Source organism: Polyodon spathula, chromosome 3 (genome assembly GCF_017654505.1).
Source record: "Polyodon spathula isolate WHYD16114869_AA chromosome 3, ASM1765450v1, whole genome shotgun sequence".
Lineage (NCBI taxonomy): Eukaryota > Metazoa > Chordata > Actinopteri > Acipenseriformes > Polyodontidae > Polyodon > Polyodon spathula.
In genome coordinates, this window is record NC_054536.1 from 13,027,176 (window position 1) to 13,171,354 (window position 144,179).

A 144,179-nucleotide genomic window follows, 5' to 3' on the forward strand; every position below is an offset into this window, starting at 1 on the left:
ATAAAATATATAACACAATTATATAATCCAATAACCAATAATAAATGTACTGAAATAAACTCGGAGAAGAGGCCGAAACCAGCTTCTCAAGCCTAAGCTTTGTGAGTATAATCAGTACGAGCTCTAGTACCTACCGCTACCGATGCTGAAGACAAAAGAGGAAGAGAGTCGCTGCGCGCTGCGTATAGTAAGCTCCCAAGGGGGCGGGCTTACACGCCAGCTTTGCTATAAAGCTCAGCCAATCCCTACTGCCTGACGGCAATGTCCCATAAGTTAATGGTTATTTTCGAATTGAAAGGGAACTGGTACACCACCAACTTTGAGTGAAGACAGCAGTCCACCTAAAAAAAACCTAAAATATAATAGGTGCACCAGCATCTATCAAGAGCAGACACAAAAGAACAGCTAAATGAAATAGAAGTAAACAAAGATTGAAAACACACACACACACACACACACACACACAAAACAGCATTGGCTGTTAATGTACTTAAAGACTGGTTTAAAGAAAAAGATATGGACACTCATTTTAAGGAAATAAGTCAAAAGTAATAAACACCACAAGGGAATTTTATGCCAGTGCAAGAGGTTCAACTGGGGACCCGTATTCAGTCTCCAGTTTTATAACGCTGAGCTGGACTAAATAGATATTTTAACATCTCTGCTGACAGTTTAAAACCAACAAGAAAGTATTCCTTTCAGTCATGAAAAGTTTTAACAAAGCAGGTAAAGACAAGGCCAGACACCACCCCATGAATTACCGGCCTGGATTTTAAGTATCTTGTCCCCTGACACCGTGCTTGAATTGGTACGCAAAGTCTGGTTTGATCTTCAATTTAAATCTTGCACAATCTGGATGCGAGGGTGTCCAACAATTAACAAACACATATTTTGAGATCCGAAAGGACAAAAACACACTTGAATATGTGTGCCTTGTATATAACAAGGACACACTCACCTGAAGATACAGCTTCAGCATCCTCACTGTTAAGACCGTTGACCTCTCCTCACTGTTGATAACACCTTTGAATTTCACGCTGTCCAACTAACCTCTCAACTCTTGTTTATTGTACTGTACAGTCCCCCTGGACATCTCACTCACTTTTGATGAACTTGACTATCTCCTCCCTCCCCTCTGTCTACCCCAGCTATCCTGTTAGGTGATTTGAATATCCATCTCTCCAACCCTACTCAATCTGCCAGATTCCTTCCTCTCCTTAAACTTCTCTTCATCCCCTTCTACCCACAAAGCTGGCTGTCAATTTGACCTCATCTTCTCCAGGGGCTGCTGCTGCCCCTCCAACCTCTCTGATCACTATTTCATCTTTCTCTCCTTACTCCACCCCCCCCCCCCCCGTCCTTGCCTCCATCACTGTGTCTCACCTCCCTCCTATCGACAACTCCTCCCAGCTTCTCCACCCTCTTCTCCTCCCCAACCCAGGCTCTCCTCTGTGCTCCACTCAGCAAGAACAAACTACGCTCTGTTAAAAAGAAATGGAAGAGAACCAAACTCCCTCCTGCCCTAGACCTCTACTGCTAACTCTGCTCCTCCTCCTCTGCTAAACGCTCCTATTTCCAATCTATTATCTAATCCTCCACTAACAACCCCCAGAAACTATTCTCTACCTTTTCCTCCCTCTGACAACTTTACCGCTTCGCCACTAAAATCTCCGATATCCGCAAACTCTTTAATACCCCCCTCCTTTAGGGCTACAAACCCACCATATGCACCCCGTCCCCACTCACCTCTTTCAAGCTGCTGCTCCTACTTTGCTCCTCTTCACCTCCTCCCTTCAACACCCCCATCCTCAAAAAACCTACCCTCAGCCCCACCTCCCTCCAGAATTACCATCCTGTCTAACTCTTACCCTTCCTCTCTAAAATCCTTGAGCTCTCCGCTTTCCTGTCTAACCCCTCTGCTCGACCCTCTCCAATCTGGTTTCTGCTCACTCCACTGAAACTGCTCTTCTGTCTATCACCAACTTGTTAAACTGTCTGTGCTTCCACTCTCTCTGTCCTAATTCTCAATCTCTTTGCTGCCTTTGATTTTATCAATCACTCTATTCTCTTATCCTCTCTTGCTGACCTGGGAATCTCTGGCACAGCTCTGGCCTGGTTTTCTTTCTACCTCTCTCAACATGGTTTACACCTTACCTATATAATGTATCATGATTCGATAAATATGTTGACCTCTTAATTGATTTAAAATTCGCCCAAGGAACATACATATATATATATATATATATATATATATAAATACAAGAGAGTAGTTAATAGGTGTGAGAGAATGGCTGAGGTTGGTGATGTCAGGCCAGAAGCAGGAACTTAAGACACTGACAGGTACAAAGCACACTACAGCACTATTTTTATTATTACAAAAATAAACCAAATATGTTACCAAAACAGCCACTGCTCATAGAGCAAAATAAATAAACAAAACCAAGGTTAGGCTGGGCAGTTGCTTTTATTAATCTTTGTTTCTTTTCAATTTGTTTTCTCTCTCTTGTTCTCTCCTAAGACTCACCCTGAAGAGGGAGAGCTTTTATATTATGGTCACCTTCTGCACGGTGTTTTGCCAAACAAATCCAACTTTCCCCACTCATTTATATATAAACAATACAAATTAAATACAAAATATGCATAGAGGCAGGGAGGACCCTGTTCTAAAACACACATTTTAGAGCAGGGCTTTGTCCTGCCCCCTTTTTATGGGCAGGGCTTCCTGACAGATTTATATAATTTGTTATTATGTCTCAAACAAAAACACTGTCATGTGAATTAGCTAGAATCCATTGCGTCAAATAAGACCTCCGATGGAGGGTGACTCAGGGCTTGAAGTGCATATGTTCAGTATTTATCACTGAATGTATACTGTAACATGCACATAGAATGTAAGACCAGCAGCAGTAATTCTGTAGCATGTTTCATTTGTAAAGTTGAAATATAGCACCATCTCACTGAATCAAAACTTGATGGGCTGTGAATGAGTAGAACAAGTGGATTTACAAAAATACATTAAACAAATGCAAGAACAACCCTTTTCAATCTAAATTTGTCAACTGTATTTGAAGTTAGTATTTATGTATTACCAATAAAAGAAACAGCTATGGGTTTAATAGAAAACATCTACTCTATAGTCTCTCAGAACAGCAACCTTGCAATGACCTTCCACGTGCACTTAAAATTGGAAAATCCAGTTGAAACATTTATGCCATATTTAATGGCAAAATATTGCTCCAAGTGCCAGAATGAAAACTGAAGTGAGAGCTTACTGCTTCACTAATTACTAGTGCATTCAGTTTAATGAATTTGTTAGATAAAAATCCATTAAGAAAAAAATCTCCCATTACATTAAAATCACAACAGCTGACCACTTTAATAAAAACAAACCCTCAGGAAAATGATATGCAACTACTGGAGGGGTTGTGCTCACTGTAGCGAAATCCTTAGTTTTAGCAGAATCTAAAACAAGTATTTAAAAATGATCTAATCATATGCCCCTTGTGGGTACATTTTGAACTACATATTATTTAGGTGTACCCCTAGCACCAAAACAAAGTAAAACCAAGTGGATGAGATATTGCAAAAAATGTCATACAATAGATTTGGGTGCAGACCTTCTAGGAGATCCAGTAACTAAGGATCTTGAAGATAGTTTCTGAATTCTTAGGAACATTTACATTTCTGTGCAAAAATGTAACATGAGTAGGTATACAAAATCTGTAAATTTATAAAGATTACTTCATGTAACCATGACAGCTGTAATAATACAAGGTTCCCAATATACATTAGCTTTTCTTCCTCCCCCACCACTCTAGGGTATTTAAGGCATTGAATCCCATTTTAATGTTGGTTCTAGCTCAAAACAGGTTATAAAACTTACCCCTCCACTAAATACCAAGGCAAAGCTTCCTCCTAGGAGTATATACATTAATGGTTAAGAGGAGCAGGGGTGAATACTAGAGAAATAACTACCAAAAAAAAAAAAAAAAAACTTTGCCTATGAACTGTGGTAGAAATTGGACCAAATCATTACTTTGTTACCGTTACCTTCAAATGTCAAAAAAGGTGTACTCTCAATTGAAAGGTCTGGGCGACTGCTACAGATCCCCTTCACCCTCAACACATGCTTGAGAGTCAGACTAAAGTTCTACTGCAAACCCTCTTCAGTTTACAGCCGACAAGGTTACAGCATCAGGCACAGCAGAATCTCATGGTAGAGGAAGTTATTGAAAAGGACATTAAATGTTACCCAAGTAAGAGACCGCAGGCATTATTTTAGCCATCCAGTACCAAGTCAGATCCTTCGAATCATTGATCGATACAAAACACGGAGAGACACATATACATCCACATTCAAGATTTATTAAATAGAAACCCAACACCTCATAGCTTTGGCAGCAAAAATGACAACAGCAAGCAGAAGGACTCCCACTGCAACTCCCAAGACTGGGATATAGGGGGCCAGATGAGTCTCACCTGAAAGCAGAGACAAAACCAAGCATTAGGACCCTGAAGAAGCCACCCAATAGGTGCACTGAAGAAGGAGATGCAAGTACTGAGTAGAAGAGGAGGCAGAGCTAGTTAGCCTGGAGGGCTTAGTTTGAAAGCACAGCTCCTGATAACATTATGTAGCATGCCTGGGACAGGCATCAGTTTGGCCAAACTTGCAAAGCTAGGGGGGGGGGGGAGGAAACCACTACAGCCCCAGCATCTGTCATATTGGCTCCAGATTCCCTTTTGGTGCAATACATGACGCTTGCCACACAAGAGCCAAAATTGCAGGAGTTATCCCAACCTTCTCCATCACCATGGAAAACTACTTACAGGGCAGGGGATTAGGGTCTGCTTACCGGCTGCTTTCACACTGGCAACTTCCCCCTCCGGCACAATTTGGACTGGCCCAGCAGAAATATAGCCTTTGACAGAGTCAGCCAGCTCAACACTGCGGGCTGGAAGACATAGCCTGAAAGTTAGATCCAAAAAAAGCAGCAATTTGGAATATACAAATGGGCATCATATACACCCTGCCTACCTAATCTCTTGTCTCCAGCGATACAGGTCTTATTGCAGACACCTGCCTTCTCAGAACCACAAACCACAGCTAGACAATGGACCTACATCTGCAAAACAGGAAGGGCAGGTCAGGAAGTGTTAGCCCTAGCTCAGTCACACACAGCCAGCCAATAAAAGCCATTTCCAAATCAGGACTGCCCATTCCTGGCCTGTAGTCATTCCATGCCAGATTAAAAATAGGGAGAGACTTCAGGGTCTGGATTAAGGTTTTTAAAAAGCTACAGCTTGACAAGGCAGCTTCCCCCCCCCCCCCGAATCTAGAGTAGAGGAACGTGCATTAAGCCCAGGGTGAGAAAACAGATCAAAAAGGCTCAGGTTGATCACACTGAATGTTACCAACTTGTTGCCACAGGGCATGGTTTCCAACAGACTGAGCCTGGACCTCAAGCCTCTGGAGGTGGTGGGGGCTCTTTGAGAGCATTGGCAGTCACTGGGTGGAACTGGATCTTGTAGGAGTCTCCACTGGCCAGGCAGCTGCAGAAAGGAGGAGACAACATTGGATGCAAATCACACTGGGTTTCATGGCATGGAGCTTGAGGAGTGAAGTACAGGAGGTAGTTTTAGGAAAGGACTGCATCCTAGCACATTATGAAGCCTCCAAAGATGTAGAAGTTTGTTATACATGCAGTTCACACCATGGCAGTTTCCCTCTGGTGGGTTTTCTACCATCTCTAGATGAACATTGACCAAGGCAAATCCAACTCTTATCAGAAGTACATGAAACCAAAGCCCATTGCAATACTGAAGTGGCTTTTGCCAGGTTGCACTGACAGGACTACAAGTCATGTCTATTTAGGCATCCAGGTTCTGATGCAATGAAACTGTTACTGCAAGTCTACAGCATAGTAACGAGTAGTAGGGGAAATTTAGACCTCTGCCAAGCACATTCCAAAAGCTGGCATAAATGACAGTGAAACTCCAGCTCTGTACAATGTGCTGGCTTACTCTTGTAGTCTCCACCCCCTTACCCATCAGTGATGAGGTCCCATTGAGGGGTGGCGTCCAGTTCGGGGGTCTCTGTGGCCCAGCAGTCCTGCAGGACAAGGTGGTCAGCCAGGTTCTGGTGGTGGAGAAGCACAACCTCCAGAAACAAGGGCTCCAGCCCAGACTTGGCCACAGGGAACTTGGGATAGAACTGGGAGAATGTCCTTCCTGCCAGATGTGACCAAGGTTGACAGACCACCCATCACTGCTATGCTTTGAAAGCAGTTCACATGTATAGCCACCACACCTGGCGGGTTAGGGATGAGAGACTACAGAACAGAACCTGGCCATTAAGTTAAGTGGGTATGAAGGGGTGTACCAGATACCAACCTCTTGCTATACGGGCCTTCAGCTTCAGGTCATCTCTGGCTTTCTTCTGGCCTGGGAAATCAAGAAGTGGAGTTGCAGTAGCAGGTTCATAATGGTAGTCAGGATAAAGTTTACCAATAGTACCCCAGGCCTGGACAAGCCATACCTCTGCCCAGAGCTGTAGGGGTGGAACTGCAGGGATCCAAGACCTCTTCAAAGGGAGGGGGCAGGGACAGGCTTGCTTTCAGCTACCAGTTTTATAGTGTCATTGAGGGGTAGCGGCAACGGATTGTCAGCCTAGGAGAGAGAGAGAGAGAGAGAGAGAGAGAGAGAGAGAGAGAGAGAGAGAGAGAAGTTCCACAGAATCACGTAATTGTATTTGACAAGCCTACCAAGGTCTTTAATGCAGTTGAAACAAGTTACTTTACACATCCAATTTATGAAATGGTTCCTTCAGGGGAAATCTTCATAGGAAGTATGCAGTTAGTTAACTAGGACAACTTCGTCCCATGTCTAAAGCAATTATCAAAAGGTGCCAATGCATCTAGCAATGCCCATTTCAGGCACTTGGGTGTTCAAGGTGTGCCAGTGCTGTACTGGTAAGTGAGGGACTCTTCATGCTCACCTGTATTCAGAGTCCCTGGTGATGACTGGAGCATTGGCTGGGAACAGCGCTCTGGTATACACCACCTCATTCTCATAGATCAGGTAGTTATCCACAATCTGAAACATTGCCATTACATCAATGGTATTAATACAAAGTGCACCCCCCCCCTCCCCCCATACTAGAAGTATGAACAGTAGCCCCATTTGAAAAAAAATCTGTATTCAAACATCTAAAAAGACATAACAGGAGTTGCCACTTTGCTTCTCAAACATGCAATTTTAGAAGGTCAAGTGGAAGCCATCTTGCAGTAGTGTTTACTAGGGCAGACATGCCAGGCTAGTTACAGACCTGGCAGGTCCACAGCATTTTGTAGTAGATGCAGTACGTATCCAAGTCTACCAATACAAGACCTGTATGAAGGGCCACTGCAAGAGTCTACAGCCCCATGCAGGAAACCTAAGGTCACCTTGCTCCTGGTCCCACAGGTGTTGACACTGAAGGTGGAGAGCCCTGGTTGAATCAAACTTTGGGTTTGCAGGTCTTGTCCAGCAGTGTGGTCTTGCTGGGTTCCACTACTGGTATGGGTTCCATGGTTACAGCTACCACTGTCATCACACCATTAGGCATGCACACTGGAGAGAATGGGGTGAAAGTGAACCATGAATCAAAGTGACCTCTAGATGACACCTACAGCTATGGCTAAACTCTTGCAGCACCCTAAAGAACCAACTCTTTGCTTGTCAAACTAAGCCTGCCAAATACTGTTACCATATGAAACGACATTGCACTCCCTTGTCCAAATTCTATTTTAAAATCCAACACTACCGTATTAGTCAAACCCCAAATTCTAGCTGTTGCAGAACTTCTGGCCAGATCATAGATTGTCTCAAAGACCAGTCTGTTCTTAAAGGATCATGCTATAGTGCAGGTTTAACAATATAAGTCTTCACCAATAGGAGGAGACATCACCTAGCTGATGCCAGTTGCACAGACTTCAAGAGGGCAGGGCTTGGCAGACCATTTAGAAGTTGAGCAAGTGCTATTGGGGATTGGTGTACTGAAACTCTACACAATATGGGATCAACAGAACACTATGGCAAAGAAGGAATCCATTATACGGCCAAAGTATACATTACAGCTTGTTCAGTCAACACGTGTTGAATGGCAGGGGGGTGCAGAGCACAAAGACAGAAAATAAAGCCCACTGTGGAGCTTCTTACCTAGCAGCTGCTTGGTTGCAAATTGACAACGCTGTACGGAGGACAGCACTGCCATGAGTGTCCTAATATTGATTAGGGTCAGTTCTACTCGAACAAAGAGGCCTCAGAGAGAGATCCTGGAAAGGAGACGAGACAATGAAAAACCCCTTAAACAGCTATCCCAGCTTGAAGCCCAACCAGAGGAGCAGGCTTTCCAGCCTAATCATGCTGTGGATTTAACAAAGCTAAGGTTTGCTCAAATACTAAACGCTAGTGTCAATACACCTAAAACATGGAGAAGTCTCAAACCCAGGACTATAGAATGTCACCTGCAGCACCCAGCTCTCAGCCTCTAGGGATGCTCTGCCAAGTAGAAGGCATTCTTCGTGGCCCCCCAGAAATGTATACCTCATAGATGCAGCCGATACTGAAGAGCGGCACCTCCAGAATAAACTTGGTCTGGTTGGTGGTGATGTAGCCCCGTTGAGGCGCCAGCTCAGAGGTAAGCTGGTGTTTCTCAATGTACATGGCCCAGAGTTGGTCCATGTTCCCATGTGTCACTTCAAAGACTATGCTTTTTTCAGTACAAGAGCCCTGGATCACAGGAAGCACTAGGGAGGCAAAAAGAATGAAGAGCCTGAAGTGTATGCCAATAAACTACCCCCTCCCCCCCGCCCCCGCCCCCCTGCCAACCACACCTTCAATGCCATCAGGCATACAGTTCAGGCTTGAGTCTTTAGCAGAGTGCTGGCAGTCTGGGTAGCAGAGCATTAATGAACATTTCTCTCAAACAGCAAATGCCAATAGGGGTGCAGGTCTGCTAGTGTGGTAAGTGTATGCAAATCCCAAAAATAAGGGGACAGCACACCTACTTGCAGACTTTCTGAAGTCTTACACCAGCTTGCAAACTAGCTCAAATTGAAGAAAAATATGGAGACCCCTTCACAGAATACCAATTCCCTGGTAGGGCACAACCAGTTCAACAATCCCTTGGATGGGAGACTTTGTCTAGTCAACATTCAGTGACACTTCCCAGCCCCAATACTTACTGACATCCTTAACCTGACACAATGGCTGCAGGGTGGAAATAAGGCTCATTCTCAGGGATGATGTTCAAGGTGTAGATGATATTCAAGGTAAACTCCCTGACACCATTGCCAATATACTGCCAGAGAAGAACAAAAGGCATAAGCAGCAGAACCAGTCAGCAACTGTACTGGAGAATAGACCGCTAGCTTGGATCTTAAGCTTTCAATCCACAAATTGTATTGGCATGCTTTAATCCCTACCTTTTGTGGGATGAGTGGGTGGGTGAAGGGAACCTTCATGACAAAAGATTTTGTGCCATTGGGGTGCTGGACCTCTGTTAGCACAATGCCTTGTGCTATGGCCTCAGGAAGGGTCAGAGGAACCCCATTGATGGTCATGTTCTTCAGCTCAACATCAGGGTTGAAGACACCAAGGGTGACCGTGAAGACCTTTTCTTCTGGGATGGTATCTACAAACACAGGCATTAGAGGTTAACTAGGTGGAGGAGGGTTTGCAGTAGATTAATGCCAGGTCTAGCGTTCTAGTCCAGGACATCCCTCACTGCCCCTCCCAGGGGCAAGAACAAAAAGGCAGGCCTAAAGAGGGACATCATGCTTTAGGCTGCATTATACATTGGCACCAGAGCAAGGCCATTCAATTCCATGCTGGAAAGCAGGTAGTGTACTCACTGTTCACAACAAAGGGGGTCTCAGCAATGGAGGGGGTGCGGACTGGCTTGAAGGAACGGTGCTGGGTCACTTCCCACAGGCCATCTGCCCACTGGTGCTCAAGGTACAGGTCAATAGCATAGATCCGGCTGTACTGGTTATTTATGACATGACTCTGGAGACAGAAGGGCATGGTCATGAGATTAAAGCAGGCGTTGGACTCCATTTAAAGCATTCAGAATCAAGGCTGGAAGGGAAGGTTCATTGGCCAATACACACACTATGCAAGTTGCAGCTCCCAACATGTAGATAAACTACCATTTCCTCAGGGGCAGCTAAAGCATCACTGCCACAGGAGCATGTCTCAGGTACCTGGGATATCAGAGGCAGGTGTACTAGAGAAACACCAAGGGCACATAATCTAGGGGTATACAGAGCCTGCAAGACAACATGGCATCTACAATCCTGCAACACATCCAGAACCCACCTGGTTGCCAGTGAAGGAACACGGTAAAGGTTTGGGGCGTTTCCAAACCCTCACCCCCCCCCACCCCCCCCCCCCCCCCCCCCCACCCCTCCCATGTAAACTCCCCCATTACCTTCAGGTAGCCACCCTCTGCGCCATAAGGAATGGCGATTTCTATGACGGTCTTGTTGACTTTCAGTTCATAATTCCATCTTAGGATAGTGGCAAGGTCAAGCAGCTTCCCATCCACACCCATGGAAATATCCTTGTCCTGGAACTTCTCTATATGCAGGACCAGTGGAGGCAGGACTCTGGGTGCAACCCAAGCCAAATATGTACCATCAAAAAGTGCCAATATCTAAGAGGGAAAGACAAGTCTTGCTTAAAAAAAAAATTCCATTAGAGGAAGTGCAAGCAGACAGCAATCATGGCCATTGTTTGGAGGATTCTGTAGTGCTAGTATGCAGAGATGTTACAAAATTGCAGTAGTAATTGTCCAGTTTAAAAAAAGGACCACACTGGCAGTAGTTTTACATAGCCTCTGGCAAGATAGCCAAGCTTTAGATCTTACTCTTGGTACAGGCAGCAGAAGTGTCCACCAATAGCAGCATCCACCTTTGCTTGTAGAAGACAGTTGCCCGGATTGCTTCCATTTGGATGCCATTAACCTGAAAATACATGGCAGGAACAATACAAGCATGCTTTGGAGACACTAATGGAGCGATATGGAAGCTGAGCACATTTACCTACATGGACCTCTACTAAAAACAGAAGTAGGCATTTTAGAATGACCCATCAGCCCCACTATCAGAAGAGCAGCTTTGTAGCAGTCTTACTGTAAGCATTTCTGATTCCGGCATGTTATAAGGCAAGCGGAAGAGGATCCTAGTGGAGGTAGAGTTGATCATGTAGCCCCAAGACTGGGCCAGGGAGGAATTCATGGATTTTGCTGGCTGTCCGGTCTTATGGAACACAACCTGCCACACTGACATTACAGCTTCCTGGGCCTGGAACACAGGAAAGCTAGGGGCTAGTCTGGTTTTATGGGACCAGGGTAGGAGGCAAGAAGCCAGGTTAACTGGGAAAGTGTCCAGCAATTTTAGTTACACAAGTTATGAAGTGCAAGACAGTTGACACTTGCATAGTGCAACAGCAAGTCACAAGCTTGCATAGAATACAAATTGCCATGGCAAAAGGGGCACTGGTACTGTGTGGAGCAAAGTCCTTCACCAAGTTACAGATCTGTGGCACGAGCATCACACAGCAATCATATCATTACCAGGAGGAGCTATACCATTTGTTACAGTAGAACAGGTTGCTGAAAGATACAGGTCAATATTCCTGGTCACAGTAGCCAGCAAGATGCTCCTGGGGGCTGGATAGCAGCTTCGAAGCACCCTATACGATTGCCAGGCTGCACAAACATCTTCAGACCAAAACAGAGTGCTTTTACTTACTGCAGGGAGAGCAGCTTGCCAGTCTTCAGTATTCATCCCTTCCTGAGCAATAACTGGCACATTTCTTCTTACAGAGATCTACAGGAGGACAAGGGGATAGTGTTACACAACTATTTGGCTTCAGACCTCCCTACAGTTTAAAGATGATCTTTGAGCCCGTCACACTCTTTACTAGTGAAGTAGATGGCTAGATCAGCAGAGAGGTGTCCTGTTTAGGGGTATTGGGATCTGAAGTCACAACCAGTTAATTAAGCCATACAGCAAGAAGTCTGCTGAGAATTTGATACAAGGTTCAGAAAGAGTACAATGTAGAACTGGCTCCGGAAAAGTGCCTAACTATAGTGACAGAAGGATTAGCAGCACTTCACCCCTATTAGTCAATGCTCTCAGGGTGTGAATTAAGTCAAGCAGGGTGTCAAGTTATAGAAATACAGGACAGGGAGGGATGCATGCAAAATGAAATTGTTTACTTCTACACTACTGGACATCACTAAGCTGATGAACAAGGACAATGCACAGCAGGTCAAAAGGTTAGTGTAGTACAGTTTCAGTTAACCAATTCAACAAGTGTGCAAGTTAGCTAGAGTGGAATGCCACCGATTAGGGTGGGTGAAGTCTGATTTTTTTTGCCCATGGAGAGCACCAGCTGCTACTCCTCCTCATGAGCTTTGAATACCAATCTTTCTGCAGTTTACAAGTAAAAATGTGCTGCTAAACCACGCAAAGAAACAGAACACCAGCACAAGTGCCTGCAGAAAGCACCAAGCATGAAAGCTACAGAACCTCTGCATCGTACGTTGATCCAGAATTAAATGAATTTTTTACCTGAAGAAAAATGCTTCTGTAAACATTTTACAATGCACAATTGTGCAGATATGGGAAGCAAACAGGCAACGCACACTAAATTGGATTTGCAATTCAAATAAAGACATAGGTTTCTAAAGAGATTCAACAAGAGTCTTCTGTACATTCAAAGACTTGTAATTTAATTACCATTTGGTATGCTCTCCTAAACCAGTCCCCATTACAACATGTTAGCAAATAAAGGGGAAAATTGTTGAATTGGATTCTATGTTTTAGAACTGGTACCATTCAGTGGTGCAAAACAGTATATTTCAAAAGCCACTGTATTAGCATAATGGACGAGGCATTATTTTGGGCAAGGAAATAGCTAGTAGGACTGCAGGTCAAACCCAGGACTGGAGAGGTCTTACCTCCATGTAGTTCTCTTCACAGACGACTTCGCGGGGGTACCACTGCTTGACCGTACTACAAGTCATAAAGAACGGGAAGTCTCTCTGCTGAACTGGTCGATGCGAACAAAACGGAACCTCAAACCAAACTCTGAATCGTTCTGAATAAAAAGGAAATCCATTAGTTTACAAGCAACAGTGTCGCCTTGTAATAACGGTGGCATGCATACGAAGCTGCCCGTGTGAAGTGTGACCGCACAAAACTCACCTTGCTCGAGACGTGACAAGCAAGGAAAGAAGCTCTGAATACCAGGTCGCCGGGGATATTAACGGAGTAGGTAAATCCACAGGATGCGGAGTAGGCATCGTCCAGTGAATAGATGCCGTCGTTACCTAAAGACGACAAAAAAAAAAAAAAAAAAAAAAAACGCTTAGTTTTATATTGAAGCATTCTGCAAATTGTTATCGATCAAATCATATTTACCAATGATATCAAAACGGAAATTCCCTCCAATTAAGCTTATTTTAGTCTTCATCCAAAAGTATCGGTCCCGACATTCATTAACAAAGGTTCCTGAGGGCACAGAGACGAGACGTATTCTCATGTTCAATACGTAAATGGACTATTTAATACAGAACTATTCAGAGAACCAAAAGCTGTTAATGCCGAACACAACGTTGGTTATACGACAGATACAATGCGTTTTTAGAAAAAGACCGTGCTTGGGCAGAGACAACGTGTAACGCTTCAGACATGAACTGCTTAATCGGGAAGCTTAAGTGTCACCTACAAAAGAACATGCAACAATTAAATACACGCCACTTACCTGGTGGCGCTTGAGCCTTCTCATCCAAAGGTAACAGCATACATAGTGTAACCCTGAGGCGGGAAAGGAATACAAAATATTACTCATCGACACATGCTGTATCGCAAACTCGGGTGCACTCAAAACACCGCGTGCCTTTGCGCGGTAATAGAAGGAAGAAAACATATATGAAACACAAAGACAAACAAAACAATTAATTTTAAAATCACATCAAAATTACCCTAAAAGGAGTTTCAAATCCATAATACCCATCCTTCGTGCCAAAGCCAGCAACCAACCCACAAGCTACAGTTTTTAGTGTTTATAATAAAGAAACCGATCTACTCGTATGTTAAATTCAGCCTGGTTACAGGTATATAAAGCCGTCTGAATTAGCTTGTACCCAATCGGGACGGCAGCACCTGAGCTTAATAATCCGTTTATTGTAATTATCTTAATTATTACAAATAGGAGTGTGTTCATCATTCGTACCTGCCGAGGCAACGCTGGGGAGTGTTGGGGAAATCTTCAGAGGGTTTGGAGTCCAACAACGGTATTTAATAATATAAATACACATAATACAATATGCCTATACCTAATAATGCAGTAGCGCTAAATAGCTTGAAATATACTCTGCAATTTATAAAATGTTACTGTTTGATAGTGATGGGAAAAGTGAAGCCTTGTGAATCACTGAGCCGTGAACCAGCGCTTCACCAAAAGGTTCACTGATCCGAATCACCCGCAGCGCTTCATACTTTAGTGCCATCTAATGGTAGATCTGCACAGTCCATGGCATAAAAGACCAATGTTTTGAGTGTAATTTTTTTTTAACACACTGAGTGTAATGAGCGTACGTTCAAAACACTCCCTTTCAGAAAAAGTACACATTTTTCTACACAAAACTCAGTTGTTGTATTCTCACAGGAAAAAAATTGTTTGCATCGGAAATCTTCAAACTAACTTGGCTCCGGATGGCATAGCAGCAATGTAATTTGAGTATTTTGAAATTACAAAATACTCAGGCATGTATGTTTTGCAATAACTGAAGACTTATACATTAGCATTTGCATTACGCATTACACAAATGCAAAGAAAATACGTAAGTCAATTACATGTGTTTTCAATCGTGCCCATCCCTGACAATGCTGTACCTGAAAGAATGACGGTCACCACTGTTGTTCAAACACTTCGATGCAAAAAAAAAAAAAAAAAAAAAAGTTAATTGCAGGGAAAAAACAAAACAAAAAAGAAACACAAGGAATGAAAAAGCGGCAGCCACAAAAGATCGTTAGAGTATTACCTACCGTTATTACCTTTTATATACATCACCTGTTCTATACATTTATAGTGTATTTGACACAAACACTTGGTCGCCATGTAGTTGGAAATAACTGCTGTACATTTGTTTACATGTTTTGAAAACAAGACAGCCTTGGCACATACGCGGTGGTTATAACGAAGAAGAGCGTCTAAAGTGTCACTTCGTTTTCATGACCTTTGCGTGATTTTCAGCACCTTGCCAGCGAGGTGACATTCTCAGCTGTGTAGAGTCTCTTGCACACTGAAACACAGCTAGTAGGTCTTGCAGCAGAGCGTGTTGTTATTTGCCCGTATTGAAGAGTACAGGTACCGATAGTTGTTCTGACTGTTGTGTATTGTGAATAGCAGTTACTTTGATATTATTTTTGAAATGCTTTATTCTCAAATGAGAACTGAAATAGCAAGAAACAAAATCTATCAGGTCGGCAATGATAAAACTTCCATTCCCGGGTCTTCATTTAACAACTTTGTATTTGTCTACTGCAGCATTCTTCTCACGTTATTTGGACAATAGCACATTTACACAGGCAAGTATAATTGCTTCGCACGCAAACCTATTCAATTTTAATACATTCATAATACAATAACAATTGAATGGTGTGGGAATATGTACAATACATTTATTGGTAAATAATATATTGCAGTTCACAAATTAGGGGACAGAGGGCGCCTGAAGTCTATTCAATAATATGCAGACTTTTTTTTATTTTATTTTTTTTAAACATCTTAAATGCAATATGATGTGCTTATGGGTTGTTTTATTTTCTTTTACTGAAAAAATCTAAGAAAATAAATTGCGCATATTTAGAAATACTTATTTTCAAATATAACAATACGTATCAGAAGCTATATATGTGTTTCGGTATCTATTAGGTCTATTTTAATTAATACTAGATTTTTTTTTTCAACTAAAATAGATTTACAGTTATAAATAACGCCGACATTAGTAGTTGTAGTAGGCTACACTTTTTATTTATTTATTTATTTATTTTTAAAGCTATCTTCATGTGGTTATTATTTATTTAATTTAATTCGATGTAGGATCCTTTATTGGAATTTTCAGCAATGGCTGGCGGTTGAAACTGCCAGTGGTTTTCATGGTGGTTCAAGAGACTATACTTCTTGATTCAATATATTATGGTTGGGTTTTAAATACCAGTTTTGCATCCAGTAAAAAAAAATAAAAAATAAATAAAAATCACTAAATGTATGTTGCAATTGCCAACTCCCTTTTAGTCAGCAAATCACCAGCAGTTATTGAAAAGTTCAGCAAAGGAAAACGTTATAAAAATACAAATTAAATGCAATAAGAAAATAAGGTATAGTTACTTGCACTTATTTATTAGGGCATCTATACTTCAGACAGGTTATTTTCACACAGGTTTTCCAAAACGTCCTAACCATCCCTTGAATATCATATCATATATTATATTAAAGCAATCGGTTAATCGAAGTTTGCATCATTTATTACACTAGTGAATCATTTCGTGTACACTTTTATAGTGTTATCTGAGGGGCTTGACCGAATTTCACTCTGATATGCAAAGATCCACAGTGGGTTAGAGCGCCCTTCTGGTCGTAGCCTCGTCGTACACTAGTGTGTAGGATTTGAACTGCCCCCAGCTAGTGTGTGAGACACTGAGTGGGAAATGCAGAGACAGCAACGCAGAGCACTACCCGAATAGACACAGCTACTGAGCAGAGAGACACCACTGCCGAAAAAAAAAGAATCCACCGACATTTCAGGAGGAATTCCTTTACAACCTCACTGCAAAGCACGGTAAGGGACACGAACAGCAGCAGCGTGGCTTTCTTTATGGTGATTAATTATTATTTTTATATTAGTAGTGGCACAAAGAACGTTCCAATTATGATCAGTCCAGTTACAGTTGTATCTGGTTAAATATGATGCATTCGATGTGGATAAAAGTGATGAAAATCAAGACAATATACAATTAGGAAATTAGCACCGACAGTTACTGCTATTTTAACATTTATTTATTTATTTTTTGCATTTTACAGAGATGACCACGAAATAAGTAATTTTAACGCTAAAACGTTTTCATTCTGCAAGTGGGAATCCATTCACACACCCCCAACACAAAATAGTATTGCTATTTTATTTATTTTTTATGTATGAGCAGCGATGGAATTTAAATGTAATGAAATAAAGTAAACCGTGGCTGTAACAATAAGAAATGATACACCCCACCTCCTTTTTGTCTGTTTTTTGGGGGGTGTGCTTGGCTGGATACAGACACATTTGTCTGGCTGCATTCACTGCAAAGAACTGCCCTGCCTGATCATCAATATTACCGGCGTGTAAGTAGTAAAATATATTTTACTACTCACGGAAGAAGTTTACTTAATTTAAATCTTGAACAGTATTTTTGTCTAGTTTCGTGATTTGTGTTCGACAGCCGCAATTATTATTATTTTTTAAATATGAACTGTCGTAATTTGTTGCATTTGTGTGTGTGTGTGTGTGTGTGTGTGTGTGTGTGTGTGTGTGTGTATATATATATATATATATATATATATATATATATATATATATATATATATATATATATATATATATATATATATATATATATATATATATACACACACACACACACAAGTGTGCATAATATACACGGCGGATTTATTTTTGTATGTATTTATTTATTTATTTATATTTATTGGGGGGGGGGGGGGGGGGGGGGGGGGGGGGTATTTATTTATGTATGTATTTATTTATTTATTTATTATACCTTTTAATGGGGGGGGGGGGGGGGGGGGGGGGGGGGGGGGGGGGGGGGGGGGGGGTGGGGGGGGGGGTGGGGGGGGGGGGGGGGCATTGATTACCGTTAACAGAAAAAACCTAATGAATTAGCGTGTAGCATGTGTGCATCAATATACACTGCGGATCATGTGTCAGTATACTGGACATGACTTACGCGTTTGGAATGAATGAATCCAGTTCAGTAACTGTTCCAGTCCTTTGTTTCAGATGGCACATGCGCAATGAGCGCAGGGTGTGGAAGTCAGACAATTTTTTTTTTTTTTTTTTTTTTTTTTTTTCATCAGTAGCTGCGATAGGAGTCCGTGGTCAAAGGCGTTTTCGTACCAATAATGTTGGTTTTGTGTCTTGAAAGGCTGTGTGTCATTTTTAAAACGGTTCTTAATGTATATGACTGCTTTAGATTAAACTTTGTTAATCTACAAAACAATCGGGGTTTGCCAGACATGCGTTATACACTTTAAAATAAACCGATTTAAAAATGCATTTGTTGGATGGAAAATGAAACACAAACGTACAATTACTTTGCTCCACCGTCACTTAAAATTTGTATTACAAGGACATCAATGCACATTACTGAGGCGTTCTATTTAATGACATTAATATTAATTTTTAATGTTATATTAATCTTGATAAATGTATATTAATATTGAATTGCAATTGTAGGGTTGGGCATTAATAAAACAGTATGCATTGTGTGTCTCATCTTCTGACAGAACACAAGAAACTCTGAATCAACCTAAAGACACATACAGGATAAGACAAATCCAAAAATCACATTCAGAAGTATCTGTGTGATGATGCATTCAAATAAAAATGCATATTGTAATATAAAAATATAAAATATATTCAGCCAGTATTTGTAAAATTGAATTGGTGCACATTCTACAGCCACCATTTTGTGCAGTTTGTACATCCACCACATCATTCTGTGGATCAAGGGTTGGCAGTCTTGGCTCTTCCCTTTCATGTCTGTGACTCATGAGGTCTATTCTTGGCAATCTGGGTTGCCACGTTGACTAACGTTTTTGTATAGTTCAGTCAGAATTGAAAATATTTTTTTCCGGAATTCAAGTAACCAAAGCCATGGTTGTGGTGATCATGGGGCCCTTTGATCAGTTCTGAAGCGAAAAAAAAAAAGTGGGTTTCATTACAAATTAAAAATTTAAGATATGATAATTCTAGGTTGAACCAAGATCCCAGTTATGTTGTGCATGTTCTTGAAATTAGTCATTGCAGGAGCCCTGTCTTCCATTAGAATGTGGTGCATATCACCTGGTCATTTAACCCACTCAACTGTAATCCTTTAAGCCAGGTTTGATGAGTAAAATGTGTTTGGTTCAATTTGATTTTTCACTTTTTTGTAACTATCCATATCAGATGGTTCTTGCTGTGCCCTGCATGTTTGCAAGTCTGTTCCCAGATTCCACCATCACCCATAATACCTCTGCTATCAGTTACTGAATTACATGATTCTTTTTTTCATTAATTCAGGCATCTGGGTTGTTTAGGCTAATGCAGGTTATTTTGCATCTTCAGAAACACTTGCCTGAACTTGATTAAATCATACCATTGGCCATATTCTTTCTGGGTCTTTTTGTGTACTGTGAGTGAATGCAGCTTCATGGTTTGATAGCTGTATCTTGGGATTCAATTCAAACCTTGCATGGTCAATAAATAAATACATAAGTATTACTTGTCATTGTGCATGAAATGAATAAGTAAAAGCAAAACTGTTAATAAAATATAATAAAGTAACAGACAATCTAATATTACTCAAACTAAATAAAAACAAGATGGTCAAAAAGCTTAAATCGCTATGTACTATGAAATTAGCTGGTGGGTGTGTTTTGTTCTATCACAATGGTAGAGGCTAAAGTAATGGCTGGTACTTAGGGTTAGCTTAACGTTAATAAATTAACTGTCAAACTAAATTAACACAGCACTCCTACACATGTTACAAAATGCAACAGCACTATACAAGACATGCACATTGTTTAACAGAAGCACCTCATCAGAACGGGAATCATTGTATGAGTTGTGATGTACTCTAGAACATTGATTTAATAAAAAATACATGTATGCAATTTCACTGTCATTAGTCTTCAAGTGCTGCAATCAGTATGATATCTATACACGCAATTACTGTTGACATAACACTTAAGAAAGTAATCATACCTCTTAGTGCTGCACAAACTTATGATACTCTCTACAAAAATCAGGTGAGGGTCATGTGTGTTTGAGCTAAGGGAAACAAATTAAAAAAAAAAAAAAAAAAAAAAACAGCTGCTTGGTTTTGTGACGATTACTGCTTTTCTTAGTTTCTGAGGAAAACGGCAATCCACACAAATCCAAGTAGCTGTTTCTTCACTAGTTTCATTTGGACTGGTAAATTTAATCCACTCAACACCAATGACCTTCAACTGAATCATTGAAGAATCTGTGCAACTCTAACGTCTATATGAATACGTTCCTATGTTCTTATTATTTTTCATATTATTGAGTTTGAAACCCTCCTCTTGGCCTTTTGATCACATTCAGCGGGACCATCTTTGTTTAATGAATGCAGTGCTTATTTGATCTTCTTCAGTCGTTTACATACTAGAGGTAATTTAGGCCTGTACATTTATCATGTGGCTCTGCACAATTGCAGCGGCTGCAAATTCTAGTATAGCTGTTGCATCCTGTATAATATTTGGCCCCTGGAAAATAACAATTATGTTCCTTTAGTAAACAGACAGAACAGTTTTAGTGGGTATTGCTGGTAAATGTGTGCTTATTTTTCCACATTTAAATGTGGATACCTGTAAAATAATATTATTTGCCTTTCATTTGAAAGCAGAGCTCATACATATAATGCAGAACAATAATTATAGCCTTCAAATATCAAGAGAGTTAGTGAGTACCCCTTAAAGATTCTCCGGCCTTCTGGTTTCTGCCTCCTTTGTAGCACATATCATACTTAATAATTACTTATAAGAAATCAATCATTCACTGTTATGGATCTGTCAAAATGCCTTGTGTACAGATATCCTTAGGTGCATAAAACATAGCAGTTATAAAGTTAACACCTTTCTAATGTTTAATAGTAGTTCCCTAGTACACTTTTCCTTTATATGATTTATAAGCTTATGCATCTTGTGTATGCATGTTGTTTTTTATTTTTACATTCTGCCATTCAGGAATATAAATGTACTAGGGTAACTGTTTTTATAAAAGTGTAATTGTGAGAAAATGAAGTATTGATTTATTTATTCTAATGGACCAAATAATTAGCTGATTGGTCTGAACATAACCCAACTGATGCCTCAATAGTACTGTAGATATGCTTTACACAAAGTTAACCTGTTTCTGAGAAATGGGGTGTTTGTTTGATTTCTTAAATGTTTAAACATATTGGGAATGTTTCTAACCGTCCTGAAAAGCCATTGTGTATTTAAGTATTTTTGTGAGACTGTGTGTGTAGCATCTAGCTGTGTATATAAAAAAAGTATTTTTTATTAAGTCTGTCTCAGACCTGTATTTGGCCTGTATATTGTTGATAACCGTCAAACGTTTAGGCAAAACTGTTAACACCAAGACTTCATGCACAATCAGCACTTGTTCTTGTTGAACAACACTGTTCCACTTTTCAACCCACTGCACCCTTATCTTGTGGTACTAAGGTAAACGAGGTACTGTACTGGCTAGTTCTTTACTTTAAGGTGCTTGTATGAATGGCTTTAGATTGGAAGTTGCATCAATAGTCCGCCTGAACAGTTGGTCAATATTTAGTTATGGAGCATTACAAATATCTGTCACACCTTGTGTTTACTTCTGGGTTTAAACCTATGCCTAAACATACTTTGATACTGATTAGATATTTGCTATTTTTTGTGGTCAAATCTTTTACAGTTTGTACCAATCAATATTATGTATTAGGTAATTTGACTATGTTGTATGGAAACCAGATACAAATACTTTAATAGAATTCTGTTGTCTAATTAGGCACTGCTGAAAAATAATAGTTCTAGATCAAGCCTGGGGTATAAAGTACAGTACAATGTGCTTTATGTGTGTGTGTGTGTGTGTGTGTGGGGGGGGGGGGGGGGATTGCTAGCCCTATAAAGTAACGTCCTGCAGTTCCCTCAGCTCTGCCCCTGAAAGACAAAACCACGAGCTAGCGGAAACTCGCTCCAGGACCAAGAACGGTCAGAAAAGAAAGAAACAAAGAAAAGAAAATAAACAAAATGTTACTAGCGGGGAAACCTTGGGCAGACCCCATATACCTATAGGAAGCAGGCTGAGGGAGTAACGCTGACGGTATAGTGACGGTCGGGGTAACGCTGTCGAGTGCAGCACCTTTATTTTGTAGTTTTATTACTGTGTTTTATTTTCCCTTTTTCTTTTGATTATTCTTTTGAGCACCTGCAAGTGCGCCTGCACTTTGATTGTTTACCAGCATTGGTATTCCCGTGGTTCTGTCTATCATCGCTGGTAGTCAGGCCAAGGACAACTGCACCCTCTGCAGGCTAAAATAAACCATTGAACAGAGAAACAAAAGAAATTGCATTAATTAAACTGGGCACCTGTGCAGTGTTTCAAGTACACCTTTCTGTCTCCCGTGTGTCAGTGAACTACCCACCACCCTTCCACAGGGTGGTAAAATCCTTCCTGCACATGTTGCAAACAACTTTAGATGTCAACTGCAGAGTGTTAAACTAAGAAGCTTTTCTTTTCCCTTGCAAGCATGACCCAAACAAGATGGCAAACTATGTATACATTTCTTGCATTTCCATCATTACAGGTAATAAAAAAAATGATGCAGTGTGTTGCTGCTGACGAACGATTAGGCTATCCTTCAGAAAAGTCTGACAAGAGACACTGATTTAACTTCAAAAACAGTTGATGACTGAGAGCTCGGTTGAAACAAAATACCATGCATCCCTCCAGGACCAGGGTTAGAGACCCATGGACTTGATAAACCAATGACCCGTTCAAAGCCACCCACAAACAGTTTTAAGAAGAATCTTTTGTTTTAAGTAATTTATGGGAATGTATGGGTATTTCTTACACATGCTTTTATAATTCACAAACAAATTGTTGAAATTTCATGTCAGAGTCTTTTTTTTCCATGTATATTAAGCAGTAGGCCAAGCTACAGATATTGCACACAAGACAGACTCATATATCTGAACTTAGAGCCAGGGATTTTTATTTTTTGATCCTCATAGTGGGGAACCTCAGAATCTGTCCTTTCCTTGGAACACGAAGAATGATAAACAATCACTTGGCACTTAAAATATGAATGCTTTTTGGGATTTGCAAAGAGTAGTTTCTGTCCCAATAATATTGCATGAATGCATTCACGTGGCATGCTTATTTACAGATCTGAGAGTCTTAACTGTTGGCTTACCATTCCTTTTTTGCGATATGGCATCTTCAAAAGGACATCTACAGTTTGTAGTGATGTCAAAGTTTATGTTTTAGAGATAATGTTGAAAGTGTTCTATATGCACCTATATTGGTCGGGGTCCATGCCACTCGTGGATTTCTCACTTATGGGTTATCTCTTTCTCACATTAAAAACAAATTGGTGTTTAAACCTCTCTTACCAGTTTGTTCTGTTTCACTCTTCCTCCAGGGATTGTCAAATCTAAATTAGCGTTCAAGGCAGTTTACCAGTGAGCATGAAAGGCAAGTTAATTCTGCTTGGATATAAAAATGAACTAGAGAGAAAATATGCATTGTTAGACTGTATATTAATAATAGTTTATTTTGGACCACATTTGAACACCCTGGAGTGTATTATAAAATGGCACCCCCTACCTACTCCACAATAAAATGGTTGTCAAGTGAATCGGGTGCTTCTAAAAGTTCCAAGCTGTGCTGGTATGGTAACGTATTAGCCAGTGAGATTGCTCCCTATATGTTCCGTTGTATAATACCACTTTGATGCAATAGGTATGTCAGAATAGAAAATGATACTAATGTGACATGGACTATTCATTTACCATTGAAGATCATTTGGTAAGCAATTCTTTGATCAAGCTTTGCTAAACCTACTGTGAAAATGGATGTATGAATATGCTACTGAATATTCAATATCTTGTGTTCTCGAGTGTTATGTCTGTAACTGAAAAGGAGTGCTAATCAGCTGTTGGTTTTGTGTTTAATGCTCAAGCTGCCTGTGAATGAAAATCTTGCACATTCAAAGCACAATGCTGCTACAGTTAATGGGAGATTCAAACCAGTGGTGCTTTACCAGACTTCTTTTACCATTATGAAAGACCCAGCTGAGCACCCACGTGTAAGTGATGGGCCAGCTGTCACATGCTTGAAATAGCACATACGAGAAATACAAATACATTTTTATTATACATTTTCTTTTGGGGGGGGGGCTAGGTTGCTTTGATGAACAGTTTTCATTTGTAAATATTCTGTTTATCAAGTGTTCATTATTAATTATTGATCTGCTAGACTGACTGGTAGTTGCCAAGGTGCAACAAAGGGTTTCACTGCCTCTGTAGAGATGAGCCAGGAGGAAACATTCATTTAAACTGATCACTTGCTCCATTCTGTTTTTTGCTCTGTTTCATTCTCTTTGTGTCATAAAGCCTGAACACCAGCATTGTAGGAGGATCTCTGGGATGCTGAGAAGTTTGGTTTGATATTTTTTTTTATCAGGATTTGCCTGCTTCTAAAGATAATATTGGCTCCAGTTTAGGATCTATCTTGTGCGCTCTTCAACAAAAGGCACCTATTCAGACTGCTATGCCATTTGATCAGGTTGGTTTTAGCAGTCCTATCTGACACTCCTTGTTTAATTCATAGAAAAATGTTAAGCAGTTAAACTTTTTCACGTGTGGGATTTTGTGCTCTTATACTCAGTGTAATAAGCTTGTGTATACTTTTTTAGTTATTTGTTTTAAATGTTGTTAAAATGTATGCAGATTAATATATATTTTTGCCTGTGTTATTCTTTATCACACAGATCATAATAATCTACTTTTAACAATGTTAGTTTCATGGATCAGTTTCTATTGTTAACCCATGAATTACTAAGAAAATGGAATTTGACACCAATTGCTCTGGCGTCTACTGATATAAACATACTTTGGATGATCTAGCCTACATGGCATACTGTGAGTCTATAGCAGCAGCTACAACTGAACAGCAGCTCCAAAACTCAAAGCACCTTGACACATATGTTTTAAAAAAAAAAAAAAAAAAAAAAAAATATATATATATATATATATATACTACTACTATTAATAATTTAGAGCGATTGCAAACATTGTAAAAAGGTAAAAAAAAAATATTATCTGAAGCTATTTAAGTTTTTTAGTAACAGATTGGATACCTTGGATAAGGGAGTATTATCCTGTATAGTGTAGTACTTACCTTAGTGGGTTTTAATGTAACTTTAAAATTGCTGCTTTTGTATTATGTGTATACTGTTATTTAAATGGTCTGACTGTGGCAGTTCAATGTGTGACATGCTATAAAAATGTATTCTGGCTTGTTCTTTCTTTCTGCTATGTACTGTACAGTGCTTTGCAGTAATTTTGTATAAAAAAATACTATATAAATGTATATAACACCTGAAGTATTTTAACTGGTCACAGAAGATCGTTGATTATACACACTGGTGTAGGTAAGAGATCATACTAATACCTTACATATTATTATATCTCTTTAATGTGAACTGTTCATTGTTATCAGTGTTTATATTATGGGGCCCTTGTGTTTCCTTTATTACATGTTGGTAGAATGGAAGATTTTGATGTTAAAGGTCACATATTTCTCAGAAAAAGCATCCAGGAAACTCATTAGCAAACTATATTTGACCTGACTTAGTTTTCTATGGGAAGAAGGCTGGGACATTTCACAGAGGCTTACTTTAAATGATTTCATCTATGAGCAATAGCAGCTGCGACATGTTTGTTAAACAGCCTTGACAATCTAATGACAGTTTGCAGTTTTTTGTTGGGTTAAAATGTGTATAGAATAGGGAAGCAAAGTGTGCTATGGCAGAGAATATTTGCTCTCGCCTTGCTTCATCATATCTTTAAAAAGTGGAAGGAAAACATTTTTTTTAGCCCATCTGTTGGGGTTTTAATGAATCCCTGAATCAATCACATCTGAATTTGCAGTTCAATGTCACATCTCTACTATTTCAGCTTAAAATAATATTGAAGGTCTTGAAGTGTCCAGCATTCCATTAGATTTACAGTATAATGTCAAAATAAAGTCTATAAAACTCTCTTCTCCAGCTTCCTTTCCAAGAAACATGTTCTGTTCACCTGGTACGCTACAGCGAATATAACAGTTCCATCCATGTCAATCCAAGGTGGCAATCCCACCTCCCTTGACATACCTTCCATGCCAAGAGGAAGATGTGTTTATGTGACTCACTGCAGATCCATTTAAGTTAATCATACGCCACAAAAGGGCATCAATGACTTCCTACAAGTTTACAACGGACATATGTCTGTTTGTTATAATGTAGATTTTTGTTCTTTTCTTTATGCTGGTGGCAATGCCACAGAGCACAGCAGCTGATATTAATGTATTCTTACAGTTGTCTCTGGCCTACTTCTATCAGCAGCCTGTTACTAATTGGGAATACGGTAGTCAAGGCCAATATTCTGAATTGTACTGCAGCGTTGGAATGTTTTTTTTTTTTTGTTTGTTTTTTTAATCTCTCACACAGCCGTTGAAATTTGAAGCATTGAATAACAAACCAAGGAGACTTGCAATGACTCAGTCCACATGAGTTCCATTGCTGTCAGAGACTGTTTGTTTTACCTTATCTTGAATTTTATCTGGTACCACTGCATTAGGCATTCAGAGATAATGATAATATTGGTGAGAAATCCTGGATACCCATTTCAGCATGTGAAACACAGAGTTAAGATAACTGTAGTCTTTCAGACCCATACCTTAATAAAATAAAGTGTCAATGTGTGAATATAATGTGGATGTTGACAAACAAAAGTTACAATTTGAAAAGCCCTTTATAGAGGAGTTTGTCCTTCATTTTCCTGTGGTTTCGTTCCATTCACTTCGATATGGCTCATTGTAGTTTCACATACTGCGTGTGTAACTGTGTGTAAACTGCCACAGCTTTTTTTTAATGGAGATACTTTCCAGAAATCTGGTATGATATTGTTCCAACAGAGGTGGTTGTATTCGAAATGCCAATTTTGTTTTTAGGCTATCACAAAAAAGTGTTCTAAGTAGTTCTAAATAGATAGGAAAAACATACTTACAGTTGATATTTGTTATCAGCTATGCATTTATTTATTTTTTTTTTTTTGCATGGGGTGTGAGGAGCTGTTGTTTGTATGTTATATTGGATAATAACTAAGACCTAGCCAATGTCTCTGTCCCTGCCTTCTTTCTTACATGCTTCAGTGCTTCTCTTTGTAGCTTCCATGTCCGCTGCCATCTTCTACAGATCTCCAGATACAACCGCTGAGCTGCAAAAGCATTGCTTTTTGATAGCCCATTCACTGTCATTAAGCTGCTCTAACATTTTAGCATGACATTTTTGGTCCTTGTTTTCTGCAAATACAAATAACAAGCTATTCTATAAAAATGCGCTAATGTTAAACATATTTAATAAAACTATACAGAGAACAAAGAGATGAAGTTTAACTGTTTACAGCAGTCATATATAAGCTGACTAACCCAGGCATGTACCGTAAGTGGGTCTTTAGAGAGATTGCAGCCAATGCAGCAGGTTATGTTTATGAGCTGCTGCAGAAGCTGTACTGCTTTTCCATGTCAGATTATAGATATTGTTTAATTGTTCATTAGCAAACATCCTTGGTGGTGAAATGTATATAGTTTATTATGAAAACAAGCAACCACTGGCATGCATTTTTGGCTTTTTTCCATTTTTATTTTAAATTTCTTTATAAAAGTTTACAAGCTTTAAAATAAGTGTCACACAGACTGACTTGGGTTGACACATCTTGTATTTCTTGAGTTTGTTGGTAGTTTGGCAGAAATTTCACTCTTGTGCCCCATGTCATTCTTTTGGAACTGTTCTCTGGCAAACCCTTTGTGACAGCTTGGCCCTTCATCGTGGCACTGTCTGACTGAATTTACTGCCTGGATGGACTTATTTATACAATGCAGTATCTAGAATATTTACATTTGTTACAAATAGATGCTATTCGCATCCAGATTTCAAACAGTTTCTCTTGCTATTTCTGATGATCAGGCAATCTTAAACAAAGTAGACTTATTATGTTTGAATGTAAATTGATAATTACTTTCCAATGTTAAACTGCTCCCCACAGTGCGTACAGCAGAGTCTGTATAGCCAAAAAATAAATGGTAACATTTTGCTGTTCATACACTCACATATTAGAAATGGCAGTTTATTGAAAAACATTCGACTGTACAGAACAATACACTGCATAGGTAGTGTATATGTTAACTGAAGGCGGTTCTACACTGGACCCAAGCAAATTTGTATCTACAACAAACCCTAATGTTCCAAGGCAGGAAACTTTCACATGACCCTTAAGAGTTAATGTTTGTGTTACTTTGAGTTTGTCTCCAACAATTATTATTATTATTTTTTTTTTTTATGCTTTCAGTTCCTTAATTTCTAAAAGAGACAGCATGCATCTTCTCTGATTAAATATTATGAAAATAAGATCTGAGGCTGGAATAAATGTGAAAGCATTTTATTTTATTTAATAGCAGAACTTTATTCTGAAAGATTGCCTTTAAAATATTCTTCAGACTTTTTATCTTTGTCTTTTTGACCTATGTAACCTTCACGCAGTAGCTTATAGCTGCTATACAAAGTATAAGGTATTTCAAGTAGTGATGCAACGGTTTGTCTTTCTGACAAAAGATAAAATTGAACTGCACAATGAAAAAGTGTTTGCAGTCTCAACATTAAGCTGGCAGCATTTTCAGGACCTCATAACAACATCCTTTAATTTTAATATAGTAACAAATCAAGACGCAATGACTTGCATGATTGATTCTGACAGCCCTCAGTAGAGATAAAGGCAGCTTCGTACTTAGTCTGGGTGTGTAGATTTCTGTGGCTGTTTTGTTGTAAGTTATTGTTAATGAAAACTTCTGGTGCTTGCATCATTTTTAAAAAGTCTGTTAAATTACTCTTTGTAGACCTAATTTAGACTTTAAATAAAATAATGGTTCTAAACTAGCTAAAAAAGCCAAAGGCAAAAGTATTGAAAGAAAATCAAATGTTAGCTGTGAAATGAATGTTAACTTGACATGTGGAATACATTGCAGTTTAGAGAGGTGAGGTAAAAAACCTAGCCTGCCTTAGTGTCCTGAAGTTCTGGAGCCTGTGGACAACCCTGTCTGAGAGCTATGAGGAAAACATTTACAGAGACTGACCTGAATCTCCCTGTGAAATAAAACCCATGTTGATTTAAATGCACTGTGTGTGACACACATATCAAATAGGCAACAAAATAGTTTTTAAAATATTTTAATAAAAACACAGCGGTTCTATTTCTGTGCACAGAGTTGTTGCGTTTTATTTATTTATTTTTTTTATTTTTTATCTTGGTGTGATCTCTAGAACACGTTTGACAGACAAAGCAACAAAGCACAAAAGTCTACAACAGTTTGCAGTACGATTCCTCATTACCAGGGCCAATAGAAAATTGCCAAATTAATACTGTTATTAATATGGTGTTCAACATTGCACTGCTACAGCAGGACGAAGAAGCTGTTGCTAAGAATTGACCGTTTCTAGGATTACCTGTTGCCATCTAGGCTTGATGCAAAGTTACGTGGGGAAAAATGGATCTGGGAAGGAGCATGTGTAAGTATTTGAAACAAGCACAGCAGATAACAAGGAAAGAAAAAAGAGGGAAAAAGACATTTGGTGACAAGGGCAGAACTGATCCCTGATCAGCAGTCAGTGGAAAAATATACTTGCAGTGAGAAATGAGTATGACTGGTCTGGGACTATTTTCAATGTGATGATGGGAATTACAGGCTTGCAAGTCATCATCGCATAACAAGGTAGGGATATATGTATTTAATTTATACTTGAAATAGTATAAAAATATGAACATTTGCCGAAGTTAGATTTGATTGAGCTTTTTGCTTGGCGTACTGTTTTTGGCAGAATCCGCGAAAATAAATGATCCACAATCCACAGCTCATTACCTTTACATTGAGGTATCTGTAATAGCACTGTCATTTACATCAGTTTACATAGTAATTACACTGCAAATGCAAAATTGTATTGTGTAATTGAAGTTCTAAAAAAGTGTTTACCACTCTAATTTTGTTATTGTATGTACTGTAGTTACATAGTAGCTACACAACTACTGTGTAATTAAGCATAATTATACAGTGCTGCAAGACCAAATATAGTATACTGCTGATGCAGAAGCACTATGATGTGACTACCACATAACTAGCATATCACACAAAGAATATAAGTTGACTTGTTATTAGAATAGCAAATAACACTCACTGTGGCATGCTGAAGTATTCACTTGCTCTCTGCAGAAGACGGCAAGACTTTTTCCAGAGGGTGTGTGTCAGTATTGAAGGTGTGTGTTGAAATGACAAAAACCAGGACAGTTTTAATCTAAGCTGTACCATTAAACCAAATACAGAGACTGTATCAAAATTCAATCTTACTGAACCAAAAAAAAAAAAAAAAAATAGTATTGATGGATGTATGTCTTTCTTCCAATTATTGTAATTACATTGTGCCCTTGTTTAAAAAATAACAGCAAAATAAGTGAAACACCAACTGCATTTTTATAATTTTAAAGTTCAGGGGCTGTTTCACTTTTCTCACATATAGAGTAAAGAATTTATAAATAAATAAAAGCAGATCATGAGATCCAAAACTGGTACAGAGGCAAATCAAAGTTATTATGCCATCACGTCTTTTTCCCCTTGATGGCTGCCTGGCAATGGTACAGTTCAGAAATTAATACACAAGGTCCATTTTGGGCTCTGTGTTAAATTTGAATGTATTGGAAGCACTGCTAAACTAATAAGCTCTTCGTGAGAGTGAGATAACGGGCAAATGCGTGAGACTTGACATGTCTGCTTTTGCCTCATATAAGCAATAGAACCCGACGAAAAGGGCTTTACTGGTAAGACCACCATTTAACATAACGAGATGGGCCTTACCAGATGGTAAAGCCCTCCTTATGGCTATTTGAAAATGGATACTGTACATTAAACAAAATTACTTTTTGTTTTCCCATGATTTTATGCAGCGCTAGTTTTTTTTGCTAATGAATACAAACATTTTCCTCATTATTCCATGAGTAATTCAGTTTAACCAGAATTTCATCTGTGGTCTGGTTGTCTTCACTCAGCCTTTATTATCCCAGCGGTGGACTATGTCACAATGTGTATTTCCAGTAGCCTAAATAATACCTTAGTGAAAGGTAAAATTAATAAAGAACATCATTGCTCTTCAAGCAGAGAGCCAATGATAAACTAAATTAGTGATCTGATAGTTTTGCAACTCCGGACGCCGTGCTTGATCTTCACCCATGCTAGATTCCTGCCAGCACGATTTGATCGTTACTTGCGATTTCTTACAATCTTATCTATGTAGGTTGTCTTCAAAAAACAAATGACAGAATGTCAAGGCTGGCATAATGTTTCAATTTAAAGGATTCTTATACCTCTTAGTTTGGCACTCCGGTGTAGCCTTACCAGGATTACAGAATATGATACAACTTTTTTTGGACTCAGATTTGCAAGTGCACATATGTGACAAAGACAGAATGATTCTTGGTGATAAATCTCCCTCCTGACCTGTGAGGGAGCTGTATAAAGGGAACAGAGCGCCCTGAACTGGATGGCCAGACAATTCATTCCCACGGCTAGGTTAAAGTTGGCCAACTAGAAAGGGGGCAGAGCTACGGTACACCAAGTCATCGACCTGGAAGGGAATCAATGTGGCAGCCGTGGATTGGAGGAGCGGTTGCAATCATTTACCAAGGGGGCGTGAGTAATGGTACATAAGAAGACATAGCAAGTTGATCTGTTCCTTTGTTATGGTTGCGAAAGAACCGGTGAAGGACCGTAAATTTGTATCGTGAGTGTTTCGTGTTTTGTTTGTTCACCGTATTAATTGCACTCTGTGTATATTATAGACGGCTAACACATCCGGGAGCTGTCGTTTAAGACCAGATGTGTTTTACACCACCAAAATTCACTGCACTCACTCTGAACTTTTGATGGTGTTTGTGTTTGGTGTCGTGTTTGTATCGTGTGTATTATTGGGGACTGAACCCTGTGTTTAAATAAACTGTGCAATACACCAGGGGTGTATTGCTAGTTATCCTTGTTATTATTTACTGTTGTCAAGTGACATTGGATTACAAAAATAAATAATCATTTCACCAGTACTTTGTCCTCCATTGTATGAAACCCTGCATCATCTCTACACCTGTGTACTACCTACCACTTTGCCACAACATACTACTTGATTTTAATGTAAGTAAAACAAATGTAATCATGGTCTTTGTGCTTTTGTTAATTTAGACTAAGCAATGACAGTTCATAGGCCTCAATGCTACACCCATTGGCAGGTATTTTAGAATCCTTTTACTATCATATCATTAACACTGCCAACAGCGCTCACCTCACCAAACCTTTATTTTGTGGAAATTAGTTTGCATGTTAAAGTAGCCTACATAACAATGCTCTCTCACTGTGCCCTTTCACTGACCTGAAATATATGTTTTCCTGATTTGGTTCCTAGTAGGTACTTAGCAAACAGAGGACATTTGATTTGATAAATAAGGGCTTGTTTACCAACATGGGTAAAGGTATATTTTCTGAAAATAATAAAACAATAACACTATGTATATAAACCAGCTAAAAACAACATACCTGTTATTACTTTTTGAAAACGTGTCTATGGCCACTGTTTACTGTGAAGAAACGGCAAAGGCGTGGGATGAAACTTTATACTATTTATTTTGTTAATAAAGAAAACAATGTTTAACTTGAACTGCTGTTTAACATCCTTTGGTTTGTAGTTTATTCACTGGTGAAAGTAAGGCCTACACAATGTATTCTTAACTCCTGGGATATTTTTCTATTTTAACGTGTCACATGTTGTAAGGTCTTGCTAAAATTAAAGCACACAGACAGGGGCCACGTCCCCTGGCCCTGCTGCTATGCTGTCTCTGCTTGCGTTCAGAGCAATATAATGGCTTTTATTACTTTTTGAAAACTAACGAATATTCAAATTAATATTTAAATTATGATTGAATATCCGAACATGAAAATCCTATGTTCGTCAAAGCACAAATTTTCGGCATTATACAAAGTTTGTTTATGCTATTTTATCAAACAGGAAAAAAACATGATAAAAACCCTACATTTTGGTTTTTCCATGCCTCCCACCTTAGTGTAACTAGTATTGTATAATATTGTATTTAATTACATTTTTACATTGCAGTGGCAGCTGTAGGTTTTTCATGATACGGTTACTGTATGGTTTTCTACTAAGTTGTGGAGGTATGTTGCTAATATATTACTGAAGCAGCCATCTTCCCATGAGTGACAGTCACTTTCTTTTAGAAGGATGTTTGATTTTTCAGTGTATCCTGTTCAGAAAATTTAAATGGTCCTCTTTTCCAATACAGAGCCAAGGTGTGGCTCATGCACAGCACTCAGAGGGAGAACAATTAGTGTAAATTTACAAGGCATGTACTGCATAGGAATGCAGCACATTAATTACCTGCTGTGGCAGGGTAGCTGTTGCCAACAGGGAGGAGACTCAGAAGATGCAAAGCTGCAGTTTAAATGCTAAAGCTCGTGTTTATTAATCCCACAGAAGGACAAAACAATAATGAACGAACAAATACGGCACAAGGGCCAAAATAAAGAGTCAAACACTTTCCTTCTCCGAACACCACCCACTCACTGGCATTTTTCCTCCCTTTTTATAAAGGCGGTCATTCCTCAGTTAGCAGCAATAATCTCATTAGGGAATGACCACACCTGTGATTTTTGGCACAGACAGGATTTAACCTCATCCCTGCCGCACTCGGTAATGCTAAACTAATTACCTAATTGTTACCATATTTTTTAGTAACGCTCTTTAACTTACTGTAAAGTGGTTGGAATATGTGTATGGGGAGAGAAAACTAAACACAAAGATATGTCATTTTAAAATGCTTGAAATACTTCTTCATAGCTATTGGCATGCAAGCCAAGTATTTCCTGGGGGAATTTTTACAGATCTGATGTTGGAACAGTGATCAGCTTGGCTGAATTGTTGTCTGAATCTGTTTAGCATTCAATACAGAACTGTTAGCAGTTTGCAGTCTTTGAGAAAAACAGTCTCAGCAGTTTAGATTCCAGAGGCTAACATACCGCTGTGAGCTTATTGAGGATGTTTAAATGAATATGTGGCTACAGTTAACCCATAATAACAACTGGCATGTCATATATGTTGCCTATAATTCTTGTTGAGTCATAGTTTTTGTGTTTATTGTAGTAACATGTTATTTTATGTGGCCTAAAGAAGTATGTATTGATATGCAATTGACCATGTATTAAAATTCAGTTAGTCACAGACAAAAGTATTTGCCCCCTACACTTAATACAAGATAAGTTAAGACATGTTAAATACAAGAACTTTGGCCACTAATTAATATGACAATGACCAAAATACACAGTAATTTAACAAACAGTCATTATATTTTATTTTGGCCCTCGTACCAGTTTATTTTTTTCCTGTTTGAGTTTGTATTGTAAACAAACCTGCGCTTAGTGTCACTGGGTCTCTTTCCTGCTGGTAACAACTTGGGCTGTGACTCTACCCTGTCGCAAAATTCTTAAAACAAACTGTGAACAGGAATCGGAAGTATTCTTCAACAAGACTAAAATAGAACCTTCCCCAAAAATGGACCACAGTATGTTTGAAGAAAAAAAGGGAAAGCTTTCAATGAAGAAAACCTACAGGTAAACATTGAGGTGGTTCAATGATGATATAGCAGTTCAGGGACTGGAGACATTCATGTGATTGAAGGTCAAATGAGTGCAGCCATGTATCAAAACAGTCTACAAAGTAAAATCATCCCATCTGCTCGTAGGCTGATTGACAGACAGTTTATTTTCCAGCACAACAATGACACAAAGCATATGTTTGTCACCTCTGGAATTCTTGAATAAAACAAAGATAAAAGTTCTGGAATGGCCTTCGAAATCACCAGAGAGCAAGCCAATAGAAATATTTTGTACTGATTTGAAAAATCTATAGCCAAGTGTTGTGTATCCAGTCTATCAGAGCTGAAGGAATATTTAAGAAACAAGATGTAACATACTGGTTAAGAATTATCATACATGTGTGAAAGCTGTAATAAAAGCACAAGGAGGACACACAAAATACTAAAGCAGGTGTGGGAATACTTTTGTTATGAATGACTACTTTATATGAAATAAGTTAGTTTTTTGATATGTATGCTGTGTACTAAACTATATGATTCCATGGTATATCACAAACTTTTATAAGAAGGGTAAAATTATCAAAATTTACAGTGACAATGCATCCGTTCTGAGGTAAGTCAAGTAGACAATCTTTTGGCTAAAAAAACGTTCAAATACTATTAAGTGCTGTCAAGTACTACCCTATTTTAAGTGGCACTGTCATGCAAATAATTTCTTTTTTTTTTGACTGATCTCAACTATAAAAACATTCCTAAACCAAAAATATATTTCTATTTAATTTCTGTTTCATGTTACAAACATACATTTGTTTCAACAAACTAATTATGGAACCTTGTATGGGAAGTTTATGTATTTTGTAAACCTGCCACTGCGAACCATTTCAAATGTCAACTTCATGTTTTCAGTGTTATGGAAACTCCTTGGCTAAAATCTAACGGTACCCTATAATTTGATAATGTGGTTTCCATATTCCATGCAGAAGAGAGGTTGGAGGTTTGAATCCAAGCAGAAGATGCCTGTGCCATACAGAGGATAGGTAAATGTGTTTTTAGTGAGTCCAAAAGCTCCTGTTGATCTGCAAAAGGTTGTCATGGGATGGGCTTATAGAATCTTGGCATATGACCCTGCTGAGCCCCTACTTGCAAAACTGTGTGGACATGGAGAGATGAATATAAATAGGACCTTTTGTAGCAGGGTGTAGGATTTTGTTCTGTAGTTGGATGCAATGTTTGAAAGATCTTCTTTTACAGGTTTTTATAGTCATTGTCTGCCAATAATGGCAGATGGAGAAAGCAACAGGATAGATTTTATCAGGAGTCAAAATAACCCAGTGTTGGTAAATAAAATTGGTTGTCTAGTACTTTTTTGAAATCCTCTTTATGCTAGTCTTACAATACTGAATTCAATTTTTTTTAAGTGTTCTTTAAATACCTGCATTGTCTTGCGTTAATATTGGATTTTAATCATTGGATTTTATTTTTAAGTGTTTAATTATCTCCTTCAGACTGACCATTAGATTACTGGAAAAACTTAGTATTTGGTTTTGTGGTAATTGTACAAATGCAGGGATGGAAATAAGTTTTTGTTTGTATAGCATTTTTTGAATCAGTAGGATGGGCTTAATGTACTATTTGAGTTATGTCTAGTAGAGATCTGGAAAATAGCCAGTAGATTATGGAGAAACTTTTAAATTGGTCTATCAGAATGTCTCTTGCAAACAGGGGAATTAATTAAACATGAGTTTTATGAATACCAAATAATTTCATTGAAGCTTTTTAAAGACACAATTAACTGAAACACATTTGACTTAATTTACTACATGTTATAACTCTGCGTGTTGCAACGCAATGATTAAAAGTGATACAATTACACATCCTAAAACTAATATGCAATTTAAAGAAAGGGAGAGGATTACATGTGTATCAAAGTATGCTGTGTACTTGTTGAAATGCCCTTGTTATCTTTGTTATGTTGACAAGACTACCAGGGAACGTCCAATTCACATGTGTTAAAACACGAATGCAGTTAGAAACAAGGATATAAACTCTATAGTCACAATACACTTTAATGAACAACAGCACAACATTTCTACTATCAAATTTATGGGAGGTGACAAACTTCTGTTACTAGTGATATGAATGAAGGGCTATTATCTACTCTTTCTATAATTGCCTGTTTAATTCTAAAGTTGTATATTGTTAGTATGTCGGTATGCTTTTGTGTCTGGTTTTGAAAACATATTTTTTTCAAAAAAAAAAAAAATTTTACTTCAATGATTTTTGAATGATTGCTAGTGTGAGTGGTAAGAAAAGAAAGTGCCCCTGCAGTGTAGAGCGCACCTGGCAACATGATCCTGTGCAGGAGAATTGCCAAATCCCTCAAAGCTGGAAGTGCAATCATTGTGTACGGTGGACACTTGCTGACAGGAGCCTGGTCAAGGCTAGCAGCTTTAGGGGAAAGGTAAACCAGCTGTAAACAGAAGCATTTCCTTTAGTTCAACTTTCTTTTGCTGCAATGGAGACTATTAGTTAGTGCTGGCTTTAACCCCTGCTAATCTGTAATACACTGTGAATTAACCAATACCAATTGTTCAGGAAAAAAAAAAAAAAAAAAAAAAAAAAAAACACTATTTAAAGTCCCTTTGCTGTAAATTGAAATCTAAATATTTATTCTCTACATTGTTAAATTAATCTTAAGTTATCTGCGCTGGAGTTATACATACCGTACCAGCTGGTTTCCAGGTAGAAACCAGGTAATGCGCAGATCCAATAACAGCTCGCTCTTGCCATCGGCAGTTGATAGAAATTTTAGCAGGGTAGGCCACAATCTTCTACAAAATTGTTAAAAATAGAACTGAGAACATATATTTTAGAAGGATATTTAGCTAAGACCGTGTTTTTTTTTTAAAAATTATTTAGTAGTCGGCAATTAAAAAAAAAAAAAAAAAAAAAATTCTCTCAATTAAGAATATCCAATTATTATTTAAGCTTGGCTCACCACTACCACCCCTGCACTGTCCTCCGAAGCGTGTGGCGTTTAAAAAAATATTTGGGTGTATGTCACTTTAAAGACATACTTTTATAACAGTGTCTATAATCCCAATATCAAAGTTGTCAAAACCACCTTCGGGAAAACACGAGTCAGGGGACACTGCTACAGGAGAGAGAAAACCTCAGGCCTGACTGTTCTGCCCGTCAGTGACATCAGCGACACGCATGCAAATAAGCTAAGCAGCATTTATTTTACAAAAATGATAATAGCTTAAAAACTACAAAACATGACATTCTGATTTTCAACTTTTATTCTCCACGCCTCCATGAAATTGATGGTGTTATGTTTGGAATTACTATTTAATAAAAAAAAGTTTTTTTAATAACAGACATCAATCATATTATTCATGTCTCTAAAATATGTAATATTAAGAGAAGTTTAATAATAATTGTCTCTGGATGGAGTATAACACGTTTCTATAATTATTTAGCCACAAAAATATAATTCAGTTGTACAAGATGCAGCCCGTCTCACTGTGAACACCATTCAATGCGTTGATGATCCCCTAACGACCTCATGTGTGGCTCATGGGGGACCACACAGACTATTCAAATGCATCTGATGTGCCTTGATTACGTCTATTGAATGTACTCTGTTACAAGTATTAATACCCTGAATATTTCTAAACAAGGGATTTAGGGGAGCTATCTAATAAGAGCTGAATCTCAAAATAATAATTGTGTGAATATAGTAATTGTTACAGCTGTGTATAATGATATTTAAAACAGGATTCATTCATCCGACTTTTTACATATCTGCCCTTACTCTGGTCCCAACACAATTAGATGTGCGACGGGTTCCTGTAATCTGTTACAAACAGTACAGTATGCTGCTTACTAATAGGTTAAAAGAATGGAGGAAACAGGATGTTGAACTTTAGAGAATTAAGGGAGTTTTTTGGTGGTTTTTTTATTTTTTTATATTCTTTATGGCAGGAAGTCATTGAGAAGTATTGTAGCTAGTATGGTCATGTTAAGGTTCAAGAGGCCCTGTCAATGTAATCACTGAAATTTATTGAAAATGACTTTAAACGATGTACATTTTTAACATGTGGTTTTGCCACCTGCTGTCTGATTGTTTTTCACTGTTGTATTTTGCATTTTTTCATTGCTACTAGATTACTTAGTATGTTCTCTTCACCAATTGTTGGGTAATCCAGGACCTTTAAACAGTGGCTTGTCAGGAAGTTATCTGTCTCTGTTTTCTAAAAATGATCAAGAAAGCATGCGATTGCCAGGAAATTGACAGCAGTTTCATTTGTGAAAACAGAAGTAGAAACAGACACAGGAAATTCAGATGTAAGTACCTCAGGTATAAACCCATTCTTGTAGGTTGTTACTTATGGTCCGTTATATATACACACACACACCAGTATTAATCTAATAATAGTGTCATACATTTTTCTGAATGCTTAGTATTTGTAGTCGTGAATAATTTAACAAAGATGATACCAAGTCAAATGCAAGTTGCAGCTAAGGACAGTTGCTTCCTGTATGGTTTTGTAACTTCCTCTTTTTAACAGTTGCATTACTAAGTATATTTCAAAATATTTTCATTAGCAATGCTAGTTGATAAACTACTGAAATGAAAATGACTGTATAAATAATAACACAAGATTGACACATAATTACAAATTTCAGACTTCTGAGGGGAAATAGGTCTGATAATCCTTAGGGAAACCAGGAAAACAATTTGGACTGAAAAGTATTTAAGTTTATTAAATTGCCCAGGTCTTATGATGTAGGTGAATATGGATAGGTATGGGAGTTTACTTTGGTTGTGCTTATCTTTGTTTTTTGCACGTTTCCCCTTTTCTTGGATGTAATCTCCGGTCTCTTGCGTTTTGAAGATTAAAATCATTATAGATCTCCCTTGCATCCAAACACCTCAGTTTTCTTTACTATACATAACAAACTTTGCAGTAAACACCAGTTTTTTTTCCTCTGATGTAATTTCCTGGTGCACCAAAAAAGGTTTCCTAAAAACTGTTTTCCTCAGAGCAGCGCACACCATCCAAAACAGAGTGCTGTGGGGAGCTGTGCAAGAATGCCTCCATTTTAACAAGAAGTACAAGCACTATTTAATCACTACTGTAGAATAATTAGTTTCATGTTTTATTTTAAAGGCCACTTTGATATACTCATTTTTTACATATACTGTATGTTGTGTAATTTTAAGGTAATTGTTATGGAGATTGTTAGCTAGACATGTATGTGCATTTTATTTTAATTTTATTAGATTGTAGAGTTTGTCGCATACAAGCTAAAAAAAGTTATTTGTAAACTACATTGTGGTTTATGGTTTTATGTAGCCTATACCTTATGCTAGAAATATTTCCTCAAGTGGTTTATTGTGTAAATATTTTCTTTTAAAGGAAATTACTACAGTATTTGCTGTTTACAAATCATATGTACACACAAATATACAGACGGATTAATAGAGTGCTGTAGTTTCCAAGTCGTTTCACATTGTTTTAGTACCCGATCTGGGCAGTTTTGACTTGGTCCGGAAGCATTTAAATGTATTAATGTATTTAATGTATTAAATATGAAAACTCATATAATGTTGTTTTTTTTTTTTTTTGATGTTTCGCCTTGTTTTAGTTTTATTTCAGTCCAGCTTTCACCCACTCCCTCCAGTAAATTAATGCTATTCCCAATGAATTAAGTTACCTGTGGTCACTTGTAACCAGTGGGTCCTCATAATCGCAAAAGTAAGAATGTGAACAAAGAGTGCATGAACTGCTTAAAATATTTGTATAAATGTATCAGATTATAGTCAAATCTGTTTGAAGTGTCAGTAAGAGGCTGGGAGTGTATTATAAACGTCAAAGATGAATTAATGGGCAAATATGACTGAAAACGAAAGGCTGACAAAACATTGCCAGTACGGGTTTCACAATGAGCTTATATCTAGAGACTATATTTAACTGCCCCTTTCTGAAACAATTTCCACTTGCAAACAAATGGGATGCATACTCTATGGTGCCCAATTAAAGAGAAAAAAAAACCTATAAAATGTATTATCAACATTTTGGTGCAAAGTACCAGATGATTTTCTCTTCAAAAGACAAGAGATCAGACATCTGTTAATAACCAGCGTCGGTCTGGTACTTTTGCTTTTTATATTATTTGTGTGAAATATAAACAGTTGAAAACATAATACTGAAATGTCAACTCTCAAGTGACTGTTACCTGTCTCATGCTATACATGTAGTAAAGGGCATGTAACGCTCCACAGTTTAGTACATTTATATTTGATCATTGGGGATACCACTGCAGGATTTGTCTACTAATTAAGGCTTCAGGACAAGCTAGTGGGCCCTGGTGCTTAGGGAACTGAGAAATCCTTGTGAATAAAACTGTACTGCAATTGTGCTATGCATGACTGGCACTGCATCTTCAATTTCTGTTATTATTTTTATTCATAACAGATGTTCTAGGGTTCAGAGAGAAAATAATTTAAATTGTATGACAGTTAGTACTGGTTTTAGAAACAGAATAATATTAACCAACCACCACAACTGGCATCACTACCGTCCCAATGTATTATCATGCTGTCTTTTTAAAGGGTTCACTGCTCAATACTCGATTGAACAGTCATTCTTTATGTTACCTAGACAACTATTACTAAAACATATTACTACATAATTATAAACAGTATTATTTAATCATATTTCACTCGTGTTTGAGCATCCATTTTGAAAAGAGCTTTGAAACAGACTTTAAAGTTAAGTGTAAAAAATTGTCAGGATGTTAACAATGAAAAGAAAAAATAAGGTACGTTATTTAAACAGTTGCAGCAACACGTTGGGACATCTAATGGTATATTTTTCGGAACCCCCACTACTTATTCTTTAAGACACTATAGACGTTCAATCTCTAGTGATGGCACTTAACAAAATGGATGGTGAGTAAGTAGATTCAAGAAAAAAGAGTCATTTTCTTCAATTAGTTGTTAGGTTTATTGAAATATGCAGGGAGTCTGGTCCCAGGTACAGGACAAACAGAATACTCATCATTACAATGTTTGCATGACATTAAATACCCTTCTGTATAGATGGTCCACCTCCTCTTTCTCTGACACTTAACCAATAGCAAAGGTACAACACATTATTCTGTCACCATATATTTAATTTATTGTGTGTGTGTGTGTGTGTGTGTGTGTCTGTGTGTGTAGTCTAGTGTGACGACCTCTGACGACCCATTCTTCAGCTCCCTGGTGACCAAAAGGTCCATACATCTGGCTTTTGTTATCTTCTTGAGACCCTTTGATCCCAGTGGCATTATCTCTTTCGATCTCTCTGAAGTCTTAGAGCCTGGCCCCTTCTGGTCCACAGCATTGTTATCTTTTTAGCTTGCAGTCAATGCTGGGCAAAAAGCTTGTAGACGCAACGTCTCTATCAATTGTTAGCAGTACATGCAATTTGAACCAAACAGTCTGCTATCTGCAATATTAGTCTCTTTTCAGAAAAGAACACCAGTATAGCTCTGTCAGTCCACGTGCGTAGCAAACTGCTAATCAATTCTCGATCCATGTTTTCCAACATCTAGCATCTCACATGTTTCTTGTTATTGCATGCATACAGAGACAGTATTTCAGAAACACATGATATAGTTATATTAAGTTGTGTTTTTATTGTATTGGAGTTTGTGTTATAATTGTCCACATTCAAATTACTTCATGGGAAAGTTACGTTGTTGCTTAAATGTGAGATAAATAAGAGCTCAGAAATGCAAAGATGTTTTATAGTTTGATTTACGCTGCCTAACCTTGATATAACAGGAAAAAGGTTCGTTTTGAACTTTTCATTCCCTGAGAAGCTGTGGCAGGGTGAAAGCTCTACTTGTAAATAGGGTGTGTGGGAATTAAAAAAAAAAAAAAAAAAAAAAAAAAAAAAAAAAAAAAAAAATGGGGGGGGGGGGGGGGGGGGGGTTAAACAAAAACCCGGAACAAAATCAGTTATCTTTAGGCTGGGCAGTCGCCTTCACTAAAGGCTCATGGATCACAGTATACACAGACCACTTGCCTCCTTCACCCAACAACCCCCCCCCCCCCCCCCCCCACCCTCTTTTTATACATGTGGCCACTCCCCAATTAGCACTCGATTACCTCACTGGGGAATGACTACACCTGTGATTGGTGGCAGGGACAGATTTAACCCCATCCCTGCCAACCTTACATTTCCACACACACACTATTTACATTTTAGGGCTTTTGCCCTGCCACAGAAGTAAAACGTTAGTATTACCCAGACCCACATAAAAAGCCAGGGCATTCCCATTTTTCAGTGTGTTGATTGGGTTATTTTCTCTTTCATTACAGACATAAGGAACATGGGAGGCAAGCTGAGCAAGAAGAAGAAGGGATATAATGTGAATGACGAGAAAGCAAAAGACAAGGACACTAAGGTTGAAGGGGCAACGGCAGAAGGAGAGGCACAGAAAGAGAACAAGGAGGAGATCCCGGCAGCAGCGGAGATTAAAGAAGGAACAGATGAGAAAACAGATAAAGACTCCAAGCCTGATGCCAACCAGACGGATACCGAGGCAGAGAACAAGGAGGAGCCATCTAAGACTGAGGGAGAGAAGACAGCTGCCAATTCTGAGCCAAAGGCTGAGCCCCCTCAGAGTACAGAGCAGGCCATACCCAAGCAGGAAGAGCAGAAGTTGACAACTCCTGCAGTATCTCCCCCAGCTAGCGAGGCCCCTGCCCCTGCTGTTTCAGAGCCTAGTGCAGATGTAAAAGCCCAGGCTCCTGCACCACCCATAGCAGAAGAGAAGAGTGCCAGTAAGGATGAGGTCCAGGCCAAAAAGACTGAGGCCCCCGCTGCTCCAGTAGCCCAGGAAGCTAAAAGTGAGGCACCAGCCCCAGAGTCAAAGCCCACGGAAGCAGCTCCTGCTGCCGCTGCCACTGCCTCAGCCCCTCCTCCCAAGGAGGCCCCAGCCAAGGAAGTAGCACCTAGTTCAACCCCTGTAGCCACCGACAGTGCCGTCCCAGCACAGGAAGTTAAAGCCACAGAGGTTCCCCTTGCTAACCAGGATAAAACCGTAGCAGTTCAAGAATAATGGACAGCTTCTTTTAAACAAAAAAAACAACAAAAAAACCTGCATTCTCTTTCTGCTGTACAAACGAACTTGATCAAAGTCCGTTTTACCCACACCACCTTTCATGTCCAATGGAATACCACACCACCCCCTCAGCCTGAAGTTTCATCAGGAAATGTCTCGGTTAACAAGAAATTATTGTTTTTCCTGGACTCCTGTTGCAGATGCCTGAAAATGAAATGGAAGAGGTAGAATCTACTAACCGTATATGCACTCTGCCAGTACCATTAAGACCCTTAAGGTTTCTATATTTTCATCTCTGCCTGTTGGGTCAGTGCTAAGGCAATCAGATCTTGTTTTTTTTTGTATTGTTACTTATGTTTTGTCTGCCTGTTTTACACAGGTAATAACCATCACATTCAAACACAATTAGAACGGAAGCATTCCAGTCTTACAGTGCCAATTTGAAAGTAGAATTGGTTTCTCTTTCTCTTTCTTCCTATCACTCTAGTGTCTTTAATTTGGGACATATATAGTCCACTTAGATTTATCTATATGTATATAAATATTCTTCTTGCTCTTTGTTAATGTCTCTTTCTTCTATCTTGACAAGTTAATGCATGTCCGTGGTTGGGTGCACCTGTAGTTCTGTCTTTCGGTCAAGTGAAAATGGAAAAAAAATTCAAATAAAATGTCTGCATTCATTGCCATTCCAGTCTCTCTTCCATACCGTACCACAACTCATTGATTCAAAAGTAAAAAAGAAGAATTGTAACATGGATGCATTCAAATTCTATGTAATTGTATAAATTGTGCAACAGTAATAAAATGTAAGTAATTAAAAAAAAAAAAAACAATGGAGGCTAGTAATTCTTTCTATTAATGTTTTTTTGTGAGGGCGCTAGGTCTACACAGACATGTTGTATTTGAACTGCCACTGTCTGCTCATATGGAACATAGGAACATACTGTGTTCATATATATACACACACACTAAGTATGTTCCATATGAGTTCTGTTTAATGAAACACTTTCATACAAGGAAGACATAGTAAAATAGGGTATGTTTCATATAAGCATATTTGTATAAATTACATAATGCACAACAGTTTATTCTGTCAAGTTTCTTATAACTTCACTTACATGTAAATATACCTTATACCATATAGTTCATGTTGTAAACTAATATATTTTCTTATTAGTTTAACTATTAAAACACATACTTCAAATACATGATTCATATAAGTAAATCTGTATAAATCATATATGGATTTAAATAAAATGATTGCTGTTTTATTATTAAACATATTGAAATAATTCATGGGTGCAGTGTATCAGCTACATGCCTTGGTTATTTAAGTATTCACCACCCTGAGTCAATACCTTTGGGGTAAGTCTCTACCAGGTTTGCACATCTGGATCGTGCAATATTCGCCCATTCTTCTTTGCAAAATTGTTCAAGCTCTATCAAGTTGGATGGCGATCGTTGGTGGACAGCAATCTTCAAATCTTATCACAGATTCTCAATCGGATTCAAGTCCGGAACCTGACAAAAAACACTTTCTTGTTTTTAAGCCACTCTAGTGTCACTTTAGCTGTGTGCTTGAGGTCATTGTCCTGCTGAAAGGTGAATCTCCATCCCAGTTTTAGGTTTTTTGCAGACTGAAGCAGGTTTTCCTCAAGGATTTGCATTTATTTAGCTCCATCCATTTTGCCCTCTACCCTGACAAGCTTCCCAGTCCCTGCCGATGAATAGCATCCCCATAGCTTGATGCTGCCACCACCATGCTTCACAGTAAGGATGGTGTTACCTGGGTGATGTGCTGTGTTGGGTTTGCGCCAGACATAATGTTTTGCATTTAGGCCAAATAGTTCAATTTTTGTTTCATTGGACCACAGAATCTTTTGACACATCTTTTCAGAGTCTCCCACATGCCTTTTTGCAAATTCCAAGTGTGATTTTACATGGGCTTTTTTCAGAAATGGTTTCCTTCTTGCCTTTCTTCCATACATGCCAGATTTGTGGAGTACTTCAGCTATTGTTGACACATGGTCAGTTTCTACCATCTCAGCCATGGAACGCTGTAGGTCTTTCACAGTTGTCATTGTCCTCTTGGTGGCTGCTCCGACCAATGCCCTTCTTACCTGCTGTTCACTTTGGGAGGACGGCCTGCTCTAAGCAGATTCTGGGTTGTGCCGTATACCTTCCACTTCTTAATGATCGACTTGATTGTGCTCCAAGGGATATTCAATGCCTTTGAAATCTTTTTATACCTCTCCCCTGATCTGTGCCTTTCCACAACTTTATCCCTGTGTTGTTTTGAAAGCTCCTTGGTCTTCATGGTAGTATCTTTGCTTTGAATACACTACCCAACTGTGGGATCTTACAGAGACAGATGTATTTAATCTGAAATCATGTGAACCACTTTTATTGCACACAGATGGACTCCATTTAACTTATTGTGTGAATTCTGAAGGCAATTGGTTACACCTGAGTTTATTTAGGAGTGTCATAGCAAAGGGGGTGAATACTTATCTAATTAAGTCTTTTCAGGTTATTATTTTTAATTGATTTGTTTTTTCACACCCCCATTTTTTCACACATTGAAAGTGTTGAGTAGGTTGTGTAAATCAAAGGGAAAAAAAAATCCCTTTGAAACTCATCAAGATTTCAGGTTGTAACACAACAAACTGAAAATGTCCAAGGGGAGCAAATATAGGCACTGTATATTTTAAAATCAAACATACATGTTATATAGTTTCTGTACATAGCATACAAAATTCCTATATGATATTTATATATATTTTTCTATATGGGTGAATAGAAATTGTGGCGCTGCCTGATGTTAAGTAAGGTGCCAATAGCTCCCAACATTAACTCAGGTGCTTGTACACTCAGTAAATGCATGGTAACTCAAGGCAAGCCACACTCCACTGCAGTTATCCTGCAGTGCAGCTTGAAGCGTACACTTATTATTTTCCAGTAGTGTGTGCCAGATAATTTAATGGGCTGCTTATAGTTGTTTGTTAACAAGATCATTTCTGCTTAAGATTTCAAATGAGCAGTTCAGAAAAAGGAGAGTGTAGGGTATTATACTGGAGGCATAGTTAGGAGGATCGTTGTGTATAAGTTCAAAGATGGAAGAAACCACAGCATGAAATTTGAACTTGGAAAACTATTTAGTCTTCCTAACAAAAAGAATCCACCCCACCCTAATCTCCTGGATCCCCACATTTTGCACAAGCATAGCTCTTTAAGGCAAACCTAACTGATAATAATAGCATTATTTTATTTACTGAAGTAGACATACATTTTGTAATTAAGCTACAACATAGCGCTGACCTCCCTATAAGCATTGTACCAATGTAGCATACAGTATAGTATTAATATAATAAACATACATTGTGTTTAATCATGCCTCCTTGAAAAAATAAATTTCATTTGTTGTCACTGTTTAATGTTCCTAGTTTACCCACGCAGCACTAGTTATACAAAAGTTATAGATTTTTTTAATCTTTTTTTTTTTTTTTTTTTTTTACATCAGAACCTGACAAAAAACAAGTGTTGGTCATGACAATATCAATTCTGTTTTCTTGCTCATGTAGGACTAAATCTTATGTTGCTTTTGTGTTACATTTATGTATTAAGTAACCATCACCATTTCTTTTTCCAATCAATATTTTTGTTCTTGTTTCAGATCGAAGAGTTAGCTCCACTGACAGTAATTTAAAATGTGACACAGTGCTCCTTAATTTAAACTACCATCTTAAGAAAAACATTTAAAAAAATGATTCAGTTGTGTGAAGTGAGTGAAAAGTGACTGGAGGTCTTTACTTTCAGTCGACATGCTTTAAAAATGAATATTCATATTCATGAATGGACCAAGCCAGAATAAATATGGTGCAATTAAGAGATGGTGGAGAGCAAGGGAAAGGGCTCGTTGGTAAGACTATATGAAAGTCTGAACTGATGGAACATATATGTCAGTATGTTTACATGCAAACTGATTTTCTTAAAATGTCACTTTTCTGTGTTTTCATGTTTAACGATAGAAAATCTAATTCGAATTCAACTGTAAACATGGATTGAAGTTTTTGGAAAACGCAGGATATTTTCGCATGCAAAGTACTGTAGTAGCTGAAAAGTACAATTTGAAGACCGGACATTTCTGAAATCGAAAAGAGACCAATCCAATAACTCAAGTGCTTTATCGAAGTGTCAGGTCTTAAATTCAAAGATTACTATCCTATACCTCTAGTCAGATTCCCCACAATGTGCAATCAGCCTTTCCAACAGCTCATCATATTCTATATTATCAGTTTCTTTTGCAGACATTTAAACGTTTAAAATTCTCACGCCATTTTAAAGAGGGGAAAACATTTGCTACTTCACTATGGGCTATTAACAAATACATATGGACTTTAACAAATGTATTACTTTATCCCTAACTAGACCAATAGATGCATGCAGACTGACTGCAGATTATTATTATTTACTCTGTTTTCTAAAACCACATACAAGAGAAAACGATCAAAATGTGCACATACGCAGTAAGCTATTTTAATAAGTTTTGCAAAAACTGTTTACATGACTTTTGATATTGGAGTTAGTTTTCCGAAAACTAGTTTTTTGAAAAATATAGGAATACTTATGCTCATGTAAATGCACTGTGTGACTGAAAGCGATACTGTACAGAGCAATAAAATGTTCAATGGCTGTTGCCCTGGATCAGGGTGTCTGCTTGGTAATTAAATAATACATTTTAAGAAAATAGCAATGTTTATTTATTTATCGTTTTCAGTCAACCTAAATTTCTTTCTGGGCAACCTGGAAAAGTTAGTGTAGAGCTCTGCTTTAGGAAAGGCATTTTACTGCAACAGAAGAACAGCATGAAATTATGAAACAGATCCAGACCCTCAAAAATGGCATCTCATAACAAATGCTAATGCAGTGTTTCACTAGAACAGACATTCTGGTGTCAAGGAGAACAAGAATCACATAGCAAATGACAAATGGTTCCTATAATTATATATACTTTATTATTCCACCTAACCACAGGACAACACAGTCTGCTTATTTATTTAAACATTGTATTTAACCACTTTGAGATGTATCTTTTAGGACCCAATCACATAGTGTTAAAACAAGTCAATCTCTTCAAAGAATATTAAATACTAATAATATAAAATACACAGCTCAACATTCAACCTAAAGGCTCCATACATATTACCTTTACACCCCTTCAACAAGTCAGATCATTTTACTTTAAACAGCCCTATGCTTTGTGAGGTTTTCAAACACTTTGTGGTTTTATTCAATAAAGCATACTTCCCCTTGTTAACTCTGCATGGTTAGCTATTGTATTATATAATCAGAGAGTCTGGTGTCTCTGTGTTAGCATATTTATAAACATACTCATACTAACTCAGCCTGTGTCTCACATTCAGACTCTTATGATTCGATTGCTCTGCATGCTGCAGTAGGGCTCTCTCAAAAGGCACTGCAATACAGGTATTTATAACTCATTCAAAACTGCTTAAATGTGCTGTCAATATCTGAAGTATCAACTCAATTTCACTTTCCAATGATATTTTCCAAGTATGCAGGTGACATTAACAAGATTAACAATAGAGCCAATGCTAAGGTAAACCATTCACAAAACTGGAAATTCTATAACCACATTTACATTTGCATTTAACAATCAGATTGTGAAACCATATAACGAATGTTGCTTGGGTAGATATTCAGCCATCTCACTACCTGATTACACAAATACCTATTTTTTTTTTAGTTTCAAGTTTTCCAGTGTAATTTAAAATTTATGTCCGTCTACACAGGATATGCAGTGGGTGAAAAAAACAAAAAAAAAACACACACACAACAAATCAAACACACAGCTAAACCAAGAAATAAATATAGAAAAACTGGAGGTTGTCAAGGAAATTCATGGTTAAATTAATTTTAATATAATTCCCAGATATTTAATTCAGACTGTTGTCTGTGTGACATGCTGTGGTGACTGGGTTGTTAACATCGATTCCAGAACATTCTTAAACATGTCTACTTCAAAGCTTGTTGATTAGAGCAAGGCACAGGCAAAATGTAGTTTTAACTCTTTGAAGCTTACCTTCCAAAATGCTATCTGATTTTCTGGTCTCCTAAGGTGTCATAAAACTTAACAAGCCAAGCAACAGTGACTATGCAGTTGTACCATTATTGTGTTAAAATGCTTTAAGAATCATTTTTAATTACACAACAAGTGGACACAAGTTTAATAGTTATTTTAAGTAGTTTCCCAATAAACCTGAAGGGTTTATTGGGTTTTAAATTAATATTATAAACTAATAACTATTTTTTTTTTAATATTATCATTTGATTGTATTATGATATGTTTTATATGCTTGTAATCATAATGTTGTATAGAAAATTAAACTGAAATGTATATACTTCTCTAGTGAATGTAACTAAAGTTATATTGAATATGAGGTTTAGATGATAAATGTAAAATCCTTTGATAACGAAATAGGTGGATCTATTCCATTTCTAACACGCCCTTTTTGTGTGACACGCAACTGTTTATCAAATACTGTGAACCAATGGTAGGACAGACAGGGACTCGTTTACAGTACAAGAGAACGCCTAAACATCATGTTATTTAAACTCAAAACAAGGATTTTCGATCTCTAGATTTGCTCGCTGGATTTGCTCTTGCTTCAAAACATCTCATCACTCTCAACTCATAAAACTCCAAAGTTCTTCAATGAAGATGCAGTGATGCAATCTTCAAAGCTGTCCCGGAGAAGATGGGCTCCCTCCGAAACGACGAAAGCTTTTGCCTACAGACTTCACGGAGATACTGCACGGCGCTGCTGCACAACTAACTTCTAAGGAGAGAACAACCATGTTAAGAAGACTTTGTTTTAAACAAACACACCAACAGAATAAATATCAAACACAAATGCTCTTGAGAGTATTCCATTGCATTCCATTGTTTTGTGGTTATCATTATTTAACCTGTATATCAGATTGAATGGACAAAACACAGAAATTCTGAAAATCTCTTGGGCTCTCCAGAATTATGTCCTTACCCTACATTTCAAGAGTTTAGTGTCCATTCACCTACATCTCCTGTAAAAGTAAATGAAAAAATGTATATTCCCATATCTGTTATAAATAAATATTGTATGAACTGCAGTTATGTTGGGTTTATGTGGAATTGAATGCTACATTGAGAATTGATTCTCACAAAAATTTGATCAACTGAACAAGTGATGTATCTTGAAGACTTCAAATGAGACAAATGCAAACTTTATAAATAAGTTAGGAATATACTGTAGGCCCTAAAGAGCGATTTAACAAGAGGTTGATGACAACATGGGTAGAGGTAGAGAGCTAAGTGTGTTTGTGAGGGGCATTAATGGTACATTAGTGTCCTGGACCGCAACAGGGACATCAAAGAATACTGATTCTAGAGTCTTCAAGGAGTGCCAAACTATGCAAACTCTGCAGCAAACTATTGCTAAAACACCAAAATATTCCATGTTGCTTCTGAACAGCATCTGTAATTTGATTCTGGAAATTGTATTACCTGCCAATTGGCTACTACTGTACATCCAACTCCTGTCAGAGCTGCTGTCTCATCCAATATTATTGGTGCAGGTTTTATAGCATAGAAAAAAATGACTTGTGAGGAAATATCTCACATTTACATATTGAAGGTGTTTTCATTTCTATTAACAAAAAAAACAAATTATCACTTGGTCTAGCTGATAGGGTCATTATTCTTGTTTAGTCACCAGTGGGTGATTACTAGAGGTTATCAGATGCCCATCTGCAAAGTGCTATTGTGTAGCACCATTACACTTTCTCAGTAACACTTTATATTCATTAGGTTCAAATGAGCACACTGTGGTATGTGGCCTGATCAAAACTAAACCAATGTCAGCATGCCGAGTGAGTCAAGTGTGTAATTTAGAAAAAAAAAAAAACACCACAGAAATGCTGGGGAAAAAAGTTAGACGGAAAGGCTGAGGGACAGAAATCATTTTAATATATGTAAACCATTGAAACTGTTAGATTTGCATTTCTGTTACATGGAAACACACATGCTTTCATAGCGTTATATTACTGAGCTACTTAAGCAGTAAATATTTTCCCATGATACTTAAATTAATACATAGCCTAACAGTGTTTTGAATGATTTACTTATGTTAATTAAATATCTCTCACATGTCTGTAAAGTATTGGAGTCTAGAAATCAATTTTACATAGAATAAGCATAGATTAAGTGTCTGTTAACCTTTAGTGCTTATCCATTCTAAATGACTTTTTTTAAAATTGGGCACCGTTAGTGAATATATTCAGTAGTGCCTACCTACTCTGTTAACCTATACTTTTATATATTTTTTTAAATAATTCAGACAACTTGAATAAAAGGCAGGGACAATTTGCTGTAACTGTTATACTGTGTATTAACAATTTTTCTGCAGTTACAACATTACAACAATACTTCTCCATTTCATTTTTAAAGTTTTTCACCTTAACATTTTTTTTGTGGCATGTATGTTGGATTTTCTAGGTCCGTCTCAGCCTCTGAGTGATATATCTAGTTGGGGCCCCTGAATCCTTCTGCTTCAGGCTGTACTGGGCCTTCTTCAGTGGGGTAACTTGATGTTCCCGCCACAGTAACATTTAACAATTAAAATTCAGGTACTTTGCTTAGCAGCTTAGAAAGATCCTTTTCTGTCATTGATTTCCCTACATAAGAGAATTTTTGCCATTGTCATTAATAAATCTAGTGTTGATAACATTTTACCAGGGTAATTTTACTGTGTCTACGTTTTTGTCTACTATTTTTTATTCTCCTTACTAAGCAGCAGGGCTGCTAAACCACAGCAGCCTGTTATAATGAAGCTGCTGATATACTAACATCAACATAAGACATGTACTTATATCTCAACTACAACTACTTATCTTAATAAGGTTTACACTCGGATACAGTATGAGCATTTAGTTCAAAGGTATCAGCAAAGGGTAATTTTATACTACATCCCATGGTTAATTTATAGCTGTTTACTTTCATAGAGCAAATGTTAATTATTAAACAATCAGGAGTAAACTCCAGCTGAAAGACTGGAACAAAACCTGATTAATGAGCAGACATGTGATGTCATTTCTATTATTAAGAAGATATCAACCCCTCAAATTACCACAAAATCATATGCCATTCAATGAATAATGAGAAAATGCAAGGCAAGACAACTGTTTTAAAATTACAGTTGTTTATATGATAACTTCAAGTATATCATTTTTATCATATATATATATATATATATATATATATATATATATATATATATATATATATATATATATATATATATATATATATTATATATATATGCTTTAAAAAGGGCCTTAACCTACAACATATTTTGAACCATGAAGAAGCCACAGGTTTTTAGCAGCAAATGTTACATTACATTAATCTCCAGTTAAACATTAAACTCATATAGTACACCTTTATTACATATTTAATCTTCTCACTGTTAGGATATATTGACAGAATGGTTTCCTGCATGAAGGTTACAGCCTTATTAGTTAGGAAATATTTGCTGTCAACTCAGCTACAGCTAAGTGATCATTACAGTCTGTTGTTGGGGGATTTTTCTGTGTAGGTCTACCATTCTATTCATGACAAATTCAACACATAAACATAGCAAGCTTCTACTCAAATCTCCTGCTGAACTCCACCACATTTCATAAATATTACTGATGTGATACCATTTTGAAGCACAGGCTACACTGCGTTCAATAAAGAATACATTTTAGCAAATATTAAAGCCTCAATGACTGACAGATTTTCATGTCTTAGGAACTGTTAGCAGGCTGGCTTTGTGGTGACATCAGACCAGGAAGGATAATAATAGTTTGGGTGAATGAATTGTGCTGGTGCGGAGATTTAATAACAAAATAACAGTTTTAGACAAACAAAACACTTTGTATAACAAAACGACACAATGGACAAACAGACAGACAAACAGACACGAAACAAACAAGTATTGTGCTGGTCTAGACCCAGCACACATAGCAATTGTTATTTTGCTTTTACCTTCACTTTACCTCCCGACTCTCGTTTACGTCAATTTTACCTCATCCTGTGCTGAGACTCGATCAATCATTCAAATGAATCTCGGCACAGTCTGTACATCTGTATTTGTGCATTCCCCATCCCCACATACAAATACTCACTTAAATCTATTTAAAATAACATAATGCTGGTTCCCTTAAAGAGAAAACGACCACCAAAACATTACTTATGCCTACCTATTGGTAAGTATTCACTGAGCTATTTATATCAGAGCTGCCGATAGGCTCCTTCCTGGGGTGACATCCTCGGTCTCGCCTACTGAGGGATTAAACCCGTCCACCCAGGAAGCCATATCTCTTTTTGAATCAAACCCGTGAGGCCAACTGATGCGACCTGTCTGGTTGGTGGTCATCTACTCTTTCAGAGAACCAGGGTTACGGTAAGTAACCCTAACGTTCTCTTTCAATTCAAAGACAACCACCCAAACATTACTTATGGGAAAGTATACCAGAGCCATCGCGAGGGAGAAGGAATGGCAGCATCATGCAACCTCAAGTAGCCTTGTGCTTAATGAAGGCAAGGAAGGATCTATCATGTTAAGGCGATAGAACCTGGAGAAAGTATATCGGAAATCGGAAAGCAAAACCCCTCTAAAAAGGGCCCAAGATGTACCCAACCCTCTGGTAGAATGCGTGGCTACCCTCTCAGGTGGGGCAAGCTGGCACTATCATACACAGTTGAGATTGTATCCACAATCCAGTGCGACAGTCGCTGCTTCGAGGGGGCTGTCCTAGGGTCCCTATACCATGACAGACAAAGAGCTGGTCAGAATGACGGAGAGCTCTTGTCCTATCCACGTAACACCTCAATGTCCTCACCGAGCAGAAGAAATTAAATCTCCTATCCTCCTCTGAAGAAAACAGAGGTGGATGGAAAGACTCCAGTTCCACAGACTGGTTCAAGTGAAAGGCTGTGATCATCTTAGGGAGGAAAGCAGTGTTTTTACGTAGTGACACCCTCCTGCCATTGTCCCAAATACGCGTACAGGAGCTGTGCACCGACAGCGCCTGTAGCTCACTGACCTGCTTTGCAGAGGTGATAGCCAAGAGGAAGGCTGTCTTCATAGACGTATACTTCAACTCTATGGAGCGTATGGGCTCAAACTAGGCCTTCGTGAGAGCCTCCAGTGCAACATCAAGGCTCCATTCGTGCAGAACAACCCTCCTGGGATCACTAGTATATGACACTGAGTCAATGGGGACATGGCATGCAAATATGGCTGCTAGGTACACTTTCAACATACAGGTGGATCAGGTTTGAAAATACTTCCACTTCTAGGCATGCAACTCTCCTGTGGAGGAGGCCCTAGCGTTCTGCAGTGTACTGACGACTGTGTCTGAGAGCCCTAAGGCAGACAGACAGTCCCGTTCAGGGGCCAGACCCACATTTGGAGTCTGCCCGGTTCTGGGTGCCAAAGGGTAATTGCGCACAGGCTCAAGGAAGAAAAACTGTCCTTTTTTTTAACTGCAAAGTTGGTAATAGGGAAAATAATATAGGCTTACACATACAGCAATTCAGCTATGGGAGAAACTCAGTCACCACGCTGGCGGGTGAGCTGTAAATTTGTATTATTATTGTTATTACCAGTAGGCGGGCTGAAACAAGCCAGCTGATTCAACTCAACAGGGGATGCAGCAGAGCTGGGTCCCAATGGAGGAATCACACTTGTATTTTATTTATTTTTTTTAAACTGCAAGGCAGCAAAAGAAGAAAAAAACACATACACACACAACAACAAAGCAATGAGGGTAAAATAGCAGTCACCACGGCAAGGCGGGTAACTGATATTTTTTTTTATTACCCAGCGCACTGAATAGGTGGGCTGAAACAAGCTGCTGGATGCAACTCAACAGTGGGGCGCATAAGAGCTTGGTCCCAGTGGAGGAATCATGCTTCTTTTTTTTAACTGCATGTCAGTAAAAGAAAACAACATATACACACACACAACAGCAAGCTGTGAGGGTATAATTGAGTTCACAGAAGCTGAGTTTCTGATTCGAGGGAAGTGGCAAACCAACTTCCAGCAATAAAATTACAGAGAGAGAGAGAGAGCGAGCGAGCGAGCTGTTTCACACAGACTTGAGTATTGTATTCACCGGGTTACTATACATTATGCGTACTGAGCACTGTGCAAATCGAGTATCATGTGCACTGAGTGCTGTGCGTACCATGTGCACTGAGTACACCACGTGCATCGATCACCACATGCACAGAGTTTGCTGACCACTGAAGGCGCTAAGTGCACCGAGCACCGTGAGCACCAGTCACCTTATTCACCGTATGCAACTAGCGATGCGTGCACAGAGCGCTGCGTGCACCGAGTGTACTGAGCACTGAGGGCACTATGTGCACCAAGTACCTTGTGCACCGAGCCACTGAGGCACTGAAGTACCAAGGGCTGAGCGTGCACTGAGGTACTGAAGCACCGGGGGGCAGCTAATGCAACGATGTCTATCCTGACCACTGGTAGTCACACACTGGGTTGGACGGGCTGAGACAGCTGATGAGGTCTACTCTACAGCGGGGCAGGTCAGAACGCAGCCCCTGACTGGCTGATATTTATTTATTTATTTTTAAACTGCACTGCAGCTAATTTTCGCAGCACAACATAGGCAGGGGTTGTGCGGCGGGGTCAACACACAAGTGGACGCACAACAACAACAGTTACAATAAATTATTATTTATTTATATTTCACCCAAATGCGCAATGGCAGCTGGAGGAATCGCTCAAAGGCGGGGGTACAGCAGAGCCTAACCCCAGAGGAGAAACTGCGTTCGCCCCAAGAGTGTTTAGGCTTGAAAAGACACACACACTCCTTTAAATCAGTACTGCACAGGCAGTCGCTCACACGTGAGACATTAAAGAAAAGGCAGCCTGCAACGCAAGCGAGGCAGGCTGTTGAAGAAAGGTGAATAAGAGGCTTTATTTGAGAGCCACTGATTCCAGAAAAGCGGAAGCCAGCTTTCAGCTCGAATGCAGGGGAATTGCAGTCAACTCAGAAATGTTCTTAATTTTACTCTCAGTTGCTAAACACAGAGGTCTTACCTTACCATCTTGAGAGGCAAAAAGAGAAATGGCTTCCGTGGGCTGACGGGTTTAACCCTTTGGTAGGCGGGACCGAGGATGTCACCCTTGGAAGGGGCCTATCAGCAGCTCTGATATAAAGAGCTCAGTAAATACCTACCAATAGGCAGGCATATCCCATAAGTAATGTTTTGGTGGTCATCTTCGAATTGAAAGGGAACCCACACTTGGTGCACCACTACACACATACATATATAGTAAACATCCCAAATGCAACATAAAACACAAAATACACACAGGGGCGGTACGCCCCACCACAGGAACACATAAACAAAAATCATCTAGATAGTATCCTGACTGCAATTTAAATGCAATTAGTTTGATTATCCTTCAGTGTTAACATGTGATAATGAGTCCCATGGGTATTTCATTTGTAATAACTTTTTTTTTTTTAAACATGGGAATCATGGGAATAATATTTGGGACAGATTTCAGAGCTGCGTTTAATGGCGTTTGATAACTAAAGTTCACGAGGAAGGATGGCCCCAACACATTACGTCATCTAATCATAGCCTGTCAAAAATATTCATGTAACTCACCCCTTTCTAGCATTTGATTTGTTTTCATCCCTCCCCCTCCCCAATCTCCACCCCAGTAGCTTCTCTTGGTACAAACTATTATGGGGGTGGGGGTCTCTTGTCTCGTCCAGACGGCCAGGTGGTGGACCATCAAACCATCACATAATCATCAATAAAAGTTTTCGTGTTGTGAACTTTGTCCCAAACTACTAAAATTATATATGTAAAGCTACAGTATATTATAAGCCTATTTACTGTATATTATTATCAGCTTTGTATTTGCTTCCTGTAAAATGTTTTTTGCTCAGCACAAAGAAGAAACCCTTTCTCTTGCTTCTTAGTCATAACAGGGCTTGAAGAGGACGTTTATAACCGGCTGCTTCACATATGAGAAAAAGCAGACCTGTTTGGCTCACAGTGACATAAGTGACAAGTATATTTCAAAGAAGGGTAAGCTTTTGGAATGTTAACAAACTGGACTGTAGAGAACAATATAATAGAGGACTCCGAAGGTTACTCTTAAACAAGGGTTATTCTGGTAAATATTCATGTCTGCTGACATTTAATATAATGTAAGATGCTTTATTAGTTGAAAAAAAAAACCCTAATGTAACAAACATATAGCAAACAATTCGTTTTTTTCTGCACATTCAAAGTTGCATCCTTAAAAATGAATTATTCAAATATGCTTTATATTTATTTAGCGGTTAAGATATCATTTAGATTATTTTATTCAGTCAATTCCTTCATATATTAAGGATTATTACAGTAAATTCCAGTAAGTATTAATGTCTGCTGGCATTTAATATAATTTAAGTTGTTTTATTATTTGAAACATCTGCTCAACTTGGTACAGCATATGACTGATGAATCTTATTTAACAGTAGTCAGAAAACAACCAGGACTTTTAAACAAACTAGCCCCCGTGAAACTAGCCCCCAGTGAAACTAGCCCCCAGACTTTCTACAGTAATTCGTACTGCATGTACTTATTGGATAATGTACAACATTTCATGTATGGTATATGGAAAAGAAAAACATCACCGTTTCAATTCCATACAACACTTGAATAGATTGTCTACAAGGTGTTCAATCTTCATTAGTACGAATTTTAGAATTTCTCCTGCCCTCCTTTGAACTGATCATTCAAAGCTGTAAGCATGCATATTTCATTGAGGTCTGTCATGTGGTCTACTGTTTGTTACTGCAGCTCATATCAAAAGGAAAAATCTGCAGAGATCAGTAAGAATATATAAAACGATACCATTCTGAGCACTTGAACCCACGGTAAGGAGCAAGGGCCCATCACAAAACTCTATCATTAATACTACAGTGAACTTCCCTATAGTGTATGGCTTGTAAAGGAAGTACACGTTCATTTTTATATTCTGGTGTTCGCAATAAGTACAATATGTATCTCTTCGGTGTCTGTTCTTTATTTATTTTTTACTATGTATTCAAATGTAATCAGAGGAAAAAATATTTATACAGCATAATTTCTTAACGGTTCAGTAAAAGAACAAAATATAAAGTGAACTGCATCTTTAATTTAACTGAAATTAAAAAAAAAAAACACATTATTCCTTACTGAAATGTATAGCACACATTTGTAATTTAAAGATTAAATTCAGATTTCAGGATTTCAGTTCAATTGTCTAATAAACCACCTGAGGATAGTGTCACAGGTATGTTACAAGTCTGTATTTCATTTAAATGTCCATATAAGTATAATTAGGTTGGTTCTCCTGATAACTCACAAGTCTGAACATTGCAGGGATATGAATAGTTTTGCATGTTCATATTTTGTATACATTTCAGGGATTGTCTATGTCAGGTATAATAACTAACAACCATGAGCATTCACATGAATCCCAGAGGGCTTCAGACTTATCATTTTATGTATAATACACTGCAAAAAAAATAATAACTAAAACTGGCCAATACCCCCTCTCATCTGGTAGCTAGAAATACTAGATTTTGAAGGATCAACAATAGACCACATTCCTCTGGGTCATAGTCAGCAACTCCTGTAGAACTTCACACAGACATCTGTTTTGTATTACTGTAATATTATACATCAACAAACTGAAAAAAAATATATCTTTTTTGTGCCATTGGAGGGGTGTAATGTATACAACAATTAGTGATTGTATTATCATTGGATGCCTTGGTAATCCTTGAAGGCCCTGGAATTTCAAATGAAAGCAGTTGGCAGCTAGAGTATGAATCTTCTTTTATGTTTACATGTTATCACAAGAAAGTGTTCATATACAGTTTGTAAAATGTCAGGCCAGAAAAAAAAAAACAGTAAAAAAATGGTCATAAAACTGTTATATATTAACTTACTGCATATATGATGATATTACTGTGCTGTGAGTCACACTATTTAATGAGCATCAGGATATATCTGAATCAGCTAAACCCTTTATGTAAACACTGTACAGAGCTACTGATCTACAAGATGTCATATGCTAAGTCCAAAACACAGACTTTCTTTTGATACTTTGTAAAGTTGGTTTGCAAAATGATACAGTGTAACTATATTCATGAATTACACACAGCTAAACAGTGATATAATGTTTTTCTATTTCATTAACAACTAATTGTTTTAATAAGTCTGTGTTGAAGTAGTGTTGCAAAAAAATAAATAAAAACTCAATTGCTTTTTGAAGAAACACAAAACAGTAGACAACAGTTTATAACCCATATGGAAAGAAAATATATATTTTAAATATATGTTTTATGAATGGGAAACATGTTAAATATATGAATAATTTATTTATGACCTTACCATACATTTTCAACATATAAAATAAATATATGGTTCAGAGATTAAATTATATTTAAAATATACTCCAAGTGCACCAGATATTTTTTAATGTATTTTGTATACATTACTAATTAATTCTATTTAACTGACAAAAAATATATTTTACAATATATTGTTATAAATATAAATTTGCAAGAAACTTATCATACATTTCAAATATATTATGTTTTTGCATTACATTTTAAAAAATTGGTGTCAATATTTTGGGACGGAATAAAAATACATTAAGATTGCATTCATAAGTTTCCCTGGAATGTATAATGATGCTGATATGTGATGTTGACCTGAGACATTGATTAAAAATTGATAAAAACATATTAATTTTCTCATATTTCTCAATATATTTTTTTTATATAATTTAAAAAAAGTATAAAATATATTTGCGTATATATAAATTGTATATATATATCATATATTAATATATATAATATATATATATATATATATATATATATATATATATATATATATATATACATTTAGATATTTTAAATACATAAAACATATATTTACTATTTAACCGGGGGCGGGAACCAGGGCTGTGAGAGTAAGGGAGTTTTGCAATTTGGGATTCGAGGCTTGGCTTCATGAGCAGGGACAAGAGAGAGAGAAAAGAATGGGCCGGACTCCAACTGAGAGCCTTCCCTATGGAGTCGAGTCTGGCTCTAATGGCCTACAGGCCCCTGAAAAGACAAAGTACTTTGACTTCTCAGAAAGTTGTTATAGGCCTCATGACTGGGTCCCTGTTAACGAGCAGGATTGACCCTCAGAGGACAGAACGGCTCATACCAAGCCTTGACGTAAGGAAGAAATAATCTGAAAAAACACAAATAATTGTTAGTTATGGTACTCAAGCACTTAGATTAAGCGGGCCACATCCTAGGAGGGTAAAGGAGGAAGTAAGACAGCCTTCTTTCTTTAGGCAAGATACATAGCATATGAGCTGCAAAAGAATAGTTTGACCGGTGACAACACAAAGAACCTGCAGAGTTACTGGAACTCCAGGCCGGGGAAGTGAGAGTCACTATACAACCAGAGAAGACCAACACAGAGGCACGTGGCATATGAAAAAGTGATTAAGTGCAAAACGCAAGAGAAAGAGCTGAGCTGTGACTATGATTAAATAGGGAGTCAATAGTGAAGCCCTGAAGCCCCCCCTCCCCTCCAATTTCACAAGTTAACATAAGTCTCATATATTTTTCATATCTAGAAAAGGGGCCAATTTTGGTATATGAAAAATGTATAAAATATCTTGATAATACATTTTTTATATATAAGAATGATGGGAAAATATAAGATTCATACATGTCTTATTATATATTAAATATATATGTTTGTTCCGTATGGGAATGTTTGCACTAATTTTGTACAAGCTGTGTTTTTTTTTTTTTTTAAATGTTCTGTATTCTGTTCTCTTCTGTTCTGCTTGCATTCAGTATACAGTACATATTATACCCAAACTACATCCATCAAAATGCATTTAAGTAAGAGTTAGTACCCTCTATCACACAGATGTGTATTGCCATCAATACAAAAAAAAAAAAAAAACATCTTTTATAAACATAAAGCACTGCCTCTTACTTCTATACATTTCTGAAAGCATGAACTAACCTGGGTTACACATGGCAGCACAGATAATTGGATGATGCTTATTTTTTAGACTTAGAGTGACTTTTGTTTACTTACAATTATCAGCTATGTAGTTGTGCAAGTTCTGTTTTAGTTTTAAGGAATTACAACACAGAATAAATAAGTTCCATTATTATTAATAAATATAAATACAAATAGCCTCCAATTTACATGAAACTTGTCAGAATAATACATTGCATGTAGTAAATATCACACAAAACTAATACAACACTTTATAGGGTGTTACTGTGGCCATCGATCACAAGACTTGGAGCATTCCCTATGTGAGTTGAGATCAGATGCTGAATCTGTGTGAAACTAGGATTCATGAGATGCTCACAGGCCCAAAAATTTCACTTCTTACTGAGATATTTTCCAGATGATCTGTTTTTAAAATGTGGACAGCAATGAATAACAAGATTACATAAAGCCACTGATTTACTTGTTCTCAGGAAACAGCAAACCTAAATGGCCAAGGGGGTCTTCTTTTTCAAAGTGTCAGTTCAGGACACAAGCCTTACAGCTCTGTTGTCTTTGCCCACAGGGTGCTGTTTTCTCCCTACAGGGAATATAGTGCAGGCTTCTGCCGTTTTGTCTGTGCTCACTGCTTGTTTTTTGCTTTCTCTCTCAAGAAACATGTTTAATTGGCACCACTTGGGAAACAAGTGGAATAGAACAAGGACAGGGAATAGAACTAATTGCATTGTTTCCTTCTAAGGATCTAAAAGAAAGGAGAGTCAGTTACATTATTTTAATTATAACATGGCCTTTAAAAAAAAAACATATGAAAAACAAAACAAAATAAAAACTAGGTACAGGTTCAGAGTTGCTTTTTTTCACCCATTTAAGGTGTGGTGCTATGCTTGCTAATTGTGTAATGCACTCTATACTCTGTATACAATATAACAGTTTTACTGTAAACACTTAATAGATACACTTTATGACATCTGCTGTCATTAAATTTTCTTGAATACTGCTTTCAAAAAAGACTGTTGACATAAAGTAAAGGGATTTACAGTACACAGTCTATCTGATGGGAAAACTGAACATGTTGTACAGTTATTCATCAAGTCCCCTTGATGGTTTAACAGTGTAACACTATGTTGCCTGTCACTTATTATTCACTTTATTTATAGATATTATCTGAAAATGGGTTCAATGCTTTGAGAGAAATTGGTCTTGAAAGGCATGATATAGTTATCTCTTTATATAAAAAAAAGGTCCTTTATTAATATTCCCACAATAAAAGCCCAGCAAGCATAATAAAGCACATTGGAAGCATGGTAAAGGATAAGTCAGCATTGTTAGACTATGGTAAATGTATAATATAACCATGGGAAAGGATGGCAAATCTGCACAGTTATGATGCAAAGGAGATGGACAGACAATGCCTTCTATAAGGCCTTCTATAAAAACAACATGGCTTAAATTGTGTTACAATCTTTCTTTTACCTTTCTGTTTGTGTGCTCAGTATTGTCAGGGATTGATTACCTTATTGATCGCTTTATAGTGCAGTATTTTATTGATTTATAATGGTACTATATTGTGTCAGTTTTTATAGGGTTAGTAATTTACAGGGGGAAATAGCTGTGGCCTTACCTTTTATTAACTGATTTCTAAAGAATTCCTAGCCCACTTATTTCTCAGACAGACTCTGTATTTTTATAGCACTCTATTATTGCAAATGTATCTTTATTTTGTTTAGTAATCGTTTAAGGTAAATTGAGTGCAGAGACTCTATCCATCTGGATATGCTGTGTTAGTTGAAATGTGAATGTGTTTGTTGGTAAGTGAGCAAAAAGATGAAGAATAAAAAGTGTGTCCCTAGTCTGAAAGGAATAAAATATATTAGTTGACAGTTAAACTGCTGTTCTTAGTTGTTTCTTGCTATTTTTAAACATTGCTTTAGACTTTGCATGAGGTTCAAAATCCAGACCTTACACTGTTAGGCAGTGTAACGGGACTCGCTAAACATGTCTTTATGGCTAATGGAGACTAGAAGGTTAGGAGTGACACGCACTGCATACAGTACATATAGAAATCCCTTGTGACACTACCAGCAATGATAGCTCACAAAGCACATATGGCCCAGCGTACAAAAGGCAAAATAAACACTGTACAAAAAAAAAAACTATCAAATAAAAGGTGCCGTGAAAACAGATCGCGCTCCTCTTCTAACAAATCTAGGTCCCGCTATACTGGGTGGGATCTACTACCCTGAAACTAACTCCCTGTCCCTTGGGCAGTTCACTCAACTCCAACCTCAGACTACACACACGACCATTGGTGGGTTGCAGCTTCTGTCTCCCAGAACAAACCCCCGACCACCTCCTGACCTCGGAGTATACACACAATCTCCGTTAGAGGGGTCGCGTCTTTTCCTGAACCCAGTCGTTCAGCAGCACAGACGGGCTGATGCTTCGGCAGCAGCAACGCTCTGACCCCTATGGCTTACAGCAGCCTTGCTCTGTATAATCGGGACCCTTTTTTTCCTGGCGCTCCACTGCACCATGCCTACCTGCTGATTAGGAGCTTGTAGCTAGTAAACACACGCTGCTCATTCCCGCAACTAAACACAGCAGGCAGGTTCCCCATGAAAACCAACACTCATATTTACAATAAACAATTACAGAAGCCCCCTCCTTATGCGCATCACCCCAGCCACGCTAGAGGGACCAAATACAGTTAAGTAATAAAAATACAATATTTTAAAACATACAGGTAGCCAAGCACAAAACAACTACAACAACATTTATTTCTTAATACAGCCAACATGTGTCTGGGGACCCAAGGTGACCACCGTCAGGTAACACATACACTCACCGTTATGTCTAGTTTACAGCCGTGCAAAGTATCAACTCGATATACAGTATAATCACCATGTACTCGGGAACCGACCAAGGTAAAATAATGTGTTTGTACTCAAAAACGGGATAGTCCCCTTTTGAGAGCTATCTAAAGTCAGGCTTTGTTTATATCCTACTGTTTGCATACATTTAAGAAATGAACATGTCAAGTAGAGCTATTTACTTTATGTTGGACGTTACCAGCAAACACACATTTTTCAATTCTTATTGAGAGGCACCAACAGCTGTATGTTAGTCATTTTACGTGATTTGGGTTAAGTGGTGCCTGTTTCATAGCCTCAAATGACTCTAAAGTGTGTAACTCCAAAATAAATAAAGTACCGGTATCTTATGTCAAGGCACTTAAGTGATTGGATGCTGGACAATTTCTACTGGCTGAGAAAACTGTGCCACAAGTAAAAGCTGATTTAAGTTTCCCCTGTGAAACTCTGGTGAGTGTTTTGTTGCCAGGATCACTGTACCAGGTGCACTACAACCTAAAGTTCTGAGGTGTGATCCTTAAGCTTTTTTGTTAACTGTTAAGGGATGGAAAGTTGAAAGGCTAAACTCAATCCAGACACAAAAAAAGATATTGTGGAGAAGCATAAGATATAAATTCTTCCTTTCCTGTTCTGGTTTAAGGGAAATTATTTAGAAAACACCGGCTGCAAAATAATATGTTGGCTGCCAGCTCTTGTCAATGAAATAGCAAAATTCTTTCAGCTAAACACTGTAGGCTTTGAACAATGTGCATAATAATTTAAGATATGCTGTTTTACCTGAATATGGACTTCTATTTTTAATCCAGCCATACTGTAGTTTAATGAATATCAACGAATGTTAAACACAAGATACAGTGATATTCAAGGAAAATATACAATAAGAAAGAATATCTGTACATTTTCACAATGTATATTATTCATATTAATTATATCCTACAGATCAATACAAGTATCCAACTATCAGTCAAGAGCAGGAGACAAATGTTTTCATTTGAGATCTATCTATGATCTCTATGAGCTCTATTCTGTCAGCAAACTAGCAGTGGGAAAGAAGACTCCAAGCAACAGTCCTATCAGTGAGAGAGACAGCCAAGGCAGAGAGCCCTACTGCATACAGCCAGTTCATACAATTGCTACAACACATTATACAGTAACTGTGGACTTGGGTTCTTAACAATGGCAAATACAACTACAGAGCAGGCTTATGTTCTGGTTGAGCTGAATCAAAAACATAATAAAAGACTATTCATTATATTACTGACCTAATGGACAAAGCCCATGCAAACTCACTGTGCATAACACAATTCAAGAAAAAGGAGGTAATGGGATGTATCATTTTGGAGCAATTATGATTAAATAAATAAAGATTAATCTAATTAGTCATCCATAACTAAAAACACTAAATGGAAAGAAAAAAATCCTTGGCAAATGTAGAGTTGTTAAATAACACAGTAAAAATTGTACATCCTTACAGACAAGTAATTTTAAATTAGCATTTGTGGACTCCCACACTGTATTCTCCCTTTAAATCAATGGCATACAGAGGTTAGTCAGAAAAAACAAAACCAATCAGCTGGTCCCATCTAGCTCACACCAGTACTGTTTATTATAATCAAGATCAGCCCATCGTATAACAGTGTTCCCTTAAAAATTCAGTGATGATAAGTTGGTATGATAGACCGTCATCATGAAGCACTGCCGCATGGCTGAGCGAGATGAAGTGTACATATTACAGCAGAGTCTTCAGTGATGTCACAGAGGATTTGAAGAAAACCAGGCAGCAGTGGAGAATTTTAATGAGGAGCTAATTGAAATGCAGGGCAAATAAACGATAGGAATGTCTCTGTAAAAATAATGCACGTTTAATTGGATCTCTTTAAATAATTTAGAAAGCCCTTTCTGTTTTCAGCTCTTTTGAAAGGCAAGTGAGAGGTTTAAAAACAGGTTCATTAAAAAAAAAAACCCTTTCCTGTGGATGCACTTTTCTGAACTCTTGGCAAGCTAAAAGAAAACAAATTTTAGAACAAGGCTATCTGTGCGGGAGGTACAAACTAGTATAGATTTTGGATGTCAGATTTGAATTTCATGATTAAAAAAATGGTATTGCAGGCAAATTTGTATGTGTAACAGGATTACTTTGTTCACCCTGTTAATTGCTGTACTCTGCATTGTGTTTCGTTTTCTTTTAAAGATGATGACACAAAGACATGTGTTTTCAGTATTGCCTTTGTTTTTATTCTGTATTGAGAATGAAAAGAAAATTGCATTTCAGTCTCGGTTACTGCATCTGCATCCACCTTCCTCTGAGGCTTCACAAAAAAATGACATTTCAGTACTATTTATTACATTTGGACTATACCAAAATAACTCAATGTCATTGTTCTGCTGTTTTTTTTTTTTTTTTTTTTTTTTTATCAAACAGACTACTCATACTGCTCTATAATAATTAGAAAACTCCAGCTAGAAAATGTTTATTTCCTTAGAAATGATTACTACACAGTGTGTAATGCAATTCACAATATTGGTATTACCCATTACTAGTATAATGGTACAGTCTACTACTTTCTGAAGCCTTGCGAGGAAACAATTGTCTGACTTTTAAAGCAGCAGCAACAGCCTATTGATAATCTGGTGAAACCACTGTACTGCTGTTACATATGCATGTGACATCTATCAAACACACACAGCTTGCATTCTCTTCATGCTTTATAAGACCAGCTCTGTGTTCCTAATGATCTTCTGTTTATACTATTTGCCCTATTTACAGTACACCAAGGCATTCTGATAACTCATTAATTACATAATCCAGAGATGCCACATTCTCTCCCAGTGCTGCCTCAATTAAAAAAAAAAAAGTAATTGCTATTCATATCACAAAGTCATAACACAATTTGGCATCCAATGATAGTTTAGTGTATTTGGTATTATTTTCATTATTTGATATTAGAACACTGCTTTAGCCTAAACCAGGGTTACATTGGACAGTTATCATACTTTTTAAAATTAATTTATGCTGTTAATCCTTTAAATATAATTGTCCACAGATTTACATCAAAAACATTAGTTCTAAAAGGTATTGACAATGTCGACCCAAGGGACATTTTCGACCTGAAAAAAGAAAAAAGGACCAGGGGTCACAAATGGAGATTAGACAAAGGGACATTCAGAACAGAAAATAGGAGGCACTCTTTTACACAGAGAATTGTGAGGGTCTGGAACGAACTCCCCAGTAATGTTATTGAAACAGACACCCTGGGATCCTTCAAGAAGCTGCTTGATGAGATTCTGGGATCAATAAGCTACTAACAACCAAACAAGCAAGATGGGCCGAATGGCCTCCAATTGTTTGTAAACTTTCTTATGTTCTTATGTTATTATTTGTAAAACATGGTGTAATAAAGAGAAAAAGGATCAATGTTGAAAATCTTCCTCCTGACCAGAAAGGGTGCTGTGTAAGGATGGTGGTATGCTGCCTCCTAGATGGACCATCTTGACAGTAGGTGGAAACCAGAAGGTGACCATATTAGGGGGAACGCATAGTTGCACGTACCTGGAACGACTCAATTGCAATCAGCTGCGGTGCGGCCCTCTATTGGAGAAACCATGGTGACGGGTTGTTTGAAGGGAGGAGTTTGTGGGTACAAAGGGGAAACAGCTACATCATGTATTATGTCGGCTTGTACTGACAAATGTAAACAGATGGCTGGAGCCTTTACTATTTATTACTGTTTTTGTTACGTGTGTGTTTGTGTTGCAGAGGAGTGAGCACCCCAGAGCAGTCGCTACAGAGCCAGCATTCACCTGAGCACTTCCCTGCACAGCACCACGCTGACTAGCACCACGATCCCCCAGAACTGATCACGCCCACTTTCATGCACGGAGGACCCGGGACAGACATAGTCTATTATTATTTTAGGTTTGCAAGCCTGCCATGTACCTCCCAATACCATTGCTGGAAGAGGGGTGGACTCTTTTGTGTTTGTTATAATAAACACAGACTGTTATTGGGAGAAATACTGTTTGGACATTCCCTTTCTTCCCCACACCACTTGCACTTGACAACACATGGGTGTAGGGTCTATTTAATCCATCTACTCAAACCAAAAAGTTATTTATTTAAAAATACATGCATTGGTGTCCTAACTCTGCTATACATGGTGCCCTGGTAGTCTTCCTCTAACTCTTGTGGAATATTTCTTTCCAATAAAACAGACGACAAAACAGACACTAGCAATTGGGTGCAAAGTGCGTGCAAAGGCACATACTTATTAAGTGCTGTCTGCGTGCACTAATGCCCAATATTAAATAATAGTACACCGAACGTCAAATAAAATAAAATAACTTAGTTTCACAGATGTGTACATAGACATAATGCATCTCCTTGAAAAAAGACAAAAATCCCCAGATAAACCTAATATGAACTAAAAAAAAATGTTTTTCCCCTGAATGCTAAGGAATAGCAAAATTACTTTTGTATTAGTTGGAATTGGAAAAATTGGCATACTCGTTATGAATATTTTTTTGTACTCGGCATGGCCCTGATAGTCATAATTGAGTGGTCACATGGTAACCTACCTATGCTGTGTGTAGTTTATGAAAAGAAAAAGACAAAAAACAGCCAAAAAAGGAAGGATTTTTGGACATGAATGTAAGAGGAAAATAATAAGTCACAAAAGCAGTTACATGCTGTTTATATTTATGTCCATGATTTCCCTTGCATTTTTTAACCTAATTATCACCTATAACAAAGGCACCCACATTTTTTTGGCTCAAGGCCGCCCATGACATTAAACATTGTGACAGATGACCCCCACCCAATAAATCCATAGCATTGATTACCTCGCTTTTATTGCAAACAGCATTTTAAAAGAATTAAATAACATTAATAAGAAAAATAATAAGCATCATAGCTCCAAAAATATTGATAGCTTTAGTGAAAGAGGCTGTTTGTTTGTACCGGTAGTACGTTCAGTGTCATTTCTCACAGACTGAGAAACTGCTCCATATGTACTCAGCTCAAAGAACCCACAGCAAAATAAACTTTTGTCACTAGAATGTTTTTATTTGCTGGTTAAATGTTTGTAAAAATAATGAAATAAGGTACAGAATAACCATTTGGCTGTTTTATGAATATTTTGAGAGGATTTGGACACAAGATGTACTGCAGTGTATCAGATTTTTATAGTAACAGGCTTTGATTGCCAAGATTTTAACAGGGGCAACATTGGGTTAAGCTGAAAGCCTACTGCTTCCTGCAAAAGACATAGCTTTTTTTTTACTGTACATTGCAGACAATGAGAGGTATAAAATCCAATTCAAAATCATCTGCTTACTGTTTAATAGCAAGGGACCTAAACGTGTTTATTCTAAACAGGTGCTGTTTATATTCAGGTCATTTTAACTGAGAACCATATACAGTGTATACATGTAGATTTATCAGTCTTTATATACAGGTGCTCTGTAACGTTTGACTGTATTTAAATGTGTATGCATAACAACAACAAAAATCATAACAAAATACACCGTAAGACCTAAACTTCTACAATGAAATACAATGTTTTCCTATTACATTCAATGTATTCAAAATAAAGAACTTTTTGAAAAATAAAGAAAAGACTGTATTACAGTACACTGTGTGCCTCACATCTGCTGTAGTTTGTGTAATGGATGATTGGAGTATATTCTACAAGACTTTTGTCTTGCTTTATCGTGTATGATCTGTTTAATTTATTTTGTTATAGAAACAGACATAAATGGTTCAGAGATACAAAACGTTGATGCAGGCATAGTCATATTAACAGCAATTAGCAGATAATTAAGGGGTATCTCTGAAGGCATCACATGCAGAAACCACTTATTTCAATGTGAGTGAAGCTACAGTACATCACAACACTAACAGCTCCTACACATGACATGTCTCCCCTAGCAGCTGACATTACTGCAGAATCCTCATTCAGCAATTCATTTTTGGAACAGATAATATTCATGGCATAATTACAGTGGAGAAAGCAGCTTGATGTTGAGAAAACTAACGTTTGTATTTGAGGCCATCCATTAAACTTATTATGTTACTGTACTTCAGAGTGGGATAAAGATAGAGTTACAGCAAATGATTGTTTAAATATTTAAATATAATTATGTACCCCCCCCCCACCCCCCCATTGATTAATCCAACCATCAAGAAAGACCATTTAGTGCACATCAGTGCACCATTCAACTGTCACCACAACACATTTATTGATCAGAAGGACTGAATGGCATTGCTTTTACTAGATGAGCCACGTATTAAGACCCTTACCCCTGCTGTTATTTTAAATTATAAAAATACACACACACACACACACACACACACACACACACACACACACACACACACACACACACACACACACACACACACACATATATATATATATACTGTGTATGTGAAAAAATGCTGTAAAGTAAGAATGCTTTCAAAAATAGACATGTTAATAGTTTATATTTATCAATTAACAAAATGCAAAGTGAGTGAACAGAAGAAAAATCTACATCAAATCAATATTTGGTGTGACCACCCTTTGCCTTCAAAACAGCATCAATTTTTCTAGGTAGACCTGCACACAGTTTTTGAAGGAACTCAGCAGGTAGGTTGGCCCAAACATCTTGGAGAACTAACCGCAGTTCTTCTGTGGATTTAGGCAGCCTCAGTTGCTTCTCTCTCTTCATGTAATCCCAAACAGACTCGATGATGTTGAGATCAGGGCTCTGTGGGGGCCATACCGTCACTTCCAGGACTCCTTGTTCTTCATTACGCAGAAGATAGTTCTTAATGACTTTCACTGTATGTTTGGGGTCGTTGTCATGCTGCAGAATAAATTTGGGGCCAATCAGATGCCTCCCTGATGGTATTGCATGATGGATAAGTATCTGCCTGTACTTCTCAGCATTGAGGAGATCATTAATTCTGACCAAATCCCCAACTCCATTTGCAGAAATGCAGCCCCAAACTTGCAAGGAACCTCTACCATGCTTCACTGTTGCCTGCAGACACTCATTCGTGTACTGCTCTTAAGCCCTTCGGTGAACAAACTGCCTTCTGCTACAGCCAAATATTTCAAATTTTGACTCATCAGTCAAGAGCACCTGCTGCCATATTTCTGCACCCCAGTTCCTGTGTTTTCATGCATAGTTGAGTAGCTTGGCCTTGTTTCCATGTCGGAGGTATGGCTTTTTGGCCGCAAGTCTTCCATGAAGGCCACTTCTGACCAGACTTCTCTGGACAGTAGATGGGTGTACCAGGGTCCCACTGTTTTCTGCCAATTCTGAGCTGATGGCACCATGCTGGATATCTTCCGATTGCGAAGGGAAGTAAGCATGATGTGTCTTTCATCTGCTGCAGTAAGTTTCCTTGGCTGACCACTGTTTCTACGGTCCTCAACGTTGCCCGTTTCTTTGTGCTTCTTCAAAAGAGCTTGGACAGCACATCTGGAAACCCCTGTCTGCCTTGAAATTTCTGCCTGGGAGAGACCTTGCTGATGCAGTATAACTACCTTATGTCTTGTTGCTGTGCTCAGTCTTGCCATGGTGTATGACTTTTGACAGTAAACTGTCTTCAGCAACCTCACCTTGTTAGCTGAGTTTGGCTGTTCCTCACCCAGTTTTATTCCTCCTACACAGCTGTTTCTGTTTCAGTTAATGATTGTGTTTCAACCTACATATTGAATTGATGATCATTAGCACCTGTTTGGTATAATTGTTTAATCATACACCTGACTATATGCCTACAAAATCCCTGACTTTGTGCAAGTGTACCTAGAAGAATTGATGCTGTTTTGAAGGCAAAGGGTGGTCACACCAAATATGGATTTGATTTAGATTTTTCTTCTGTTCACTCACTTTGCATTTAGTTAATTGATAAATATTAGCTATTAACATGTCTATTTTTGAAAGCATTCTTACTTTACAGCATTTTTTCACACCTGCCTAAAACTTTTGCACAGTACTGTGTGTATATATATATATATATATATATATATATATATATATATATATATATATATATATATATATATACACACACACACACACACCCCTGAACTTTTTCACACAGAAACAACCTGAAAAAAGAAATCTAAAGAATGCCTTGAAAGATGACGAGGTCATGATCTTAGATCTGGTTGTGCTCTGGTTGTAATCCATTAATCACAGAGCAAACGTTGGTATACAGTTGAGAGACTACCTTGTGATTATTGACTGGCTAGTTTTCAATTTCATGTCAACAAATGCACTTGAACTGCATTTGTTTTAGTGCTTCATTTTTCTTTTGAATGCTGTAAATTGAGGAACATACAGAAAATATTAAATGGGAACAAGCAATATTTTTAAACTGCTGTGCCATTTATTTTTAATTTCTGGAACTAAACATTTTGTCAACCCTTTATAATATTATAATATGGTAACACATATACCAGAGAACAACATAAAACAAAGCACAGACAGCATATTAATGGGAACAATCACAGCTGTCATGGGTTCATGTCTTTGTATATAAATGGGAGATGTAATTTAAACTGAACAGCTTGTTTGTAGCAGCTTACGCATATTGTACGTTAGTGTTTTTTTCCGCAGCGGTTGCAAAGGAATATTAAAGATACAATATGGAGTACAGACCTTTGTTTGGTCCAACTTTTAAGGCCACTTTTAAACAGCTTTTTCTCAGTAGCATACCATTGGAGACCAAGGCCCAGATATTAGAAGCGAACCCCTCGCAAACTTTGTGCTATACCCTGCCTAAGTGTACAGTACATACCAATACTCCTCAGACGAGTCTATACTCAAATGTAACCTGCACATGGAATGCAGAATCAAAGCTCAACACACCTCGGTAGCACTGGCACACCCGAAGTTGCATGCCCACCCCCACAAATATATAAATAAGCTACCAAATGGAGAAATGAAACAGTGGACCACAGAATAGTGTAGGCTATTCAACATATCAGTTAAATACAAACATATTGTAGGGACTTGCTAACTGGATAATTGTCAACATGAAGGAGACAGACAAAATATCTCTGTAGCATCAAACTCCACTCTTTATTTTACAGACACACACCTGTCAGCCGGTGTTCTGAGTAGCTCCGACCTCTGCTCCTTACACTGTACATAAACATATTTACAGAAGTGTGGACTGTAAAAGAAGAAAACACTACTCTATTCGGAAGCCCCGAAGACATAAATCTCAGCATGGAGCCGACCAAGAACGCTGCCTGTGGATGCAGTCTGCACATGTGTATCCCTTACTCATACTGCTGCTGAAAGCCCCTTCCAACTGGCCCCACTCACCATTCCCCCTGATCCTACCACACCTGTATGGCATAGTCAATAGCATGGAATGCAGATTGTGGGTGTCAAAGTCAGCTGTGTCTTTATACCTGAGTATGGAATTACCAGGTGAGTGGAATGAAAAGGAAAGGGAGCCTTTGGAGAATGTAACTACAGGGATATATTACAGATTGAGCCCTTGGGCACTGCGGCCCTTTGCCAGTGTTGCTGAGGATAGGGCACTTAGCTAAACGCATGGAATGGAAACATTCTGCTCACTGCAAGCCTGTCACGCATATCACAAAATTGAGCAATTTTCATTCAGATTTGGCCTTCGGAGCAATTTAAATAATTTTGTGGTTAAGCATATGAAAGTTGTGCACATGCACACATTTGTATCTAATGTTTATCATTATCACATGGCTAATAAGCTAAATATTTAAAGGGCCATCACAGATTCTATGGAATTCAAACAGATGTACCTATGCTGTGCTGTTTGCTAGGAAGTGAGTTTATGATTTCTCTACTTCTGTTTCCACAATTTTGACAGGAGTCACACAAATTTGAGTACATGTTACCTATTCTAATTCATTTACATTTTTTGACTTCACCATCCAATGTGTTTCACCTGTTTTGTATAGCCTATAATATATATATATATCATAATATATATATATATATATATATATATATATATATATATATATATATATATATATATATATATATATGTATAGTTCTTTTTATATAGTTTCTTTTTTGTAAAAGCGAGTATGTTTTTATTTAAGTTAAATAAAAAACTTGGATTTATTGGAATCTACTGTAACCTTTCATCTGTGTGCACAACACGACACACGTGGGTGTGCGAGTGTTATATATATATATATCCATAGAATATTATCTATATATATATATATATATATATATATATATATATATATATATATATATATATATATATATATATATATATATATATATATATATATATATATATATATATATATATTGCTTGACAAACCTGGGGGGCAATTAACTCAACTTAAATATAACGGGCTGAACGGGCAGTGGAATAAGAAAGGAGCACCTTTTGCACATTAACTTTACATTCAAAACGGCGAATTACCAATACAGTAATCCATAGCCTTGCCTACAACAGTGTAAGCAATGTATTTGACATTGAAATCTATGCGAATGCAAGGTAAGGAGGTGCAAACTGTTGCTTGATCGATCTAGGGTTGATATACTGCTGTATGTGTCTATTAAAGTAAAGCTTTCCTGCATTATACAGGTAGTTGTTTAGTATCTGCCGGCTCGGTCTATACTACATACCGATGGTATGTACTATGATACGGTGCTGTACTCTTGATTCTGTTTTGGGAGTTTTTCTTTCAGCACGACCCAAGCGTGCTTGGGAAAGTGATTATTTTTCTTTCGGTCCAAAAAAACGATCATGATTACAGTTTCCCTGTGCATGTTTTAAACATGTATTAAAACTAGTGATGCTGCTGTCACAATCGTTCTTTTGAATATAATCATTATATAGATGTGGACTGAACCTTGTATGATCGCTGGTTGTTTTCTATTGCTGTAGTACCTCGGAAAGCGCCTTCATTTCACTTCAGTGTTTGGGTGAGAGTGCTGGAATGATGTGCGCGGAATTAAGGCTTGCTTTTTAAAAGCGTTATTTTGTGCCTCGCAAAACTGGTTTTGTGCTTGGTGCATACTTTCAAACATGGCAGGATCTTGCAAATTGCCGGCCACACCCGCCAAATTGCACCATGCATAAATTATATTTGTGGACAGCACAAAACGGATTGTGGCACGCAAAAAGAATGTTAGAATATGGTTCATTTTGCTCATTCGTGCATAACAGCCATTTGCAATGGTGCGTAAACCTTTTGAATATCTGGGCCCAATTCTCTTTTCACAATTACAAACAACATATGCTGTAAATATGCATACTTTTGTTGCATATGGTATAGGATGTGAATTAAGGGCTTTTTTGCTCTTTTAAATTACTGGGGCTCTTATAATTACTGAAAAATTACAGAAACCAATAAAATAATAAACAAATGATGCGTTATTTTATGTTTGTTGTAACACTGGTACCGTATGTTCAGAACCATTGTTGCCATCTTTCTTTCTCTCCTGTCATTAACATCAACAGCCTCTATTTTGTTAGTGGGAATGTTCCCAGGGGTTACAACACATGGAGTTCCTCATGCGGTTCTATAAAGAGCTGCAGCTTTTCTTTGCTATTTTTTATAATTCGGCGCACATCTTGTCATTGCTTTGGACAGTCAATGGGTTACTTTTTCACAGAACTGACTGCGCTGACTTGGTCAGCAAGGTAATGCAAGTTTTCTTTCTGGACTGCCACATTAAGGCTTTCATAGGTTCTCATTAGCATTTCAACCTTGTTAGAAGTCATAATGTTACAGTGTAAAGAGTCAGTGCATGTCCCAGATGTCTTAGGGGGCACAGCTCATTTGCATATGGCTAAAGATTAAATCTCTTGGGGAAAACTCTTTGATGAAAGATCACATCTAAAACCATTACTGGCCCGTAAAGTAATATGAATCCCATGTAAAATACTGCCTAGTATTTTTGCTAAAGCTTGTTTGTACTGCTCTATCATTCTAGAAATGTATAACGATGACAGCTTATGTGATACTTTTGTAAATATGTTCTTATAGTGCCTATACTATTCAGAAAACCATTGATTTTTAACAGATAACTTGGAAGGAACTCTAGGAAGTTATAAATTGATAAAGGGTCCCATCTTGTCTGTCACAGTTCAGTGCAGAAAAATGAGGCAGTAATGGATAGGTCTGTGATTTGTATCTCTTAATGCTACTCAGATAGAGATACCCTCTGAGGTACTCACTATCTGCACCTCCGTCATTTTTTTTTTAATTAATCAGCCTTTAGACAGCTTGAAGCATTGTTCTGTAGCTGGACTTATGCCAGGCCTCTTTAATTGAGCAAATGTATGCATGCTTTTAGTTCTTATTAAACAGGATGATGTATGGGGATTGTGAAAGCTACGACTCTGTGATTTCTCTTTTGCTGAGCCATGCAGCAGAGGGAATGGAAACCAGACCACTAGAACTTTTAGAAATGGACTTTAAGTAATTGTGTCTAAAAGATACAGGTATCTTGAACATACAAAATATATTACTTTCTGTTCTGGCCTATCACTTTATTATATCTGTGTCTATATTACTTCAATCCACCCTCTCGCTTACAAAATGTCTTGATATACCCGATGAGATAACCCCCCCCCAACCTTCATAAATAAGGAAAAGATTTGTCCCACATATGTTTGCTATACATTTACAGTAGTACCTGTTCAGAATGACTGGACTGGATATTCAGAATTTTAACCTACAAAGGAGACTTCACATAAATGGTGCAACATTCTATTTTGGCATACCAAGATATTAATTAAGGATCTGAGTAGGTTAACATCTTTTCAGATGCAAACTTGGTGGTTGGAAATAAAATAAAGATTCTGCCGTTTCAAGGTCACTCCAACAGGTGGAAATATGTATCTCTTGTGTTCACTGTTTACCTACGAAGAATGCTGGAGAGTAAGAGTATGCAAATCAGTGATTGAAAGTTATGACAGGATAAAGGTTAACATGTTTCCTGTTGTCTTCCTTCCCTAAAGAAGTAGGAATTGTCAAGAACTGTTATTCAGGCTAATGGTTGTTAATGTAACAAGCAACCATTTAGACACCCACATCTATCACTAAATTTATATCAAGGAGGACGTAAACTTGGGTCAATACTGTTAAGCTTGGAGTCTCTGTATGATTTTGTGACAGAGATCGAATGATGCTTGGTGTTAGATCTCCTTCCTGACCTGTGAGGGCACTAGAAAGAAGGAACAGAGTTACCTTAAGCAAATGGCAAGACAATTTATTCTGTAGGGTAGGTGGAAGTCGGCCATTTAAGAAAGGAGTGGAACTACAGCACCCAAGCTCACTGACCCTAACGGTAGACGGCGTGGCATCTGAGGATTGGAGGAGCGGATGTCCTCGTTAACCTAGGGGTCATGGGCGAGGGTATAAATAGGGGGGCGTAGCTTCAGCGATCTGTTCCTTTGCATATTGTTAAGCCAAATAACCTAGAAGGAGCTCGTCTTGTGTGTACTAAAAACCGTGAGTGTTTTGCTTGTCTATGTATTAACACTGTTTGTCTTGTGTGTCGTTTCTCACCAAGAATACTGAGCACGATCTGGAGCTGCAGCTGCAGGCCAGTGTAAAACCCGAACATCACCACTCACCTTTCCACTCCAGGAACTGTATACCACTAGCGCTAAAATCACACACTGTAGGAATTGTGTTTGTGTTTTGTGTTTTGTGTGGGTGAAAGAACCGGACTTTGGGTTACGGGTCAAACCCGTGGGATTATGATCAGAAGTGATACATGCCGCTGTACCACTTCCAACACTATTATTGTTTGCAGGTTCGCTATAAGGCTATGGACATTAAAATAATTTAATAAACACCCTTGCACCTGTAATTCATTCGTCTGTGTGATTAATCCGCTCTGCACTGCACTGACCTGCACGTATTCACCACTTTGCCACACGTGGTTGTCAGGAGTGAGATGGACTGCGCAGCACTGTTGGCGCTGCTGGAGCAGCTGGATAGCAGGCGGGAGGCAGAGGAGAGATGGAGAGAGGAGAAGTACACCACGCTGATTGAGGGTAGGGCTGGCGATACCTCCCCCTGTAAACGGAGTTGAACATCCCATACTGTACATTAGTAAAAAAATGCTCCCTCGGGAGCACAACTACTCCGTGTTTAACCATTAAATGGGCTACTCACTCTTTAAGATACTACCTCATTTGGTCTCATCACTGACCACATCTCACTGCCCGAATAACTCAGTGGTATCTGGCATTGCAGCCCTTCATGTACCACATGGTACACCGGGCAGGGAAAGACCACCAAAATGCAGATTATTTTTCTCGGGAGGGGGGATCAATGGGAAAGGTAGATTTAGCCAAGTGTTCCTTTGGCTCCACTCTGTATTCACCACTTTGCCACAGATTTATAGAAAACCAATATACTAATCTTGTGTATGCCCTTGTTTATTTATCAATTGATCTTTCCATATACAATATCTATCTTTTTTTTTTTTTTTACTGTAAAGTGTATTCATGTTGGACACCCCGCTGGTTTCTAGTGCTTTTGACCATTTTACTCCATTAAGACCAGTTACTCACTAAATATCTTGAATCCTGAATAGATAATCATAACATGTGCTGTCTTGTCAATTATCATTGCTGAAACACATTTCTGAGATAAAATACAAATAAGTATCCCACGGGGTGGTTCTGCACTGATAGTAAATTGACTACAAAACAAAGTGAAATACATCAATTATAAAACAGGTAAACAGTATGCAGTTTATTATATAAAAAAAAATAATAATAAAAAAATACTGTAGCAAATTATTGGAATTGTTTGACACTGTAATTTCATCTCAATGATTTTATTGGGATTAATTAAAAATGCTGCTCCTGGTGCATGAGATTGAATTACAGTATACAGCAGTATAATACACTGCTTGTCATCTGTTTTTCTCTATATATAAAGCAGTGCAAATGTATTAGAACACCACCAAGATTTTTCATTTATATCCTTTGTATACCTTACTGTATGACAACCTCTGGGTGCGAGAATTTCAACAGGCACTCGTATGAAAATGTTAGACCATTATGTGCTTTAATTATGTATAAAATATTCATATTTTAAATTAATTGCATGCATGGCCTACTAAAGTCATCAATTAAATTAGACAATTACCAATGTACCCACTTTGATAATTTCCCCAGATTTTCAGTTACAGTGGTTTGATTTCATTCTAACACAAGGAAATGATTGTATGCGTGACGTGTGTGACTCTACAAACATTCTCACGCAAACCTCTGCATTGATAAATCACATACTTTCTGTTTGATTGTGCATACACCCGGTTTAGAAGGGAATACTGGGCGCCTTGCCAGGAGGGTTCGCTGTAGCATGATGAGGAGAAGGACGTGAGTCTGCTGTATGACTCCCTGTCAGGATATGAGTGGTGTGGGAAGAAGTGAATGTTCAATACAGGGTACTTAGTGCTGGCTCCTCTGCAACCCAAAACAAAACAAACAAGACAATGCTCAAACAGGACATACTCATGTATCTGCGTCCCCTTTGTACTGCCAAATTCCACCCTGCCTCCTCCCCCGCTCTATCCAATTATTGCGTGTCCCACAGCTGATCAGAATGTATTCGTTTAGCAGTCTTGGCACCATGGTCTTTTTCCAAAATGTCCGACTTCCAGTTCCGACCTACCGTCGACGCCATCTCTGGGAAAGCGTACCACCAACCTTACATAGTGCCCTTTCTGGTTGGAAGGTAGACTTGCAGCTCAGATTCCCTGTCTCGTTGTCACACTCCCCTTGCACACCACACAACTGTGCTTTTACCAGCTGAGCCACTCTGGGACATTGTCTCCTATTTTTGGGGGGTTTGGACAGTGTTTTCCTTTTTTTTTTGGTTTCTCTGTATTTAATTTTCTGCACCAAATAGGCAATGCCTGTCCCCGTTATGTGACAGTATCAAAGGAAAAAATGGTGGCACATTTTTATCACATTTGCTAATGAAGAAATGACACAGATATACTGATCTTTAGGCACTGTGTAACATTAAACTGGTCAACTAGTCTCTTTAATCGTATCAAAAACTGGCAGTAGTATATTTATACTCTGTAAGAAGTCTTTAGACCATTAAGTAGAAAATCACAATGAATTAAGCTCACAATCATAGCTATAAAGCCAACTGTTCTCTAGAGAAAATATTGATTTCTGCTTTACAAGTATGTATCTAAGTGAAGCTGACATGCTAGTGTTTTAACCAGTGCTTTAGAAATACACATCTGTAGCAGGGTGAAGGTAGAGGTGGGGTAAAACCTGGCCTCCCGACAGCTGGTGACACTAGAGCGACCATCCCATGGGTCTGCACCAAGATGGAACATATCTTAAGTACAGTGTTGGCTTGTGGCGGCCATCTTGGGAATGACAATCACACAGGTGCAATCAACTAGCGATTGGTCATGGAGGATTGACGGGGTGTGGCTTGGATCTTAAAAGGGAATTGTGTTGATCAACGGGTTTGGTGGTGCTTCAGAGGCGGTAGGGGAGGAGGGCAATCTGGAAGTCTGTCATGTTGTGGAGACAAAGCCATTGCCCTTGAACAAGAGCAAGTTCGAAAAACAGAGCAAGCACATTGTTACCTGGAACTTGCTGCTGGGATTGGATGAGAGGCGGACGCTTCCTTCAGACAAGGATAATGTACATCTGTAGGATCTTTTGTGTTGTGTTCACACACGTATTAAAATATAAACTTTGTTTTCACCTTGAGAAAGTGACTTTGTGACTTGTTTGCACACCACCCAGGGACAACATCCTTCCTTAGCATTATCATCTTTTAAAAGGTAAGATAAATTAACCATGGGACAGCAAATTGTATGTTAGAGATCACATTTTACCTGTCTATGTATCCAAGATATCATCTGATTGGTAAATTTAATTGGTTAATATACTGCATATCATATATTTTAATCATATTTGTTTAACAGAGAATGAGATCCATTCAATTAATATAAACAGAAGAGGAAGGTTACAAAAAACAATCTTTCTAACAGCGTATGTGTGCCTTTTTAATGAATGATTTAAACATCAGCAGTATTTTTATACTAATTAATTTAGATCAGTTGAATGTTTAGATCAGTTTAGATCATATTTAAATGACCCTACTGTATAATTTTCCATTTAGTTTCTGCAACGTATGACAACCACAATGCCACAAATAGAGGTCTGGTGGCAGTAACTGACTCTGTACACTAAAGACACTGTTGAAGTGTTAAACGAAAAAGGCAGTTGGGTTCAATTAACCAGCAGGCTTGAAAACGAGTGCAAGGGCAATAATCCATTGAACTAGGAGCCATCTTAAATTATGACAAAATAACAGGCAGCCATGTCTTCATGCCAGTTCAGCGAGCTCTCCATAAACCACAATCTTTGTCTCCTGTCCTAATTTCTGTCTGGTCATAAGCACTCCTGCTTTGAGCTGATGTTTCTGGGGGTGCTAAGTCATTCACTATTATGCTTAGTCATATTTAATGATGCTGCAGGGAGTGAACTCCTGCATAAAATAGGCCAGCTAGATCTAGACCCATGATTATAACAGCTTTAGACTTTGCATGGTCTAGAAAAGGATTAAGGCTAGTCTAACAAACAGAGATTGTAAATGTTAAGCTTCAAATCTACCTCTCGACCAGGAAGGGTGCTAAGTAAGGTTGCACTTGGGTACAGCACCACGAAGCACCTGCACTGTCACATCACCGCACTTGGGTACAGCACCACGGAGCACCTGCACTGTCACATCACTGCACTTGGGTACAGCACCACGAAGCACCTGCACCGACACAGCATTACACTTGGGTACAGCACCACGGAGCACGAGCACTGGCACCCTGGACACTGTATGTATTGTTTTGATAGGAGAGGGGATCATTTGTTAATAAACCGGATACCACTGTAAAGCTGCCCTCTGTATGGACATTACATCCTTATCTGCACTACTCACCTCCTGACACCATGACAATAAGATCCACTTTCTATTACTGCACATTTTTTAATGGCAGTTTGTTTCTGTAGCACAAGGAAGTGAGGCACACCTTTCTATTGAAATTGGCACTTCAAGGAGTTTCTGAGGTTAATCGTTTTTTCTTGTGCACTCTGTTGAGTTTGAATGTAACAGTTAAATTATCAAAATATACTTGCTAGTCATAGAACTTTAGTTTGCAAAAATTGGTCCATATGACTAAACCCAATATACATACCTTAAATTGTTCATATTCTGGTGTTTTAAAAATGGACTGTACAGAACTGGAATTGCAATAGCATTTTATTTTCAAAGTCACTTCATTTTTGTCATTTTTACCTGCATACATTTGCAATACAATAACTCCACTGCATATGGATTAATCTGCCAAACTTACAGTATAGTACTGTAGAGATTCAAAAATAACCTTGTTTCGTTTACTAGAGGCACAATACATATTCATGGTTTCATTAACATTTAGCCTTCAGTAGACAAGCAGCTTGTTTAAAAAAAAATAAAAAAAATTAAACTGTTGGAAAGAAATTGGATTTCACAGAGCAAGATACTGGCTATCCTGATTATATTTTATATATTCTCTAATATAATAATGAAAAAAAAAAAACACATGCATATGAATAATTTATTAGTATTCAAACATAATAACATGGTTTTTTGGCTGTTAATATCTCAAGTGTTTTCATGTGCATAAATCTCATTGTTTTAACTATTAACTTGCATACATCAAAGTATAGAAGTCTCTTTAGTAGCATTTAGTTTAAGGAAAAGAACCCATAAGCAGACTCCCAGTAAAGAAATACAGAGTGAACCATATATTTTATAGACCAGTTTGCAAAAAAAAAAAAAAAAAAAAAAAAGATGTGCGGTCCAGGTCTTCGGGAGTTCAGGTCTGCATGAAGCAACATGAACAAACACCACAATTTAAGACCCTTTTTTTAACCATTTTTTGCTTCTCAAAAATAGCCTGTGTCTTAAATTCGGGTACAGTATAATGATGAATGTATAAAATCACCAACAAAAGACGTGACTACCCAAGTACACAAACAACAACATCACCGACTGCGGAGAAAAGACGCATGCCCGAGTACACAAGCAGCAACGTGACACTGCTGAGAAAAAACAAACAAAGCTTCCTGAGGAATTCCAAGAGAATCTTTTGCAATTTCAGCATTTCTAACAAACAGTACCAGCTTGGACAGATCATAAGTTCAGAGTATCTTTGTGTACAACAGTGTCTTTGTAAATGCATATTTACTTGATGTTTTATTTTATCCTCAAATTGAGGGTGGTAAATTTGTGCTGCTTCTTAAATTTTGAGGGTGTCTTTCTTTGGGGGAATGTCCACAACCAGTGACATGCCAAAGCAGAATGGGGCACAGTTCAAGTATGTTTTCTTGGACTAACAGCCATGGTTTTTTTCTCTTTTTCTGTCAGTGAGCAAACATTTTCTACTGTCTCATATGTTATCAACAGCATTTTGCAAGAGATAATGTTAAAAATTACTGTTCTTAATATGCTTAAATTATTTTTATTATTTTTTTTTTAATTCATAGTCTCAAAAAGAAATTGAATAACAAAAGCTAAAAGACTCCAGTGAAATATTGATGACTGAAGACTTACAGTGGCTCTCAAAAGTATTCACCCCCCCTTGGACTTTTCCACATTTTATGGAGTCCACCTTAATTGCACACAGGTGGACTCCATTCAACTAATTATGTGACTTCTAAAGATAATTGGTTGCACTAGAACTTATTTAGGTGTGTCATAGCAAATGGGATGAATGCTTATGCAATCAATTATTTTCTCTTTTGTATTTGTAATTAATTTAAAACAATTTGTATATTTTAGTTTTCACTTTGACATTATGGACTTTTTTGTGTTGATCAGTGGCAAAAACACCTAATTAAATCCGTTTTGATTCCATGTTGTTGAAAAATGTGGAAGTCCAAGGGGGGTGAATACTTTTGAGAGCCACTGTATGTAGCAGGTGAGACCTTTTGCTAATTACTTTTAATTAAGTAATGATTGAATTAACACTATGCAATTCCCAACAACTTGTGCACCTGAATATAAAGCGCTGCAGCTGTTCTTGAGGAATAAAAACTGTAGTGGGTTTGTTTGAGTTGCTCTGGTATCATTGATGGTAAGATTCAAAGTGAGAGAATTGATCTTTCTGTTTCTAAATACTTTTATTCTGTTTTATTGGTATTTGATAGGGTGAACAGTCACATGAGGAGCAGATTGGTCAGTCCGGTTCACCTGAGGTAACGTGTTTTGTTTTTTAAATTATTTTAGACAGTTTACCTGATAGTCTTCTTTGTTCAAGACTGAATATTCAATTATTTTAGCCCAGGTCCTAGAGAGCTACTGTGGCTGCTGGTTTTTGTTTCAACCAATCTCTGTTGCTTAATTAGTCAAGATTAACAGGTGTTCCAAATTGTTAGCTACTGGTATAAAGACACCTATAAAACCTGATAGATAGGAGCTCTCCAGGACCAGGGTTGGAGACTCCTGTTTTAGCCTGTCTGCATATGACATGCCCTTTAACCCTTGAATAATTCTGATTGCTCTTTCCACTCTTTCTTGAGCAGCAATATCCTTTTTGTAGCGAGGTGACCAGAACTGAACACAATTTTCTAGACAAGGTCTTACTAATGCATTGTATAGTTTTAACATTACTTCCCTTGATTTAAATTCAACACTTTTCACTATTTCTGAGCATTTTGTTGGCCTTTTTATAGCTTCCCCACATTGTCTAGATCAGAGATACTCAACCTTGGTCCTGGAGGGCCACGGTCCCTTTTGGTTCTTTGGTTCAACTATACTCTAAATTATCTAGTGCTTACTACAAGCTTAATTGGTCCAATTAATCAATTTACTGTACAGTTAGAACAAAAACCATGAGGAGCTGTGACCCTCCAAAACCAGAGTTGAGTAGCCCTGATCTAGATGAAGACATTTTGAATCAACATAAACTAGATCTTTTTCATAGATTCCTCCAATTTCAGTATTTTCCATATGGTGCTTATAATGAACATTTGCAGTACCTTACAGTTTTCTATATTAAACTCCATGTGTCTGCCCAGTTCTAAGTGCTGTCTAGATCATTTTGAATGACCTTTGCTGCTGCAATGGTGTTTGCAACTCCTCCTATTTGTGTCATCTGCAAATTTAACAAGTTTGTTTACTATACTACAATCTAAGTTTAATGTAGATTAGGAAGAGGAGGACCTAATTCTGATCCCTGTGTTAATGCACTGGTTTCCTCACTCCACTTTGAGGTTTCTCCTCTATTTAGTACTTTCTGTTTTTTAACCACTCCCTAACCCATGTGCATGCATTTCCTTGGATCCCTACTGTGTTCCGTTTTGAGAAAAAAATCTTATGCAGGACTTTGTCAGAAGCTTTATAGCAATCTAAATGAACATATGCTTTGCAATTATCCATTGTCGATGTTGCATCCTCAAATCAAGCAGGTTATTTAGACATGATCTTCCTTTACTAAAACCATGCTGACAGTCTCTCAGGATACTGTTACCATATAAGTAATTTTCCATTTTGGATTTTATTATAGTTTACATATAATAGAAATTGGTCTGTAGTTACCTGGTTCGTTTTGTCTCCCTTTTTGTGGATTGGTATTACGTTTACAATCTGTCAGTGCAACCTCAGTCTTTAGCTGTTTGTAAATTACTTTCATTTCTTTGAGTACTATTGGGAGGATCTCATCTGGCCAAGGGGGTTTGTTTATTTTATGAGCTCCTAGTCCCTTTAACACATCTGCCTCTGTTATGCTAAAGTTATTTAAAACTGGATAGGAACAGTTCGGCATGTGGGGCATGTTGCCCGTATCCTCCTTTGTAAAAACTTGTGAAAAGTAATCATTTAATATTTTTGCTATTTCTCTTCATCTGATTTTTGCCATTTGTATCTCCTGATGTTTTACTTCCTCTTGAATGTTCTTTAGCTGTTACAATATTGGAAAAACCTTTTGGAATTTAGTTTTAGCCCCCTTGGCAATGCTCATGTCTGTCTTTCTCTTGGCCTTTCTAACTTCCTTTTTGACTTGTGTTTGCAGTTCCAAGTACTCTTTCTGTGTAGTTTTGTTCTTGGTCCATTTTTTAAATGCTCTGTGAAGTGCCTTTTTTCTCCTGACTATATATATTTAACTGATCTATTAAAGCATTTTGAGGAGGTGCCAGAAGGTGGTTGGGGACTGAGCAGTCCTGATATCCATGGGTAGGTTGTTCCACCACTGAGGGGCAAGGGTGGAGAAGGCTATTAGTTGTAGTTTTTTTATAACTTATAAATGCAAATTGTATGGAGATGCATATTCTACAGTGTTTATCCTGTTTGACTGTTTGGTTTAATTTAACTTTAATTCTGCTTAAAACTACCTTTATGGCTTTAGAAATTTCTAGTTTTTAATCAAATACTTGTATTTACTACCCCAATATACAGTATTTTGTGAGTTGAACTCCAGCACTTTGACAGACTTGAAAGACACCAGAATGTTCACACCTCATTATTTAACTTCAGAGAGCTCTACAATATGCTCCTTCCAGGGACAATGTAAATAAAATGGCTTTAAATATAATCAATAGCTTTTTCTAAATCCTTTAAGAATCATAATGCTATAGCCAAAATCAATTAGATGGTTTGAGATTTTACCTGCCCACTACTATGGGATTCATTAATTTCCTTATTTGAAGTAGCACCAGTGCTGCCCAGGCCTGAATTTCTGTGGGCAAGTTTAAGTCGGTGTCCACCCACACGGTCACGGGGAGATATTATAATAATGTAATTTGCTGTTTTTCCTTAAGTAAAAGCTCGCACACAACAACCGCATGGAATGTGAGGGATAATTAACTGTAATGTCTTCGCACATGGTAGGAATGCCAGCATTCATTTTCCCTCTCAGCTGTAAAACAAAAAATAGAAACGGCCTGGAATGCCCGGGCTCAGGAAATTGGATTTACATTGCTGATGGGCACTTTCGTTTAAGTGCCCTTGCGTATACAGCATTTGTCCTTGGGGATTTGTTTTCCTTCCTAGCTATAAGATCTACAATGCAGTTCTGGGATATGTTATCTTGCAAACATTATATTGTGTTCCAAATGGGTCGTTTCCTTGTTACTTATTGACTTTTAAATTTAAAGCCATAGGATTTAACAAAGGGTGAAAGGATCTGTAAATCTGATTACAGTTATTATGCATTGATCAGATGTTATTTATTTAAATGTCAGTGGTGCATTAAACTTTGCTGCAGCTGTTCCTTGTCTCGAGGAAACTGAACTGTCTGCCCCCTTTTTTTCCACAACTGCAGGACAGTTAAAGTAAAACTGAATCTTTGCACTAAAATAGATAAATTTGATTGAATTGTTATAATTTGCTCTTCAAAGCTGTCTTGCACACTTCATTCCAACCACCTGCTTTATCTGCTGGTCATATTACAGTCTCCGGGGAGTCTCTGCAGCTGATTGGCCTGTTCTGTTGCTATGGTAACCACTTTCCTGCTCTGCTGTATGATTTAGGCATGGGTTTATAGCTCTCTGCAGATTGGCTAGTAAGATATGCAAGTTTTCCTGATTTACCAAGGCTTCCAAGATGTCAGCACTTAATAGAAGCTTACAGAATGTATATTTAGAGCACCTTTTGCAGTGTTTAATTAAGAGCTTTGCAGGACCACACAGTTTAGCTACTATAATACTGCTTTTAGTAGGCTGGCTCTGAAGATATTGTCAGGTTTGAAATTTAACCAAATAACGGAGTAAGAAAAATAAAGGCCACAATCATCAGAAGTGGTAATCTGAGCCAACTGAACTATACAGACAAAGTATGTGCTGCAGTCCCATATTGATGGCATTCCGAAAGGATATTAAACATCTCTACAGATCTTGGGTTGCTGAAGAATAGATGCGTCTCTGTCCATCTCTGCAGCTCTTACAACCTGCAGCATGGAATATGTAACAATGATGCACCAGCCAGCCAACTTGAAGCAGCTGCCAGAACTCTGGCCATGACCACATTTAATTATCTTTTGAGTCCTTGCCAAAAAGTGCTGCCCTTTGACCTTATACTTATTTAATGCAACAGGAAGGGTTGGTAAACTTTTATTACAATTGTGTATTTGGTTACAATCTCATTTTAAATAATGAAATAACAAAGATAAGACTACAAAATTGGTATTTTGTAAGTTGTGTCTGTAACTGTTTGGTGTATTCAGGTATTGTAAAATGCCCACTTTATAGTTTGTTTATATTTTATTTTAAATGTGAATCTTCAAGTGCGCTAGTTAACAATAACCTCAAACTGCGTACCTTACAAAATACCATCTGTGCGACACTTTAATTTTGCTTTTAATACCAAGGAATTGGGCTAGCATTGTGAATTTGTTGCTAGCTGAGGTGACGCACCACATTTAGATTTAATCCGCCCCCATGTCAGTATCTATTCTGCCTCTCAACTTGGTGAACATCCAGCGATGAACACAGATTTCTATAAAAGATCTGATAGGGCATGCAGCTTTCTGACTGCTGTTTTGTATTGTATTCAGATGCATTAGTATTTGTTATTTGGCTTAGTCGCTTCGAACTTCTTCCAGTGATTCTAGCTGACTCATGGCTTTATTTGAAATGTTTTAAACACAATTAGAAGCAGTTTCGCTGTAAACCATCTGTGACAGATTGAATGATTCTTGGTGTTAGATCTCCCGTCAGACCTGCGAGGCACCTATATAAAGGGAACAGAATACCCTGGACTAAATGGCACAACAGTTTATTCCCAGTGTCATGCGGAAGTCGACCACGTAAAAAGGGGGTAGAGATACAGTACACAAAACCAACGACCCGGATGGGAAATGTTGTGGCACCTGCTGCTTGGTGGAATGGATGCACTTGTTGACCAAGGGGTTGTGACCTTCTAAAAAAAGGGATGTAGCGATGTGAATGGTTACATTAAATCAGCAGAAGGAGAACCTGTGCTGTGAAACATGAGTTTTGTTTTCATTTGTTGTTAATAATACTAATTGTAATTATTTGCATGGCTAATATGATCTGGAGCTATCGCCAAAGGCCAGCACTAAACCCTGATCAACAACACTGCACTTTTTATTGTCACTAAAGAACTGTATTGCTTCATTAACATTGTTATTGTTTACTGCTGTTATCCATCAGGCATTGGATTATACAATTAAACCTGGATTATCTTTGTTTGTCCGATTATTGATCACCTGCACATTGTCAACCACTTTGCCACAACATCTATTGAATATTATCTCAGGACACAAGCTCAGAATTTTTGCAGAGTCATTAGCTATTGATATTCAATGGATTTGCTGGAATTGCATAACAAGGCCAAGAAGTGTTCTGGAATACTTAAACCATTCAGTTTATTAAGAATAGGTTACCAGGTTTTTTTTCTTTTAAATATAAAAACAAAAAATAACAATATGAAGCCTTTTTCTTGGTGGTACTGAGGGAAATTCTGGCAATGGGCAGCATTGGTTTAAAGATGCAGAATACTTTAGGGTTGAGGATCTGGTTAAGCTGGTCAGGAAAATGTTAATTATAATTCCCTTTACTGTAAAATTCTATGCTCCCAAATTGTGTTTTATTTTACTTATAAGAGGAGATTATTTGTTCCAATTCCCAATACATTCAGCAGGCTAAAATACCCTTGCCCCTAAGCCATTATAATGGAATACATACTCCATTTTGTGTGAGCTGTCACTATTAACATGTAAGAAATAGCAGGCTGCTGAGGTGTTGGGTATTAAGGTTATAGTTTGGTTAGTTCAGGAGTATTCTACCCTCTTTCTCAGTGAAGAAAATGAGACATATGGCTAGATGCAGCAGAAAGATCAGTGAAAGAAAGTGATCAGCTAATTATTGACCTTGACAAGAAGCAAAAACTAACCCATCTCTCTCCGATTCCCTGCGGGATGCCTTCCTGCTGTCGACTTCAGAGGACGTGCCTTACTCCAATTTGAGGGCAGTGCCAGACCAGTCATGTAACCCTTTGCTATCTCTCCTTTCAGGTCCTAATGCAACTGGACTATTCCTATTGCCCCAAGAGGCTCCTCTGCCAAGGAGAGCCCTTTAACATGTTTTCAGATCCTCAGCAACATGACGTTTTGACCAAGCTCGGTCCTCGTGCAAAGGACAGCTCATCAGTTGGGATCTCTTCTAGCCCGCTCCTAATTCTGGGCCATGCAGCTCGTCTCTCTATCCTAGTTGGAGCTCTCTCTGCTCACCACTGTCTTACTAGCAACTTGTTTCTGCTTCCTCTACTCTATCCTTACAACCACATCAAACACCCTATGAAATGGTGGTCACAACTAACCTTCAACTCAGAAAAACATGAAATTGAGTGCACCATGATGAAAAAATATATTTGCATTTCAGTTTTTGGCAGTTTTAAAATATTTTCCATGATCCTGCTGTTGTGGAAAATAAACATTTAGTAAGTTACTTAAATTTAATATTGCACAAAAATATTTTTTCTCTACCACAAAATCAAAACCACCCCTTTGTTTTAGAGGCAGATCAATTTAGAGATTATTTAGAGAAATAAATCAAAAAGTAGGTCAACACATTTTACTGTCTTAAGGTTTAACCCAGTCTGATTAAAACCAATCTATTGTATTTGGCGCTTGCTTTGTTCAGCCCACATTGATTTTTCTGCCTTAAATGTAACCCATTATTTTCCTCAAATGCAAAATAAAATAAATAATATTTAAAAAATAATTAACAAAGCACTCAAATATTACAATGTTTATATATCTATTTATTGTAGTCACATCAGTTTTTCTCTACTCCATGATTTATTACCAACATAATTCTTCTCTGGATTGGCTTCTGTGACTAGTTATGCAACCCCAAGTGACAATTCAAAGTTCACTGAACAGGAGCAAGGGATGTGAAGAATAAGCCCTGGGACTTGGAATAGGAACTGTGTGCTTGTGACTTTATAGAGATAACATGCTTTGTAGGGGTAGGGGACCATGTATGCTGTCCCCCAGGGGGAACCTGGAATGATAGAAAGATTGATAAGATAGATTTGGTCAGGGGTCCCCTGTGGCTCTCATAAAACCTTTCTCTCCGCGGTCGAGGCCAGCTTGGCTGGGCCTAAGGTTGGGAAATGATGTCACTTGCCCCCAGATGGAGACTGTTGCAGAGGCGTTATGTTTTGGAGGAGGCAGGGAGCAAGGTGGAAAACAAAATGACAGACGGAATGAGTGTTTGACCAAGGGCTTAAATAGGGAGGTGAATTGATATATTACTTGGTTAATTAAAGAATCACCTGCACCTGCCCCCTGAACAACACCCAATGAACAATTAAACATGTAATCTATATCCTTTAAATACATAACAGGCCTGCATATTAATGGGTTTCTATACCAGCTATCCCATATTCCTTTTCAAAACTGCTTTTTTAGCAAAATATTCCCTAAGATATCACATCATATAGCCAGTCATTCTAATGAGACTCAATTAAAATAATTATCTTGCCTGGGTACAGTTTAAGGCTGTGATGGACATGTGATTTCCTTGCTCAACCAGACAGATTTATTGGGTCAATTTAGGAGGAGCATGTTTTAGAAAAGAGTTGTGCCAATGCAAGGTGGGAACAGTTCCAATTGAGGCTTAAACAGATTTAACAATGTAAAAACAATGAGCCACTGATCAGCATTGTATGACTCGCTGTGTCTCATGAGGATTTGTTTGTGAAGTTTAGCACTTTTCGTGGTTCTAACTTTCTCAGTCATGCTGTTTGCTCAGAAGGGATCTATGCTTTGGGAAGCATATTTACAATTGGGGAGCAAACATTTATTCATGAGTCATGGAGACTTACAATAGATAATCATTTGGTGGTTCCACTTTCTTTGTCTGCGTTGGCACGGAAACTATTTTTTTAGACAGCTGCTGCATGTTTCACTATCTATAGTTACCTGCAGCCACTGCAAAACATGGCACATCCTACAACAATGATGCCTGTTCTTCACACTGTACCTGGAAAACTAAGTAGGCTTTGGGATGAGTAATTTTCACACAGGTCATCTTATGGCCCTTTCACATGTGTTAACTTTTGCAATGAAACAAACTGTTTCAACTGGAAGAGAACCGAGTTAATTTGTTTCCACACTGAAATTAAGACACCAAACTGAGTCAGTTTGGAAGTGAACTAGGTTTATTTCTCAGGTTCACTTTCTTATTTACCCAAACTCGGTTCATGTTCTATATCTGTGACGGAAGTTTACCTGTGATGCTGCAAGCTGACAGTGATGGAGTATGCTCAATATGGGGGGGGGCAGAATTTACAGTCCACACAACACGTATTGTAATTTATTTGCAGAATAACAAGTGGAGGTTTCAAAAGTTAATTTAACTTTTCCTTTCAGCAAAATCTTCCGGCAGATTCCTAGCTTTCCTCTGCTTTATAATATTGGGAACCGGTCGTATCATGTCGTTTTCAATATATTAATCAGGCTTCACTTCAGCTCCCTGCATAAACTTGTTTGTTGTGACTTTTCAACATTGTTCTAAATAGGCATTTGTGTTTAATTTCCACAATTTTATAGTTTTTTTTTTTTTTGTTTTATTGGTTTTTAGAAATGTTAGTAGGGAGTTTCACAAGTAAAAAGGGAACACAAATTGTAATGTGAATGATGCTTATGACTGCCAGAAAGGAACTGTCCACGAAGGACAGGTAGCAAAACTAATAAATACAAACAAATTGCTGCAGCTCATTTCAAAGTAAAACAATGTAATCGTATTAATTATAAACATGACATTTAAACATAGTTTCACAGCATACTTCTGTATGTATAAGGAATAATAACAGTGTAAACTATATGTCGTTCTGTTTAAGAATTATGTTGTTTTGCTTGTACATGCAGTCTACTGTATTTCTCTGGAGTAGTCTCCTCTTTTCACCAATGTGAAAAGGCCCTAAGTCATATACAAGAATAGTGGGGAATAAATACTTGGTTTTCTTACAGAAGCCAAACAATAGAGGCTTGGCTGGTTTGTTGGTCACAATTGTTACAATTCCATTAAAGCATAAATCTATCCCACAATAATAATATCTAAATCATTTGCATGCATTTGGTTTCCGGCTGGGATAGTCTGTGTTACACTGCCTTTAGGCCAGCTGCCAAATTCTTTTCATCCCTTGGGGTCACAGTGCTGTAAACACAATGAGCTTAGAGTGCGCGCTTGCCATGAGTTTCAATGTGAATCGTGCCTCTAAGCAACTCTCAGAATCATACCACAAGTCAGCTCTACAAAGCATTTGTGTAATTTGTAATACAAAAAAATTACCAAGAGAATATAAATCCTGGCTATGTAAGGAGAAATAAAGCAAAATGCTAAAACAAAGACAAAAAAGCACAGAACTTGAAAACATGTTAACAGTTGTATGCCTTTTCTTCCCATAATCCTTTGTGGCTACACAATATAGATTTTTTGCCTGTTTCATGGCTCCAGGTTTTGTATTGCCTTGTATTGGGCAGAACCATCAGTCGACAGACCTGGAAACGGCACAATAAACACTTATTCACTAAATTACCGTTGTCTGCCTGTCACGCCTGCATCGCATCACCGTTACACCTGTTCCCCTTACCAACCACTTTTTCACACGTGGTGTCAGCAGTGGGATAATGGATCGCAACGCACTGGCGGAGCGCTACACGGCGCTCATTGAACGGTGAGGGCTGGCCATGGCGGCAGTGACAACCCCTACCGTAACATCACCAATGTCGCCCCCGAAGGCTCGGGCGATGAAAATGATGGCAGAGGATGACCCGGAGGCATTCTTGGTGGCGTTTGAGTGACTGGCCATCGTGGTGGGATGGCCGCGGGAGTTCTGGGCAAGCTAGGTGGGACCCTGCCTGATTGGAGAGGCTGAGGCAGCTTACCAAGCCCTGAGCGACCAGTATGCCACCAATTATGACCTGTTCAAGCAGGCTATTCTCCGCAGCCTCAACATTACAGCGGAGACTCATCGGACGCGGTCCCGGGAATTCCGTAGAGCCCCGGAGACACGCCCAAGGGTGGTCGCAGAGCGGTTGTGTGACCACATGGTCCATTGGCTGACCCCTGACAAAAAGACAGCGCAGCAGATGGGGGAAGCCATTGTGGTAGAACAATTCTGCCATGTGGTCGGCGCCGAAACCCAGGCGTGGATACGGCGCCACAACCCCGACACCCTGGAGGAGGCAGTCGAACTGGCCGAAAACTTTGTGGACTCCCTGACGTCGGCCCGGGTCGGGATCTTGTCAGTCCCTGCCCTTAACAGTCACCAACCTCTCCCTCCCTCTTTTCCAACACCACCACCACCCTCGTTCCCAGCTCCCAGACCGCCGTGTGACGTGGCTGCGTGCAATTGGGTTTCTGGAACTGGTAAGCACGGGGAAAAAGGTCGGGAGGGGCCCTGTCTGATTTTGACGTGGTTTTGGGAAATGTGAAAACCCACGCGTTAGTGGACACAGGGTGTGAGCAAACCTTGATTAGGACAGCTCTCTTGGGCGGTGTGTCGTGGCGGCCACAAGGTCAGATGGCCATCTCCTGTATCCATGGAGACACGGCGACATACCCCACCCTAAAAGTATATTTATGGGTAGGACCGATAAAACGTCACCTCGTAGTCAGGTTGGCAGAAAGGTTGCCACACCCAGTTATTCTGGGCCGAGACTGGTCAAACTTTAAACAATTGATGCAAATAATGGCAGTCTCAGCCACACACACGAAAAAAAAAGAGAACGAATTGCTGATGTGTTTCTTTTTCATCCTGAAATGTTTTCCCCCTCTTTTCCATCCTAGAAAAACAAATAAGGAGAGATGGACCACGAAATGGGAGGGACCGTCTTTGAGACAAGGCTGGGGTCTGGTAGGAAAGTGCCGCAATGGTAACAAACGCCAGTCAAAGGGAGTCAGAACGCAGTGTGACCGGGAAAGTGAGGTTACTGGGCCGACTAGGGCAGAGGCTATTCCAGCCCCTGTCAATGTACCGGACCTGTGGTACTCAAGCGCGGACATAGTGTGGGGCAACATAACGACCCGTCACTAGTGCACGCTTGGGGGCAGGTCTGGTCTATTGACGGTATGGATGTTGATGGCGCTGGGACGCTAGTATATCCACATTTCAGTATCAAGGGGCGATTTACTGTATAGGGTAAACCTAGCCGCGGGCATAGGACAGCCTGTAACCCAATTGTTGGTTCCCCCGTCTTGTCGGACAGAGGTCATGAGGCTGGCGCATGATATCCCTTTTGCGGGGCACCTCGGAGCCGAGAAGACGAGGGAATGGATATTGGCTCTATTCTATTGGCTCGGTCTTCATACTGATGTGTTGATATGTAGCCACATGCCCAGACTGCCAGCGAGTAGCGCCGGGTCGAGTGCGCCCCGTCCCTTTGGTCCCACTGCCCATTATTTCCACTCCTTTTGAGCGCATTGCAATGGACATAATGGGCCCGTTGCTACCTTCTGACTCTGGGTATATGCATATATTAGTAGTGGTGGATTACGCAATGCGATACCCGGAGGCAGTTCCATTGAGGTCCACTAGTGCAGCTGCAATAGCCACCGAGTTAGCGCAGATTATGGCAAGAGTAGGGATCCCCAAGGAGATTTTGACTGATCACGGAACCAATTTTTTGTCCAATACGTTACAGCAGGTGTACAAAATATTGAAAATACGTCCCATCAGGACGTCTGTTTATCATCCACAATCGGACGATTTGGTTGAACGCTTTAATCAGACCTTAAAGTCGATGCTGAGGTGATTTGTAACACAGGAGCAGAAACATTGAGCATTGCTTCTTCTCTACCTCCTTTTTGCAGTGAGAGAAGTGCCGCAGAGTTCAACGGGGTTCTCCCCCTTTGAGCTCCTGTACGACCGGCAGCCTCACGGCATTCTCGACCTGCTGAGAGAGGGGTGGGAGGAGCACAAAGGCTTGTCCAAAAATGTAGTGAAGTATGTGCTCCTACTATGAGATCACCTGGATTTGGTCGGTCGTTTGGCCCAAGACAACCTCAGATCGGCTCAGCACCGACAGCAGCAGCATTACAACAAAAATGTACGGATTCTAACCTTTTGACCAGGGGACAAGGTAATGCTGCTACTTCCCTCATCCGAATCAAAACTGTGTGCTAAATGGCAGGGGCCGTATGAGGTGATTCGGGCTATAGGGAAAGTAAATTATGAAATTAGACAGCCCGATCGCCGGAATGAATGTGAAATGTACCATGTTAATTTGTTAAAGCCCTGGCAGGCAAGGGAGGTCTTATTTATAGCCCCAGGCAATATGGAGGATGATTTAGGTCCCTGTCCAGAGAACCCGAGCACAAGAACGATTTCTATGGGGGAACAGTTGGTTCCGGATCAGCAGAGGGAGCTGCGTAAGCTTATTGAGGAGTTCAGCGATGTTTTTTCTGACGTGCCCGGCAGAACAAACTTAGTTGAATATGACATTATCTCTCCACCAGGTATCACAGTGCGAGAGAGACCGTACCGGATCCCGGAAAGTCAACGAAGTGGAGTTCGCAAAGAGGTATGGAATATGCTCTACCTCGGGGTGATTGAACCTTCTAGGAGCGAGTGGTGCAGTCCTATTGTCATAGTGGCTAAAAAAGATGGCACCAACCGCTTCTGTGTGGATTTCAGAAAGGTGAATGCTATTGCTAAGTTCGATGCATACCCCATGCCTCATGTCGACAAACTTTTAGACAGACTGGGAAAAGCGAGGTTTATTTCCACTCTGGACCTGACAAAGGGATACTGGCAAATCCCTTTAATCCGCAGCTCCAGAGAGAAAACCGCATTTTCAACACCAGAAGGGCTGTTCCACTTTAAAACCATCCCATTTGGGCTACACGGTGTGCCCACTGCCTTTCAGAGACTGATGGACCAGGTTTTACGCCCACATCATGAATATGCAGCAGCGTATATTGATGATGTGGTGATATACAGCTCCACCTGGCGAGAGCATTTGACTAGGGTTACAGCTGTTCTTCAGTCTCTAAGGGCAGCCCAGCTGACAGCTAACTTGAGGAAATGTGCGTTTGCCAAAACACTCAATATTTGGGATTTTTAATGGGGAATGGAAGGGTGAGACCTGTAGTCACCAAAATCCATGCTTTGGTTGATGCAGCGATCCTCAAAACCAAGACTCAGGTGAGGTCACTACTGGGCTTACCCGGTTATGACCGCCGCTTCATTCCAGAGTACGCCACAGTGGTTAACCCGTTAGTTGACCTCACCAAAAGGAGTGCTCCAAATTTAATTCAATGGTCAGCTGAGTGTCAGGGGGCGTTTGATATTATTAAGCGTACACTGTGCCAGGCCCCCACTCTTATCACACCGGATTTCACCAAGAGATTCATCCTCCACACCGACGCATCGGATGTAGGTTTGGGTGCAGTCTTTTCCCAAAAAGTATCTGGAGTAGAGCACCTGATATTGTACCTGAGTAAAAAAAATGTTACCTCGGGAACGCAACTATTCCGTAGTCGAAAAAGAGTGTTTGGCCATTAAATGGGCTACTCACTCTTTACGATACTACCTGATGGGACACTCATTTGATCTGGTAACAGACCACGCCCCACTCACGTGGTTAAGCACAATGAAGGACAGCAATGCCTGGATAACTCGGTGGTATCTGGCATTGCAGCCCTTCATGTACCATATGGTACACCGTGCGGGGAAAGACCACCAAAATGTGGATTATTTTTCCCGGCAGGGGGTAGTAATGGGGAAGGTAGATTTAGCCGAGTGTTCCTTCGGCTCCACTCTGAGCGGTGGGATATGTGACAGAAATATAAGTTCTGGTGATAAATCTTCCTCCCCACCTGTGAGGGCGCTAAAGAATGAGAGGAGAAGTATATGGAAGGGCTGGCCTGACAGTTAGTTTCCGGGACAGGGAAGTGGGTCAGCCTGGATGGAAGCGAGACTCAAGACCATATTGATTTGAAAGGTAATTGAGAGGCAGCTGCAAGCAATAAAGCAGCTGCAACCGTTTACCTAGATATCATGCGGGATTACATATAGGGGCCAGGGTAATGCTGATCTTTTCCTTCATTTGGGTTAACGCTAGGAGAGAAGGACTGAGAGAGGAGCTCTCAGAAAATACGAGAAATAAGTGTTTGTTACGTGTTGTGTGTTATTTCTGTCTGTCTGTAATTGTCTGTCTTTATCACACCACTAGACAGTTAAAGCACACCTCCGGAGCTGTCGCCATGAAAGCACTATCCGGCGCATCACTGCACAGAGCACCTGCACGTTTGGATTCACCCAGGTCTAGTGACCGTGTCTTTGTTTTCTGTTCAGGACTGTGTTGTGTTATTCACGCTCCCCGTGCTTTACACATTGTTGTATACTGCCAGGGATTTATTATTTGATGGTCGCCAGACCTGGAAACGGCACAATAAACACTTATTTACTAAATTACCATTGTCTGCCTGTCACTCCTGCATCGCATCACTGCTACACCTGTTCCCCTTACCAACCACTTTGCCACAACGTGTAACTGCATATTCATATAATTCAACTGTTACTTTACTAATACACAGCACTGTCTGTAATTGTGTGAGACAGAAGTACTACAGATTTAGAAAATATGCTGCTTTTTAGATACCCCTTTACAAATCAAGGAACCACATTGTACTGGACACTGTTAAAACTGACATTATAAAATGTAAAATTATAAAGATGTTTAACTGGTTTATCAACTCACAATGGTTAATACCCTAGGCTTTAGTCTTTTCTGACAACACACTTCATACCCATGTCTTATCATTATCACTTAACTAGTTTCTCCTATTTCTTGATCTATGTTTTGATTATTAAAAGCTTAAAGTTTAATTGTTTATAGGAACTTGCTTAATCCATGCAAACACTGGCAAAGGTTAAAAATGTTCTTGTATGTCAGCAAATAATTCTTATGAGCAACAAAACCATTGAAACCACCAGATCACAAGAGACAGTAAACAATAGACGCTTACAAATATGCTTGCCTGATATTTTCCATTAACCTTCCAACAGTAGTAGCATTATGTATATGTGTGTTAATATTCCAATTTAGGTTATGAGCATGTGTATACTTCTGCACAACTTACCTGTAGAAATGAAAGACAATGTAATTCCATTATGAAGTTTTGTCTGTGGTTCCTGTTACCATTATTTCTGATACTGTGTCAAAATGTGTGTCAACGCATGTCAAATTCAACCCTCATGCACCACTGCCTCAGTAATGAGTCTCCCAGAGCTTTTTACTGCTCTGCAGTATCACTGTACTGGTGTAACAGGGTGACTGATGCATTGCAACTTAGTGTTATTCCATAGGCTAAAATAATAACTGCTGTACTAATTTTGACTTTAAAATATTCCTCTTGATTTGTTTTATTACTTTTGTCGTTAAGCTGCTTGTGTCAGCACCTGGCAGTTTCTTTGTGATGTCACCTCGTTGATACTGCAGGACTCGGGTAAGATCAGCTGACAAGAGACTACTGTCTGCAGAGCAAGAGTACACCAAGATGCCGGCCTGGTTAAACTTGCCATTCCCTTGCCAAAGTTAAGTAACGTTTTTTAATATTGCATGACTGATTAGTACAAAAAAAGCAATGTATTGTTAGGAGGCTATATTATAGCTGACCAATAGTAGAATGAACTGTATATTAACAGGTTCTAGTCTTTTGGTCTCTCATTGTAGATTTTAATCATTTTATTTGTTTGACTAAAGTATTACATAAAAGGGGGAGGGTAGGCATGCTTTTAGACCAATTGTTTTTTTGATCTTGTTTTAGATTGATAATTACATTTTTAGTTAATAATCATGAAAAAGCCCCAACTGCAGCTCCCATCACTCTGAGGGAGAAAGAGAAGGGTGAGTGACCTCTAAAGGAGTTTGCACATCTCTTGTAGATTGGGCAAGAGATTGAGATAAGAAAGCGTCATCTTAAGAACAATTCGGAATCGCTCTTCCTCCTTTTAGTTCCCAACAAATTTCATGACACACTGAATCAAATGCACAACACAAATATATGAAAACCACAAACGCTTAGCATCTTATGTTAAACCTTTTATTTGCAATGACAGCCTGTCAAACTTAAAATGGATTTCTCAGTTTGCATAATGTTAGACACTTCTGAACTTGTATTGTATGAAGCAAACTTTAGATTTCTGAGTGACATATCTTGACATTCAAAAAGCCAGCTAACTGTTGGCTTAGTACAAGAACATGATTAGTTTAAAGTAAACCGCATCTACAATTAACTGACTAATAAATATACACATATATATAATCACAGTATATAGGTACCTATTTGGTGAAGTATAGGAAAACAAGGTAAATGTGGATGCTTGGTAGTCAGGCTGTGAATAGCACTTTGGCCCACTTGATTTTAATGTTAAACTTCTGCTTTTTTATTTTAAAACTTGAGTGATGACACCCTTTCCATATTTACAAGCAGTGTCCAATCTTGCATATTAAACTATAATTGGTATATTTGGAACCCCTCATCCCTATACACACAATATCTTGTGTGCATATATGAACTCCAGGGATCATTATTTCTGTTACCAGAAATCCCCATAATAGGATGTAAATGTTGTAATTATTTATTTTTCACAATACCACTCACAGTGAGTTATACTCAGTGAATTGTGAATCAGCATGAGTGTGGAATGACAAATACAGCAAATATTTGAGTTTTAATATTACATGGACAGTAGCTATAGGTTTAGCCCCTGCTAAAAATGTCACTTTTGAGACTGTTACCTGTGCAGTACAACTTTCTCTGTCAATCAAGATTAGCTCAAGTAAAAATCATTTCTCAAACTCAGCATGTCCTGTTTAAACACCCAGCTACACCCGCGACCCACTGGGCATTTTTGCTGTGCGATACGGCACTGTTACAAAGATAGCTGTAGTGGGTGACATCAGACCAGAACCAGGAACCAACAAATAAACAGAGAGTTGGAGTTTGGTGAAGCTGAGCGATTGTTTTTGCTCAGCATTTAATAATTGAACAGACAGAAAATAAAAGGTTGTAAAGACAAACAAAACACAGGGCGCGTCACTTTCACAAAAATAGAGACAAACAAAAATGGACTACACAGACAAACATGGTGAGCTGATAGTTTAACTATTCTTATTATTGTTACCTCCGTCTCCAATCCCGTTCTCCACTCACGTGAAAACATGCTGCTTTTATGCAGCTGTACCGACACTCGACTGCTAATCAATCATTCAATTGGAGTCTCGGTATAAATGCATATGAATTTATAAAGTTCAATTCCCCGTGCTCACATATTACATTTTATCTGCACGTGAAGTGCTGTGCAATCCTCGTGCCTAAATACAAATATACATTTTGAACGCTCGTGTTACACAGACCCGTTTAAGACTATACACCAACATTAACACACTACACGTAACGTACAACACCGAAATACACACAGGGGCTGGGCAACATTGCCAGGCACACATGAGCAGCGCGACACCGCTGGGCATTTTTACTGTGCAATACTGCTAGTCTCATCCAGGCCCACATGAGCGGTAAGCACTATGCGACTGCCTTTTGTACAGTACATTAGCTGTCAGTACCACACTGTAGGCTATGTATTTGAGTATAATTTACATATATACCCAAAAGTTTTGCATCACCTAGAATGTTAGGATGGAAACATAATTAAAATAAAAAACTAATATATATATATATATATATATGAACATAAGTTCGATATTTTATTTAACGTCTTGCAATCAAAGAAACTGCAAAATGATATTGCAAAAGCCTACCAGAAACTACAATAGTCATACAGTATTTCATAGTGTCACATTTTTCAATTTTTGGAAAACTACAAAGCAATATGTAATTCAATATGTTAACGTACCATTATTCAGCAGGTTTCATTTGACTTTATGAAGCAAAAATAATTAATTCTATAGGGTGATGCAAAACTTTTGGCCATAACTGTAATGCCCCCCCCCCCCCCCCCCCCCCCCCCCCCCCCCCCCCCCACCCCCCCTACTAAATAAAAATACTGGTTTGTTTATCAAAGTTGTTTTTCTGTCATCTATATGCAGGTGTATGAAATGAGTGATCAATTTGTCAAAGAAACAGCTTAAATTATAAGTGGTTCATCCATGTTGATGGATATTCTGAAGTTTTCATCCAGTTCTGACTATCCTACAATCCCAAACCACCCATCTGATTGGTTAGAGCTACAGTTGCCGCTGCAGGTCATATCTGAAAACTTCAGAATATCCATCAACAACATTTGTGTGTTTAATATCTTATATTACTTTATCACACACATAAGTAACAATCCCAAATGACATTAAAAACATTTTGGCCTGGTTTTATTTGGTGTCTGTAGGGGTAATACAGTGCTTGATATTTATTTCTGTAAGTACAGAAAATTCAGGGGGGAAAATTAATTATGAAAGCATAATGAAGGGTTGCTCTACTAAATTGACACCTCTTTCATTGGCATTTATTTAAAATGATTTTATTTTTCACTTTGACATTATGGACTTTTTTTGTGTTGATCAGTGGCAAAAACTCTTAATTAAATCCATTTTGATTCCATGTTGTAACACAATAAAATGTGGAAAAGTCCAAGGGGGGTGAATACTTTTGAGAGCCACTGTACTTGTACATGTAGCCTTTTAAATAAGTTACTATTATGAATCCTAGTTTATCATTAACATAAAATAATGTCATGTTGTTGTTATAACACATATTGTATTCCAAATAAGAACATACTTTTATTGATTTAAATATATAGTACTTTATATTGTACTTCCAGGTGTCACAATTGTATAATAAGACAACCTGTAATAATACTACATACTGATATGGACATGTTACAAGTAAAAAGCAAAATGAATCATGTTTTTATAGAAATAAACTGATTTCTGCAACACAGCTCTGCTTCACAGGAAATATTTAAAATCAATTTCAGTATGTAGCACAATTAGAAACTTGAATGGTGACATCTAGAGGACATGAATAATAATACCACATATTTTAGGATGCATGCTTACATTTTGTGCATTAGAGATACAAACTGAAAGATTAAAAAAATAAGTTTATTTTGTAATTGATGTTGTGATTTACATAAACAGAAAATACTTACTACCTTTAGCTTGCAACCAACTGCAACTTCATTATTTTGAGTGTGGAGTGAGGGGTGTGGTAAAGCTGGGTAGTTTTAATAAAATGTTACTGCTCATTGAAAAGTTGACAGGAATAACCCCACTTATCCAACATGAAATTGATCCTGTTCGGTTGAAGACAGGCCACCCCACCCTAGCACATTTAGTTGATCTGGGTTCTTTTGCAATTCTGTTTCTCAAAATAAAGTGTAGCAGTCCTACTCAAATGTGTTGATCATCTTTGCTCTCTATTTTGCTTTATCTTTCTTTTTCAGACACTACCCTTTTCATTCACTTCACTTAACTAATTGAGGTATAGTATTATACTGATAAACTCTAGTAATATATTTTAACATTCTTTCAACATTTTTAGAATGAAACAAGACTCGGAGACCATGTGCGATTCCAAAATGAGACCAGTTTATTTTTATTTTGCAACTGATCTAAATAAATATCTAAAATAATGGACACCAGCAGGGAGATGAATATATACTTTTTAATTAATAACGTTCTAATCATTTTAAATAAACTGGTGAAAAAATGCTTTGCACTTTTCATTTGAACATATGGCAAGCCAAATTATCATTTAGAGATATCTCAAATTGCATTTTAAGATATCTTCAAATATGAGAAATCTAACAATGAAATAAAGATATCTCCAATTGATTTACAGATATCTTTAAATAAAATGGAAACCATATGGATTGTGCTGGCATGGCACACCAAACTGTCATTGAGAGATATCTTAAATGGGGGTTTTAAAGATATCTCTAAATCATTTGAAGATATCTTCAAATAACGTCCTGTTCATTTAGAGATATCTGAAAAGTATTTAAATATATCTCAAAAACATTTAGATATATCTTATAAAAATTTTAATATCTAAAAATGCATTTTAGATATCTCATTTAACACTCCATTTAAAGGTATCTGTAAATTATTTAGAAATATCTTTAAATGTATTTTAGATATGTTAAAATTATTTAGAGATATCTTTAAATATTTGAGGATATCTGGAAATGATTTAGAGATTTCTTCAAATATTTAGATATGTTCAAATATTTAGAGATATCTGGAAATGGTTTAGAGATATCTTTAAATATTTAGATACAAGTTCAAATATTTGGAGATATCTATAAATGAATTTAAGATATCTCTAAATGATAATTTGGCTTGCCATAGGCGCAACTATGACTAGAGTCAGTTCTGTAAAACATATTACTGTTTAGTTTTTTTTAAAGGATAGAACCTTTTAAATACATACATGACAGGTAATTGATCCAAGCTGACGATCACTCCAGAAATTATGTTTGAAGTGACGAGTATCAGTGAAACTGCAGTGAGCACAGCCAAAATGACGGCTTCCATGTATTTATATTTTAACAGTGTTTTTCCCGGATTTAATGTAAATCATTTATTTCTTCCCAAGATTTAACTAAAAAGAGTCCTGGTTTAGCTTTATATATATATATATATATATATATATATATATATATATATATATATATATATATATATATATATATAATGTTAAATACAAATGTTTGGATTCTTACACATTTTGAAATGTGTACATTTTGTTTAAGGCAATGTAGTATGCAGGGAAACATTTATGTGCTTTAAAAACAAAGATTCTATTCTCAAAATCCTTGTTACTCGGTCATTCCTTGATGCACCATGTTATAATTTCTCTTTCTGTATTAAATATTGCAACATTTTTCTATAAAAAGGAGGCCAGACAGTGCAAGTCATTTCAATTTCAGTCAATTGATGACTTCTCGACATTTCATAAAAGGAAATCGTTTTTGAGTTACATGCAGTTATCGAGGATACACTTGAACCAAAACAAAGTGGTGCAGTTGCTGCATCCTGAAAGGCTGGGGTAATATGAAATGTTTCATTGGTTTATAGAAATCCAGTTATAGATTTCCAGAGGTAGAGTAGTTATGATGGAAAAGAACAATTTTTTTGGATGAAGCAAAATCTAATTTTGTTTGCTGCTTGTTCATACAACTGCCACAAAAAAAAAAAAACAAACAAACAAAAAAAAAGAACAATATTGAAGTGAGATGGGGTTTTGTTGAGAAATTTGTAGCAAATAATAAATAAAAAAAACATTGTACTCTGAAAATCAGACATTCTCGTTACAGGTACTCATTTATACTTGATCGACACACATGATCGTTTCTTATTGATATTTATTGTGTTATTCATTTTATGACAAGTGGAATATCTTTGACAGCACATATAATACCAGGACCTTAAAAAAAAAAATGTAATGCCAAATTACATTGTCATATAATACTGTAACACAGTAAAAAAAGTTTATTAATAGATTAAAACACAGAAACCTGAGAGTGCAGCGTGGTGCAAAATAACATTAACACAATCTATAACAACAACAGAATTCCCTTCTGTTCTCCACACCTCCAACACACACACACACACACACACAATATACAGATTTGCCCTGTCTTCATATACCTGCTCAGCTCCTCCGCTCATCCATCCAACTACAGGTATGTATCGTTCCCCCTGCTGCAATGCACACCTATGCACCCCGCCATTCCCTTATAATGGGGGCTCTCTGCATGCCAATGGATTGGTGGTCCTTATTCCTGCCAGCATGAACTGTCAGGCTTGCAAGGCAACAAGAGTTGCATGTTTCAGCTCTGCAGAGTGTACTTGGAGACAACATCTTAGATTGTGTCCAGTCAGAAGACTGTTATCTCTTGCTGCATCCTGCAGTTATTGATTAAATCTAGGAAAGTACAAAAAAAAACTTCACATACAGCAATGAGAGAACTGTCTCCCACACTACTATAAAAAAAAAAAAAAACCTTGGCTGCATCTCAGATTGTATTCACTTGGAAGACTGTTATCTACTTGTACTCTCGATATTCCCATTAGCTATCACTTAAGTGAATTGATACTTCAATGTAGTTGACTAATGGCAAATGGCCATGTATTTCATGGCTTTTCTGCATAACCTGCTTTTAAATACCAGCCATATTCTAAGGGGTGTTTTTTTTGGGGGGGGGGGGACGGACGGACGGACGGACGACATTTTCTTATTGTACTCTGATAGCTGATAGATACAAGTGTACTTTGTTTGCTTAAATACACTAAAAACACTGCCAGTTATGAACATTTTATCGCCTGCAAAAAGTAACATCTTATACATTTTAAAATCAAAACAAAATGACAGTCTGATTATAGTTGAACCAGTCAAGAAACTGTATTTTTCATGGAACCAGGCCAGGCATTTCCTTGCTTATCACAAAGGACTTTAGTTACAATGAAATGGGGACTTTTCCCATGAGGATAAGCATGAATAAGAAATCCTAGTTGGCGATATTGCAGTAATATGGCCATAGGGAGGGTGTGAATACACTCCTATTGTAAATGTGAAAGAGAAGTATAAACTGTTTGGTGTTAAGGTAAGGTATACAGCCTTTCTTGTGTTTCTGATTGGCCAGCAGACCTTTTCCAGCATAAACTAATTTTAATCAGGAAAGTGAAATTTAGAAATGTTTGCTGTATCATTCTAAAAGTAAATGTTTTTGTAAAAAGCTTTTTTTTTAATGCAATGCACAACTAGTTCATAGTACCATTTTTTTATTATGCCATTGAAGTTTTATTTGAGAATAAAAGTGTGCCTGTAATCGCACTAGCCCCCTATTTTCTGTTTAAACATAACTATTTATGTTTTTCATGCCGTATCTGCTCTGTGAAAACAAAGAGATTGTCAATATGGCACCTTTCACAAAACCCACTGTCACAGAGACGGCCGAAGTGGGTGGCGTCAGAACCAGGAAATAGATACACAAAACAGGACGGATGAAATGAAATGATGATGGCACTTGCTTGCGCCGGTTTATTGCAAAATAAAAGGGTTGAACAAATAAACAGAAACAGGACACGGCACTGGTAGCCAAAATAAAACAGACAAACAAAAATGGACTAATACTTAACAAAAACGGTGAGCAGATAGACACACTAACAAACAAGGTGAGTTTTAAATAAACAAGTATCGTGCTGGTCCCACCAGCATGTAAAAGCAATTGAAATATCTAACTCTTTAACCTCCTCTCTCTCCCGTTCCCTACTCACCGAACACCCAACCGCGAGTATGTGAAAACGTGCATCTATATATACTGTTGTGCTGGGATTCAATTACCAATTAATTATTCACTTGAATCCCAGCACGTGAATTAATTATGTGCAACCTCGTGCTCACATATGAACTGCTTTTAATGTACGTGAAGTGATGTACAATCCCGTGCCTAAATACAAATATACATTTTAAACACTTGTGTTACAGACCCGTTTATATCTCGTGTACCAATGACTATACACCAACATTAAACACACAACATAACAGAATATATACACAGGGGCGGGCACTTCGTCACTTATACCCCCCCCCCCCCCCCCTCCAGCAGCAAAACTGCTGCAGTGGGAGCAGGTCTTCTGACCTCCCCCATGATCTCCGGCAGCGAAACTGCTGCTGGGGTTGGTGGTCTCCAGACCTCCTCCCCCTTCTTTGTAGCCGGCAGCTCCCCTTGTGTCCGCTCATGCCCGCCCTCCACTCCTCTCGGTCACAGGCCCCTCGCCGCAGCTGTTACGCCCAGCGCTTGGCGTTGTTCGGGGGTATTTTGCTATTATGTGTCTTGGTATGTACAGTGCTCCCTGTCGCGCCTGGCAGGGGGTTACGGTGCTACACCCCACCCGCACTGGCATCGGGTACTTAGGCCCAGGCTTACGAGCGGACAGCAACAGGCTTGCCCGACAGTCGATGTGGAACGGCTGGAAACGTCAGGCGAATGCCTAGCTGGGGTCCTACACCTTGCTGACCGTTGGGGTCGCGCTCGTCCAGGGTCACCGACCGTTACGACTCCCCGGGGAGGAGTCCGCTAAACCTCGCTGATCGTTGGGGGCTTACTGAGTCAGGACAAGCTGATGTGCTGGCCCTCTTCATAGCCGCTGCGGCCGGGCCATTTTCCCCTGTGCTCCCCTCAGCAGACTATGTAGTGACTGCTGAGGAATGCCAGCATCAAGTCCTGGTATTCTTTCTTGTACAGGGAGAGGCAGCTACTGCTCCTCTCCCCCTGATGGTGATGGAGGCAGAGGCAGCTCCAGCTCCTCTTCTCGTGAGGGTGGGGGAAGTGATACCAGCAGGCATTCATCCTCTGCTGCTGGACAGGGACCCAGCAGGCATAAACCCTCTGCTGGCGGGGGAAGTGACCCAGCAGGCATTCACCCTCTGCTGGTGGGGAAACTGATACCAGCAGGCATTCACCCTTCGCTGGTGGACAGAGACCCAGCAGGCATTCACCCTCTGCTGGTGGACGGGGACCCAGCAGGCATTCACCCTCTGCTGGTGGCGGAGGCAGATGCAGCTCTGCTCCTGCCGATGGAGGTGGTGGAGGCGTGTAGTCTCCTGCCAGTGAAGGTGGAGGAGGCAGAGACAGCTCCTGCTGCTCTGCGCCTGCCGGTGGAGGTGACGGAGGCAGAGGCAGCTTCTGCTGCTCTGCGCCTGCCAGTGGAGGTGGCGGAGGCATGTAGTCTCCTGGCGGTGGAGGTGGGAGCGGCGTGTAGTCTCCTGGCGACGGAGGTGGGAGTGGCGTGTAGTCTACCCTTGTTACAGGGGACTGGTGCGGCTCTTCCTCACTTGCAGGGGACTGGTGGGGCTCTGGAGACAGTGGTGGGACCTCTCCCTCTGGCGCTGGAGACGACAGCAACGGCTCCTCTCCCTCTGGCGCTGGAGATGGCTTCTCTCCCTCTGGCGCTGGAGGCGACACCAGCAGGCATTCTTCCCCTGCTGGTGGAGACTTGGGCGGTGGACACTCTGCTTTCCTCATCCCCTTTCTCTGCCTCCTCCTCACCTTCTTCTCCTGGGCCTCCAGGCGCTCTGGCTCCGGCTGCTGGTGTGGAAACTGCCCCCCTTCTGTTTCCGGGAGAGGGCGGTCAGCCACTCCATACCCGTAGCGCTTGCACAGGAGGCACCACCCCCCCCTGGCTCTCTCAAGCCTCCACAAATGCGTCCAGGTCCTCTTCCCGAATTTCCCTGGATGCAGTCATCTCAAACCAGAGCACCCACTCTGGCTGCTGGGGAGGTTGCTGCTTCCTCTGGCCACTTTTTCCCATTTTTTGTTTTTCACACAAAAAACCTCTCCTGGTCTGACGCTTGGAGGCGCTGTTAAATCCCACACAGGACACCACGTGTCACAGAGACGGCCAAAGTGGGCAGTGTCAGAACCAGCAAATGAATACACAAAACAGGACGGATGAAATGAAATGGTGCTTGCTTGCGCTGGTTTATTGCAAAATAAAAGGGTTGAACAAACAAACAGAAACAGGACACGGAACTGGTAGCCAAAATAAAACAGACAAACAAAAATGGACTAATACTTAACAAAAACGGTGAGCAGCTAGACACACTAACAAACAAGGTGAGTTTTAAATAAACAAGTATCATGCTGGTCCCACCAGCACGTAATAGCAATTTAAATATCTAACTCTTTATCCTCCTCTCTCTCCCTTTCCCTACTCACCGAACACCCAACCACGAGTATGTGAAAATGTGTACCTATATATACTGTTGTGCTGGGTTTCAATTACTAATTAATTATTCACTTGAATCCCAGCACGTGAATTAATTATGTGCAACCTCGTGCTCACATATGAACTACTTTAAATGTACGTGAAGTGATGTACAATCTCGTGCCTAAATACAAATATACATTTTAAACACTTGTGTTACAGACCCGTTTATATCCCGTGTACCAATGACTATACACCAACATTATAACAACATAACAGAAAATATACACAGGGGCGGGCACTTCGTCACACCCACTAATAATTCCAAGCACTGTACAGAAGGTAGTAGTGATAATGTTTTATTAAAAATTACAAGTTGTGTAGTTGACAATCTGAAAACATATATTCTGTAGCCTAATTTTGCTTCAAGTGTCTGCAGTATATCATAATAAACTCTAGATAATAGTGCTGTTTTGTTTTTTTTTAGAATGAGTTTCAAATATTAATGAGCCATTACTGATGATATGTGTAACTATAAACTTATTTTAGCAGTAAATAGTTTTGATACAATATCTTAATAGCTATAGCTTCAGGTGTATATGCTATAGCTTAATGTCAGCCCATTTTTTCCAATCATAAAAACATTTTGAGTTCTTGATCAATTTAATTGAAGTCACTTTCTTATATACATATATGTTTAACATTTTAATATAGACAGTGAATAAAAATGAAATGTTTAATCAACTACCTGAAAGTAGCTGTAAAATCAAGTTGACCACATCCTTTGCTGTCTGCTGGCTATCTAAATGCACAGCGAGACTTGCCCTATAGCCGTGACATTAAAAAAGCACCAGATTGTTTGTCTGTTGGATGACTTGCTTAGCCCTTCAACTCAGTCAAAAGGTGGATGGAGCTGTAGTCATGAGAATGACCTCTCAGTGGGAACTTTCACAAACATAAGCCTGCTGTCTTGCAACAAAATAACTTTTCAGTCTGGTAGTTTTCCATTTAAGCAGACTAGCAGCAGATATATGCCTTTTGTCACTAAACCTCACATGTTTTTAAACGTAGCTTTCATGTGTCAAGTGATTAAGGTTCCTATTACCTGTTTGTAGGTAAGTATTGATACACAGCACATAGACTGCTGTTTACTGCATCCTCTTACATTTTGAGAACAGAACCCTGGTCGATATGTATGAAGCTTGAAAGAGATTAAATAAACCTTATGATTTAAAAAAAAAAAAAAAAAAAATAAAAATATTGAAAGTAAAGACCACAGCTTCATCTTCAAAGCTACTGGGAAAAAAAAAAAAAAAAAAAAAAAATATATATATATATATATATATATATATATATATATATATATATATATATATTTTCAAAAATGTTGGGCAAATTATTTTGAACATGACATTTACTGTACTACAAACATTAAAGGCCAAAGCCCTCTGTTTCAATATTTATTTTATACCAGCGCAGGATGATAATGTATATGAGAATAAATATGATGTTTTATATTTATAATTGGGGTGTTAGCCAAGGTCAATGTCACAGCAACAAGGAGGCATTCTTAGAAACTGTAGAGAAGCTAGAGATAGGCTTCTGAGGCTATGACTGTACAATTTGAATGAGTATGTACCTTATGGCTGACAAAACAGTGTTTGCTGACTGTGAAAGATTGACCCTTTTTGAGATCTGATTACTACATTTACATAAAAAAAAAAAAAAAGTAATTTAGTGATCTCCTACCTACATACTGTAATATTATCAGCGGTAGCCCCAATCCAGGGGCGATGATCAGAAAGAATTTCATAAATATCATGCATGGTCATTTTATACAAACTTGTTTGAAATGTGTGCATACAGTGGCTTGCAAAAGTATTGGCCCCCTTGGCATTTTTCCTATTTTGTTGCCTTACAACCTGGAATTAAAATGGATTTTTTGGGGGTTTGTATCATTTGATTTACACAACATGCCTACCACTTTGAAGATGCAAAATATTTTTTATTGTGAAACAAACAAGAAATAATACAAAAAAACAGAAAACTTGAGCTTGCATAAGTATTCACCCCCCCAAAGTAAATACTTTGTAGAGCCACCTTTTTAGGCAATTACAGCTGCAAGTCTCTTGTGGTATGTATCTATAAGCTTGGCACATGTAGCCACTGGGATTTTTGCCCATTCTTCAAGGCAAAACTGCTCCAGCTCCTTCAAGTTGGATGGGTTCTGTTGGTGTACAGCAATCTTTAAGTCATACCACAGATTCTCAATTGGATTGAGGTCTGGGCTTTGACTAGGCCATTCCAAGACATTTAAATGTTTCCCCTTAAACCACTCGAGTGTTGCTTTAGCAGTATGTTAGGGTCATTGTCCTGCTGGAAGGTGAACCTCCGTCCCAGTCTCAAATCTCTGTAAGACTGAAACAGGTTTCCCATCCATCATTCCTTCAATTCTGACCAGTTTCCCAGTCCCTGCCGATGAAAAACATCCCCACAGCATGATGCTGCCACCACCATGCTTCACTGTGGGGGTGGTGTTCTTGGGGTGATGGGGTTTGCGCCAGACATAGCATTTTCCTTGATGTCCAAAAAGCTCAATTTTAGTCTCATCTGACCAGAGTACCTTCTTCCATATGTTTGGGGAGTCTCCCATATGCCTTTTGGCGAACACCAAACGTGTTTGCTTATTTTTTTTCTTTAAGTAATGGCTTTTTTCTGGCCACTCTTCCATAAAGCCCAGCTCTGTGGAGTGTACGGCTTAAAGTGGTCCTATGGACAGATACTCCAGTCTCCGCTGTGGAGCTTTGCAGCTCCTTCAGGGTTATCTTTGGTCTCTTTGTTGCCTCTCTGATTAATGCCCTCCTTGCCTGGTCCATGAGTTTTGGTGAGCGGCCCTCTCTTGCCAGGTTTGTTGTGGTGCCATATTCTTAGTCAACTCAAGTAATTCTCTATCAATTACAAATTTCATATGACAAACTCATTTTATATAAAGGGGAACGCAAATGGGGAACATACTGTACTTACTCAAATTTAAGTCACCCCCAAATTCAAAGACAGTCACAGGAGACTGCTGAACGGTGAAAAAAGACAAAAGGTAATTGGTATTTTACCCTGGGAAAGTGTTTCCATGGTAACACACACACTAACAATTATAGCGAAGAAAGTCCTTGTTTTTTTCTCTCTATGAATACTTCAACGTTTATCTTTAGGCTCTGACAGTTTTTACATTAGACTCGTGTGTGTGATTATATTTTAGTAAGAAAAGTACAATATGAAAGTACAATTGGAGGACTGTTTAGTTAATGGACAGTAAAATACAAGGTAGGACCAGTTTGTTTCATTATAATTTGCTGTGTTCACTCAAAGCTCTAACTTTGCTATAATGTTATATCACCAACAAGGTTTTAGTCACATTGACTGGATATTTTAATAGCTTATGGTTTTATGGTTATTAGTCACAGACGTGGCCAGCACAATCTAGAGTACTAAGCCTGGTCTAATTTTTTTGTTGCTTTAGGGGCTGTCCAAGATGATTGTCATTTGCAAAAGTATTAAAACCACCACTGATGTAATGTTTGTCACAGTTCATGATATTTTGCTTATGGTTGAGAAAGAACATCCTCTTATCTTAGCTCATGTTTGCTTTCTAGCTTATGAGAGAGTATAGCAGGCACTGGAGCATCAACAAAAATCAGGTTACTTTTCTCAGTGATAAAGTATGTTTGAAACTTTTCGGGCCTATCAAGTTCCTTTCTGATGAAATGTGTTTATCAACAACAGTGTATATCATGAAATTTGTGAAGGACTGTCACAAAGATGGCCAGAGCGGGTGGTGTCAGACCAGAAACAGGAAATAAACGACAGAGAGAGGTGGAGTTTGGTGGAGCTGAGCGAATGGTCTTGCTCAGCATTTAATAAATAAACAGAACAGAAAATAAATGGTGGTAACAAAAAAAAAAAAAAACACAGGACGCGGCACATTCGCCAAAACAAAAAAGACAAACAAAACAGGCTATACAAAACACAGTGAGCAGATATTTAACTACGACTACTAATATTATTATTATTCTTATTACCTCCGTCTCCAATCCTGTTCTCCACTCACCGAACACACAATCTATAATACACACAGGGGCGGGCACTTTGCCACAAGGACTAAAACTGTTTTTTGCTTCCCTGACTCAACCAAGTAGCATACACACCAACCAGGAAAATACATCTGAAATATCTACAATGAGATCATCTGGAGCTGGAAAAAAAATAAGCCGATCTCCATATCTTTCAGTGTGTGGCTAATAAATAACAGTTATGTATCAGTTTTAGTCCAATATATCAGCATAAAGTGAACATACAAACACATAGTCAAATTGACTAGCACCAATTGCTGTAGTGTGGGACACGAAGAAAATATCTATACAGCTTGAAACGTAAAGGATAAGTCTCATTTGGGCCTAGTATGATCAATTGTAAATAAACCACTTACAAGTTTGTAATCACAAATCAAATATCTACAATACTTGCTTGCCTTTACTCGTTATTGCAGTTCAAATGTCTTGACTGCTATGCTGCAGGTACAGTGTGTGCTATGTTGTGTACAAATTGTTTCATTTAATTTAGTCCCATACCATGAATCAAGATTTTTTATTTTTTTTTAATAACTATTTTCTTTGCTACGGCACAAAAAGAGCAAGAAGTCCACATTTAACCAGGGGAACAGGATTCAGGTAAGATGGCATTTCTCTTGTAAGGACCTGATTAAAATGACATTTAGTGATTATTTCTTTTTAAATTACGGTATTATTATGCACCTGCTACAGGTTGCGATGGCTCTAAATAAATATATGTTTTTGCTATGACTGTTGTCTTAATGATGAACACCAGGTGCCTTGCTTAAAAAAAAAGCCTTATGTATGTTTTTTTTAAACCATATTTACAGGGTTTTATTTTTCCTGTGAATAAGTGTTACAGGATGTCCTGTGCACATGGTTTTCTGTTTAGTACGGTTTCAGTGTACAGGTTGTGGCTGGCCTGCCCGAGCCCTTCGAATAGTCAAGTTGTAGACAGCAACGTTGGCAGAAACACCATTTAAATTTAAAAAAAAAAAAGAAATGTCTTAAGTTATGGCACACCGATAAACTCCTAATCCACTTAAGAATGCTTGTGTAAAAGCTTTAACTTTCTCGTTTTCTCTACATGAAAGATCTTTTTATTCTTTTAACATTTTGCCATTATAATTAGAATGTATTGATGGAAGAAAGACCATCTTTATATGTCCCAAGTATCCTACCTAGTAATGGCAGTGCCATGTGATCATTGCTGATCATGCATTATGATTATGTAAATGCATGACGGCGAAAAGCCAATATTATTATGTATTATTTGCATTATTATGTATTGGTTTGGCTGGACGAGCGAGATGCCATCCGCCATGTTATGGTTTTGGTTTGAGAATTATCTTGTGGGAATGCGTGACTGATCAGCTACTACGTATTTCATTAGCTGACAGTCATGCATTCCTTGTTTAATCCGTGCAGAATTTGACCGAGGGATAGTATAATAATTAATAGCTAGTTAGTCCCTAGGTCACAAATATAAAAGATCTGCAGTTTCGCTGCATGTAGAGAGAGTGTTGAGGTAGCAGTGAATGGGAGTAGAAAAAGACGTAAAAGAATAATGCCGAAAATAACAATTGCTAAGTGTGCTGGTTATTAAACATTACTTAAGCACAACACTTGTTATTGTTTGTTGTCTGTCTGTTTGGCCAGTGTGCCTTTTTCTTTTGTGTTTTAGTTTAAACTATTTATCTGGTTATTATGACATCGTCTCTCCTATTTCTTCTGTATTTTGAGAATATGATATAGTTATCTTCATGTATTATCCTGATTACTTTACCTGGTAGTTTCTTTTACTCTTTTATCAATCATTTTTCCCATTTTAATAGCCCTTATTCTGGGGCTCCTGTAGGGGGTGCCAGTGTAACTCCCCAGAGCCCTCTTCAGAGTAGACCCAGAGCCTGCCTCTTGACTTAGGATGTTTTGGAACCAGATATTCAAAGACTTTACGAATGTTGCCGAGTTGCATACATATCTTGCATATATTCACATGTCTGTGAAATTAAAATATTGCAAGGCTGGGAAAATTAATACATTTCTATTAATCTAAACAGGAAAATAAAACAGGAATTCAGACTCCATCCAACTGATGCGGTTTATCTGCATACTGTAGGAGGTGAAACAATAGCTCAAAGTGTTCAAAAAGCACAGAAAGGATAACTTTACTGAACAGGAGATTATAACAATAGCTGACATTGTTTTAGAAAATGAAGATACATTGTTTCCAAGTGTGAGAAAAGTAAGATTTGGTAAACATTTGCAGGGAAAGTTAATGTTGTTTCAACTGTTAATATTATATTAAAATAAATAAATAAATAAATAATCTGCCAAATCTACTGGAGGAGGAGCCAATCACTTTAAGAAATAGAAGAAAGGGTGTCATAAACAATTCCCATAGAGATTGTGGGAGGCACTAGAGGTCATGACATCACTGGGAGAGCTCCGGACACAGCTAAACCATCAGTGTATTATACCTTGGACATCAGCATCCTCTGAAGGGATGTGTCGAGAAACACGTTTTTATTTTTTGATACAAATCTAATAATGTAAATATTTTTTTTTGTGTATTTAGTGACAGTATCCGTACATGTTTAAAGTTTTTTTTTCAATTTGTGCACGCTTCTAAACAACTAAAGTTAATTTAAACATAGCTAAGTGAGCTCAAAGCTCCCTCTTGTGGTCAATGTTAGTATAGTAGTGTTATTTTTTCAAATGTCATTATTGCATGGATGAGATCAAACAGGTATTATTATTAGTCATAGTAGTATGTTTTTTTTTTTAAACATTGCATATTTCATAATACGCTCACGTGTATTTTATTTAAAGGACTAGATGGTAGTCATTTTGTTGATTTTGGACCCAGAGGACAGTACCGCTGGTGAGAAGCCTTCTGTAATATTTGTTGCTTCTACAAGGTTTCTTACACCTTCTCTACACAAACCAATGCCTCCGTCTAGAAAAAGAAAAATGCTAACTGTAGAGAATGAAAAGGACCTCACTGAATCTCAACTGCTACAAAATGAGATCATTGAAAATAAATAAAACAAATCAACACCTGCACAAAATTGTGAAATCATAGGGTCTGAAATTAATGATGTTCAAAAAGTTGTTGATCAAGAAATGATTAAAAAAATTTCCATGTCACAAATGAATGAAAGTACTTATGGAATACGATTCATTCCTTAAACCTCTCATAGGACATATCTGAAATGGTGATTGTTTTGACGTGAGGCAAAGATAAAAGGCAGGCCTGTGAGAAGGCAGCTGTAGGCAAATGAAAATATTTTTGATTTATGCGAGATACATACTGCACATCATACTGGACTTTTGTTGTTTGTTTTGTAAGTTACCAGTTCAAAACCGGAAAATTAGCTAAAAAGGAAAATTAGCTAAAAAGATATGTAAGTTATTCATAAAATTGCTGTTAAACATTAATTTAAATGTGTTATGTGTATCTGACTTTTATTGTAATATGATCAGAAGAGGCCTATCAATTATATAAAAACGTGGTTAATAAGACGATTTCCCTCATTTGTCAGCCTCACCAACATTTTTAGGGATGGTAAGGTCTTCACTGTCAGGTTCCTCTTGCCCTATGGGTAAATCAGAATTTATTCCACAAGCTATCACTATGTTATGCAGCACACAACAAGAAAAGAATATGTCACATACTTATACAGTAATGCTCCACCACATGTATCAAGGCCTCTGAAACGGAATTGCTCTGTGACACATTTGGTGGAACACTGTGCAAAATGATATCTCTGGAGTACAAGATTTGGGTTAGAGGTGTCAAATAAAAATGTAAAAGGCACTTGTGGTGTATTTAAAATAAATATTATAATGAACTTACCGACTAGCCAACTGCCACTCAGTTCCCCTGTTCTGAAATGATCAGCCAGAGCAGACTGATAAAAAAAATGAAGGCATGGTGACATGAACCAGGATATTTATCCAACACATTGGGGATCAGCGTTCAAAAATACACATTTTAATATGCCATCTTGACTAAATATAAACATTCACACACTCAGTCGGACTTTAATTTTCATTTATTTTGAGAATTAGTTAAGTGACGTCAAATTGTGAGTTTTATGTATTTAGGTAACATTACCTACTTTGTTACGCTATAAATATTAGACCAGACCATGTTATGAATTTTAACAATGTTTACCATTTATTAGTTCCAAATACCCACATTACATTCTACATTGAATGTTATTGTTTAGATACAGTATGTGCAACTAGTGTTAATTGGCAATTGATCAGATTACACATGCTTTATCTATCCAATCATTTTAAAACTAAGTTACTTTACTTATGCCAGAAGCCACCTTTAGTGAACTAGTTTGACATGCTACATTGTACTCTCATATGATATTTCCCATAAATTTTCATCCTACAAAACACATGCAACAAATTTGTCTGCAACATTGCGATTTGCCGAATGCTTTTTTAAAATGTATTTATTTATTTATTTTTAAACTTTGCACTTGTAAGTGGCATTGTATAATTATTTACAACTCATCCTCCAGGGAAAAAAAAAAAAAAAAAAAAAAAAAAAAAAAAAAAAAAAATGAGAAAGGGCTTTGTTCTCCTGCACTACCGTTTGAAATTTTACTTGCAGGGACAAATTTATTCTCGAGGCACAATTAAGGTGCCCTCGTGAAACTGACATCTCTTTTGAATATCTGACCCTAGATGCTTATATTTCTGTACCTTTACAACATGTGTTATTGAGTGTTGAATATATAAAGTACCTGACTGACTTGAATGTTTCACTGGATTCAAGTTTTGAGAAAAAGACATGGTTCTCCTGTTATCTCAAAACTCAAAAGGTTTTATTCAAGCATTTCATATCAAACATCTGCACGGCTGAAATGTCCTATTTAAATGAACAATTAAACATAAAGGGTTTATTTTCTAACTTACCACATATAAAGCACTACTTCAAAAAATGAAAAAAAAAAACTATAATAAAATAAACATTTCAAAAGAAACTAGTGTGAAAACAGATATAAAGAGATATATGTATATACAAATTTGTAAAAAAAAAATTATATTTAAAATTAAAGTAATATATGTTTTTTTTTTTTTGTTTTTTTTTTTCCTGGGTGTCCCTCTGTGTAGCACTGAATCCAGGTTGAGCTGCAGCTTTGCAGTTTTCTGATCGAAATGTTTTTGCTGAAGTGCTGTGATTAGCTTCAAGATGAACTCTCTCCTACTGATATTTTCCTCTGTGCATTCCTTGTACAAAAGTAGAGATAACAACAGGCTTGTATATAAAAATAAAATAGAATATTGTAGATTATATTCAAAATAAAGACATGTATTGTAAAAGGCAGTCATAATTCCTGCTTTGGCGGTTCTAGGTGAGCGGGATTATAACTTCCTTATTTTCATGATCCTGCCTTTCAAACACGGTCAGGGTGTTTAATACATGTATTTAATTAAAGTCATAAACAGACAACCATGTAACTTTCAGACATGCAGAGTCATTTAAATTTGAAACCCTCAAACTGTCAAAATGACTGCCATGGTGGTTCTAGTGTTAAAGTCTGTTTCAAAGCTCTTGGCCGCTCTAGTGCACTGATAGTGTAAGGATTATTGCCCACACTGTCAAACAGATAACACAGAAATAACGATCCATGATGTGGTACGGAACAGAAAAGCCAGAGCACTTGTTAAGTTTAAAAAAGAAAAAAAAAAAAAAATTACCGCTCTTCCTGCAGTGATTTAGAGGACAGATCTCAAACCCTGGTGCACTAGAGTGGCCATTTTGAAAAGTGCTTTCAAACAGACTTCAAAGTTATAAGTGTCAAATGTTGTCAGGATGTTAACAATGAAAAGATAAATTACAGGTACATTATTTAAACAGTTTTAGCAACACGTGGGGACGTCTCACGCTATATTATTCTGAACCCTGCTGCTTACACTTTAATGTAGGCCTGTTCCTTGAAATGCCAGAGAACATTTTTTTTTAAAACAGTATTTTAAATAAATGCATATAAAAAAACCAGGAAAAGGTGTATGCATGTGCAAAATGCAACATTGATGAGAGTGCATTGAGTGCTTTTCACCTACTGATTGACATGCATACACTTCACCACATACAACGTTACACTGAAGCAGAAGCCCACCAACAACAACAAGATGATTCCTGGTCAATGCCCTTGGAGGAATTAGAAACTTTCATTGCACTAGTATATGCCCATGGAGCATTTGGTGCCTATAAATGCCTGGGTTACTGTTAATAGCTGTGCCAAATGCACAAAGTCAGTCTGTGGTAAGTGCACTGCATATTGTGAAAAGCACAGGATCTGTGTGATTTGTTCCAGCACATAGACTTGTAAAAAACTGTAAATGGATTCACCAACACCCTGGAGGAGGCGGTCAAATTGGCCAAAGATTTTGAGGACTCCTTGACGTCAGCCCAGGTCGGGATCCTGTCAGCCCCTGCCCTGCTCAGGAACCAACCTCTCCCTCCCTCTCCTCCAACACCACCACCATCACCCTTGGTCCCGGCACCCAGACCTCCCAGACCGCCGACCCCGTTGGGCCCCCTTGCCTCCCCCCATGGAGACTGAGGATGGCCCCCAGCTGGGGTAGAGGTGTTGCCCCTGCCCCGTTGCCCTACCCGCAGCGGGACAGATATTTAACCTATGCCCCCTTTGTCCCCCCACTCTGTTTTAGGTGTAACCAGCCAGGACATAGGGCCAGGTCATGCCCCGCTGCTATGGAGTGTGACGTGGCTGCGTGCAACTGGACACCTGGAACGGGTAAGCAGGGGGAAAACGGTTGGGAGGGGCCCTGTCTGATTGACGTGGTTTTAGGGAATGTGAAAACCCACGCGTTAGTGGACACAGGGTGTGAGCAAACCTTGATTAGGACAGCTCTCTTGGGCGGTGTGTCGTGGCGGCCACAAGGTCAGGTGGCCATCTCCTTTATCCATGGAGACATGGCGGCATACCCCACCCTAAAAGTATATTTATCGGTAGGACCGATAAAACGTCACCTTGTAGTCGGGGTGGCGGAAAGGTTGCCGCACCCAGTTATTCTGGGCCGAGACTGGCCAAACTTCAAAGAATTAGTGAAAATAATGGCAGTCTCGGCCACACACGTAAATGTGGCAGAAAAAGGGAAAAAGGAACGGATTGGTGATATGTTTCCTTTTCATACTGAAATGTTTTCCCCTCTGTTCCATCCTAGAAAAACAAATAAGGAGAGACGGACCGTGAAATGGGAGGGGGCGTCTTTGAGACAAAGCTGGGGTCTGGTGGGAGAGTGCTGTAATGGTAACAAACACCAGTCGAAGGGAGTGGGAACGCAGTGTGACCGAGAGAGCGAGGTTACTGGGCCGACTAGGGCAGAGGTTATTCCAGCCGCTCTCAATATACCGGACCCGTGGTACTCAAGCGCGGACTTAGTGTGGGGCCAAAAGAACGACCCGTCACTGGTGCACGCTTGGGGGCAGGTCCGGTCCATTGAAGGTAAGGATGTTGATGGCTCTGGACTGCTAGTATATCCACATTTCAGTACAAAGGGGCAATTACTATATAGGGTAAACCTAGCCGCGGGCACAGGACAGCCTGTAACACAATTATTGGTTCCCCCGTCTTGTCGGACCGAGGTCATGAGGCTGGCGCATGATATCCCTTTTGTGGGGCACTCTAAGGCTCGATTCTATTGGCTCGGTCTTCATACTCATGTGTCGAGATATGTAGCCACATGCCCAGACTGCCAGCGAGTAGCGCTGGGTCGAGTGCGCCCTGCCCCTTTGATCCCACTGACGATTATTTCTACTCCGAGCGCATTGCAATGGACATAATGGGCCCTTTGCTACCTTCTGACTCTGGGTATATGCATATATTAGTAGTGGTGGATTACCAACACGACACCCAGAGGCAGTTCCATTGAGGTCCACTAGTGCAGCTGCAATAGCCACCGAGTTAGCGCAGATTATGGCAAGAGTAGGGATCCCCAAGGAGATTTTGACTGATCACGGAACCAACTTTTTGTCCAATACGTTACAGCAGGTGTACAAAATATTAAAAATACGTCCCATCAGGACGTTCGTTTATCATCCACAATCGGATGATTTGGTTGAACGTTTTAATCAGACCTTAAAGTCGATGCTGAGGCGATTTGTAACACAGGAGCAGAAATATTGGGCATCGCTTCTTCCCTACCTCCTTTTTGCGGTGAGAGAAGTGCCGCAGAGTTCAACGGAGTTCTCCCCCTTTGAGCTCCTGTACGACCGGCAGCCTCACGGCATTCTCGACCTGCTGAGAGAGGGGTGGGAGGAGCACAAAGGCTTGTCCAAAAATGTAGTGAAGTATGTGCTCCTACTACGAGATCTCCTGGATTTGGTCGGTCGTTTGGCCCTAGACAACCTCAGATCGGCTCAGTACCGACAGCAGCAGCATTACAACAAAAATGTACGGATTCGAACCTTTCGACCAGGGGACAAGGTAATGCTGCTACTTCCCTCATCCGAATCAAAACTGTGTGCTAAATGGCAGGGGCCGTATGAGGTGATTCGGGCTATAGGGAAAGTAAATTATGAAATTAGACAGCCCGATCGCCGAAATGAACGTGAAATTTATCATGTCAATTTGTTAAAGCCCTGGCAGGCAAGGGAGGTCTTATTTATAGCCCCAGGCAATATGGAGGATGATTTAGGTCCCTGTCCAGAGAACCCGAGCACAAGAACGATTTCTATAGGGGAACAGTTGGTTCCGGATCAGCAGAGGGAGCTGTGTAAGCTTATTGAGGAGTTCAGCGATGTTTTTTCTGACGTGCCCGGCAGAACAAACTTAGTTGAATATGACATTATCTCTCCACCAGGTGTCACAGTGCGAGAGAGACCGTACCAGATCCCAGAAAGTCAACGAAGTGGCGTTCGCAAAGAGTTATGGGATATGGTCGAGCTTGGGGTGATTGAACCTTCCAGGAGCAAGTGGTGCAGTCCGATTGTCATAGTGGCTAAGAAAGACGGCACCAACCGCTTCTGTGTGGATTTCAGAAAGGTGAACGCTATTGCTAAGTTCGATGCATACCCCATGCCTGGTGTCGACGAACTTTTAGACAGACTGGGAAAAGCGAGGTTTATTTCCACTCTGGACCTGACAAAGGGATACTGGCAAATCCCTTTAACCCGCAGCTCCAGAGAGAAAACCGCATTTTCAACACCAGAAGGGCTGTTCCACTTTAAAACCATGCCATTTGGGCTACATGGTGCGCCCGCTGCCTTTCAGAGACTGATGGACCAGGTTTTACGCCCACATCATGAATATGCAGCAGCGTATATTGATGATGTGGTGATATACAGCTCCACCTGGTGAGAGCATTTGGCTAGGGTTACAGCTGTTCTTCAGTCTCTAAGGGCAGCCATGATGACAGCTAACTTGAGGAAATGTGCGTTTGCCAAAACAGAGACTCAATATTTAGGATTTTTAATGGGGAATGGAAGGGTGAGACCTGTAGTCACTAAAATCCAGGCTTTGGTTGATGCAGCAATCCCCAAAACCAAGACTAAAGTGAGGTCATTATTGGGCTTAGCTGGTTATTACCGCCGCTTCATCCCAGAGTACGACACAGTGGTCAACCCGTTAGTCGACCTCACCAAAAAGAGTGCTCCAAATTTAATTAAATGGTCAGCTGAGTGTCAGGGAGCGTTTGATACTATTAAGCGTACACTGTGCCAGGCCCCCACTCTTATCACACCGGATTTCACCAAGAGATTCATCCTCCACACCGACACATCGGATGTAGGTTTGGGTGCAGTGTTGTCCCAAAAAGTAGCTGGAGTAGAGCACCCGATATTGTACCTGAGTAAAAAAATGTTACCTCGGGAACGCAACTACTCCGTAGTTGAAAAAGAGTGTTTAGCCATTAAATGGGCTACTCACTCTTTACGATACTACCTGCTGGGACACGCATTTGATCTGGTCACAGACCACGCCCCACTCACGTGGTTAAGCACAATGAAGGACAGCAATGCCTGGATAACTCGGTGGTATCTGGCATTGCAGCCCTTCATGTACCATATGGTACACCGTGCGGGGAAAGACCACCAAATTGCGGATTATTTTTCCCGGGAGGGGGGAGTAAAGGGGAAGGTAGATTTAGCCGAGTGTTCCTTCGGCTCCACTCTGAGCGTTGGGATATGTGACGGAAAGATGAGTTCTGATGATGAATTTTCCTCCAGACCTGTGAGGGCGCTAAAGAATGAGAGGAGAAGTATCTGGAAGGGCTGGTCTGACAGTTCGTTTCCGGGTCAGGGAAGTGGGTCAGCCTGGAAAGAAGCGCGACTCTGTTGTAAGACCATATTAATTTGAAAGGTAAACAAGAGGCAGCTGCAAGTAATAAGGCTGCTGCAACCGTTTACCTCTATCATGCGGGATTACATATAGGGGCCATGGTAACAATGATCTTTTCCTTCGTTTTGGGTAAAACGATGGAGAGACAGAAGGATCGAGAGAGGAGCTCTCAGTAAAAGAAAAGAAAGAGTGTTGTGTGTTGTTTGTGTCTGTGTAAATAACTGTCTGTGTTTTCACCACTAGACAGCTAAACGCACAAATCCGGAGCTGTCGCGAGGGTCAGCACGAACCGGATCACCACTGCACCAACCGTCACGAATTACCCGTGTCTTCACCACCGCACATGCACGTCTGCACTCACCCAGGACTGGTGACCGTGTGTTTGTTTTGTTCGGGACTGTGCCCTGTTATTTCTATCCCCGGGCTTTACACATTGCTGTGTATAGCCGGGGATTTATTATTTGACGGTCACCAGACCTGGATTACAAATAAAAGCACTTTTTTTCACTGAATCACTGTTGTCTGTTCATCACTCCTGCACCGCATCACCACGACATCTGTTCCCCTTACCAACCACTTTGCCACAAAGTTACATTAAAACTCACTAAGACAAGAAACCGATTTTGTAAAAGTAAGCTTTCAGTCTTGACTTAAAAACTGTAATAGTCCCAGTTTGCTTGACAGGATCAGACAGCATTCCACAATGTAGGAGCTTTACAAGAAAAAGCCCTCCCTCCCCTGGTGATTTTGTTGACCCTAGGAATAACCAATAGCCCCACATCCTGTGATCTAGGGGTCAGGAACTCCTGCAAATAATTTGGTGCTAATTCATTCAGGTCTTTGTAAGTTAACAACGAAATCTTAAAATCAATTCTATACTCCACAGGGAGCCAGTGCAAATAGGCCAAAAGAGGAGTAATGTGTTCACTTTTCCTGGTTTTAGTCAGAATTCTAGTGGCTGTATTCTGAACAAGCTATAAGTGAGAAACAACCCATTTTTAGATAATAAAGAAAAGTGCATTAAAATTCTTGATGAAACAAAGACATGCATTAACCTCTCAGCATCAGACACGGCAATAATAGTTCTAAGCTTAGCTATATTTCTCAAATAATAAAATGATACTTTAGTAATTTTCTTAATGTGATTCTCCAATGATAGATCAGGATCAAATATGACCCCCAAATTTCTCATTTCTAGTTTTAGTTCCAATGAGAGACTGCTAAGATCTAGCTATGTAAATTGATATTCTTTAGTTGATGCTGTGGAGCTACAAGCATGACCTCTGTTTTGTCAGAATTCACCATTAAGAAGCTCTATATAATCCAACACATATCAGAAAGGCAAGCAGCTGATAGCACCCCAGTAGAAGGATTGCCTGGATCCAAAGACAAATATAGCTTAGTGTCATCTGCATAACAATAGAAATTTATTCCATGCCTGCGGATAATATCACCCAATGGCGGCATATATAGTGAAAACAACCAAGGACCTGATAGAGCCCTGCTGAACACCACAGGCAACTTCAGACTTCATCTCCCGACAGAGACAAACTGGAACCTATGGGAAAGATAAGATCTAAACCAAAACAGGACACATCCTGAGAAACCCACTAAACTTTCAAGATGATTCAATAGAATGGAATGGTCCACTGTATCAAAAGCAGCACTAAGATCTAGGAGAATTAAAATTGAAGGAAAACCAGAGTCAGAGCTTATCAAAAGGTAATCTACTACCCTAACAAGGGCCATCTCGCTGCTATGTGCAGCACAAAAAACAAGATTGAAATTTCTCAAATACAGTATTACAAGTTAAAAACTTGTGTAATTAATTAGCAATTACTCCCTCTAGAACCTTTGATAAAACTGGCAGATTGGGTATTGGCCTATGGTTGCTAAGGGCTTTAGGGACAAGGTTTTTGAGCAAGAGCTTTACCACCATAACCTTAAATGCAAAGGGAACTGTAACAGAGGAAAGTGATTTATTTAAAATTGTTAAAATGCGTGTATTAATAACAGCTTGGTACAAGTGCACAAGTAGTAGGTCTCATTAAACCTGTTTGTAATTTTGTCACAGTTAATGAAGAATTATTGTTGTTGTCGGTACCATAGACAAAGGGAAATGGTACGGTACACTGTTTATCAAACCAAAATGACCAGGAACTTATTAAAAAAAAAAAAATGAGGTGAGTGAAAATAGTGCATTGTGGGAAGAAAATGTAACTTTCTGGCTTGCTAAAAGTTGTTGTTATTTTAACCAATGCTGAGCTGAAATCTGCCACATTGATCTTCTTCTAATAGAATGTTTGTATAGAAGTAGTATATATAAATAGTAAATATCTGTATGGGTGTTTCCATAATTATGTTCTGTAGTGTAAATCTTTAATGTTTTACGTTTCATTTATTCTGATCACTGGAGTCTGAACTGTGTTAAATGTGAATAGTATTGACTGACCAAGTTTTAGCAGCACTACAGTGCAGAAAAAAAAATTAAGATGCTGAGATGAAACTGGAACTGCTAAGTCAGCAGTTTCTCTCGGCTACTTTACAACAAATCTCAAGTAAACCTATAATTATTATGCATGCTTGCAAAAACTTGTCCAACAGTATTTTTGCTGAATAATGACCCTTACTACTTTTTCTTTACATTGCAGTCTTTTTATGTTTGGCAAAATGTTTGCTTTTCAAAGTACTGTACCAATAAGTGCCTTTACTCATTCACAGAGATGCCAAGGCTACATTATCTCAAAGAGTGTGACGTTTGCTGAAGTTGCTGTTTCAGTATTGTTTAACTAAATAAAATACAGAAAGTGTAACTAGTTCAGTACTTGTGCATGTGTTACGGTAAAAGTCAGAATTCGGTTAATCTTAACTTTTATCGGTAAATGTCAACATTTACCAAATAAGGTGCTCAATGTCTGAAATTATGAAGAAATAAATTGATTTTCATACATTTACCGATTGATCTTATCTGAGTGCATTTTACCTAGATACGTGAAAAGAAAATTGATTTATTTCAAATTTCAAGTACACTGAACAAAAATATAAATGCAACATGTAAAGTGTTGGTCCCATGTTTCATGAGCTGAAATAAAAGATCCCAGAAATTTTCCATACACACAAGGAGCCTATTTCTCTCAAATTTTGTGCACAAATTTGTTTACATCCCTGTTAGTGAGCATTTCTCCTTTGCAAAAATAATCCATCCACCTGACAGATGTGGCATATCAAGAAGCTGATTAAACAGTATGATCATTACACAGGTGCATCTTGTGCTGGGGATAATAAAAGGTCACTCTAAAATGTGCAGTTTTGTCAAATAACACAATGCCACAGATGTCTCAAGTTTTGAGGGCGCGTGCAATTGGCATGCTGACTGCAGGAATGTCCACTAGAGCTGTTGCCAGAGAATTGAATGTTCATTTGTCTACCATAATCTGCCTCCAATGTCGTTTTAGAGAATTTGGCAGTACGTCTAAGCAGCCTCACAACCGCAGACCACGTGTAACCACTCCATCCCAGGACTTCCACATCCGGCTTGTTCACCTGCGGGATCGTCTGAGACCAGCCAATCGGACAGCTGATGAAACTGTGAGTTTGCACAACCGAAGAATTTCTGCACAAACTGTTAGAAACTGTCTCATGGAAGCTCATGTGCATGCTCGTTGTTCTCACCAGAGTCTTGACCTGACTGAAGTTCAGCGTCATAATCGACTTCCGTAGGCAAATGCTCACCTTCGATGGCCACTGGCATGCTGGAGAAGTGTGCTCTTCATGGATGAATCCTGGTTTCAACTGTACCCGGCAGATGGCAGACAGCGTGTATGGCGTTGTGTGGTCGAGCGGTTCAACGTTGTGAACAGCTAACACAATTTGCATTTTATCGATGGCAATTTGAATGCACAGAGATACCGTGATGAGATCCTGAGGCCCATTGTCGTGCCACTTATCCGCCGCCATCACCTCATGTTTCAGCATGATAATGCACGGCCCCATGTCGCAAGGATCTGTACACAATTCCTGGAAGATGAAAATTTCCCAGTTCTTTCATGGCCTGCATATTCACCAGACATGTCACCCATTGAGCATGTTTGGGATGCTCTGGATCGACGTGTAGGACACCATGTTCCAATTCCTGCCAATATCCAGCAACTTCGCACAGCCATTGAAGAGGAGCGGGACAACATTCCACAGGCCACAATCAACAGCCTGATCAACTCTATGCGAAGCAGAAGTGTCATGCTGCATGAGACAAATGGTGGTCACACCAAATACTGACTGGTTTTCTGATCCATGTCCCTACCTTTTTTTTAAGGTATCTGTATTCCCAGTCATGTGAAATCCATAGATTAGGACTTAATGAATTTATTTCAATTGACTGATTTCCTTATATGAACTGTAATTCAGTAAAATCTTTGAAATTGTTGCATGTTGCGTTTAGATTTTTGTTCAGTGTAAATATGCCAATAAACAAATGATTTGTTCGATCCATGTATTTTAATAATATAACAAAATTATATTTGATCTGTTTAAACAAAAAAATAAGTCTGGACCACAGACTGTTTAGATGTGTTCCCTATGTGTTCCTGTGTAATATTTTCATATTGTTTTCAAGTTCCTCACCAGGGGTGTCCAAACTGACTAACATGTTATGAGCAGCAAGCCACATAACCTATACTATAAACTGTAAACATTACTCACCATTAGGCTGTTGGTTACAATATTTTAGTGTAAGCTGTGAAACTGAATCTTGTACTTGAGGATCTATCTGGCTGATATCTGGTGTGAGATTTGTGGCTGCAAGTCACAGTATGTCTTAGAGATGGGCATCAGACTAGATCTCAGGCAATTCTTGTTTATATTCATTGTAGAAAATGTCTGTTCAGAAATATATGTTGAAACAAACAAGCTCATAATTTTTTTTTTTGTGTGCCATGTCAATTGATGGAAACTTGTCGAGGGACTTCCAAAATTCTGACAAAGGCAGCTCTTGATGCTGATTAGAAAGTGTGTCATTACACTGAAGCTCAATGACTTTCAACTGTAGGTTTTCAGAAGTTTGATCAATACTCACTGTGAAATGACATGAGAAAGTTTGCATATCCTTGTCAATCCCACAAAAAATCTTCAGAAACACTTATCAAACTATGCAATTAAGGCTGATATGACTGTAATTTAATTTCAGGGAAATACTTTCTCTAGGGAAATTGTGTTCAAAAGTGCAATATTTGGTGTGCTGCTTAAACAGAGAGTTTTACTACAAATACTTTGACAGTAGAGTACATTTGTGAGATGACGGCTAGTAATGAGTACACTAAGGTGGCCAGTTATAGCAATTAAAAAAACAAAATCCACTATCCATGCTGGGTTCTCCCTTTTCTTGTAAGAACTGCCTGGTTTCTAGTCTCAATGAAAAAAGTGAAGACATTCCTAAATTGCCTATGATTGAGTGCTCATGACCAAATGCAATTGATTGTCTTTATAACCATAACCATTACATTTCCCAGTTTGCACACAGAACTTCCTGGTGAATGATGTAATGCAATTCAACAGCCAGACCACTGGCTTCAACGGCCTTGTGATAAATAAACGATGTCATCCCATTTCACTCACCAATCATTGCCGGAGTTCCATATATTGTTATTCTGCATAACTTCTCCCAAATTAAAAAACAAACAAACATTGCTGTGCAGATAAATTTGCCTCCAACTCCTTTGCCTTTTGTTACCACTCAGATCTGGAATACTTCTTATACACCACTGTGTGCTTTGTTTTGTAGTGTCTTTTCACATTAATCTCCTTCATAACAGCAACTGTTTCAGTAAAACAGTGCAGAGGGTTGGCGGTTCAAATCCGAACTGTGGAGGATGTAAGAATAATAATAATAAATAAAGCCTTACAATACGTTTAACATATTTTACTTATTTTAGAGTACCATATATACCAAAAGTGTGTTGACCCACGTCCTGCGTTGTGTCACTGCAAACCCGGGTTGACCCGGGTTATCTGGTTTCACACAACGTGGTGATCCGGATAGCCAGAACCCTGGTCAAGACCCTGGCAGGAGCATCAGTGTGAAAGGTGCTAATGGTTGCTGAGGAATTATATATACAGGTGCAGGGTATTTAAGAGAGGCAGCTAGGTGTGGTCTGTTTCCGAGCAGTCAAGAGTAAGGTACGGTGTTTGTGTTTGTGACAGGTAAACAGCTTAGCCGTCCTGTGAGGATAGTAAGGGTCCAGTGTGTATTAGTTAGTGCTCAAGAAAGAGCTAGGTGTTTGTTTTGTTTATGTTGTTTTGTTTATTTGATTTGTGTTTAAAAAAGTGCGCGCAAGCGCCATAAAAATCAATTTCTGTTTCCTGGGTCTGCTTTTAAAGGGGCAACGAACTGTGAGAGTGCGAGGATTGTTCACAATATATATATATATATATATATATATATATATATATATATATATATATATATATATATATATATATATACACACACACACACACACACACACTATCGGTCAAAAATTTATATTGAAATTTACGCAGTTTAATGTCTTAAAGCATAGAACAAATAAACAATTGGAGATAAAAAAAAGAAATCACGGAATCGTTTTGTTTAACAAAATTTAATCTAAATTTTTGACTCAAAGTTGCCACATTTTGCAGATATAACAGCCGAACACACTCGTGGCATTCTTTCTACAGTGGAAATCAAATATTGTTTGGAAAGTTCTTTCCAACACTGTTGCAGAAGTTCCCACAAATGTGTTGCACTTGTAGGTTGCTTTGCTTTCTCCCTTCTGTCCAGTTCATCCCAAATCAGCTCGATGGGGTTTAAGTCTGGAGACTGTGCTGGCCATTCCATGATTTGAAGCCTACCGTCTTGTTCTTTTCTTCTAAGGTAGTTCTGACATAGCCTGGAAGTATGTTTTGGGTCATTATCTTGCAGTAGGATGAACCCCTGACCAACTAGACATATAACAGAGGGTATTGCAAGGAGCTCAAAAATGCTGTGGTAGCCATTTTGGTTCAGAGTGCCACTCATTCTGTGCAAGTCGCCAACTCTGGATCCAGCAAAAGAGCGCCAGACCATCACGCTTCCTCCTCCATGGCGTCTACTCGATGTCGTACAAAAACCCTGAGTGATGAACCGAAGATTTCAAATTTTGATTCATCGGTCCATTAGACCTTCTTCCAGTCTTCAGTAGTCCACTGGCGGTGCTTCATGGCCCAGGCAAGCCTCTTTTTCTTATTTTGCCATCTTAGCAATGGCTTTCTTACTGCCACTCGACCTGTCAAACCTGCAGCTCGAAGTCTTCTCTTCACAGTTGAAACTGAGACTTGCCTTCTTCGACCAGTGTTAAGCTGTGCTTGAAGCTGTTGTCCTGTGAGCCGCCTATCACACAAGCTGTTGACTCTCAGAAACTTGTCTTCTGATTCTGTTGTGGCTTTGGGTCTGCCAGACCTCTTCCTGTCAGAGTTTCCTCCAGTTTCCAAGTGCCTTTTGATGTTGTAGGAAACTGTACTCACTGACACCTTGGCTTTCTTTGCAATTTCTCTAAAGGAAAGACATACACTTTTAAGGGTTGTAATGGTTTGTCTGTCTTCCTTTGTTAATTGCCTTTTTCTCACCATTATGATAGCAATATACTACTTCCTGCAGTACAATACTGTCCAAATAATGCTTAAAAGGGTATAGTAACACAGTCTGTTCCAACACTGCCTTTATACAAACAGAGGGTTTGTAAGTAATCAACAAAAGTTGGGACCTGTAGGAATTGTTAGCATCAACTTTCAAGGCTTAATTTACTTCCATTGCTGCAGAACAGCTGTAAGTTGTTAACCCATTACTTGTTCCCTGAAAAAGTTGTATATTTGCATAACTCTGAAATGTACATTATTATTCAGTTTTTGGTAATCTAAACTTTTTTTTAACCTCTGGCAGTTTACCGCTTACCTTTGTACCATTTCAGGTGATTCACTGGAATTGAACTGATTAAATTTCAATAAAAACTGGAAAAATGGGGGTGTTTTGACCGGTAGTGTGTGTGTGTGTGTGCGTGTGTGTGTGTATATATATATATATATATATATATATATATATATATATATATATATATATATATATATATATATATATATATAATATAATATAGGATATGGCAACAGTGGTAGCAATCGTAGTATCACAGTTGCAACCCCTGAGTTGAGACGTCCTATAGGCAATTTTAACCTAATTGGATTAAGCCTCAGATTTAGTTGTGCAACATCCTGCTGTCATAACCTAGTTCAATCTTTTGCTATTAAAATAACATTCAAAAGGATATTGTGGATTATATATTATCTAATTTAAATGGTATGGTAATACCATTTCAGTTTTAAAGTAATTTTTTTGTGTGAAAAAAAAAACAATGACCTGTAACATTTATAGTTACCGTCATCTCAAATATAAAGGGTTGCCATCAACATGCACAACATAAACAATTGACTGAGAAGGGACTAGACGATACGTAATAAAGAAACCAATAATTTGATATTTTAATAATACGGCACATTGAAACAAGAAAGGCTGGAATAACTATTGGAAGATTTTGGAACAGTCAAAAGCAGAACACAATGTCTGAAACCTGGAGTTCGTGCCAGTGGGAATTAATGGCAACTGAAGACTTAATGTTTTAGAAAGGGTTAAGCAGATGGGAAAACATTATTGTTCTTTCAGTAAAAGAAAAAAAATGTTAACAAAAATTGAAAAGGTCGGATCATTTTTTACTTTTTTTTTTTTTTTTTAAGTCGCTTGCACTCTTGCTGTAGTAACAACATTATTTTTGTAATGAATCATCTTGAACAGCACCTTCACTATGGTTAGATACTGAGATAAGAACATCCGTCCACTAGTGAGAACGTATGCTGATCCAGTCAGGACAAACTTAATATTGGTAGAAGACAATGTCCACCCACATGAAGCAAGGATTATGATGTTTATCTTGAGCATGCTTGGGATATCCTACAGAGGGTGAAAACAGTCTTCCCAGTGGAAGCCAGGACTCTGCAGGAGCTCCAGGACGTCCAGGATGGGTCCAGCTTCTACAATGTCTGCAGTGTTTTATCAATGGGATATACCGGCGTTATAACAGTGCGACTGATCACGCGCAAGTACATAGGAAGTTACTCTTTAAAACAATGTTCATGACATGAATTTTCACAAAACTTTGTTTGGTGGTTGTGATACTTTCTGTTGTTATCAGTCTAATTAAAGGCTTCTTATATTTGTAATTTTTTTTGTTACATAGGATAAACGGCATATTGACAAAATCAGCTATTCAGTAAATGTATTCAATAAATATCTGACTTAGGTTGACAAAGAAGTTGGAAGATTCAAGTATTGGTTCTTTATCAACTTCAGCCATCAATAACAGACAGAAGGATATCTAAATCATAATATGGAAAGCAACGCAAATGGATGGAGATGCAGATGGATCACATTAGTTTACTGTAAAGCTATGTCTTAGTTATCTTGGCGAGAGCTGAGTTCAAATCAGCATGAAGTTTTAACATCTACTCTCATGTAATGGAAATTAATTGGTTGAATCAGTCTGTATGATAAAATGTTAAACTATGTACTTTCAGGTTTTGCTTCCCCGAATCATGTTTAATCATTCCGTGGAAATTATTTAATGATTATATAATATTTTTTAAACATAGTAAAGTAAGATGTTTTAGTTATAATAGCTTCTAAAGAAATAATTGTCTCTAAATATAACACTTTCACATGCAAAAAATACTGTGCTTCAGTTGTCAGCTTATGCTACACTAATTATCCCATTAATATACAATGCATGCTTTTGCTTTTTTTATTTTACAGTTCCTATGTACTATACTATCATTTCCAGGTAGCCTTTAATAAATTGGCCCCTTGTGGGTGACCTGTTGAAGCTTCAAGGCTGGTTGCTTAGCAACAGAAGAGAACGGAAATAGCAATGGTGCTTACATAAATGAAGTACAGTAGAAAAATCTAGGACGCTGGTCTCTGAGGTAAAGACAGAGGCAGATGCTGGCAGCTACAATATTTTCTGAAGTGTAAATGTATATCTGGATTGCTTGCATGTGAACAATATTTAAACCAAACAAATAATATCAATTTGCAGATAATACCATTATTTTATATATTATAATAATTGTAATATTTGGCCAGTCACAAAAAGGTTGCAAATTTGACTGCATTATACAACAAATAAATTAAACAAAAGACTGCTTTTTCTTTTTTTAGAGAATGATTTTACCTAAAACATGTTAACAAAAACTCTGTAGTCCTATAAATGAAAATCAGTGTAGTAAATCTACTTAAATAAACACCAGAATAAACTCCTGGGTATTCCCCAAACAAGTTTTCTCTGCATTGTGGTCTTCTGTCACATGGTCAAGAATGTTTACATAAAAACCTTTTTATTTACAGTGAAGTTTTGCCAGGATTTACCTCCAGACAATTCTTTGGTTCTTTTTATACAATCATACCATTAGCAAACATGACATATCTATGGAGGCTCATTGAAGCCATCTTGAGGCATTTCCCTTATCTTGTGATCTCAGGATCTCAAAAAAAGGAAGTGATTGTTTCAGTTTTCCAAACATAATATATCTAACTCAGGAAAATGGAAGTAATGACCTCCATTTTCTTGAGATCCTGAGATAAATTATCTTATGATTGAGAGATACAGAATGGTGTGATCTCGATAAATGATCCTGATAAATGATCTTGTGATTGCAACATAGCTTTTTTTTTTCCTGTTGGTTCAACGAGCCACCATAAGTATCACACCAAGGGTACATGAATGTTCTAGGCGTAGTTAACAAGAAGTATGTGAGGGTGGGGGATTTGATGTCCTCTCACGAAATGGCGGCTGCAGGAGGGACTATAGTCCACAAAATGGCTGCCTGAAGAAACTAACATACCCAGAATCCCATGCAGCACACAGGGTATGGTCAACACACCTACACAGGGATCACAGGTGTGGCCAGTCCAGATATAAGGGGCAAGCTGAAAACAGCACAGTGATAGAAGAGTAGAAGGAGGTGGTGTTGTTGTGGTTGCTGAATTGCTAAATTTGAACTAGCTGAATGTATCTGTTTATTAAACATCTGCATCTGTATTATTGGTCTAATTTACAGACTTATTTTTTTTTAAGTTTACATTTATTGGATAACCTGGGCTACCGATTCAAATGCTACAGCCCAGGAAACTCAAGCTGAATGGAACAAACATTGTCAAATTCATTTAAATGTTAACAAAAGAAATACAAATTGCATGCTGGTCACAGAAATGTAGAATTCAAGCAATAAATGGGTTGTACTAAACTAGGACAAGCCTTTTATAAGAAGCACACCACAGACACACCAGGACAAGTGGACACAGTTGAAAATTTTGTGGAAACAGGATATGGAGCTGTTTCTTTAAGAAAAGAGGTGAAGAGTCATGGCAGTAGACAACTAGGATAACATGTGTTTTTGTATTTGTTAAGAAGAATGTTTAATCAGTCTTGATTGGTCATCATGACTAATGATTTTATTATGTGCATTTTTTTTCAATTGAGATTTTAAGTAAGGGAAGTCATGAAAGAAATGTGTCAGCCTTCATGACTAATTGAACTTAACTGATAAATTGTTGGCATCCAAGATGATTCATTTGCTGTTTTCGGCCCCCTCCATGCAATTCCCCCTTTGTATTATTTATCCTTTTTTTCTAGGGCTGTTAGCCAGGTTTCCATGGCAATGACCACATGCTAATCTATAGAGACAGTTACAAGCTGACCTCATAATGTAACAGCCAAGTGTTTTCTAAATGAGGAAGAAAACATTAAAACATCTCACCTAACATTAGTTACAGTCTAAAATAGATATATAAGACCAGTAGAAATAAAACTGAATCATAAAAGGTACACTGAGAAAGGCAGGACCAATCTGTTGTTGAAACAGCTGGTCATGAAATCAGTAATGATTGGCCAATGGAGAAAAAAAAATGAATTGCATGTCACGACTACAGCACTATTACATTTTAGATTATTTACATATATAGGAGGCAGGAATTGTTTTCAGTTTCTCCTTTACATTCTTCTATTTAGCTAGATCACATGGGAAAAACATACTCTTATTTGTCTGTTTTCAGCATTATTCTTCAGGCTGTGAAACTGGTTTGGCAGCTTTAGCCAATTTTGGATTTCAGAAGCAAAATAAAACATAAAAATATTGGTTACTTGATTGCTTTAATATTGGAGAATTGCTGTAGAATACTATTCTTTACATATAACTGTTAATATAATACAGTAGTTTTTTATTTAAGAATTACAAAGCCACTGTGTATCAGTTGATACAATGGTCTGTATCTGTATGGGTAACACTCATTTTGGAGTGATGGAAATTGACAGAGAATTCATTTTTAAAACAGACAGCTGGTGTTTCCATGGAGACACCTTCCCTACAGATGAGAATACACATTTATACTAGCATAATGTGGTTTGAAAATAATTATTAATCTCTGTAAAAATATGGAATACATTGCTAAAGACATTTCTCCATTAATTATTTGCTATTCTGGTTAAATAACTGATACAGTACGGAAAAAAAAAAAAAAAAAAAAAATCATGTTACATACATTTATTTTCTGCATGAATATGATATTTAAATAGCAGTCATTTACTGTACCAAAAAATAAGGAGGAACAAAACACTTTTATAAATGTATGTCATTTTATGGTTGATGGTAAATGGGGTTGGACATTTCTACTGTTTAAGTAATTGAAAAACTATGAGGGCTGTAGGCTTCAAGGGAGAATGTATAAATCATAGGGAAACTAATTCTGTAAGCAAAATGTTTACACAGTATTGTTTTTCCAAGTAATGGCTGTTTTTTTTTCATGATGTCTGTGGCAGGGCAAAAACTGCATCCCTCTGTCTCTCTCTCATCATTCAGCAGACACCCACAACAAAAGTAACGGGTACTAAAACCCCTGTTACAATGTCCCATAGTGACTTGCCCCACTTACATTTAATGTACCAGTGGCTTCATATTGTTGCTTAGATCGTTTTTTCTAGAAGGCAGTGCTGTTCAGTGAGTCATAATTGAAAACTGTACCTCCCTTCTGAGTTTGTATGCTTTGAATCCTGTCTTCATGTTTGGTGGTCTTCGTTGGGCTCCAAGACCCACTTTTCATTTGAAGTTTCTAGTCACTGAATCTGACTATTAGTTGTTTAGTGGGTCAAAACTTGACATGTCAGAAGAGTACAGGTATTCTTGCTATGACAATTAATTAGAACTTGATGCATTGACTGATTTTGATTACTCTCAAACCAACTTAGCATTACTTGGTTGAAAAAAAATATATATATATCTTGTGCTGTGCTTTCAGACCACATGCTATATTATTGGCTGCCATGTATAGCCTCACACCAGCATGGAGGACTACTTACATCATCACCAATTGCAGTAGCCTCAACCAAACCCACATATTATTACTGTTTCCCTCTGCTACAGTGACCTCACAATGGTACCCACAGCATACACCATTGGAACGGCCTCAGAGGATAGATGCCTGATCTCTCAACAAAGTGACAGTGACTTACTCACATGAAGCCAGGACTGTTAACAGGTCACATGTCAACTCCCATTCACCAGAATAAATGATTGTTGCTGAGACCACACCCATGTTGGTCATGAGCTGAATAGCTGATCAGCTGGCAGAGCATGTAGAAAGTGTAATTCCACCATGTTTTAATATCGGTGATCATAGTGCTGAGCAGGAGAGCCGACTGCAGTGGCAGGTCTTGCAGTCTGTTGGTCATCTTGCAGAGGGGTGAATGAACCCAGAAACGCTGCAGGCTTTGGACAGCAGATCAGTTACCTGGTGAAAGGTATGGGCAATGTACCTGATGTACAGAAACCCGCCATCAGCCGCATCCATGACTGTATTGGCGGCACTGTGTGACTAAAGAAGCCAGTCAGTGTCCCCCCCAGTCACCATTTGTTTTGTGTCTTTCGTGCCACTCCAGGATGTTATTGGCAGAGTGTTCAATGTCAAGAACCCCCACTTTTAGCAATGCTGTGGTACGCCTGCGCTTTGCAGCAGCAGCATCCCTCTGCATCCTTCTACATTCACACTAGTGTCCTGTCACACACAGGTATGCATGAGCATTGTGATTGCTGGTCCAAATGTCTGTGGTGCAATGTATAATCCCACCCTCAACTACCCTTTGGGGAAAGGCATTGTTTCATGCACGGCCTTCACTGTAGGCCAGGACTTCCTCTCTTGGCTGCTTTGGAGGCTGGTGGTCATAGCAGAGCATCTAGATTTCCACGATAGTGAAGAATCAGATCTTATTAGAGGTGGTGAAGAAGAAAAGGTGTTCGCTACAGTGCCTATAGAAAGTCTACACCCCCCCTTTCAAAATGTTCACCCTTTGTTCCCTTTTAGCCTGGAATTAAAATGCATTAAATGTTTATTTTTTCATTTATCTACACATCCTACCTCACAACTTCCAAGTGAAAAAAATATTCTAGAAATTTGTAGAAAATTAATGAAAAGTAAAAACTGATTTAGCTTGGTTAGATAAGTGTCCACCCTTCTTGTAATAGCAATCCTAAATTAGCTCAGGTGTAACCAATCACCTTCAAAATCACACACCAAGTTAAGTGGCCTCCATCTGTGTTAAATTGTAGTGATTCACATGATTTCAGGATAAATTCAGCGGTTGCTGTAGGTTCCCTCTGCTGGGTAGTGCATTTCAAAGCAAAGACTTTCAAAAGAACTCCGGGACAAAGTTGTTGAAAGGCACAGGGTATATGAGTATTTATCAAAGGCCTTGAATATCCCTTGGAGCATGGTCAAGACGATTATTAAGAAGTGGAAAGTGTATGGCACCAAGACCCTGCCGAGATCAGGCCGTCCCTCCAAACTGGATGACTGAGTAAGAAGGAGACTGATCAGAGAGGCTACCAAGAGGCCAACGGCAAGATTGGTCAAAGTGTGTATGTGACAACAATATCCTGAGCTCTCCACAAATCTGGCCTGTATGGCAGGGTGGCAAGAAGGAAGCCATTACTCAAGAAAGCCCACCTTGAATCCTGTTTGATTTCTGTAGCCATGTGGCAAAAAGCTTTGTGGTCTGACAAAACTAAAATTGAACTTTTTGGCCTACATGCAAAGCGTTATGTTTGGTGCAAACCCAACACAGCACATCACCCAAAGATACCATCCCTACTGTGAAGCATGGTGGTGCCAGCAGCATCATGTTATGGAAATGTTTCTCATCAGCAGGGACTGGGGCACTTGTCAAGATAGAAGGGAAAATGAATGGAGCAAAGTACAGAGAAGTCCTTGAGGAAAACCTGCTGCCCTCTGCAAAAAAGCTGAAACTGGGAAGGAAGTTCATCTTTCAGCATGACAACGACCCAAAGCACACAGCCAGAGCTACACTGGAGTGGCTAAGGAACAAAAAGGTAAATGTCCTTGAGTGCCCCTGTCAGAGACCTGACCTAAATCCAATTGAAAATTTGTGTCATGACTTGAAGATTGATGTCCATCAACGCTCTCCAAGGAACTTGACAGAGCATGAACTGTTTTGTAAAGAAGAATGGTCAAATATTGTCAAATCTAGGTGTGCAAAGTTGGTAGAGGCCTCTCCCAACGGATTCACGGCTGTAATTGCTGCCAAAGGTGCTTCCACCTTTGGTGCTTTATCTAATTATGATCTTTCAGTTTTGTATAAAAACCTTTTTTCCCCTTAACAATGTGGAGTATGGTGTGTAGATAAGTGGAACAAATCCTCATTTAAATGCATGAAACTCTCAGGCACTGACACAACAAAATGTGAAAAAAAGTTCAAGGGGGTGTAAACTTTCTATAAGCACTGTATGCGTGTACTGCTGCTGCAGACAGACTTAGCTAGGGTTACTGTGTGAATATGCACTGACAGAGACGTTGATACGGCTGCATTGCCCTCTAAGTGCACCAAGGACCGAGCTGAACTTGAAACCCTCCTGCTGGTAATAATAATAATAATAATAATAATAATAATAATAATAATAATAATAATTATTATTATTATTATTATTATTATTATTATTATTATTATTATTATTATTATTATTTATTTCTTAGGAGATGCCCTTATCCAGGGCGACTTACAGTTGTTACAAAATAAATGTCTTAGACCAGTGCCTTTAAAGTGTTCTTATGGGGCTGTGATGGGTTGTCTGCCATCATGCTTTAGTTTAGTAAAGACCAAAGAAAAAGATGAAACTGTTTGTATAACTTATTTTTTTTTTTTAATTTAGGGATTGTATTGGGGGGAGGATTTTAGTTGTTTATTGTGATAAGGGTCTTCTGTGGTGAGTAGGTATATAAATATGATGAGATCAATACAAGAAAACAAGAAATCTGCAAGACTTTATTATTATTATTATTATTATTATTATTATTATTATTATTATTATTATTATTATTATTATTATTATTATACTGTTATTTGGATGTTTTCTTATCCGTTGGATATATGCAGATTTTTTTTTCTTTTGCTCTGGTGTGAAATGTAGACGTCGGCTCACCAGTTTGTACTTCCTGTTTTGCTTTGGGAGCGGGAATGTTGATGATATTGGTATGAATGTTCAATTAGCAACAAATTAGGAAAGCGAGTTAGGAGTCAAAGGTTAACTGCATAACTTTTTTTTAATTGGCCATGATTATTTCTCTGGCACTACAATGAGGGAAACTACAATGCTTAGATTTATGTTTGCTTGGCTTGGGAAGTTGGCGGGTGGCGAACAGAGGGGTGGCGATATAACAGGTACAAATAGCAAATAGAAGACAGGAGGTGATTGCTCCTATGAAGTCCTCATTTACCTTTACGGAAACTCTTCACATTATGTGGATCCAGGGAGGAGCAATATGGAATGAGAACATTACCTGCTGTGCTGAACACTCTCTCAGACTGCACACGGATTTGTGGACATGCCAAAAATTGGAAGGCCAAACCTGCTAGCATAAGACCAGTATAGCATAGGATCACCCTGCTGGACAATCTCCTTTTCTGCCAAGTGCGCCTCCACCATGCTCATAGCAGAAGACCTATGTGGCGTTGGACTGCTGCTTCTACTGCCAAGTGATGCTGAGATGGTGGATTTCTTATGGCTCTGTAGAAAATTGAACACAGATCAGTGTAAGACTCAGTACTTGCAGCATCGCTCCCCTCACTCACACTGCTTCTGCCTCCTTCAGCCTGTGCCAGCTCCACCTTCTGAGTCAGCTGAATCCAGGACTAGAACTGTAAAATACCTTAGTACAGCTATTAGAATACAGTGAAATAATAATAATAATAATAATAATAATAATAATAATAATAATAATAATAATATTATTATTATTATTATTATTATTATTATTATTATTATTATTATAGTAGTTGTACTTGTAGTAGTATATAACATAGTAACACCATAATCAAAAGAACTATGCAAAGCTTTAACCACAACCCAATAATGCAGTAAAGTCTACCATCTTGTGGACATCATCCTAAACTACAAATGGAATGCTGTTTAGAACGATACATACAAAAATGTTTGTTCCCCCAAGGGCTATATTCTAATTAAGTGGGAAAAGGTTGAGCAGTACACACTATCCTTATTCAAGAAGCCCAGCCCAGCAAAGTGTGTCCAGTTGGTCCAGGATTTCAGATTTAGTGTAATAATGATCCCCAGCTCACTTGATAAACACTATTTACAGTCATGAAGGAGGAACTTATAGTCTCCATCCCTAGATAAAAATCTAATTGTGGCATGTTATTTTTTAAAAATATTAAAAAATATAAAAAATAAATAAATAAATGAACAAACTCGAACTATGACAAAGATATTCAGTGTTACATATAACGTAAACATGTATAATTGCACACAGTGAAATTTTTGTTTGGTACTTTTTAAAGGAATTGTCATCATTAAATGTATGTAGGTATGTATGTACTGTAAAGATGTACATTATATGTACATGTGCTTATTCGTATTCTGTGAACATTGAGAATACCTGCAGACATACTAGAATATCCACCTTAATTAACATACACCTAGAATGCCTCTTTCAAAAATACATTTTTTACCTACTAACATTGCATGAAAAACCAAAATCTGTAGCTGCATGACAAAAGCATGGTGATGACTGTGTGTCCCCAGTCACTAGGTTAATACACTTTCTTTTATCCAGTGATATGTTACCCCAGTCCTAGTAAACTTAACATTTGTCTGGGTAACATTTTCCCATTTATTAAATGATATAGCTACTGTATGCATTAAGAAATGTGCCTTTAGCCATGGACTAAAGCAAAAAGGGGGTGTCCTAAGAAGCTTAGCAATGATAAAATAATGAGTTTGAATGAGGAAGAATATGCATCTGAAACAGGGACAACGTACTGTTATTGTTTTCTCATGTGCAAGTGTGATTCTGCAGGAAAGAGCCAGACGCTCTGCCTGAGATGCACTGTGTTTGTTTACAGAAAATGGCAGCCACGGATTTGCGGATTCCTGACTGAGGGGTTAGTGTGTCCCGGCAAAGCGTCCTGCCCTCAGCGCTGGAGCCAGAGATGTGTGTTAAATGGGGTCGTTGTTGTTCAAGAATAGCGTTTAGCTCAAGTGATTTTTAAACCCCACCATAAGTGTACGAAGGGTGTGTCAGGAAGAAGGATCCTGAATCACATCCTCTCTTTTAGTGGGGACAGCATTTGGCCGATTGTTGGCGAACTTTTATTTCATAACTAATTTTTCCACTATGTTTTGTTGTGCATTTTTTGTGTTTATTTTTGTTTACACTGCATGTATGTATATACGCACTTATGCACTATACCATTGCTGGTATAGTCATGTGGTTCCACCCAAAAACTAGTTAGGAGCACTGGCCAAAGTAAAAACATGTCCCAGCTACATAGATGCCAGTAAGTTTCAGTTCTTCTTGAAGTATTAAGATAATTTGGGATTTTGCCACGGATAACCTTATAAACACTGTTTTCAGTTCTGGTACTTGTACCAC

General features: G+C 38.5%; 1 protein-coding gene and 1 pseudogene across 3 annotated transcripts; one reads left to right on the forward strand and one right to left on the reverse strand.

Annotated features, from left to right (window-relative positions):
- Positions 1 to 4,357: 4,357 nt before the first annotated feature.
- On the reverse strand, positions 4,358 to 13,534 carry LOC121307788 (annotated as a pseudogene).
- Positions 13,535 to 16,698: 3,164 nt separating this feature from the next.
- On the forward strand, positions 16,699 to 44,792 carry LOC121312740 (brain acid soluble protein 1 homolog). Of its 3 annotated transcripts, none has more exons than XM_041244468.1 (2): positions 16,699 to 16,897; positions 43,217 to 44,792. In XM_041244468.1, the coding sequence occupies exon 2, from the start codon at positions 43,228 to 43,230 to the stop codon at positions 43,957 to 43,959; it is 732 nt and encodes a 243-aa protein (XP_041100402.1). In that variant the 5' UTR covers positions 16,699 to 16,897; positions 43,217 to 43,227; the 3' UTR covers positions 43,960 to 44,792. The 3 variants fall into 3 exon arrangements, with proteins under 3 accessions (XP_041100402.1, XP_041100403.1, XP_041100401.1); XM_041244469.1 differs by lacking the exon at positions 16,699 to 16,897 and adding an exon at positions 17,361 to 17,439; XM_041244467.1 differs by lacking the exon at positions 16,699 to 16,897 and adding an exon at positions 39,165 to 39,189.
- Positions 44,793 to 144,179: the final 99,387 nt, after the last annotated feature.

Coding starts and splice junctions, on each gene's coding strand:
- LOC121312740 (XM_041244468.1), top strand. CDS start 43,228: ATGGGAGGCAAGCTGAGCAAGAAGAAGAAGGGATATAATGTGAATGAC.